Source organism: Clupea harengus, chromosome 13 (assembly GCF_900700415.2).
Source record: "Clupea harengus chromosome 13, Ch_v2.0.2, whole genome shotgun sequence".
Taxonomy (NCBI): Eukaryota; Metazoa; Chordata; class Actinopteri; order Clupeiformes; family Clupeidae; genus Clupea; species Clupea harengus.
The window spans coordinates 15,680,717-15,793,178 of record NC_045164.1 but is presented as its reverse complement, the minus strand read 5'-3'; the positions used below and the strand labels follow the sequence as shown (position 1 = coordinate 15,793,178).

At 41.2% G+C, this 112,462-nt stretch overlaps 4 protein-coding genes across 6 annotated transcripts; 1 reads left to right on the top strand and 3 right to left on the bottom strand.

Annotated features, from left to right (window-relative positions):
• Window positions 1-18,879: 18,879 nt before the first annotated feature.
• On the top strand, window positions 18,880-68,013 carry LOC105909685 (serine/threonine-protein kinase MARK1-like). Of its 3 annotated transcripts, XM_031579585.2 has the most exons (19): window positions 18,880-19,411; window positions 24,670-24,864; window positions 28,751-28,804; window positions 44,706-44,754; window positions 44,946-45,011; window positions 45,872-45,942; window positions 46,883-46,939; window positions 47,028-47,264; window positions 47,357-47,476; window positions 47,645-47,744; window positions 47,877-47,989; window positions 59,444-59,597; window positions 60,421-60,602; window positions 60,725-60,813; window positions 60,986-61,135; window positions 61,989-62,240; window positions 62,756-62,767; window positions 63,231-63,275; window positions 64,599-68,013. In XM_031579585.2, exons 1-19 carry the CDS (start codon window positions 19,361-19,363, stop codon window positions 64,939-64,941), a joined length of 2,340 nt encoding a protein of 779 aa, XP_031435445.1. In that variant the 5' UTR covers window positions 18,880-19,360; the 3' UTR covers window positions 64,942-68,013. The 3 variants fall into 3 exon arrangements, with proteins under 3 accessions (XP_031435445.1, XP_031435446.1, XP_012693784.1); XM_031579586.2 differs by lacking the exon at window positions 60,986-61,135; XM_012838330.3 differs by lacking the exon at window positions 62,756-62,767.
• A 485-nt stretch (window positions 68,014-68,498) lies between these two features.
• On the bottom strand, window positions 68,499-79,601 carry LOC105909768 (leucine-rich glioma-inactivated protein 1-like). Its single transcript, XM_012838433.3, has 8 exons — window positions 78,332-79,601; window positions 78,032-78,103; window positions 77,480-77,551; window positions 75,184-75,255; window positions 71,818-71,889; window positions 70,050-70,219; window positions 69,781-69,945; window positions 68,499-69,609 (listed from the first exon to the last, which is right to left on the bottom strand). The coding sequence occupies exons 1-8, from the start codon at window positions 78,511-78,513 to the stop codon at window positions 68,792-68,794; spliced, it is 1,623 nt and encodes a 540-aa protein (XP_012693887.2). The 5' UTR covers window positions 78,514-79,601; the 3' UTR covers window positions 68,499-68,791.
• Window positions 79,602-84,408: 4,807 nt separating this feature from the next.
• LOC105909431 (cone cGMP-specific 3',5'-cyclic phosphodiesterase subunit alpha'-like) lies at window positions 84,409-97,792 on the bottom strand. The gene is made up of 22 exons (XM_012838062.2): window positions 97,325-97,792; window positions 95,997-96,149; window positions 95,161-95,250; window positions 94,865-95,005; window positions 94,671-94,745; window positions 94,508-94,572; window positions 94,345-94,411; window positions 94,213-94,260; window positions 93,940-94,089; window positions 93,702-93,845; window positions 93,443-93,508; window positions 88,757-88,903; window positions 88,436-88,543; window positions 87,903-88,012; window positions 87,702-87,789; window positions 87,474-87,574; window positions 87,255-87,362; window positions 87,057-87,120; window positions 85,087-85,161; window positions 84,881-84,964; window positions 84,609-84,768; window positions 84,409-84,461 (listed from the first exon to the last, which is right to left on the bottom strand). Exons 1-22 carry the CDS (start codon window positions 97,790-97,792, stop codon window positions 84,409-84,411), a joined length of 2,565 nt encoding a protein of 854 aa, XP_012693516.1.
• Window positions 97,793-101,762: 3,970 nt separating this feature from the next.
• On the bottom strand, window positions 101,763-108,185 carry LOC105909442 (centrosomal protein of 55 kDa-like). Its single transcript, XM_012838072.3, has 6 exons — window positions 108,157-108,185; window positions 107,808-107,958; window positions 102,974-103,416; window positions 102,641-102,712; window positions 102,165-102,290; window positions 101,763-102,085 (listed from the first exon to the last, which is right to left on the bottom strand). Exons 3-6 carry the CDS (start codon window positions 103,412-103,414, stop codon window positions 101,870-101,872), a joined length of 855 nt encoding a protein of 284 aa, XP_012693526.2. The 5' UTR covers window positions 103,415-103,416; window positions 107,808-107,958; window positions 108,157-108,185; the 3' UTR covers window positions 101,763-101,869.
• Between the last annotated feature and the right edge of the window lie 4,277 nt (window positions 108,186-112,462).

Genomic DNA, 112,462 nt, shown 5'->3' with positions numbered 1-112,462 from the left:
GTGGAGAAAAGCCCCGATGACCTCTATAAACAAAGCCTTTGTAGTTTGAACTATGAGTTATGCAGGGCTAGACAGCTCCATTTCTCCAAGTTGATTAACAGGAACAACTACAATACCTGCACTCTATTTGTCATGGTTGACAAGCTTACAAACCCCCCAAAACAGATAGCCCCAGAACTCATCTCCACAGAGAAATGTAATGAATTTGCAAAAATCTAAACTATTAGACTGATCATCACCACCATAAAGTCAAACAAGTCAAACAATGAAAATATAATGTCTCTATGACCACCAGAAATAACTTGATAATTACGTCACAATTGAATACAATTGACCAAAAAACTCTAGCGGAAATAGTTCAGCATCTTAAATCATTAACATGTTGTCTCAATGCACTGCCTTACAACTATTTTTAAGTGTGTAACAACTGATTTGCAGAAAATAGTTCCCCCAAATCAATAAAACAGCTGCCACTAAGCCACCCTTAAAAAGAGAACTCTGAATGCTGCCGTGTTAAACAACTATAGACCTGTCTCAAATCTGCCTATTATAGTTAAGATTATTGAAAAAAGTTGTTTTAATAAGAGGTCATGTTGACAAATTTCATCCAGGCGTACAACCTCACCACAGTACTGAAATGGCTCTTATAAAAGTGTTAAATGACATATGGTGAATACTGATTCAGGTCAAATATCAGTTCTGGTTTTACTAGATCTCAGTGCTGCACTTGACACTGTAGATCATAGAATACTGCTGGACAGGTTAGAAAACCAGTTCAGTCCAGTTCATGTCTTAGTTAGAAGGCTGGACTTACTTTGTCAGCATTGGCAGTTATGCATCTGAATCTGGTGACTATGACATGTGGAGTCCCCCTGCGATCAGTACTCTGACCTCTTCTGTTCAATCTCTATATGCTGCCTCGGGCCACATTTGACAGAACAACAACATTGACTAATATAGTTCTGCAGATGATACACAGATATACCTGTCTCTCTCACAAGATGACTACAGCGCAATAGACTCACTGTGTCAATGAGGCAAAGGAGGACAACACAGAGATGGTTGTGTATGGCAACAAACAGAAGAGAATTAGTATTAGTAAACACCCTGATTCTTGAGCTCTAAAAGAGAATTAGTACTAGTAAACACCCTGATTCTTGAGCTCTAAAAGAGAATTAGTATTAGAAAACACCCTGATTCTTGGGCTTAAAAGAGAATTAGTATTAGTAAACACCCTGATTCTTGAGCTCTAAAACCACAAACCAAGTCTGAAATCTTGGCATTCTAACAGACTCAGATATCACCTTCACCAGCCTTATCAAAGAAATCACCAAAAACAAATATTAAATTAAAGCCTTAAAATATAGCCGAATCAAGGGGTTTGGTGTCCTAAAAAGACCAAGAGAAGTTTATCCATGCTTTTATCTCCAGTAGGGTGGACTACTGTAATGGTCTTTTAACTGGACTTCCCAAAAACACCATTAAACAGCTACAGCTCATTCAGAATGCTGCTGCTGGAGTTCTATCCAGGACCAAGGGAACAGAGCACATTACTTCAGTTCTAAAATCTTTACACATTCTACACAATCTTTACACAACTTCAAGTTGGTTACAGAATATATTTTAAAGTGCTGCTACTCTATAAATCACTGAATGTTTTAGGTCCAAAAAAACATATCTGATATGTTAAGTCCATACTAAACATGTTAAGTCCAAACTAAACATGGTGAAGCAGCATTTAGCTATTATGCTGCATGCAACTGGAACAAACTGCCAGATGATTTAAATGATGGTTTAAATCCAACATTTCTCCTTTCATGTGCCTATAATTAAGCTCAAAAATGTGTATTATAATCTTACTGCTCTTTAATTCTGAAAGTAGACCTCTAATCATTCCCAATGGGAAAGTGACATGTCCAGCTTACAGCTAAGATCTATTGGCGGACCTATTTTTAGTAGGGCTGTCAATAGATTAAAAAAAATTAACTAATTAATCTCACATTTTGAAATTCATTAATCTAGATTAATCGCGATTAAAAGTTTGTTTGTCTGTTTTTTTTTTTATTTCCAATGAAAAATATCTCAATTTCCATACATTGTCAATCAAATGAGCTGTGACACCCAGGTAATTGTCATTGATGACTGATGTCCAGTGGTCACCAGTAAGGGTGACGGTGGCAGCTTGCTCGAGGAGCTGAATTTTTCGTGCTCTCTCGCCGTCATAAAAGGAATGTATGCGAGACACAATGGTGCCCCTCGACGGTAAATCGTAAGAGTTGTCTCCTGAACCTTGTCTCTTGTTCCATCCAAAACAGCAAGAAACCTCGGGGTCATTATTGATGACCAACTGACTTTCACGGACCACATTGCCTCTGTCTCTAGGTCCTGCCGCTTTGCGCTATTCAACATCCGCAAAATCAGGCCGTACCTAACCCAGTATGCCACCCAGCTGCTGGTGCAAACCTTGGTGAATTCCCGCCTTGATTACTGCAACGCCCTCCTAACGGGCCTACCGGCTTGCGTGGTGAAACCACTACAAATGATCCAGAACGCGGCGGCGCGTCTGGTGTTCAACCAACCGAAGAGGGCACACGTCACCCCGCTTCTTATTGACCTCCACTGGCTGCCTGTAGCTGCTCGCATTAAGTTCAAGTCACTTATGCTTGCCTACAGAGTGCTTGATGGTTCTGCTCCCACCTACCTAAATGCTCTTGTAAGGGCAAATGTTACACCCAGGATGCTGCGCTCTTCTAGTGAGCGTCGTTTGGCACTGCCGTCTGTGCAAGTACGGCAGTCCAGACTATTCTCATTTGTAGTTCCACGTTGGTGGAATGAACTACCCAGCACTACCAGAGCAGGGGCGTCCCTCTCTACCTTTAAGAAGCTTTTGAAGACCCAACTCTTCAGAGAGCACTTCCCGTCCTAACTGGCACTTCGACTAGTAACTTGCAATTACAGCAGTTACATTTCTGCACTTCTTTCTTTCTTTTTTATTTCATTTTGTTATATTTCTTATGTAAAGTAGTATTTATTTATTGTTACACCAGGTTCTATTGCTCGTAGCTTGAATATTCTCTCCCTTGTACGTCGCTTTGGACAAAAGCGTCTGCTAAATGACTGAATGTAAATGTAAATGTAAATGAAGCAATTCGAATCACTTCAGTCAGCCCAGCGTCCTTAACTATGTTGATGGTCCGACAGTCACCGGCAACCCAAACTGCTAAAGCGTTGGTAACCTTTTCACGGACTGGTCTAGTTATTTTACTAGAGAAGTCGTAGAGTGTGGGTTGGCGACCATCTAACCTGGGACTGCTTTCTGTCGGGTGCTTTGCATTAAGGTGATAACTTAAAGACGAGCTGCTTCTGTGATAGCTAAATTCAATTTGACAAATGCTACATACAACTTTAGTTTTGTCGATTGTTCCGTAATTTTGCCTATTAAACAGACACTTTCCGCCCAACAATCCCTCAGCTCTCTCCATCTTCAACTACCGCAGTGGTTCTCAAACTTTTTCTGTCATTCCCCAATTTGAACAAGGGGGGCTATTGGTAGGCCAAGCCCCCTACTTACATTGCCCGAGTACATTGTTCAAGTCTGGCCTGATGTAATTTCCCAATCCTCTCCCCACCTCTTCTCCGCATCACTTCCTGTCATAACTTCATAACTATCCAAATAAAGGCATTGAAAAAAAAAAAAAACTTAGCATAGATTAACGCGTTAACGCTGACAGCCCTAATTTTTAGGCATTTTTATCATTAGGGCTTAGCTTTATTCAGGCCTTTCTCTGAAAGATGCTCTATTGGGCTCTAGTGCAGACACAATTCTATTCGGGTTCTATTCAGGCCTCAGCTCTATGGTTCTCGATAATGTAAATTAAACTGTAATTTAATTGCATATTTTTTCTCAGTAACTGTTACAATTACATGTCTGCAATTTGTACATCAATGATAATGAGACATGAGAATAATTGTCAATAGATTCACATCTATCCTGTCATGTTTGCACATCCATGTGGAGAGAGTGGCTGTCAGAGGACGGCAGTCAGGGGATTTATAGGTAGGGCCTTGCACTCGCTTTTCATTCTCAGACAGATGGCAGACATAGAGAATCAGACAACATAGAGCCAAAGATATAGGATTTCACAAGTGTCTCTTTAGAAGAGAGATGCTGAATGGCTGTTGTGTGCAGAAAATAGCACGCACGCACACACACACACACACACACACACACACACACACACACACACACACACACACACACACACACACACACACACACACACACACACACACACACACACACACACACACGCAAACACAGGGAGTTCACAGGGAGTGGGGTGTTTACAGATACAGGATAGATCTGACCCTATAGTACAGTGTGCATTGATTGTGACAGTGTTGATGTCCACGAGGAAAGTAGTGCAAAGAGTGCAAAGCGATAGTGTTCATGTGCTTGTGTGGATAGTGCAAAGATAGAGTACTTGTGCTTGTGTGTGTGTGGATGGTGCAAAGAGATATAAATAGTAAAGTCTGTGCAAGGGGCTAGTATAGCCAGTAAAGGGATGGACAGTGGGATGGAATATAATGAGATGAGAAGAGAAGGGAAGGGCAGACTGAGGTAGACTCATGCAGAGAAGTCCATCTCCCTCCCCCTCCCCTTTCTGTGTGCCGTTATGAAGCTGGATGGCCCTGGGGACAAAGGACTTCCTCAGCCTGTCCGATGAGCATGACAGTGACAGGAGTCTGCCACTGAATATGCTCTTCTGTCTGTTGAGAGTACTGTGGTGGACATTGTCCAAGATAGTCAGCAACCTACTCAGGGTCCTTCTCTCCGCTACTGTTGTGAGGCAGTCCAGTTCGGTGCCAACAACAGCTCCTGCCCTTCTCACCAGCCTGTCCAGTCGCCCAGCATCCCTCTTCTTTATGCTGCCTCCCCAGCACACCACAGCATAAATGAGGGCGCTGGCAACAACAGTAGAGTTTGTTGCAGACATTGAAGGACCTCAACCTCCTCAGGAAGTAGAGCCGGCTCTGACCCTTCTTGTAGATTGCATCTATGTTGGCTACAGTTTACTGTCCAGATGAACTCCTAAGTATTTGTAGGTGTTGACCACCTCCACACTGACCCCCCCCCCCCCCCGATGGAGACTGGTAGCAGAGGAGGCTGAGACCGCCACCATCTCCTTGGTCTTAGTGGTGTTCAGCTGCAGGTGGTTCTAGTTGAAATTAAGATTTTGTGATTGATAATTTGCTGTCATCAAAGAATCCTCCATTTGCAGCAATTGCAAACTTTGCTGCAGTACAGCTTTACCTCACTAAATAGGTCTTGCATCATTTGGAGCCATGCTTTCACAGGGCATGGCATGGCGATGGAGTTATGGTCAAATAGAGTTTATAGCCTTCCTTGTTAAAGATTCCTTTTAATCCTCCACCAAAGCACATCACATCACCATCAGAGGACCATCACATTTCCTCTACCACTGTTGAGATATAGTGTCGAGCACTCTGGCATATTTAAAAAAAATTCTGTGCCTCACGAAATTTCTTCTTTTTATATGGAGCTTAACCAGAGATTGGCATTGATACAAAAAAAAAGAAACAGCATTGATAAAACAAAATAACTAAACTGAAAAATAGACCATTGCCATTGAAGCGCTTGTATTGAAATTAACCTTGGGCACTAAAAAGATGTTTTGGGCCAAACATCTCTGAACATGGGCGTGGCTGGAGGTATGAAGATTGTACAAAAGAGACGAAAGAATCCCACGTAAGCCCGTTCAGTGGCACTTCTCATCCACAAAGAGTTTGTATGGATAATTTAACACTTCATGAGAAACTACCTAGCCAAACTGGATACTTTCAGGATGCATTAATGTCCATACATTATGAAAAAAGGCCATCATTTCATCCTAAATAACCATCATCCCTCTACCCAGCCAGCTAATAAGCCTACGTAAATATTTCATCCAAAATCAGAAATTTCCAATAATTTGCTAAAGGAACAATGTCTGCACTATATTTCTGATCAATTTGAGGTTATTTGAATACAAAAAGTGTGATTTTCTTTCTAAAACAAGGACTTTTTTTTCAGGGATTCCAAAGCTTTGAACAGTAGTGTACATACTAATAAAATGTAAACCCTACTTGCACCGTTTGTTAGCTGTTAGTAGCTTTAATGAATGAGTGAAAGTGCAGATTTGATAGATGATCTTTCATAGATCACTGACATTGTAGTTGAGGGGCTGAAGGAAACTAAAACTAGAAACACATTGGCTATAAAACGGATTCTTACCAGATAACTGGAGAGACAGAACTTGACTGCTCTAATGGGAATGTAAAAATGAAATCCTGGCAGTTGTTGAGAACAATCACACAGGCTCAATGTGTTGACAAATAAGGTCAGAGTAATAAATGTACATTAACATTTGGGGGATCTGCCAGATAACAATGTGTCAGGCCTCTGTCCAAAGAGGAGTATTACTTGTGTCTTCTGCCATCTCAGTCTTGCTTGTTCCTGCTCTCCACATCTGTCCTGGATTTCAGGTTGGATGAGCAACTTTTCACATTTTTCCACTTTCCAAACCTCGCAGATGCTGAAGGGGAGGCGATGTGATTGACAGCCCAGCAGGGCCAGATTCCCACTGATGCTCCAGACATGAATTATTTTCTTAAGTAGTCAGAGAGTTGACGGCACATTGGATGGCCTTTATCCCTGATCAGATTCCAGTCGTGTCTTACGTTTCTCACTTTCCAAGAATGTTTGGCATACCAGTGGCCTTTATTGACTTGTTGGAGCAGAAAGAGAATGCATGCTCTGCCTTGTAAGGTATACCTGAATGATTTTGTGTTCAATTCCATGACCTCAAGGCAGAACACACATTACACTCTCATCTGATAAGGGGATGTGAACACAGATACAATGGAATAATATTGAACATGTACATTTATAAAAGGTTATGAATACTGTTCGCACATATAGCTTTTATATTCTACATCAGTAACCATTTCAATCCCTGACTGGACTGGACTGGACCACTCCTTACCCCTTACTTTTTTACGACTGTGCTATCATAAACCTGGGCTGGGTATTGTTATACAGAATTGCATTAGACAATTTGCAATCAACAATTTACTGGGTGTTGCATAGAAATGAAAAGTATTCTATGTGCACAGTTTTGTAGTGCCAGTTTTGTAGCAAGTGTCAAACTTAAACTGAGAACTTAAATCTTGACTTTTTCACAATGGGCATGTTGACGAGTATTCAGGAAGCCTGATGTACGAACTAAGACAAATGACTGCAGAAAGGGTGAGAAAAGAGAGGGCAGGGAATACTGTGCCTGGTGCTGTGGATAAGATCTGCCCTGTCGAGGCGTGATCTATGTGGATCAGATGTAGAATTCCAGCAATGCCCATATCCTTGCCAAGATCCAGTGTTTTCCCCTTTTGTTTTGACCATGTTATTATCTGCTTTCCGTTTTCATTGTCCTAGATGGGCACTTTTGCATTACACAGAAATCAGACTGGGGTTTTGTCTATTTCTATATAACACACCATCACCATAAACTTTGAACTTCTCACTTTTTTTTAAACCAGCATTTCAGGTATTGTGACATAATTTTCATGACAAAACAGATGATAAACTGCTCTGTCTCATTCTCTTGTGTGTGTGTGTGTGTGTGTGTGTGTGTGTGTGTGTGTGTGTGTGTGTGTGTGTGTGTGTTTTGGGGGATGTTGTTTGACAAGTTTTGATTTTGATGTTTGTTGTACCATTCGAGACCATTGATAGGAGCTGTTCAGGGACGTTCTTCTCCAGAAAGACAGTTTTAGTGGATATATAGGTCCCTTAATTTCTCTTTAAATACATTTTGGAAATATGTTATAGGCTAAATTAGAAGTGTCTATATCACAGAATGAGCTCTACATAATCAGCCCTTATACGTCTTCCATGTCATCTATCCCTTCTATCCTTTATCTTCCGGTCTCTTTCCTATCCCCTCTTCTGATAAGTGGCCCAGTATGGGTAAAGTAGTAGTAGACCTGATTAACATTAGTTTCAGAATATGTCAGGTACAGTCTCATATTGAATGAATTGCAAACGCTCAGTATCTGTCTATTAGTTTTAAAAAGTTCTTAAACTTGTATGTGTGGTGTGCGCTCTATTCACCTCTCTCCTCTCTTTTATTTATTCTGTTGTCTCTTTTTCCCTCCCCTCCTGTCATTGTTTTTCAAGTCTACATGATCCATTTGTAATGGTATTAGACACTGCCATCTAGTGTTCAGTTTTTGTAAATATGTATTATTATTCTAAATATTATTATGAACCTAAACATGGTCCTGGGCAGTGTTCAAGAGGTAAAAACAATGAATGTTTGTGTGCACTTGCACATGCAACTGCACATGTGAATGCCTTTTGTCATGCGTTCAAGTCTGCTGAGTCTCAAAAGTTGGCGGCTACTTTGCTGTTTCATCATACATTTATGCGACTAACACCACACAACACCACAGGCAGGAGCATTAGCCTAATCATTAACAACCCTACATCTAGGCTCTGCCAACATAAAACACAACAATGTGATCTACTACCAAATTAATAAAGTCAATCATTGTGGTTTCAAGCAAATAGCTTACCAAGATCATGACAATCAGAAAAACAAAGCAGAAATAAAAAATATTATAGGATAACTGAACCTATCATAGCATTATTTAAATCACATTTTCTTCCCCTAATTTAATTGCAAGGCATGATAAAAGATTCATTTAATTATGCATTTAATTTATTAAGAGCAATTTAGATGTAACTAAAGTAGGCTATAAAATGTTCATAAACCAGACTTTTATAGGGAAAAAGAGTATTTCAAATCTGAAGATCCTCCAATCACTGCTAGAAGTCCTCAGAAACCCTTCTGAATCAGAAACTGAATTCCTTCATTCACCGAGCACTAGACATGTAGGCCCACACAGATTTTACTTGGTACGATTGCTTAGAGACACATTAACACACAATAGGGGAGAGTGGGGTAAGATGAGACTTTTTTCTTAAGTGAACCTATAGCCAATGGAATATGAGACAGGAATAGGCCTAATGCATACAACACAAGTGTGGGATGTGTGCCATCAATTCAAACCTTAGCAGTGTGCCCAACTCAAATAGACAACACAATATAGGGTCTCAACAAAGTGTCTTTGTGGCTCAACTTACTCCATACTCAATAGTGGTACGTTGGTCCAGATGACAGAGTAAGTTGAGTCATCTGAGAAAACAGTGGCTAACTATTGTATTAACCAGATGTACAAAGTAAAGGATGATATAAGTGTAATTATCAATAATTAAATCTGCCATTCTGATGATTTTATTGGTGTTCATGAAATAAGTATTATCAGTGTTGTCGAGTCGAGTCACTAAACCTCGAGTCCAAGTCGAGTCTTGAGTCCCCAGTGTCCGCGTCCGAGTCCCAGTCTGACTCACCAAAGAAGTGTAGACTCATCAACAAACTATTAGATGGGTTAATCAGGAATAAAGAAAAGGAGCTCTTCATTAAATGAAGTTCATTCAAATATCTGTTGTTTGCCATTAATGTGTGGTGAACATCACACTGCCAAGGCTTGTTTACTTGGTAACTTCACGTCAATGGCTAATCTGACAGATTTTTAAATGCTTCTCACAGCAAATTCATAGATGCGATTAATTTAGATTAATCAAATCATGTCATCAAAATGTTATCAACAAATCATATAATTTGTTAGATCTTTTTTTTTATCGCCTGACAGCCCTAATATTAATATAGCTATCATGCTAGAAGATGATTTACCTGCTTGCATAGTGCATATAGATTTTGATTTCACATTATTTTCTCTTTTAAATTCTTAAATAATAATCTATTTCAAGCATTTACATTATTATGTATAATATGATTAAAAATCAGTTCTTTGGAAAATATATATTTATTTGCTGAAGTATCAGGAGCAAACCCAGGCTGTAAACACACAAACAAAAGAGCAAAGAAAATCTCTGGACCAAGTTATATAGTATACTGTCAGGAGCTGTAGAATCATAATCTGCCATCAAACACGTAGGGCCTATACCAATTCCTAACCACTGACAGATTTTGCAGTAGCCTAGCCAAGGCGCCAGAGATTTATTTAACAATTAGAAAGATATCTTAGCAGGAAGGGTAATTGTCCTCTGTCTTTTTGGGAAGTATGTTTATTTAGGTCTGGAGTTAACTTGCTCTGTTATAACAATACAAATGTGTTGGCTGACAAACCATGTTAGCTTCACTAGCTATCAGTTAGCTAATTAAATCTGTTGCTGGTGCCAAAGTTGACATCTTTTTGAGCTTACCACAAAGTTAATGTTACTCACTTTAGTGATCATGCCATCTGACAAAATACAAGTTCAATTTCCAATAATGATTGAGTCCGTTCTTGGCTGGACTTGACTGTGGTTGGTGATAAAGTGCCCTCCAGAATTATTGGCACCCTTAAAAATTAGCAAAACGAGATGCGAAAAAAATTCTTTATAGTTTATCCTCATGATCTTTCATTTCAAAATATTCATAAAAATCCAACCGTTAATTGAAGTAACATAATTGAAAGAAACATTCAATTCTTATCATGAAACAAATATTTTTCCCAAAAACATGTGTGCCACAATTATTGACATCCCTTCATTTAATATTTTGTGCAGCCTCCCTTTGCCAAGATAACAGCTCTGAGTCTTCTCCTATAATGCGTGATGAGGTTGGTGAACACATGGAACAGGATCTGAGACCATTCCTCTATACAGTATCTCTCCAGATCCTTCAGATTCTGAAGTCACCGCTTGTGGACTCTCCTCTTCAGCTCATCCCACAGATTTTCTATGGGGTTTAGATCGGGGGACTGTGATGGCCATGGCAAAACCTTTATTCTGTGGTCGGTGAACCATTTTTGTGTAGATTTTGAAGTGTGTTTATGATCATTGTTCTTCTGGAAGGTCCAACCACGGCCCATTTTAAGCCTCCTGGCAGAGGCTGTTAGGTTTTCATTTAATATCTGCTGGTATTTGATGGAGCCCATGATACCATGTGTCCTAACAAGATGTCCAGGGCCTTTTGGAAGAAAAACAGCCCCACAACATCAAAGATCCGCCACCATACTTCACAGTGGGTATGAGGTGCTTTTCTGTATGGTTATCTTTCTGTCTACACCAATAAAGTGAAACTATCGAGAGCTGTTATCCTGGGAATTTGCCACTTCCGAGCCTACCTATATGGAAGATGGTGCTCAACTTGAGCGGGCTGGACTGGCAGCTGGCTCTGTGGTCAATAATCCCCTGGGGATGCTTGCAAGAGAACATTAGCATGTCACACCTTTGGGCCACCAGGTGTTCTTCAATTGGTCAAAAGTCTTACCTTGGATTGGTCGCGTAATGTCTTGCCCCTCCTCTAAACCACATTGATCATGCACGTGTCCTCAGACATGACCAGTTGTTTATTGTTTATCCTTATTATTTATTTATTATCATTAATGCTGTTGGTGTTCTGCTTTTAGGTGGGTTATATTGATTGTCTGGCAAACAGAAATAAATGACACAAATGCTTTTATAAGAAATGTATGAAATACAGTTAAATAGCAATTATTAGCAATATACATCAATGTACAATTACACATGACAAACTATGTCATGTAAACCAATATAATGTAATATAACGTAACAAAGGCTTTTAGTGAGCATGAAATAATCACTTGTGAGCATTCTCAAGAAGGACCCAGCTCTGGTCTCCGGATCTATCCAGATTAACACTTGCATAATTCACAATGTACTTCTGGTCTGCATCCAGTATTTTCTGTAGCTCCCCACACAGTGTGTAGACGACTCTGAACTATGGGCTGGAGGCCAGACGGAAAATATATTAATGCTTTCATAGTAGGTCTTCAGAGAGCGACAAGTTTTAAAAAATACATTATGCAACCTGAAACACTCCACTGAACAAATGTATGGTTTATTTTAAGGACATTAGACATATTCACCAACAAGGGTAGACCTGAAACTCACCTTTTATAACTGCAGCATCCACATTCGCGAAAGCCATCGACACACCATTCAGTAGCCCAGTGGTGTTACAGCCTTGTTGTATGGGGAAGATACATTTGGGAGAAGAAAGGAAGATTGATTAGAAGTTAATTTAAATTTAAAATTAAAATACTGTTGACAGTATCAGTGTATCACTGTTTCAGTGTTAAGTCTCCGCAAGGCTTCCTGTAAAAAGTGAATTTTGTAAGAGTTAAATTCAACCACGTTAAGGCATAGAGCAGGTAAAGAAATGCAAACACACTGGAATGTGTCGCAGTCATGCAAAAAACAGCAGGCCACAGAAACACAGAACTTACCGCAATAAAGTTTCCAACTCGTTTAATAGCTTTGGAGCAGACACCTCATGTATGTCTGAGTTCTCTCATGTCAGATTCAGTTCAATCCCGTCCAATAACCATAATATGCCGTTCAGTTACCTTCTTTACATACGCATTTAGCAGGGCTATCAGCTGTTTGTTTTCATTCTCACAAATTGAATATTCCCAGCCTGTAGTAGCGTCCCCACTCTGCATTCGAAAAACCTTTTGTGAGCCATGGACAAGTAAGCTGGTAGAAGAATATGTACCTAAAATCACCAGTGTATGATGTAGGTTTAGTTACAGTCTACAGTAGCAAGCCGCCCTCAGACCATTTAATGTTATTAGCATTCGAAAGGCAAAGACATCAACTAACGACTGTGGTCAGGCGGGTTCCTGAAAACTAAATACATCTGCAAAACAGCAGGGTTTGACGGGCATTTACTTTGTCCTAAAACTCCTGGATAGACCTCTTTTGTGTATTTAGTAGTTAGTATATTTAGCATATTTTTTGTTTTCTACGTAAGTATATGTTTATTATATGTTAGTATATTTAGAATACATTTAGTATATGTTCAGAGTATTTATATGTTATGTTATGTTAGGTTGTTGTGCGGTGTCTTGTCACAAGAATTTCAGTGCCCAGTCTGACTCTGTGTTGTTCTGTGCATCTGACAATAAAAGACTAGAACTTGAACATGAACTTTTCACGCAGTGTTCATACCAATGCAGACACTCTGTCTCAACGGGCACGTGAAGAAGAGCAGTGCCGGCATTGCCAATGTCACGAGGCTCGAGACACAGCAAATTCAGAGGTATCTGCTGTGAAGCCGCTACCCTGAGTGATAACAGCAGCAGTCTCCAGCCTTTGGCAGCAGGCTACAATAGGCACTTTTGAACCTAGCAGTTCTAGGGACTCAATTCTACGCAGTTCTAGGGACCACCCCAGAAACTCCAGCAAGATCAGTGCCAAGATATTGTCCTCTCCTGGGTTCAGGCCTGGGTGGGGGTGGGCCAGCGACTAGACTGGACCTCCATCTCAGCCCTAAACCTCAGTCCCTCTACACGCAGTGGCCTTGTTTCACCATGCAGGCCAAGCTCCTGTATTGCCACTGGCAGGCTCCTGGAGGCCATTGCGACATCCTGCAGCTTCTGGCACCTCGCCACCTGCCCTGCCAAGTTTTTCAGCTAGTCCATGGTTCGGTGGGGGCGGGTCACTTTGGAATCACCAAGACACTTCAACTCCAGTCCTACTTCTAATGAAAAGGTCGTCGACAGGACATGGACTTCTCCGTTCACCAGTTTGACATCTGCACGGCCAAAAAGGGGCCGACCAGCCCCATTTCAGCAGTATCAAGTGGATGTGCTTTGAGGCTGGCATGTTCAGTGAGGTCTGCTGGTGGCTGGCCATCAGAAAGACTTGGACTACTCTGTTGCATCCCCAGAGTGATGGACTTGTGGAACAGTTTAACCACACTCTGGCAACCCAGCTTACCACCAGCAGCACCTTCTGTAGCAGCAGCTAACTAGCCACCAGCAGCACCTCCTGTAGCAGCAGCTAACTAGCCACCAGCAGCACCTCCTGTAGCAGCAGCTAACTAGCCAACAGCAGCACCTCCTGTAGCAGCAGCTGACTAGCCACCAGCAGCAGCACGGTTGGGATCTGCATCTGCATCCTATGAATATACTGGACGGCAGTCCGGGAGTCAACCAGTGTAGCCCTTATGTTCAGACGTGAGCTCTGAACACCAGTGGACTTAGTGTTCAGTCCTCCTCCAGAACCGGAGGTGAGGGGCAAGCCTGAGCTGGGCAGAACTGGGCATATGACACCCGTTGCCAAGGAGAGAACTTTGCACCCTGAGATAAGGTGTGGGTTTATTATCCTGAGCGTAACAAGTGAGTCTCTCCTAAGTTAGGTAACCAGTGGGTTGGGCCATGTACTGTGTTAACAAAACATGATGTTGTGTACAAGGTGCAGTTAGTTAGGCAACAGTGATCTATAGTGATCTTCTCCACCGGGACAGACTAGCACCCTACTGGCCCCTGGCTCACTCAGACCCCCTTGCTAGCAGCAGTGTATAGTTCGCCCATAATGCTGTGTGGGCCTGGTAGTGAGAGTCATTTATGTTAGAATTTGTGTTGTGTTCCATTTTAGAATGTACTACTGTTTCCGTGCCTAGTGTCAGTGTGTATTTCTGTTACCATTTCAGTCTGTGTGTTATGTGTAATACCCTGGTGTAGTTTTCTTTATGTATCAGCATCTTTGTCTATTCTTATCCTGTGCGCTGTGTCTGCGTATAAGGTCCCTGCATTTCTGCCCATTCGTCATCAGTTCTTGAGTGGCCATCTGCTGCGTGCCTTCAATAAACGGCAAAGACGCCATAGAAAAGCCTGTTTCCTTCTCATTACTACAATATTTTCTCCATTACCAATGCCATGTCATGCTATGCCATGATGGACGCGGACTACTGTCAGCCGTATGGCCGTCTCCTTAGATTTTCGGAATGCCCAGGACACAGAAGTACCACAAGGGAGCCGTATATAAATATCTTTATTTGGAATTAAAACATTGACTATAATTTAAGGGTTAAAAGCATCTTAAAATCCAAGCCATCTCCACCAGATAGTCCAGTCACCAGCCCTCGGTTGACAGTAGACCAACTGCGGTAAATCCAGGCCGTGATCTGTTCGGTGAAGCTAGGTCGATGTAACGTCGCGGCTGCTGCACCCTCACTTCGTTAAGATTCCCCGGGGATCCCCAGTGACGTCAGTCGCGGCCTCCCCGACCTGGTGGACACGTTCACCACAGAAGTCGTAATCAACGTACAGTCGGTCCAATAAACAAAACACCACAGGGCCCAGTATCTAGATGGTAATCTTACTTCCCTTTATGTTGGGTATGGTGAACGTTGAGTCATTCACGTCGGTGGCTTCGCTTGGTTTCCATGGTTCGTCAGTGGAGTTTCTTCCATTCCGGAACCAGCAGTCCTCGGGTAAACAGGCAAGGGATCAACACTCCGCAGGCCACGTATACGGTATAAATGAAACATACAAAGATAAAAGAAAGCTTACGTCCCTTAGCTCAGGGAGTATGAGCATTGATCAGCCCACAACCGGAGTTCTCCGGTACGATGGCGTGCTCTCGTCTGCTTCTCTCCGTGGCAGCCCGGTTCGTTCTTTTCGTCCGTCCGTTCATTCGGTTGTTCATTCGGTTGTTAATTCGGTTGTTCATTCAGTTGTCCGTTCGTTTCGTCCGTTCGTTCGGTTGGCCCGTCTCCTGGTCCCCGCCGGGGCACCCAGTATGTTTGTACCAAATCACACGATTACATTCACCCATACAGTCCCAATAGGCTGACACTACCCCTGCCATTGTTCCATTGGTGAGGAAGTTCTCCCCATGCGCACAACATGCAAACAGAGAGGATTGGGACAGAGCGAGGGCCCCAAACTTATGACTACATGTTCACTGTTTGCACGGGGGAGGGGGGGACTTATCCCCCTTTAGGCAGAACAGAGCAAGCCCTTGCCCCATTGGCAAGTCAATGGGAGAGTACTAGGATTTCACCAAAATATTGCCCATCATTCCTCTGAAGTGGTTAAGAGTTCTTTTGGAGCTATTTATCTTAATCCACAAGTGGTTGAGATCACTAGTTAAAACTCACGTTAAAAACTCATCAAGTTTACTTGCAACACCACAAGTCAAATAAATGTCCTTAGCTGCAAGCTCATGTTAGCACATTAGCCAAGTTGCCATAGATACTGCCAACCGTTTATGTTTGATAGCTTCCTAAGCTAGCCATCGAAATTGCGCTGGAAATAGACCTCTGAGCAGTGGCGATTTTAGCCTGAAATTTCTGGTGGGGCAATTTTGTATGACATACAAAATATGTCATGTCACCGTCACAAAAATAGAGGTAGCTGATTATTATAAGCAGTAGGCCTATATAGACCAGTAAGATATGCTATGGGCTGCATTTTGAGTGCCAGCAGGGAGCAGACATCCTATTTCAAATACATTTCACATGCTTCAGCGCGACACAAAGATGTTGCCTATAATACAGCATTAAAGTAAAATGATTGCAACAAAGTAAAAAGATTAGACAGACACATAGCTCAAATAACTTGCATAATTTATTAAGCTTGTGGCACACGTGTGGTACACAATATGAAGCAAAAGGCACAACTGAAACAAATAACAGCAACAAAACATGCCTGCTAAATTAACAAAACTTTGTTCTTGCAGATTTCATTGATACATCCATCAGCTCCAAAAAAAAAAGTTTGACTCACAGAATCGTAGTGTCTTTGCAGCCTGGTGTCGCCCTCGCACATCGTCTCAAAGTTCGCACTTCCCAGAGCTTTATGCACGATATCAGCCTCCCCAGTACATAACGATTTTCCTCCGTCTGTTTGTTGTGCTCTAAAATGTTCCGCTGATATGCACTATCTAGCTGTGCCATGATGTTGACCTGCCCCAATATTCCCAATTGCAGGGCGCAATTGATTATGGGGTTTACAGCTTTCGTGTTTCACTGTTCTTTCTGCCAGATGCTTCAGGTCTTTGAATCCATCCATTGTCCGAACTGAGTCTGCATTAGTACCAATTCCAAAAAGAAGGCATGGGAAACAGAACAGTGCTCGTTTTGATGTGCTAGCTGTTAGCCATGTCTTTCTGTCATACCATCCGTCTTGAAAGTTCGAGTTGCTTTCTGACCAGGCTGCAGCAGGATCAAGTCGTCTGGTCTGTGTGGTCCCAAACGTTTGATTTCTAATTTGTCTTCCAGCGGCAATGTACTAAATTGCAACCTCAACAAATAATCTACGTTATTCATTGTATGAATTAAAAAACACTTCCAAAATAGTCGAACTCTAGCGATAGCTAACTAGCAGTTCCGTTACTGGCATTGATCTGACTGTATGGTTTGTTTTTTTTGGTCACGGGGTACAGGTCTCGCGGTTTTCGCATTATTCCAGTCTAGTTGCCAGGCAGATTTCGTGGGGCACATCTGAAAGTGCCCCACCGCTCAATGTTAACTTTGGCCTGTGTGGTTCACGCTCATTGGTGTTTCCATGGTAACGGTGAGGCAGCGTGGGTCGTTGCCCCACCGGAAAGGGAGGGACAGCGGAGAGCAGCATTTCACAGAGCAAGCACACAGACAGAAAAACACACGAATCAAATTACTCCAAAACAAGACTATAATGCTTGTGAGTCAAGTTTATTCACACTACTTTGCATAAAAATATATGTATATATATTTTGCCGCGAAGTACGAATGTATTGAGCTTTCTGCACAACAGCGTCATCTGGATCTGGTGGGCAGTGCCCCACCTGCCCCTAATGTAGAAACGCCACTGCCTCTGAGGATATGTTAATCATCTGAATTTGAGTGGATCCTGTGATCTATGCTGTTAAGAGGTTAAACTGAGATTGTTGCTCCATGGACGCTTACTGAAGCTAACTACTCAGCACATACAGTACTTCGGACGTCACCAGTTAACGGGAAGGAGGCCTACCAACTATTAACTAGCTAATGTTAGTTAAATAGCTCTCACTAGGTAGTGTCGTCTCTATTGCATTCTAATGCATCCTCAATCAGCGATTCAAACCAGGATATGAAGTTCTCAACAGATTTATTGTAGAATTTAAACCACAACGAAGAGATGAGTTCCGAAACAATCTACAGGATAAACTCGCGCCACAATATTTCAAAGGTTATCTAACACCTCCCACCTATGCCCTGTTTGGTTGACCCCTACAGCCAATTGAATTTGACCTCCCATCTGACCCCAAACAAATCAGAAGGCGATCCCTTATCTAATAACACACCCATTATTCTCCCTTGGGTCAACTGGGGTCACACCCTTATTTCAAATTCCAACGGTCAACTTCTAAACTCCGTCTAAATCTAACCCAAATCTAAACCTTAAACTAAATCAATGGGTATCCTGTACATCCCTTCTTATTCATACAAAAAATATTCCTACAGTAGCTAATAACTAAGTAAGTTTAAGTTATCTATTTTAAAGCATGGATTATATGTAACTACTTAATCATGACAACAAGATGAAACATACTGGCAATATAGATATATAAAGATATAGACACATCTCTGTAGGGATCCTTTCCATTTTCTCAGACTCTTATAATAACATTATGAGCCTGTCAGGCCTGTCAGTGACGAAAACAAGCGGTTTAATTTACCCTAGGCCACTTTGATGCTGATGCTTGCCCCATAGAATTACATATAAGCATTTTGTGATTGCTGTTATAGCATCCTAAATCAATACTAGACTGATTTCTATCGTGTTTGTCCCTAGTAAAAACTTGGACCCAAAAAGATGGGAAAATAGGACACAAGTAAAAAAAAAATACCAGGCTCTCCTTTGAAGTGGAAATAAGAAGATTTCAAACGAGAAGACAAAGATTATTTATTTTATTCTTAGGAAAGTCCCTATACCATTCTTTTTTGTATTACTTTACTCAATTACACAAACCCAAAATAAATCAGAAGTCACTATAAATAAGTAGGCCTATGGTGACTACATGTGTTGCCACGTAAACTAGCCGAAATGCATCGGAATAAAACAAGATTAGCGCGAATGTGCTCACTTCTCAGACTGCTCGTAGATGAGAATTCTCTCTGCCCCTCACCCCACTCAACCACCCCCTCCCTTTCTCCCTCTTTGATACACACAGGAGATTTCATCAGCAGCAGTGCTGGTGTTGACAGCCAAGATTTTCCTTAGTATCCGTCTCCCCGTTGGTCTGGGCTCCCAAGGTTAGTTTTTGGGAAAGGCCCATAGACTACCCTGCTCTTCCCATCTGGCTTCGCGTGTGGACCTGAAACATGCTGCGGAAAAGAGGCTGACGATCGGACTGTGTGCTCCAAAAATGATACCGGAGATGTAGTGTAGTGGGGAACACCTCTTATGACACTCCACTGCACGGCGAGTTGCATTGATAGGCGGCCGAAGACCAAAAAAAATGTCGACCAAAACTCCTTTACCAACCGTGAATGAGCGTGATGCGGAGAATGTAAGTAATTAGATTAAAATGGTATGGCTGTGAGAAGTAGGCTACCTTTAAGATTACGAGTGATGAGTCTGCTGTTTGTGTAGACATTACAATGCGATCCGTAGTAGAATTAGCTTGGTACCCGGCAAATTAGCCTATAGCCAAGGCCTTATAAGTAGCACGAATCCGTCAGGACAAGATGAAAGTCATGGACCAAATGTCTCCCGTTCTCTGACTGTCAAGCGACACGAAAGCGCATTAGTACTGATAGTGAAAGACAGATTATCGGCGGACAGTTAGCCTGCCACCTCAAACTGTTCTGTAGCCGACTCTGTATCAGCAGAGAACGTAGCCTACCAGGTTACTCGTTGACATTATCATAACTGTCCGTCACATTGTCGTCCTATCGACAGATTTACCGACAGATATTGTCGCTTACTTACTGCATGATTCAGACTATTACATGCGGGGGTCAGATATTTACCCAGAAACAGTAGCCTATGTGACGGCTGATTAATTGACCCCGCTAGACCATGACAGCAGCTGAAGTAGGCTGTAACCCAACTATTAGCCTACTGTTGGAGCTTGTTAGTTTAAAATAATGTAGCGTATAGTTAACGATTGTCGTTATGGAAACTCCCTACAGTGGAAATACAGGATTAGCATGTAAATTAGCCTATGTGTGATATACTGCGGGAATTTGGGGGTAAGAAATATAAAAAAGTAGTAGGCCAATTACTGAAAGGTTGTGGACCATATGATTATAATAAAACATAAACATGTGTAACATATACAATATATGTATACATATTTATAAAACATAAATAAATACATACATAAATGGATTTGAAATAAATGTATGCACCCACGTGACGTTAGGTCAGATAGGTGGCAGTACAGTCCGAACTCTAAACTCTTACCTGGGCTCTATCATAATGGTTCTGGTCGCGTGTGGTGTCTGTCTGTGATTTGCGTCATTGTGTAGTACCCTAGTATAAAGCTACCTCTTATTAATCTATTCATCAATATATTTTTAAGTTTTCACATATTGTAATTAAAGGTATGATGAACGGCTATTGTTTTGTTTGACCTCCAGGCTTTTCCTCCAGAAGTATCATATTTATTTCGGTGAGAAGTGTTTTGCGTTACAAAGGTTGCAGTGGCACCATGAAATTGCACTTCATAGGCTGACAAAAGTAAACCACAGTTTGTCACGTCAAAGTTTTAGTTTAGTGTGGTGGTCACAGACAGAGAGGATAAATAATCTGGTCTCCATATTGGGTTTTACAGACATCCTTTCTGGGATGAACCATCAGTATGTTCTCAGTGTGCAATGCTGTCATGACATTGTATATCTCATCATGCTTAACTGTCCATTGAAAATGAGGAAGTAATGCTATCAACTGAATGTGTCACTGTGTGGTTGTGTGTATGCAGACTAGTTTTCTTGTTTTGTGTATTGGTAATTGTAAATTTCAGTGTTCATTCAGGCTGCAGTATGTGAAAATGGCCTTGATTTTAGAAGCCTGGTTAGTGATATTCAGTCTTGACTAGGCGTGTGATTGTTTAAATCTACATACTTCAAACAGGGTGTATTGGTCCACATCATTGGTTTATGTTTGGTTCAGTCCTCATGATAATCAGATCTGTCTCTGATGTGTGTGTTTGGAGCTAGTGAACACTCTGAGATAGTGGGGCAATGCTGACTCAGTAAGCCCCTATTTCAGAGTGGAAATTAGATTGACAGCAGGGAATTTTAGTTTATTTGAGTCTTTATGGGCCAGTGCGTGATAAGAGATTACATAACTAAGGTCTGAGAAACTAAATGCTTTTACTGAGTGATTTTGTGTGTGTATGAGGGGGAAATAAAGGGATTTACCTTCTAACTAATTATGCATTGCAGATGACAGATAAAAACACATACTGTATGTATTTTTCTAAAGGCAATTTTGAGGCGTTACCAGATATACCCAGCCATTTAGTGCTTACAAGGAGAGTGAAACACAGAGGTTTCCAGCCTGAGGCTGTGTTGTTTCCATTCGTCATGAGGAACTCCAGGTAGAAGTGGTGAGAGGGAGCTTGCCCTGTGTCTGTGCATGAATCTGGCATGGGCCTTTAGGCAGGCCACTGACATATGATCTCTCAGCCAGGCCCGGCTCCTTTTCATTCGGGCTTTACAGGGTGTGGATTCCAGGTCGTGCAGTAGAGTGACTTGGATAAACAGTACTGCTGCTTCTTCTAACTGAGCCACTTGTGAATATTTTGGGAAAAGAAATAGAGGCTCCTCAAAAGACCTTAAAAATTAGTATTTTTTTATATTTCAGACAAAGTATTTAAGTAGTTAAACTTTTTTTCAGCCGTTCTAATGGAAGAACAAAAAAAGTGGGCTTCAAAGATGCCATGCAAATACACTGATGCAGTGATTCCTGCTGTGCAACCATGACGTTGAACATCAGGAAGCCAAGTACCTTGCTGGCACGACTCAATTCAATTGTGATTCTGGGACTGATGGCAGTTTCTTTGTAATTTCAACTAGTGCTGACAACCATAAAAATATTAAAATGATGTAGATTTTGCGCTGATGTGACAGAGACACTGAACAGGTATTGTTTATATTTAGTAACCCAACATGCAAACATTCATTGGAGATGGAGATTTGACAAAAGACAAAAAAATTGTGATTAATCACGAGATTGATTTACCTATTTTAGGCACCCTTAGTTGTACAATATTTTTCTCTATGTACACACACATTTGTTTACAAAGCGAGCATGGCTGAACTGCTTGAAACTAAATTTTTGACTAACTTAAAGGACTGAGATGATATGAACTTTATAAATAAACTCTCAATTATCTAATCCATTACACTCATTCCGGATGTAGTGTAATTTGCAATTGCTAATTGGTTTGGGGGGAAAAACTGACATGATCAATATAACTTTCTCAATAATATGTACACATTAATGTGACTGGCATAGCAGAGACTATTTTACAAAGAAACTCAATTTACTGACAACAAACAAAGTGAGGATCCTGAAAGGAGCATGAACAGTGTTGCTGCAGTTTGATCTCCCCTCAATCCTCCAATAGTGGACCAAGTCTGACCAAGTGATGTGGTTGGAGGGACTGTCCAGGTTCATACATGAGGTTTTTCTCTCCTTTCGCCCTCCACTTCTTTAGACCCTGATACTGAAGTTTTCGGTGATCATAATCAGACCCCCATGATTTCAGTTTTCAGTGATCCTTATCAGACCCCCATCATTTCGCTCTCATGTTCTCTCACCATCTTGTTCTCTCTTGATGGTGAAAGATGATTAATCCTCCCAAGGAAATATGAATTGCTTCATGTTTCAGACCCCCCCCCCCCCAGACATCTAGAACACCCTGGTTGTCTGGATCCCACTCTCAAATCTACCCACTCTCAAATCTAGATGCTTCACCACAGTCTATAATGACCATTCTTTTTATTTCTCATGCAGACGAAACATGTACATTTCCCCCCAATTGTCTTGAAGTATAGTCTAACAGGGTATTGCATGATGATTTTGCAAGGTTATCCGAACTGAACTGATGAGCTGTTGGGCTTAGTGTTACTGTGGAACAGGAGTGAGGAGAGGAGGGTAACCCAAGCCGGGTTTTGTTGACAGGGTGTGGTGCATGGGGCCAGAGCCAGAGAGAGTAGCTGCAGTTAGGGAATCACAGTGAGTTGCATTGTGCTATAACAGACATGTAGCTCAATATGTGTTTCCAACATATCTGGCAGATTGACATAGCCTGGATGCCAGACGAACTTAGCCACGGCCACAAAAATTTAGGTCGGGAAGTTCGGTCTGGTGTCGCTCCGTTGGGGAGAAACTATCTCCTCACAAAAATCTGTGAGGAGATAGATAGACCAATCAAATTGTCAGGGCGGGCTTTATACGATGATGGACAGATGATCAACCCTAACGTAATCAACCACGTCACCAAAGAGCTTTTGGGGTGAATTCGTTTTCAACAAACATGGCTGCCGTTGGAGAGCTGAAATGTGGAAATTCGAGTCTGTTTTAGAAGACATTGACAGCATATTCATTTTGAAAGAGGAACAGATAAACGCGATCAAGGCATTTGTCGATCGAAAAGATGTTTTTGCCGTCCTTCCTACGGGATCCGGTAAAAGTTTAATGTATCAGCTGGCCCCATGGTCTACGTTATGGTCATACTACGTTGCTCTGATTGGTTCTAGATGTATCCAATTGAGCGAAGAGGCATTTTTTTTCCTGGTTCGGTTGAAACACGCCTCATAATTACAGCCCAACGGAGCGGTATCAGACTCATATTCTGACTAGAATTATGAGTATGACATCGTCAGGCTAAGATTGACATACAATAACAGCAAAAGTCAGGCATGCCACAGTCATACATACATCTTCACTTACCACAAACAAGAAGCAAACCTTTACCAGTAAGTCTTTGCTCACCTGACTCTTAACATTTTTAGAGGGGTGACATTATTCCATATCATCACAGATATCATTACAGTCATAAGACTTATCCCTTCCTACCTATAACTTCTTCGCATCAGACTTTCATCCTGCCACATCTTTCAGTTGTCCAAGTCCAAGAGATCTAGCAGTTAACTCAGTGTTCTTTTGGCTCATTAAGTCTGTACATTTTGCTCACACAACCATCGAAATACCTAGTGCATAGTATATAAGTATAGTATTTTTCTCTCTTATATTGTCTATAGTTAGATTTACAAGTAGGAGAATTTTGTCCAGTTCATTATAAAGTACATAGCATATATTTATATTTGCCGCACTATTCCCAGACTGCAAACAGTGTTTATTAGCTTAAAGCAGCATTAAGGAGTTTTGGTCTGACACTCCAGGTGAGCAGAAACGATCAGTTTGGCTTTCGTACTCATCAGATCCCTGCAGTGTGCACAAAGCCACAGGCACCCAGTCTTTTCCTTGATCAGTGTTTCTGTCCCGTAACGTTACTATAGTGGAGGAATATGCTGATCCTGTTTTTGGCAGCTGTTCGTGGAGATGCATACAAATGGCTGCAGTTCACCTTTCAGTTCCTTTATTTCAGACATGGCACGTAGCATGAGTGTCATAGGTATTCTGACACGGTATCTCACACAAGTCTTTCATAAACAGACCCTTACAAATGTGTGTAATCAAGTAAGGTTGATGAGATTTCTCTTGAGTCTCTCTTGTGCATGTGTACATAGGCTGGGCTTGGACCACAGAGTGGACCACATGTCTCATCTTCCCTTGCCCTCTCTCTTCTAGCACATGTCAGTGGATGGCTCCCGAGATGCCCCAACACCGCCCACAAAGACCAGCAGCCGTCAGAGTCTTCCTCGGTGTCGCAACTCCACATCCGATGAGCACCCACATATTGGAAACTACCGCCTCCTCAAGACCATTGGCAAGGGCAACTTCGCCAAAGTCAAGCTGGCACGTCATGTTCTAACAGGAAGAGAGGTGGGGCGTTTCACCCTTGAATTTTTCCTTTGGGAGATATATCATATGTTTGTTTCATGTTTATATGTAAAGCAACTATATTAACATGGAGGAATGTGTCTCGGGGTGTGGTATTATCTATGTTGCTTAGTGATGTATAATGAGGGGTTCAAGGAGCAAAGATGCTGGAATTGGGGTTGCCTCCTCAGTCCTGTACATTTTCAGGATGCCCAATGAACCCACTAAGTAGTAATGGTAGTATGCTTTCAGCTGGCTGTGTGTTTGTTTTTGTGTGTGCGTCATGCTTAGACTGCAAATTCCATGAAGATCCCATTTTACAGGCCCCTTGAAACACTAAATGAAAGTTTAAAGATAAAAACTAATTCATGATTAAAAAAATGTATTCATTATATAGGGCATATTTACTTTCTAACTTTCCCCAAGAATTTCGTCTCTTGGAATTTCTTTTCTACTAACTGAGAAGTAAGGTTAAACACATTTAAAATGAAACACGCTTATGTTTAGAGGAAACTATAAACAAGTTAAATACAATTATACAACAGTTAGATCTAGTCGAACAATCTATTAATTTCTGACTGGATATTCTGGACTCTTCACTGCTAGTTGTCACTCTGTTTGATATCCTTTAACACAATCTGGTGTCTTCAAACACAATTAGTCTGTAGTAGTAGTAGCAGCTTAAGTATTCTTGTAGTCATGAAACGGTCTAATGCAACACATTGTCTCACTGCTCTCCCATAAGCACTGTTGTATGCCATAGAGATGCACAATCCACTTTTTTTCATTTGCGATTTGATTGAGATACCTGAAACGGATACCTGCCGATACCATACCGATACGATATCAAATGTGAGATCGGGACTCTTCAACCCCCACCTCACTTAAGGAGCGGTTGTGACCAAATACACTCTTGGTGGAAAAAGTAGCATCTCTAGTGTAGTGCATGTGAGGCCGCTGCAGATGATCCAGAATGCGGCGGCACGTTTGGACTTTGATATGCCAAGAAGGACACATTTTTTAATGTCCGTAAGACGATATATTGTTGCGACAAACTACTTGTTTTTTTTTAATTAAAAAAAAGCCGATAAATTAGCTGCAGAGCCATAACATGGTGGGCATGCTGAATGATGTGCATTTGCACGATCAGTATGTTTCCTTTGCGTAGTATGATTAAGGATCAGTAGGTTTCCTTTGCCTAGTATGATTAAAGATGCTTATCGGGAAAGCATTTCAGTGGGATTCAGTGGGGTCTCCCTCTGCACTGTGCTAGAAGGGAGAAGGGGTGTAGAACTGATCAGGATTGGTATGGATAAGCGGGCTGAGTGTGTAGAACTGATCAGGATTGGTATAGATAAGCGGGCTGAGTGTTGGTGGTAGAACTGATCAGGATTGGTATGGATAAGTGGGCTGTGTTGGGTGTAGAACTGATCAGGATTGGCCCTAATAAGTGGGCTGAGTGTTGGGTGTAGACCTGATCAGGATTGGTATAGATCAGGGGTTCTCAAACTTTTGCAAGCTGGGCCCCCCCAAAGCTGGTTAGGGGTGTTTGGGGCCCCCCCATCACTCAAACCCGCCCCCCCCCCCCCCCCCCCCAACCCCCGTCCGACGCCGGACGCGCGCGGCCACCGCCCTCAACTACACCGCCATATATAGTTAGATAGATAGATAGATAGATAGATAGCATATTGTTATTGATAGGCCTGACATGTCAAGGTTAGGCCATTGTTATTGTTAGGCCCATACAGACAATTATTATAACTATTTATTATTATTATTGCTCTTTCATGTCTATTGACAGCTCGTCTGCTGAGCAGAGAAATGGATCCCGAACTCAGGCGAATGAACGGTAGTCCTCTTTGAAATAGGACTGATTTCTGATATTCGGCGTGATACAGTGTCATTTGACATAAGTATTTCGCTGAGTATAGCTCCTATCATTATTTTACACGTCTTGTCTTGCGCGGCCGGCAAAATCAGTGTTTCGGCAATTGTATGGGGTTTGCCAAGCTTAGCAATTCTATGAGCAACTACATAAGATGCCTCTAGACACTGCTTGGAGATGGTGGTTCGTTGTTGCTGGAGGCCATCATGTTCATGTTTAAAGAAGTCCACAGGCTTCTCTTTCTGACTTTTACGAATCAGAAACTTGTTAATAAAGTTCTAATTTCAACGTCGTGTTCTTGTGTGGTTGTGAACGACTTGCACACGAATAATGGATAAGGCTGTGCTAGGCAATGATTCCTAACAAAACGAACTGTACACAATGTAGACAGGGACAGCACAAAATAGTATTCAAGTGCTGGTGTTTTATTTGTTGCAACACGGTGGATGAACAAAAAATGACGTAAAGGTAGGTGTTAAGGAGAAAAGGGCTAGCTGCAGTTGGAAGAAGGTAGCTAGCTAGGCTAGCTCTCGGGCTACGAGCTTTTTTTTTTTAAACTGTGGAGCAAATTACTCCTTAGAATAGGCTACGAATAAACCTACTGCACGTGCAGTAAGGTATTACTAAGGAAGAAGTGAGTCTTTAAAAAGACTGTTTATAAAGCAATGAATATCTGAATGATAGAGGAAACAAGAGAAATTGAACAAACTCTGCAGTGTCGTCTCAGGGTGAGCGCTTACCATGCCTGCGTTTTTTTTATATACTCGTAAGCTTAGGTGCAACTCGCGTTCTAATGATGACTCCGTTTTGATTGGTGGATCAGGAGCAAAACAGTATTTGATTTGTTTGGGTCAGTCCAGACCCTTGCATTTCGCCACTGAGGGAGCTTTCACTAACCAGTGACAGGTCGGCGGTCGTTTTTTTTTTCTCCGTCTGTGACATCGCGCCCCCCCTGGAGAGTGTTCGCGCCCCCCACTTTGAGAACCACTGGTATAGATAAGCGGGCTGTGTTGGGTGCTGGCGCTCTCTTGTGTTTCCCACTCACACTACCTTTAGAAGCTGCCTTATCACTGAGAGAGGCACCCTGACCCTCTCCCTCTGGAGACCCTCTGTCCTGGATGCTATATTAGAATGAATGCCATGTGTTACTGACTTACTTACTGAATAATTCACAGGTCTGGCTGTGCATGTTCACCTCCTGTCAAAGGAACAATGGTGAAAACAGCACCTTTTATCTGAATGCACCCAATCGCAGTTATGTAATGGGCTTAGTGTTTCCAGTTTGATAGATTTGTGTTGATGAAATTTTATTCATTACAGATATGTAAGCCTTGTCCTGGCTGACACACAAACAGGCAAACTGTAGAGAAAACGAGATTATGCCAGACCTTTCCCCTCCTCCATCGGCCATGTTGAGTGGCTGTGAAGAGAAGAAGTGTGATGTATCTGCCCACCTAAAGCATGCTGAGAATAGCAGCCACCTGCGCACATCATGACTTGTCACTCCGCTTCTCATTGCTCCCTCCACTTCTTCCTCTCTTCTCTGCCTGGTTACACAAACAGCAGGCAGTGATATTTCGAGGCAGTCAGGCACCTCAGTTGGGCTGCTCCAGCAGAGAGCACTGAAGACTCTGAAGGCACAGCAGAACTGTGTCAGAAGGGTCATGGCCTCTGTAATTACAACAGGGAACCTGTCAGAGCAAATGCACCGCCGTATTCTGAGTACCAGGATGTTGGCATGTTTAACAGGAACAGGTCCCTGAAAAATGCAGGGACGTCTGAAGAGGCGGAGGCTAACTAGACGAAATAAACAGAAGCAGTGTCAGTGATGACGCTCCCCTGGTTCCTTAAGAGGCCTACCCGTTCTCCCTCAGCCACACACCAGATGTCTGTGTCATAACAGGGACTACCAGGAGAGCCTGTCCATGTAGCAAGTTATCTGTTACAACAACTGTCTCCAATGCTAATTAATAAACTGATTCTCCACACTTAATTTTCTTACAGGTTGCAGTGAAGATAATAGACAAGACACAGCTGAATCCTACCAGTCTACAAAAGGTAAAGACTGCTATTCTCCTAAGCCTGCTTTGTAAGTTAAAGATTTCTCAGTAGAAACATCTGAAACCTGATCAGGGAGACAAACCTTCTAATTGTTAAAGAGCAAGGCACTTGCAATGTGAAAGGAAAAAACTTACAGACAACAGTTAATGAAAATGACATGGTGACCAAATTATATTTTTAAAACATGGCATACAAAATGATAAAAGGGCTGGAACCATTATATGTATCTTGGTGAAGAGATAGCCTCACTCAATGAACCAAGGATACAATTTAAGCCTACTTACATATCCAATCATGGTCAGATTTGTCTCAGAGTCTCATGACTTCATGGGCTAGGTGGGTGATGTGTAAATGTTTTTTACTTGTAGAGGGCAAATTAGCACTCTTTAATTGGATTTGTAGTAGATTAGAGCCTTAGTCTTGTATTGTCTGAAAGAAGAAATGTGTGAATAATTACTTAATTAATTAGAATTCTGTTTCTCTCAAAGGAGTGTCCACATATTTTGCAGCTGGGCTATTATGTATGGTTTCATCTAGAGCCTCTTAGTTGAGCAACTCAGAATTTCCTGGATGTTTTACTACAAGCACATCCATTTGTATAAGCATTCCCCTAATTTCCAGGATTTTAGACCCAATTCTAATCACGGGCGTCATACCGAATGTGGGTTCAGAAATATTGTGTTTAATATGCCAAGAAAGTATTGCTGTCTTCAAAGAATACACCATTAATAGACATTCTAACAAGCATGCTAAATATGCCACAAATTTGTCTTTGTGAGCCAGAGAAGAAAAAGCCTTGAAATTGTCTTCCAACTTTATTGCCAGGCAATATTTTTAGAAAGCAGTCTACAGTTCAAGAATTGGCACAAAGTTAGCTACATGCTGTCACACAAAATCACAAACTAAAGCGCTATATAAATGTGATGTATTATTATTATTATTATTAAAATACAGCATGCCATTTTGGTTAGTTTTTAAAAGACTTTATTGTAGCATTCTTTTTGATCATGCTGGACAAAAGCAAAGATACTGCAAAGATACTGCTCTTTTTATTGTAACTTCTGAGTACACCAGATTAAAATAAAGCTGTAAAAAATGTCAGGCCTCTGAGTAATAAAACAATCTGTCATGGATATCAAAGTCATGTCAATTAACATACCAGCACTGTGCATTTAATGTTTTATTTTATTCGTCCAATGTGTGGTCCTGGGCTTACTTTATAAAGTAAGTATGAACCTCTAGAAAGAAATGTTGCCCAGCCCTGGTTTAGAACGCAATTAGTGTATTGTCTTTCAGACACAAACTGCAACATATAATTTATTTTTTTGAACTTATACAGTGTCAAATTGTTAGCTGGTTCCATCTGCAAGTAGAGTTCATGAGGTTCCTGCAGCTTGAACAATACTCTCTGGCATGTTCACACAGGGATGTGTCGCATTAGATGATTGTCTGTATAGGGATGGCCTGATGCTCTTCTCCTGTGCTAACTAAAGAGTGACATTCTTAAAATTCTCAACATATGCTTGATTTTCAAAAGGATTTCCACTGTTGAGCTTCAGAGGCTCTTGTTTTCAGTCTGTATGGTTCTCAAGTTGGCTTGACACGGTGGATTGAGATTGTGCCCTTCATGGTTTCGACTGCACAATCTGGACAATTCTTTGTGATCTCTTTACAAAGAAGAAGGTGCAACTTGAGTTCAAATACTTAGCTTGTTGCGAAACAGATACACTTTGCAAGTTGTCACAACAGAACTTGTAGAATTTGTCTTCAGCATTCCTGATCAGGTCCTGTCCATTAGTTACAGCCCGGGTTGCAGTGTGCTTGACCACAGGAGAATCTCCATCGGTTAAACTTATTCCATGGCTTGACTTAAAATAGTTTCGTTCAGCGAGGATTCCATAATCCTGCTTGGCAAATGATGGGTCTGCGATTTGATTCTTTGCCCTGGTACCTAGAGGGACAGCAGTCTGAAAACTGCTCCTGATGCTTGATGACATAGGTGCTCATTCACAGGCTTCAGGAATGAAGCCGATGCTGCTGTGTGTGTGACACTACAAGTTCTTTGTGTGTTGCCGGTTCTTCAGACTCGTTGATGAATGCCACCGCTGGGGCCCTGTGTCTGCCTCAATACTGTGGACTTCTAGGGGCCAATGAGAGACTCACGCTGGGGCTCTGTGTCTTAGTTGACATGATGAACCCCCATTGAGACTAAATAAATAAGCCTGAATAGGTATTGTCCAATTCCTCCTAATAGTCTGTCTGTTTCCCCTTCTAAGTTGGTCGGTTCTAAGACATTGTGTAATTGAGCACTGTATACCTATCTTTGTCTGTCCTCATATCTTTGCCATTTCTGTTCTTACAAGCACATGCTATAAACCCTCAGGATTGGAATATGTGAGCATACACTTCAATCCAAATTAAGCGTTGAAACTAAAACATTACAGACTCATGAGGTTTGAGAATTATGAGAAATGTTGTTTTCATGTGTGAGAAGGTGAATTATCCCCCTTCTCACCGTGGCTCACTGGAAAGAAGTTTGGCCCTAAGGTGGGGTGGACTCCCCCACCACAAAGGTTGGGTCCGGGCTCCCCCACGACAGTGGTTGGACCCAGGGGACCTAATTCAGCCCAAGTGGCTGCCGTATTTAAAGGGTGCCTCACTCCATGAGGAGGAAGAGGGGAGAGACAGGCATGAGAGGCCGTCAAAAGCATTTGCCTGCTGTGAGGAAGTGTGTATCTAGATGTGTGGATACAGTTTGTGTGCCTAGTTTTGTGCCTAGTTTTTGTGCCTAGTTTCTGTGCCTTGTTTTTGTGCCTAGTTTGGGGCCTAGTATCTGTGCCTAGTTTGGGGCCTAGCTTGTAACTAGAATGTGCCGGTATTGGGCCTAGAATGTGCCAAGCAGGTGCCCAATGTGCTTAGTTGCTGGACTACGTTGAGCACTGTTTGAATTTTGATTTATGTTTGTTTGTTTTGTGGACACATGTTTTGGGTCGAAACCAGAGTCCCCATGTAAATAAATAAATATATTTTTATAAGAAAGCTACCATCTCCTGCACTGTGTTTTCCCCCACTTCACCACCAAGTCCAGTCGCCAACATCCCAAAAACGTGGGGTGACCGCTCTGCCCCTCACATCATGTTTCAGGAATATTGTGGCCATTGATTGAATACTGATAAACCTGGACAGATTTTGACACAAGAAATGTTCCTAATTCATTAGGGTAATACTGTTAATTCTGTAACACAAGTTAATTAGACTGTAGAACACACAAAAACGGTCTCAAGTGCTGAGCATGAGCCCAAGACAGAGAGTTCAGAGAGTAAATGGAGGTGTCCAACAGTGCTTAATATTCTACCCCTCAGAATAAACAAGCAGCACTGGAGAAAGGAGAGGGGGCTAGACAGAGAGGGGTAACTTACAGCGACCTCAATTTATGACATGTTTGGTTGTGTGCTTGTTCCTGTTTGTCTCAGAACTACACGAGGGCCTTTAAACTCTTGCTTTCTTCCTTTTAGAAAATGTCGCCTTGGTCTCTGTTTACAGACACATGAAACCATGGGCCTTCCATCTGGCCTCGTTGGCCACGGCTGCAGGCTGGTGCAGAGCACCTGGGAGACACAGAATGACTGAAGCATTAGAACAGAGGTTTTTTTTATGGCAGGCTTTTAAGACTATTAAGACTTTAAGCCTCAATTATCATTAAGGCTATGCCAAGACTGTCAATGCAATCATATTTAGCAAAGCTGAATAACCAAAAATCACATGATTTATTTACAGATCTCTTTCAAGTCACATTCACATGTGGTTTGACAAGCTATTGAAATCCAATTCTGGAAATCGGTTCATATCTTGACGGCTCTGATCTGATTTAAAGTGCCTTTTTTTCTGTTCTTTGACTTCCAACGCGACGTACAGCTCATGTTGTATGTCACATGTTCCAACGAGGAAGTGTGGTAGTGTGGTGTAGTGGATGGATACCCGACCCGAGCCCGTCGGAACCCGTCGGGACCCGACGGGCCGGGTTCGGACAAATATTTAGAAAGTAAGTAAGTAAGTCAACATGTCTGCTTCACATTATGCAGAAGTTTGTTTTTGAGAATAAAATAAATCACATTTAGGATAACAGCCTTCTTCCCGTGGCGGGAATTTGCTTAGGTCCTAGCTGTGACAACGCAATTACAGGTGGCAAAATAGCATCACGGAGGAAGTTAAAGAGAAACTGTCATCTGGAGAGTTTAAAACGATACTAAACGAAGGGAAATCTACTGTATGGAAATATTTCTGCTTAGTAGTCGATCCAGATTCTAATTAGGCTGTTGGATATATCCAATATAAGAATATTGAAGTTTTAATGAAATATGATTGATGCAATCCTCTGTCTCCACAACAACATGGATTAAACCTCGATGGTTGGACTACCATAAATCCTCAATTAATAATAATAATAATAATAATAATTCAGTTTTATATAGCGCTTTTCTAAATACCCAAAGTCGCTTTAACATTGTAGGACAAGCAAAACAAGACAACAGTAAAATATAAAGACAAAGGATCAGACAAAACAGACAAACAGAACATTATATAAAACCGAAAAGTAGCAAATAAGTCTATTAGTGGAGGGAAGGGAGCAGGGGATGTTCAGGTGAAGGTGAGGTTGAACAGGTGAGTTTTGAGGGATAGTGGCCGGGGCTTTCATTTACTTAGGCTGCACAGTGCACCGGCCTGTATTTGGGACAGGCTTGTATTAGGGGCAGGCCTTTATTTCTTACGGCTCTTCAGAATGTTCAAAAAAGTTCCGTTGATTTGAATGGGGCACCCCAACGTTAGCAGGTCTGTAATTTCTTGATATTCACCACCTCGAAAAGTTAATGACCGCACCGCACCGCAACGGGTTTTGTGCTTCTAATTCACATCTTTCATATCATTCTGCAAGAAGTCCGTCATTTAATGTAGCGGAAAGTCATTGTAACTTGAAGTCAACACCTGGGACGTTAAAGTTCTATTAGCCTGAAGAACATTTTTTTCTTAGCAGAAATCACGAAACGGCAACAAAATCATTAAAAAGAGGTATTTTGGAGGAATGTCTTCTATCATTTAGGCAAGTAACTGTATAATAACAAATTCGCCTTGTAGGCTGAAACACTTCTTTTTTTATTGCAAACAGCCATGAAATTAGCCAACAACATTAAACATGAGGAAAACCTGTAGCCTATTTATGAAATGCATTCAATTAAATTGTGATGTCTGCTTTGTGCTGATGGACTGATGCTGGTAGGCTACAGTAAAATAGGCTACCAGTACCTTTTTTTTTTACCCCCGGCTTGTATACGGGGCCAGGCTTTTATTTGTCCGTATCGACCACGCCCCCGGCTACTATCTGAAGCCCGGCCTCTAATTGAATCCCGGTTTTTATTTGAGGATTTACAGTATGTAGATAGTTTTTAAAGAAACAAAAAAGATCTTCAATGGTAAGACTTGTCTGTGCCTCCTTTGGTTTAGCATATAACGTGAGTTTTATTAAGGCATAGCGTGTGTAATGTGTGGGCTATTTCATTCCGTTTGTTAACCTGCCTTTTGTTTCCTGCTGTCTGTCTCTGACCCTAGTTGGAGATTGCAGGGGAGACTAGTATTACATGTTTTTAACTTTGTGGTTAATTCCCTTTCCTTTCCATCTGCTGCTGGTTAGTAAATAAATGCCCACTGTATTCTTTCTGAGGATTTATTCTCTTCACACACTGGTTAACACTGTTACAGCACATACGTTTTTAGCTACTGTCGCTAAATCCAAAATCACCGTTCTCTCTCTTTCTAGCACACCCACCCTGTACGTGCTGCTCTTAAAGGAGCCGCACCCTTTTACAACACGTTCTTGAAATGTGAATAATTTAATTTAAATATGCTTATTGGCCTTCTTGTGCATGCTTGTGCGTTTAACAGCGCTTGTGTGTGTGAGCGAGCATTTATCTGTTGATGCCCGAGTTTAATAAAGCCAGGCTATTCATAAAAAACGTACGTAAATGTGCCATTAGTATGAACAGTTGAGAAATTGATTCCGTCGGGCTCGGTTCGGGTTCGAAAAAAAATATTTGAATGGCTGTCGGACTCGGGCCGGGCTCGGTTACTACTCTGTCGGACGCGGATCGGGCTCGGACAGAAAAATTTGGCCCGATCCATGCTCTAGTGTGGTGGCAGAGCCACTAGCCACCTATCCAACGAGGAACATGGTAGTGTGGGGGCAGAGCCACTAGCCACCTATCCAACGAGGAACATGGTAGTGTGGGGGCAGAGCCACTAGCCACCTATCCAACGAGGAACATGGTAGTGTGGTGGCAGAGCCACTAGCCACCTATCCAACGAGGAACATGGTAATGTGGTGGCAGAGCCATTAGCAACCTATCCAACGAGGAACATGGTAATGTGGTGGCAGAGCCATTAGCAACCTATCCAACAAAGTGTCCTGTTAAGGCTGTGTCCTGTCCTTCGTCTCATATGAATTCAGTGCCATTACCATGTAGGGAGTTATCAACAGGATTTGTTGAGGATTGCCCTGCATATGGGTTTGTATATCAACAGTAATCTACTTCCTGTCATTATTATAGCAACCAATGTAAATACAGCAGGAAATGAGAATGGCTCCAGGACACATAACTCCGATCTGATCACTTGCCATATAGATGTAATGTGGACAGTCAATCATGGAGATCCAATTCCGATTACATATGCAAACAAGTTGATTGACATTGTGAACGAAGCCTAACATTTATTAATGTTTGTGAGGGGGGTGTGGTTTTCTTCCCCGTTCTGAAGACCAAAGCCGACAATGGATTTAACAATGGATTTAACAATGGATTTCCGACAATGGACTTAACAGCATGGATGACCCCATAACCAGCCCATAATCCATAAAAAATAAAAAATACTTTCTTACTTTCTTACTACCTCCTAAACTACCTTCCTATTTTGCTGCTGGAAGTTATCTAGCTATATAACTACCAAAGCCAACATAATGTAATGACATTACCACACAATGACTATTACCATTCTTAACAAACCAAGCAATTGCTTAACTATTATGACACAAGTGAGAGTGGGGCTGGTAAAGGATATCCCCTCAGGTGTGATCTGGCCATTGACACGAGGCTGGAGGCCGACTGTATGTGACTGTAATCCAACACACTTTCTGTCAAAGACCTCAAGCTGTCTGTTCAGTGCGCTCACACTCCAGTGTGACACAGTAAATGGGAAATAAACAAAGTGGCTCAAACCAAGCCACATCCAATTCTAGCCCATCAACATGTTCAGGAGCAAAGAAGGGAGGGGTGGTTGATTTGATTGGGTGTTGAGCTCAAATATCAACAACCTTTCACCAGAATCGTGGGCTACACTTTTGCACGTGAAAATCAACAACACACACAGATGGCACTGCAGATTTTTGTGGTGATGTTGACAATGCATAATGATAAAGATTCCAATATGGACTAAAAGCAGTTAACTCACCCCACACAGTAAGAGTATGTAGGTACACTGGGTACCAGTCTCACAATGGGAACCAGAATAATGTAGGTACCATACCTTGTGAGCCGAATTGATGTGGGTGCAATTGTGTATAAATAGAAATACTGTATTCTTATTACACGGCTCTTCTTAATGCTGTAGAATGCTCCATTCACTTGAATGGGGCTTCCCAACGTTCTGTGGTCAACTATTTTTCCATATTTGACCGTTGCTATGCATAATTGACCGCTGTCAAGGGAAGTGTCCGCTTCGCGTCGGGGTGCTGTTCGCCCTGTCGGGGCTTATTTTCCCGATAATGACCGGCGTTCTATACATTATCCCTTACATAAGGGCCACCAAGATAACATTGGTACTATCCTGACAACAACACCAATACTATCTTGGTGATCTCACCTTATTGGACAGGCATCGATCATTCAACAAAACTACAGAGCAATTAAGTTGAACACATGGGGGCGCCACACACACCACAGTGGTCAAAATAAAGATCAGCCACAAATCAGTCTCATAAATCAATGTAATATATCATAAAATCTCATAAAATATGTTAAACTATCAATTTGGAACTCGGATTAATAATTACATTAATAACTGCAACCAAAGTTACATCATTAACAGCAAGTAAAAGTTAAAGTTCTGAATAGAAGAGGTTGGCAGCATTCTATCTTGTGTAACATTAAATAGACCAGCATATATAATCAAATAATTTATTAACACAATGATCAGAAATAAAAAACACAATATGTAATCTAACTAAATGTATTTAACTAATGAATTAAATGGGAGTGTGTATGTGTGAAAGAGGGGGAGTGTGTGTGCAAGCTTGTGTGCTTGAGTGTGCGCTGTCAGGTGAATATGAAAGGACGAGCCTATGTGAAGTGTTCCCTTCGCGTGTGTGGTAATGCATGCATGCGTCTCTGGGAAGCATAACTAACATTAACCCTTGTATGGTGTGGCGAAGCCAACTACCAAAAATAAGAAAAGATGTCCCAAAAGTCACTTTTGGTGAACACAACAAATCCAATGTACAAAGGTAAAACAGTCTTACACTTAGCCAAGTAGTGAGTATGCTAGTATAGCTAAATGCCCAATTATCGAAGATACCAGTCCTTGGGGTAAAGGGGTTTCCGATTTGATGTGGAAATCAGAAGAGTGTCCGTGGATGAAGGAGGTCGTAGCTGTGATGTCGTTGTTGCTGTGCAGTGTAGATCGGAGGACCCGGTCGCTCTGTTTGTTCCGTCTGCAGATTTCACGGTCGTCTTTACTTTACTTGCTTGGTTTGATACCATCGCAGAGTTAGCTAGCAGGCTTTCTGTTAGCTGCTTGTGCTAAACTTGCTTAGTCTCGGTTAGCGGTGCATTCCTGGCTAATGAGAAATCTTAGGCAGTCATTGGCGTAAGACAAAGTTTGTTGCTTTGACTGTGAGAGCGAGGGCCTGCTCTTCTGAGCGACTGAGAGGCGAGAGATGGGTGTTTTCCCAGGCAATGCTGGGGTAAGAGAGAGGATGTATTCTGACTGTTTTCAGATAAAATTAAAATGGACGAATTCCTGGTGTTCCAACAAGTATGATTACTCCACAGTAATATGAAGGTTATTTTAGATGAGCTGATGGGGTTTCACGTTCTTCAATTGGGACCTGTGCACTTTCTTCTCAAGTATAGGCTAGTCGTCTCTCCTTCAGTGCTCATTTTAATATCGTATCATATAGTTTAACATCACTAATTTTCTCTGGAAATACACTGCTTTTTTGGTGTTTTGTGGGTAGTTCCAAATTACAAAGATGTGAAGGTTCAAAAAGCTTGACAGGCATAGCAACATGAACTAAAAGGGCAGGCCTTTGGGAAAGGTCAAACCCAAAAGGTACATGACCTATTGTTTGTTATTTTACTGATGTACAGGAAAGCACTACAAAGGTTGCCACAGAATAAGCCTCAGGGACATATCTGTAAAACATTAGACCAGCCAGGTTTTGATCCCCTTTGTTGATTCTGTTCTGGTGAAAATATAAATGCATAAACTTGTTTCAGGTGGATAGTGAAGTGGAAGGTCACGGTTCTTTAGCTTTATTGGTCCTTGGGCATTTTGACCCTTTGCGTATAGTTTTAAAAAAAATAATTGCAAACAGGTAAAGATTAGACAGGTATGTATTAATTACTACAGCAATGAATGTGGCACCTGTGGTTGCAAAATATAATAGATAATGTGTCCACTAGAGCAGTGGTTCCCAAACTTTTTACAGTCCGTACCCCTTCAGACATTTAATCTCCAGCTGCGTACCCCCCCCCCCCCCCCCACAAGTGACCCAAACCTTCTAAGGTTGTTGTTTGCCAGCCATCAACAGAACAGAAGACTAAAAAAACATTTGCAGGCGATTGGGAAGATGAGCGAATTCATTTGACAGGCTACGGAGGTCTGTGTTGAATAGGGGGGCGTGGCCGGAGCGGAGTTCAGCACAGACGTGACATTTTCTCAGTGGTTTTGTTTTCTAATAATGCTTGTTCATTGTTGCAATCGTTGTTGTGGTTATACGAAAGAAATACAGCCTTGCAGGACAAAATACAGGGGAATTTGGGCGATTTTGATGCACAAAAGGATTTCCGTCTGAAAGTTGCAATTCTGTTTCAAACGGTACATTCTGCAAATTCCGTCCGTTTTCTGTTATCGCGGAAATTTTCTCCCCGCGTACCCCCTGAACCACTTCGCGTACCCCTGGGGGTACGCGTACCCCAGTTTGGGAACCGATGCACTAGAGGATTAAAACTAGTACTAGCTTCAAGGGTGAATAGGTGTTGGTATGTGACTCCCCTAGTTTATCAGAGGCTTCACCAGCACTTTAGGGTGCATTACTCCATTATGTGCTGCATAGTTGGTGATGAAATACTGTCAGGGGGATCCCCTCTTTAGGGTGCAATACTCCATTATGTGCTGCGTAGACTGGTGATGAAATACAGCACTTTAGGGTGCATTACTCCATTATGTGCTGCATAGTTGGTGATGAAATACTGTCAGGGGGATCCCCTCCGCTCCACTTTAGGGTGCATTACTCCGTTATGTGCTGCATAGACTGGTGATGAAATACAGCACTTTAGGGTGCATTACTTCATTATGTGCTGTATAGACTGGTGGTGAAATACTGCACTTTAGGGTGCATTACTCCGTTATGTGCTGCATAGACTGGTGATGAAATACTGTCAGGGGGATCCCCTCCGCAGGAGGACAGACACACTTTAGGGTGCATTACTCCAGTATGTGCTGTATAGACTGGTGATGAAATACTGTCAGGGGATCCCCACTTTAGGGTGCAATACTCCATTATGTGCTGCGTAGACTGGTGATGAAATACTGTCAGGGGGATCCCCTCCGCTCCACTTTAGGGTGCATTACTCCATTATGTGCTGCATAGACTGGTGATGAAATACTGTCAGGGGGATCCCCTCCACAGGAGGTCAGACACACTGCAGCTGAGTAACATGGTGTCACAGCACAAGCAACCAGCTCCCTGCTGCAGGTTGCAGCGCAGGTCTTTCTGCCTTGTCTAATAGCACTATCAACATGGTTATCAAGCACGATCAACACCACCTTAGATATGATCTAGCTAAATTCCAGTGGTTAGTGTCTGATTTACAGTTAACAAAAGAGTTTCCGAGCAAGGGTTTGACTCTGTTTTAGCAAAGCAGTGCGTGTGTGTGCCTGCTTACATGGACAGTGCTTGTTAAGTACCCCTGGAGAGCAGAGAGAGAACGTTCACATTATGTGCTTGTTCGGGAAAGGTGTGTAGAAATTCACAAACATTCGTAGAATCTCTCGTAGAGAAGACTTGTAACCGCTAAGAATCACCATTATTGGGGAGCTTCTTAATAGACTACTTTCCCCCAATAGTACAGCCTATCTACGTTGTGTTGATGTCAAATAATGATCTTAAGCTTCTACTGCAACAGCATATTGGGGTTGTTTCGGGTAACTATGGTATTCAACGTTTAGTTTAACTTTTATTCTGGGGACATACTCTAGGATATTTGGTGTAGTTGATGCATCCAGAAGAACCCCACCAACTATGCTCTTACACAATATAAAAAAATATGACTATTTGAAATATTGTGTCTGTGACACAAGTCAGTATTTTCACAAGCAACACCTGCCAGGAACTGATGGTGGCTTAAGGCTTTATAGAGAGACCTCTGTTCTGTGTAAACATTGCTTGAGGTGATTTTTTTGATAGTTGTTCATGTATCTGCCTGTTACTTGAGCTCCATGTTATAATGATACACTATTATCAGCTTATTTTAGTTTGGAGAATTGAACAGTTATCCACAATGTTGTTTAACCTAAATGTAAACCTAAACCTAAACATAACCCTGATTATTTTGTATAATTTTTATAATGACAATGTCAATCACCGTTTGTGTTCATTTTTATGGAACTTTTCTAAAGTTTCAAAATGGTTGATTTTTTTGTTTTTGTTTTGCGCTGATCCCTCTTTTAAGCACAATCTTGTTGAGAGTCCAGCATTACACTGGCCCAGGTTGGCCAAACAATCAGATGAAAAGTGGTTCGCGCACAAGGATGTGTGCTGCTCTGTGCAGCCGACCAGATAGAGCACAGAGTTTGCTCCATGGAGCTTGCTAGCGTATCCCAGCGTATCCGAGAACAACAAGAACAAAATGCCGCCGGATCGGGTGGTATTACTCCCTAAATGGCTCTGGGGCGGTCTAATTCGCGCTCCTTGGGATGTCACAGTGGGGAGAAAATCTGAAGGACTCGCTTAATCGCATCTTTCCTGACATAGACAGCCCATAACAAACTGACTGGATTGTCTTTTTTCAGTGTTTTTGGGTTGGTAGGCATGCCAGATACTCAAATCTATGTGTAGAAGCATTATAAAAGTGACATGTTTACAATATGTCCCCTTGAAGTTTAATAGCAGTACATAGCCATTGTTTTCAGTACTTTTTTCCAAGCCTTAATAATATAATAAGTCTATAGTATATATAGTTTGGCTAAGTTTCCCCTTGGCTAGGCTGCCTATCTAGCTAACTGCTTGCTTCTTTGATACTTCTGAAGATTCCCATGGAAGATTATTAACAATGGCAAGAACCAAGCAGACCTCTCGTAAATGTAACATAATCCCTCAGGACTTCAAGACAGGTACTGTAGCGCTGAGAGAGATCCATTGGTACCAGGAGAACACCGAGCTGCTGATCCGCAAGCTGCCTTTCCAGTGTCTGGTCAGAGAGATCGCTCAGGACTTCAAGAGTGATCTGTGCTTCCAGAGCTCTGCTGTCATGGCTCTTCAAAAGGCCAATGAGGCTTACCTGCCTGGTCTGTTCGAGGATGCCAGCCTGTGCGCCACCCACGCCAAGAGAGTCGTCACATCCGTGGGGAGCGTGCTTAAATTCTCAAGAATATCCTTTAACCCACTTAATCACTCCCCCCTCACATACTGGACATACTGGATTACGCAATTCAAAAGTGCTGTTAAAACCCATCTTTTTAAAACTAGCATGCTCGCTCAAACGGCATTCTCCGTATTTCAATTTAAAATACAGATTGAACTCATTGCTAAGCTATGCTCTTTTGCTTATTGTGTGTTGTATTGTTGACTTTCTTGATCTTTAAAATAAAGTGTTACACCAAAAGATGCATTATCTCTATCTTTCTTTGAGCCCTGATGCACTGGGAGCATTGAATACGTTCTAGTGATACAGAATATCTTGTGAGGCTACTGTAAATGTTTAGTGACATTTCAGTAATTAGCAGGAATTTGGAAAAGCTCCTGGGTAGCTGTATGTAGGTCGCTGGCACAGTTTTTATTTGTTTGAGTGTATGTGTGTGTGTGTGTCTGTGTGTTTACTCTTTTTGTATATCTCAGAGGGAATGGTTTTGCATGTGTGTACAGAGTTAGTCTGTATCATTCTCCTAAAGCAGATTCGCCATCAGAATATTGAGACCATGCCCATGCTCAAGACTCACACATCACCTGAAGTGAGGTCCATCTTGACCAGCCAACCACTGAAGCCCCAAAGAACTTACAACCATTGATTCATTGCTTCTATGGGGTTTGAGAGCGCATGACTTGACAACATGAATAACAACAATCCATGGACAGATGTCGAAATACATTTTCTGCTGGCTTCTGCACAGGCAAAGCTGCAAGGACTGTTGCCACAAAGTTACTGACACTTACGTTGTTACCACAGCAACCCATGTGGATAGGTTGGGGATGCTTGGACAAACAAGTTCGATCGCTTGCAAATAACAGTCTGTCTCAAAAGATCTGATTTGAGAAAAAACAGTTATTCGTTCTTTTCTTCAGGAACTCAGAAGAACTCAAACTCAGAACTAAAAAAATAGTTCCAATTCGTCTCTATACTGTTTTGATTCAACAAAATGGCTACTCAATCAGTTGTCTGAATGTGAAGGAAATAACACTTTTGTACTGTGTTGCCAAGATATTTACTAAAGTTAGCATGCTAACCAGCTAGCGTTGGCTTGGCCTGTCTCGTAATACCATTTTGTACCTCGAGGCAATAGTGAGTCACTGTTGCGAAAACAACAAGTAAGCTTGGCTATACTGTAGTTAGTTGCCATGCTAACCACTGGCCCAAATTTGCTTGGAGTGTGTGGTATGAAATAATTTTGCGTGCTAGCCAGTTAGCCAGGACTGCATATAGTACCTTTAAGGCAGAGGAAATATCAAAGTTTGGACTTCAACAGCAATGTAGTAGCAGAACATGAAGGAGGGTTGGCGTTCTTCTGTTTGGAAGAATGGGACAAAATTCTTCCCAGCTGTGGAAATGTTTGATTATAGTCATTGTTGTAAAAGGTGTTCACACTAGAGGATGGATATCCGACCCGAGCCCGTCGGAACCCGTCGGGATCCGACGGGTCGAGCCGGGTTCGGACAAATATTTATAAATTATAATCGGCTCGGGTTGGGCTCGGACACATGAGCGCGATAATGTATTGAACATTCCATATTTAAAATATCCTAATAAATAGTGAAGTCAACGTGTCTGCTTCACATGATGCAGAAGTTCGTTTTTGAGAATAAAATAAATCACATTTAGTATAACAGCATTCTTCCAGTGGCGGGAATTTGTTTATGTCCTAGCTGTGACGACGCGATTACAGGTGGCAAAATGGCATCATGAGAAAGTTAAGGAGAAACGGTCATCTGGAGAGTTTAAAACGATACTAAACGAAGGGAAATCTACTGTATGGAGATATTTCTGCTTAGTAGTCGATGCGGATTCTAATTAGGCCGTTGGATATGTCCAATGTAAGAAGTGTGAAGTGAATAATATTTGTTTGTGAAAAATATTTGAATGGCTGTCGGACTCGGGCCGGGCTCGGTTACTACTCTGTCGGACGCGGGTCGGGCTCGGACAGAAAAAGTTGGCCCGATCCATGCTCTAGTTCACACCAGTTATTGGAGGGAGGGGTTCACATTCCTTTTCACGCTACGGTATTTTAATGTTGGATCATTTCATCAATAAAGGAACAAATGATTACTCATTTTTAAAATAAATATTCAATTGGCTTTAGATTAAGACCGGATCACATTTTAGATCATGTTAATGCAGATTTAAGAACTTTCCAATGGGTTCCCAAACACATGTCCTGATGAATGATAAACCATGTGAAATGGAAGCAGTGGTGATGCGCCTCTGTTGAATGCCCATAAGGGAGATGCTTTTTCTTGATATTTTTAGATATTTCAATTTGGCATCATTATCAAAATATGGCGGTGAACATGCCAAACCGAGAGCTTGGCTATGTCAAAGGAAAATAAACCTTTTAACTTCATGGGAAGATGTATAAAGAGCCGGTGTGTCCAAATTCACAACATAAGTTCACATTTCAAGATGAGCCTGGTTTGAAGTACCTTAGAGTAGCCCTGAATTGCTGAGAGGCTGTCTTCAGAGACTATAGTGTGTCCATGTAACCAGTGGAAAGGATTGAAACACAGAGAGGTCCCTGGCTCCTTTCAAGCACCACTGGGTTGGGAGGCTGTAATTCTACTCATCTGTGTACTTATCTGTCTAGCAACGGGATTAGAGACTGCTTCGTGACGGGTCATAGCCTGTTAGTGATCATATTTTGACCAAAGAAACTGAGGCCCTGTTGATCTCTTGACACCCCTGTGGTGGGGTAGGGTTATTGTCGGATGCTTCAGTGGCTAGCACTGCCGGTTTTGATGCTGTTGTGGTGTTTATATTCATTTGTTCAAGGCTGCCTTGAATATGTTCCTAAATAACTCTAACCTCTTTCATCAACTGTGGGTAGAGACAGTGGGGAAATCCTTGATTGTTTTTACTAAAAATAAATAAAAGATTTGTATTTAATGCTGATGCTAATAATACCCATTTGTTTCCCACCACAGCTCTTTAGGGAGGTTCGGATAATGAAGCTGTTGAATCATCCAAATATAGGTACTGTGACCTTCTTAACATTCTGTTACTGTATTCAGTATTCAAATGAAGTATGCTCACATTATGTTTCTGCATTCAGTGTTCAAATGAAGTATGCTCACATTCTGTTACTGTATTCAGTATTCAAATGAAGTATGCTCACACAAGGACATTACATCGTTTATTATCACATTTCTCTTGCTCTTCTCCAGTTAAATTATTCGAAGTCATAGAAACAGAGAAGACACTTTACTTGATCATGGAATATGCCAGCGGAGGTGAGTGATTGTCTTCTGCCCTACACTATGAGTCATCCCCTCACATCCCCTCTTCTGTTCTACACTATGTCCATGAGTGAGCCCCTCATATCCCCTCTTCTGTCCTACACTATGAGTCATCCCCTCTTCTGTCCTACACTATGAGTCATCCCCTCTTCTGTCCTAGACTATGAGTCATCCCCTCTTCTGTTCTACACTATGTCCATGAGTCATCCCCTCTTCTGTCCTACACTATGAGTCATCCCCTCTTCTGTTCTACACTATGTCCATGAGTGAGCCCCTCATATCCCCTCTTCTGTCCTACACTATGTCCATGAGTCATCCCCTCTTCTGTCCTACACTATGAGTCATCCCCTCTTCTGTCCTACACTATGAGTCAGCCCCTCTTCTACCCTACACTATGTCCATGAGTGAGCCCCTCACAGTCTATCTGTCTGCAATGGGCCAGTGAAGCTGCTGGAAACTGGAGCCTGATTTGACCGAAGTAATGTCACTCATCAAACGCTTGATTATACCAGGCATGTTTCATGATGGGAATGAAAACCTGCAGCCACACAAGCCCTGTGCGACCCGATCTATGGATCAAGCTAATGCTCTAGATTTTTAGGTCGTTCCCTGCTATGCTACACCTTTATGAAGTTTTGAAGAACTGTTTTAGTCAACTGTTGATTGAGATCTTTAAAAATGATTTGTTCAGTCAGTTTAGGTAGAGCTTTGACAGACCTAAAGCGCCTGGAGGTGATTGGGACATTCTGAATTACTGTACAGTTCCACAGCCCTGTTAAAAATCTGAAGGAGAAGACTTAACTGCTTTATGTATAGGCAAGGACCTCTGCCTGATCTAAGTTTGTCCCTTCCAGGTGAGGTGTTTGACTACCTAGTGGCTCATGGAAGAATGAAAGAGAAAGAGGCTCGGGCAAAGTTTCGACAGGTATGTGTAACCCCCCACTCAGACCCCACCCTGAGCGAGTTGGGAAATCCCATGTGTAGAAAATCAAAGTATGCCTTATCAGTGCACTGGGCCAGCTGGCACCCCCCATGACTTATATTCAGGTTCAGTTTCTTAGTTCAATTGAATGTTGAATTCTTAAGAACGGGAAAGGACATCTACTTTGTAAACTTGGACTTTCCATCACAACCCAGAATGAAAAAAAAAGCTTTCCTCGGAGCACTATAGGGTAAGACGAACATACGACAAGGTATACATAACACCAATAACCAGTGACCAGGATTGCAGTGGCCATGTTATTGTGATGTTGTTGTGATGTTATTCTGGTTGGCTCATGTTTGAAATTGATGGACTATCTATTATGACTATCTATTGTCTTTTGCCAAACACTACACACTTGACTTTACCACATAATTATCAGCATCCATTCCAGTTTCTATGAAGTTACACTTAAGGTTGTTGGGATGCTCCCACTTAAAGGAGAGAGGAGTGCCTTTGTCATACTGTACTGGAAATAGAAACAGGAAGTTGCTGTTCATTGATGCCTAGGGCATTCTCTTTTCGTTCTTAATCTGACAAACCTGTTAAAGATATAAATGTGCCTATGACTACATATTCACCACGGACACACACACACACACACACACACACACACACACACACTCACAGAGAGAAAGAGAGTGAGAGAGAGAGAGAGAAAGAGATTCATGCTATACATTTGTTATGTTGTATGATAATCTCCATTAGTGTCACTCAGGTATTCATAATAAAATATATTACCAATATATTGTTGATAACAATATTGAAATAATATTGAAAGTATTTTGCAATAAAAATGTCTGTTTGCTGTGTCTGTAACATGTATCCAGCATGCTGAAAATACTTTTATGTTTGCATCACACTCAGTCCTGCTGCATTTCAGATAGTGTCTGCGGTGGAGTACTGCCACCAGAAGATGATCGTGCACAGGGATCTGAAGGTCAGTGCTTATCGTGACACCTCAGCATATAGCACAATGATGCTGCTGCCTATAGGTGATGACAAGCTCATCTCACACTGTCCTGCAGGCAGAGAACCTCCTGTTGGACGCAGACATGAACATAAAGATAGCAGACTTCGGCTTCAGTAATGAGTTCACCATGGGCAGCAAGCTGGACACCTTCTGCGGCTCCCCGCCTTATGCCGCCCCTGAGCTCTTCCAGGGGAAGAAGTATGATGGGCCTGAAGTGGACGTGTGGAGCTTAGGAGTCATCCTATACACACTGGTCAGCGGATCGTTACCTTTTGATGGCCAAAACCTGAAGGTTTGTCCTGATATTTTATAACACAGATAATGCTCCAACTGCTCTGTACATTACTTATCAGTGTTGTAACATCAATTTGTTGTTTTGAATAGGAGCTAAGGGAAAGAGTTTTGAAAGGGAAATATCGCATCCCCTTCTACATGTCCACAGACTGTGAGAACCTGCTCAAGAAGCTGTTAGTGCTGAACCCCGTGAAGAGAGGCAGCTTAGAGGTAACCAGACCTATGTTTGTGGACAAGAACTCAACTCAACTCAAAACAACCAGCATTAGCTAATATCTTGACACTCTTTCATTTTGAGAAATATTTATCAAAGCTCTCCTCTGCATTAGAAATAAAGTCGATTTTCTTTTTTTTCCATGCCCCACTTCTTCACTCCAGCAAGTGATGAAGGACAGGTGGATGAACGTGGCCCATGAGGAGGAGGAGCTGAAGCCATATACTGAGCCGGAACAGGACAACAGTGACATCAAGAGGATTGGTGAGTAACTACCTCAGGACGTCACACAGGGGAACAACATAATAACACCACCATTTTTGGCAGATTGCTCCACCTGCTGGTGATGTAGTTCCATTGCTGTCTCTGATGTCATGTTCTCATTCTGCTCCTCAGAGTTGATGGTGACGATGGGATTTCCTAAGGATGAGATCCTTGACTCTCTGGCGGGGCAGAAGTATGACGAAGTTATGGCCACTTACCTGCTACTTGGTAGAAAAACACCAGAGGTTCGTGACTAAAACATATCAGTGTATAGCCTTTGAACTATATAGTCAAAAAGTCAACTGTAGTTCAAAATATCAGTAATTTTATGTAGGCCAAAAGACAATAACATGCTAGCAAGCTTTTATCAGTGGCAACCGTTTGCATGCCTTTCAGCTTGCTAGTTTTAGATCACTGCTTACCGCTGCTTTAAATTGAATCCTGAAGGTCAAATGGTAAATAATGGGGTGTAGACATTATGGTATGTGCACCTTTGGACAAACGTGTCTGCTAAATACCCTACCTGTACCTGACTCAATTCATTTTAATGCAGCTCAAATGTTTTTGTTTACATAGCACCATTAAGAATGGACCCAAGGGGCTTTACAGAGCCTACAGAGCCAGAGCTACAAGGTTTTCATTTCTGCGCCCATGTTAAAGCATACACACTGCGCCCATGTTAAAACATACACACTGTGCCCATGTTAACTGGTTAAAGCATACACACTGTGCCCATGTTAAATGGTTAAAGCATACACACTGCCTGCATGAGACGCATGACTACCAGGGCGTGGCAAAATTTCAATGTTCGCTCAGGTGACAGTAAACGACAGCACCCTAGTTTTGTTCTTCAGGGTCAAATTAGCCAGAAACCGTTGAGAAAAGTCGTGCCGCTCATAATGCATACTCAACTTGAGCCTGCCAGTGGAGTACTTTTTGCGCCCTCAGCGAATACAAAATAATGTTTTTTTTCTTGAATATCTCGAAAAGTAAAGGTTTTAGAGCTTAGAAACCTTCATAGTGCATATATAAACATGCATATTCCGGTCATTTTGAGACCAAATTCAAGTGTCTATGACCTTCAGAAGCTGAGATACAGATGCGCTGGACGCGCCCTAAAAAGACGTGGTAAAATCTTGATGTTCGCTCGGGTTACAGTAAATTACAGCATCCTAGTTTTGTTCCTCATGGTCAAATTAGCCAGAAACCGTTGAGAAAAGTCATGCCGCTCATACTTCATACTCAACCTATGGGCTGCTACTGGAGTATACCAAGTTTTGTGTCAATAAAGAGAGAGATATTATCTTTCTGTCAGCATCAGAAATTACAATACAAAGACAATGGAGGGACTTACAGATTAATTATCTTAAATACTTGTTGTATCATAGTTCATACTTGGTATATTTACCTTAAATACCTGATGCATCATATTTGCTACATATATTTTCAACAAGTTTGACTGTAGTGTGAAGTATTAAGTAATGCTTCGATACAGTACATTTGTATGTCAAAATATTAGTAACAATATAAATGTTATTCTTACAGTAACCTTTTCAAAATTGTCAAATAATTGTGTTACTACATGAAGGCAGCCATTTTGGATATAGCCTTAAGAGGCCCACTGCTACCTACAGTGCACAGATACTCCACCAAACAAAGCAAAAGAGGGTCATGTGTCAGGTTGCATACAATAGCTTTTTCAGGAAAGTATTAATCATGATATAGACGTCTCAAAAACTCTTGTAGCAAATATGATACAACAGGTGTTATAGAGTTAAGTAAAACAAACATGCCATATGTTTGGTAAACAAAAGAGAATGCATTTACATTAAGTAAGACTCAGATGAGTGCCTGTGTACACAGGTGTGAAAGAAATGTTTCTTTTTAATTATTATCATGATGTGTGTTAGTTTGATATTAGTTAGTTAAATATAAGTCTCAGCTGTTTCCATTGTTCTGTGAGAGGAAGTTTGAAACTGTGAGGACAGATGGGGTACAGATGGGGAATTCAGAGGTGTCGTGGGATGTTTAGGTTAAGACTGATTTATTGTTGTAAGACCCAGAGTCAGGGTTTTTGGGGGTCTTAGGTAAACATTCTTATCTCTGGGAACCAGGGACAGAGGATACGGCCATGGGAGGGTCATGTCTGTGTTCTGTGATATTTTCTTGAATAAAGGGTCAGGCATTTTACTAGAGAGGCAGTGTATGTGGGAACAGCGGTCTGAAACCAATGCACTCCTCTTTGCCAGAGTAAAAGTTTGTTATTTATTATATTCTTGGTTGTGTGTGTCTTAATTCTGAGGTTTAATACAGTCCTGGTAAAAGGGAAAAATTCCCTAACAACAGGACAGGGCCATATTACTCCAACCCTCTGTGAAGACTCAGATGAGTGCCTGTGTACACAGGACAGGGGCATATTACTCCAACCCTCTGTGAAGACTCAGATGAGTGCCTGTGTACACAGGACAGGGGCATATTACTCCAACCCTCTGTGAAGACTCAGATGAGTGCCTGTGTACACAGGACAGGGCCATATTACTCCAACCCTCTGTGAAGACTCAGATGAGTGACTGTGTACACACAGGACAGGGGCATATTACTCCAACCCTCTGTGAAGACACAGATGAGTGCCTGTCTACACACAGGACAGGGCCATATTACGCCAACCCTCTTTGAAGACTCAGATGAGTGCCTGTGTACACAGGACAGGGCCATATTACTCCAACCCTCTGTGAAGACTCAGATGAGTGCCTGTGTACACAGGACAGGGCCATATTACTCCAACCCTCTGTGAAGACACAGATGAGTGCCTGTCTACACACAGGACAGGGCCATATTACGCCAACCCTCTTTGAAGACTCAGATGATTGCCTGTGTACACAGGACAGGGGCATATTACTCCAACCCTCTGTGAAGACTCAGATGAGTGCCTGTGTACACACAGGACAGGGGCATATTACTCCAACCCTCTGTGACTCAGATGAGTGCCTGTCTACACACAGGACAGGGGCATATTACTCCAACCCTCTGTGAAGACTCAGATGAGTGCCTGTGTACACACAGGACAGGGGCATATTACTCCAACCCTCTGTGAAGACTCAGATGAGTGCCTGTGTACACAGGTGTGAAAGAAATGTTTCTTTTTAATTATTATCATGATGTGTGTTAGTTTGATATTAGTTAGTTAAATATAAGTCTCAGCTGTTTCCATTGTTCTGCGAGAGGAAGTTTGAAACTGTGAGGACAGATGGGGTACAGATGGGGAATTCAGAGGTGTCGTGGGATGTTTAGGTTAAGACTGATTTATTGTTGTAAGACCCAGAGTCAGGGTTTTTGGGGGTCTTAGGTAAACATTCTTATCTCTGGGAACCAGGGACAGAGGATACGGCCATGGGAGGGTCATGTCTGTGTTCTGTGATATTTTCTTGAATAAAGGGTCAGGCATTTTACTAGAGAGGCAGTGTATGTGGGAACAGCGGTCTGAAACCAATGCACTCCTCTTTGCCAGAGTAAAAGTTTGTTATTTATTATATTCTTGGCTGTGTGTGTCTTAATTCTGAGGTTTAATACAGTCCTGGTAAAAGGGAAAAATTCCCTAACAACAGGACAGGGCCATATTACTCCAACCCTCTGTGAAGACACAGATGAGTGCCTGTCTACACACAGGACAGGGCCATATTACGCCAACCCTCTTTGAAGACTCAGATGAGTGCCTGTGTACACACAGGACAGGGGCATATTACTCCAACCCTCTGTGAAGACTCAGATGAGTGCCTGTGTACACACAGGACAGGACCATATTACTCCAACCCTCTGTGAAGACTCAGATGAGTGCCTGTGTACACAGGACAGGGGCATATTACTCCAACCCTCTGTGACTCAGATGAGTGCCTGTGTACACAGGACAGGACCATATTACTCCAACCCTCTGTGACTCAGATGAGTGCCTGTGTACACACAGGACAGGGGCATATTACTCCAACCCTCTGTGACTCAGATGAGTGCCTGTGTACACAGGACAGGGGCATATTTTCATCCTAGATCAAAACATTGGGCTCCAAGCAAAATGTGCAAACTTCCCCAAGTATTAAAACATAAATGTTCCATACCGATTTAAAGGAGTCAGCGTATGCCCATTTTCCCACAACTTGACATGGTTATTTGGGGTCTTAATGAACTGTCTGTAACATACTTTGGTAAAAAATACCACAAGGATCAAGCAAAACAGTACCTTTTGATCAGAGCGACCTGTTTGAGTGCCTGTTGCTTTAAATGCTAATGAGCCACTGTTCATCCCACCCCCCTCCTCTGTGGAGTGAGCTCACCCAAGCAAAGTTCTGCGCTACCATGGCAACTGTTGAGCGTGTACCTTGGGAGAAATATGGCTGCTGGAGACTTTGATGGACCCTGAACAAGAAGAGGCTCCTGAACAAGTTCAAGAATTAAGACCAACAGGACATTTCTGAATGGTTAGTTAACATTATGTCACTTATTAACAATTATTTTTGTATGTTTGTACATTGGCTAAGGTCATAAGGTCTTGCTGGCTGTGTCGAGGACAATCCAATGCTAGTGACTCGAGTAGGTTAATACAGTGTGTTTATGTACGAGTATGTAACAAATAAAATGTGTTACTAGTTACTAGTTAAGTCACTAGTTGTGAAAAGCTGGATTTCTGGTGTTTAACTAAATGCAAGTAACACAAACGTCATTAAGCTCTGCCTGCTACACCAGTTAAACTCAAGCTGTAATGTTTAACGTAGGTTACAGCCAGCAATGTTGTCTGACATCAGTAATGGGTCAAGCAGGGGGAGTAGGACCTAACTCGTAGTAATGTATGATTACCTCTATTAATTACAGCGTTTGAATATTGTGTTTATCATTAAATCATTGCATTTGGTGACCTATGCCCTTTAATAGTAACACAACAATAAACTCCACCTGCACTGCTCTCTGTCTCTGTCCTGATCCAGGTGTATTTGGGCCAGGTGTGAAAACATGCCTCCAGAGCCGGAGAGATGACACGGGTAGAATGAACTCTTGGTAAATGGTATTGTAATTCTGCAGTCATCATCTGTTCTATATTCCATGTCACTTACCCTTTCAAATGTTCAAGGTTGCAAGAAGATTACAGCTGTTTCAGAACCCACCAGCATGCATGGTTGATCATCCTGGCCTCGAACCTGTGTGCTTGAATGTGTTCTCACTACAGAATGCATTCAACCTCCATAGCGCACACTATGTGCCTTTACGTCTAAGGGGAATAGAGCAGTACGTTTGTATTATGCATATGAGTTGTCAGACATTTCTGTAATACAAATATGACAAAGGAAGAAAATACAATAAATCACTGTTCCATCTGTCTTTCTTTGCTTACTGCTCATCTTACATGTGACAATTGTTAACATGTTACATACCAAACATTGAAACACTGACTTTTATTGTCAGAAAGATTGCCATTTAAAATGCCACAGAGCTTTTTAAACATAGTTATTCAATGTACCGGCTGGTACGGAGGGGCTGATTGTGTATAGGTAATAAATACAAAAAAAAGACTAAAGTGATAATAAAAACATGTTTATAAAAATACATGAAGCTGTGTAAGCTGTTATTGGGGCTTTCTGGGCTGGGTAACTAGAGTGGCACTGCCCTCCTGAGTGGTGCTACGGATATGGAGAGTTCCCTGCCACATAAGGAAGGTGCGTGGGGTTCAGACCTGCCCTTGATTAAACCTTGACATGTAGCTGGCTATAACTTCCAGCTTGTCTGGTTTATCAAACTGGGTAGAGAGATCCTCAGGGATGGCGATCTTCAGCACCTCATCTACATATGGGGCCGGGTCAAAAATGAGGTCCAACAGTTTATCCACATAGTCTGGAATACAAAAAAAGATTGCACATTGCACGTGTGCACATTTGTGCTGCACATTTTTGACTTTTTAGTATTTATATCATTTTCATTATTCTATCTATTTTGAAGGCCATTTAAAGACAACGATTATTTTACGTTATTAATGTTTCGCTTTTTGTACAATGGCTGTCTTTACATTGTTTGACTTTGTGGAATTCTCAATAAAAGCTTGTGACACTCAAGGAAGGTTGGATCTGCTTCCATTGGCCCTGCTGTGCACTCTCCCTTCTTGTCCTTTGGGAAGTTCACTCTAAATAGCGGCTCACCAGCTGATGTTCTTGTCCTTTGGGAAGTTCACTCTAAATAGCGGCTCACCAGCTGATGTTCTTGTACTTTGGGAAGTTCACTCTAAATAGCGGCTCACCAGCTGATGTTCTTGTACTTTGGGAAGTTCACTCTAAATAGCGGCTCACCAGCTGATGTTCTTGTACTTAGGGAAGTTCACTCTAAATAGCGGCTCACCAGCTGATGTTCTTGTACTTTGGGAAGTTCACTCTAAATAGCGGCTCACCAGCTGATGTTCTTGTCCTTTGGGAAGTTCACTCTAAATAGCGGCTCACCAGCTGATGTTCTTGTACTTTGGGAAGTTCACTCTAAATAGCGGCTCACCAGCTGAAGTTCTTGCTTGGGGATGCCCAGCGTTATCGTTGAAGTGAAGGGCTGCCAGGTAGAGTCTTTGGAGGAAAAATAATACTTTGATATATGTTGAAGAGCTTGTGTGTATGTGTGTATATTATCCTTTCACTCCCATGCATACAACATGGAGTAAAAGCAAATAAATCTCTCATAAGTATTTGAAGAAATGTATCCCATCAGACCTACTATCATACTGTTTTACAGCATAGTGGTTCCATTGACATTTATTTGAATTCTGCACAAGTTAGATACAATAACATTGACATACTATGCAAGACAGTCAGTTAGTCAGGAAAGAGTCAGTCAGGAGATGCACATAGAGCATATACACACTCAAGGATACATACAAGACTGTCAGTCGATAAATATGGGGAAGAGTGAGCAACCAACATGACCATAACCTATGCAATTACCTGGATGCTAACACTTCGCCCTACGAAAGAAGGGTTTGACTGTTGGATGAGCAATACATATCATCTAACAGGGCAGTCATTCTGTAACACCAGTGACCTACTGACCCACACACTCTGTGTGCAATGCACCTTATCAAGACTCAGGAAGAACCCGACCGTCACCTCTTCTGAAGAAGAACGTCTGTTGTCTTTGCCTTTGCCTTCTCTCCACAGCAAGAGATGGAAATCAAGACACTGTTTTCATTAGTGGTATCTCAGTGGTGGAATCACCTGATAAAGTGGCAGACATGGTACATTCACAAAGCGTTTAAAGAGTTACCTCTTTAGAACTCATCCGTCATTCGTATGTATTTGTTACAAGCCCTCCAATCTTTTATATTATTATAGTTATAACTATTGTTCATTTTACAGTAATCTAGGATTTTGTTATATTGTGCTTTTTGGTGTTGTTGTTGTTGTAGGTGACTTTAGACAAAAGTATCTGCTAAATACCATAACCATTTTCATCCTTTGTGTCTCAACAGCACAGCTGATATTAGCAAAATGATGCATGCATTTTTATGATGGCTTGAGGGCTATTTGTTGTTGTTGTTGTTCTTGTAGATGATTTAGTTAAACACCAAGTATGTGTGCACTTTTGTGTATTCTGTAGATAGATGAAAATGACAGCAATATTATTACTGGGAAACAGATGAAAATGACAGCAATATTATTACTGGGAAACAGTGGAGTTGTGACTAACATTACTGTAATTCATAGCAAATTCAAAACTGATTTGGGCCCTGAAAGATATTGGTCACATACTATATTCTATATCACTTGAATCTCAGCCACGCCACATGGTTGGAGCCGGGCCTGTTAGTATTTAGATGATCATTGGAAGCAGAGGCCTTCCCTGTCACAGCCATATGCATACACCTTCACACCTATCACGTTAGGATCAAACTAGGTCTTCCTTATGACCAAATAAGATCTTTCCTATCATCATGTATGCATAAACCTTCACACCCATCACGTTAGGATCAAGTACACCTATTGTCCACACTCTTTCCCCCCACGGATGAGTGACACATTTACATCAAATATCCCAACATCAGAGATCTCTATACATCAAGTAGAACAATACAGAGTGACACATTTACATCAAATATCCCAACATCAGAGACCGCCATACATCAAGTAGAACAATACAGAGTGACACATTTACATCAAATATCCCAACATCAGAGACCTCCATACATCAAGTAGAACAATACAGAGTGACACATTTACATCAAATATCCCAACATCAGAGACCGCCATACATTAAGTAGAACAATACAGAGTGACACATTTACATCAAATATCCCAACATCAGAGACCGCCATACATTAAGTAGAACAATACAGAGTGACACATTTACATCAAATATCCCAACATCAGAGACCTCCATACATCAAGTAGAACACTACAGAGTGACACATTTACATCAAATATCCCAACATCAGAGACCGCCATACATTAAGTAGAACAATACAGAGTGACACATTTACATCAAATATCCCAACATCAGAGACCTCCATACATCAAGTAGAACACTACAGAGTGACACATTTGGTTTCCCCTCAACCTTATCCTTCCTGCCGAAAGGTCCAGAGCCTTGGCCTACACATTACACACGCTAGGCATCTGTATATGCCTAAATAAAACTCACGTTATATGCTACACCAGAAGAGGCACGAATAAAACAAGTCTTACCATTGAAGATCAGTTTTTTTCTTGAAAAATGTAGGCTAAGTACATGGCCACATTCGTTATAAAACTATCCACATAGTCCAACCATCGAGGTTTAATCCATGTTGTTGTGGAGAAAGAAGATGGCTTTGAAACAGAATTGCAACTTTCAGACGGAAACATCATTTTGTGCATAAAATTCCCCTGTATTTTGTCCTGCAAGGCTGTATTTCTTTCTTATAAACACAACAACGATCGCAACGATGAACAAGCATTAATTAGAAAACAAAACCACTGAGAAAATGTCACGTCTGTGCTGAACTCCGCTCCGGCCACGCCCCCCTATTCAACACAGACCACCGTAGCCTGTCAAATGAATATGCTCATCTTCCCAATCGCCTGCAAATAATGTTTTTTTAGTCTTCTATTCTGTTGATGGCTGGCAAACAACAACCTTAGAAGGTTTGGGTCACTTGTGGCACATATTATTCACTCATTTAAAGCCATCAATCTACCTCTGGGTGAACAAAATGAGCTGAAACGGATTAAAACGGAATTAAAGTAAAAGGTGAAAAGGAAAACTTACGCAAAAGTACGCAGCTGGAGATTAAATGTCTGAAGGGGTACGGGACTGTAAAAAGTTTGGGAACCACTGTTCTACATGAACTAGTTCAGTTCATAGTTCACAAATTTTAGAATGAACTAGTTCAGTTCATAGTTTATAATTCAAAATTTAGAACTAAGTTCACAGCTCCAAAAAATGGAGTTCTTTTTTCAATATGCTGCGAGTTATTATTTTTCTGCAATACCGCTCTCGGCCTCTACGCAACTCGGCGCACACACATTGTATTTGCTTAAAACACACAGCTGTCACGCGGCTATTACCGGACCAATACCTTTCAAACTCGGTGATATTATTCACAACTCATTTGTCCTTCATTCAAACAAATATGATTAAACGCCATATGGTATTGCACCCGTGAGGCAAGGGAGTAGAGTTTTGTTCAGTTATCTCTCTAGACTGATTACTGACCAACCTTCCACCTTTGAATAATGTAACTTATAAACACTTCGTTTTAAAGCGCTGTGGCCGTCCTTAAAATATGTGTCAATAAACGAACTTCTCCATCATGTGAAGCAGACAAGTTGACTTTACTACTTATTAAGATGTTTTAAATATGGAATGCTTAATCGCGCAGGCCGCAGTCTCTCAATTTGCCAAGATGCTGATTATGGATTATCCGTGTGCTCTGCCCTGCTATTGTTTCTAACAATACAATATTTCTTTGTTTGAGTGTGGTTGTTTAGTGCGATGGGGGTATATTATCGTTACTGTCTATAAAGGAAGACATTGCAACAGGAAAATCTCCTGCTCATCTCCATTTGCCCCCACCTGTCACGTCTCTGCGACCCACCAGTTGGGCTCTCCCCACACTTCGAGAAACGCTGTGGTAGGGGGAAATTGACAGGGTGGTTGCAATAATAATTAAAAAAATATTATTATTTTAGTAATTGATACACATGAAGTTTAGTTTAAGGCAAAGGGTAGTGATGGATAAAGTTTTCTATAAAAAACAAGTGAAGTCTTTCATTCTCACTTTCCACTCTAAAACTATGAACTGAACTGAACTATGAACTGGTTCAGAATTTAAATGGTGAACTATGAACGTGAACTATTCATGTTTACTTGTTTGAACTGAACTTTGAACTGGTTCATGAGAGGTGTGAACTTGTACAACACTGTCAGCTTGTCGGTCTTGACGTTCAGATGCTGTGCCTAAACTAGCTATAGCCTACCATCGTCTCGTCACATGATAAAATAGAGACTTGACATTGGACCACAACATACATATTACCCAGCAATCATCATTGCAAATATGAATATGACAAAAATACCAAAGAAAATAAGAACGTATTCATTTCAGGGAATCGTTTTTTAATAGTTTTAATATTGTATATAAGAAAAGCATATCATTTTGTTATAGAGAGCTACTATTTTCCCCACAAATAATACCTACCATGATAGAGATAAGTTTGCCCTTTCAGGTGGTTATATAGCATTAAACACACTCTTGAATATAATATCATGTGACTACACCTGCTGCACTTATCGTCTGACTAGTAACAGCTGGTAGGAGGGTCACACGTGTGATGAGAGGTGGGAGATAAACAATGACGATCTCTAACTTACAAAGACGCAACAAAGACAAAAGACAAAAAACCGCTTCTCCACCTACTGTTCTGGCGGTGAATTGTTTTCAGCACCCCCAGCCTTCGGAGAACCATAAAGGCAACAGAAATGCTAATTAATCCGTCCTATCCGGCGGCCCGCCCATCCGTAACGGAGTCTGAGTACCATGCTGGCACCTTTAGTCCACACCTTATTTCCCCCAAAAGCATCATCCCGGATGAACGTGGATAATCCTTTATGCCATTGTGTTAGAATGTTTATTCTATAGTCCTGTAATAGTTACGGAATTCTGTTACGATTCGGAGAAGAGTATTCTCAGTAATCAGTAGCTGTATGATCTGAGCTTACTACGCTGTGCGTTAGAGATGTTCTGTGCTAAGCTTTGCTAAACTTAAACGGGTATCTTCACCAGCCGGCTTCCCAAGTTTTTGTTTACTCCATCTACGATCAGCTAACTGGAAGTGAATCAAGAAATACAGCTTTGGCGTTTCATCAGGGATTCGTCTAAACCATCTCCCTTTGCTCAATCAAAGCATCATTTTACCTCTAGTGGGATTGCTCAGCAGTGGTGAAAGCAGTGTACAGGAAATAGTGACAAAATTGTCTCTCCCCCAAATCTGCTTCCAACCATCTGACCTCTGCACAAACACCATTACTTCAGTCATGCGCTCATAGTCTTACCACTATGCTGTAAATTCAGAAGACGGAATGGAGCAACCTGTATCTAAACATAACAGTTACGTCAAACACTGTGAAACTGAAAATCCTGTGGATAGTTATGTTGTCTTGGCAGAAATGTGTACCTTCAATTGTACCTATTGTTCTCTTATGTCTAGTTTGAAGGAAATGAATCGGTGTCCAGCAACCTGTGTCTGAGAACACGGCCCAGCAGTGAACTCAACAACAGCATCGGTCAGTCCCCCAACCCCACCAATGTCCAGCGCAGCATCTTGACCAGTCAGAAGCAGCAGCGACGCTTCAGTGATCATGGTGAGGATCAGGCCACTACAGTATGTAACACAGGCACACACTCTCTCTCTCTCTCTCTCTCTCTCTCTCTCTCTCTCTCTCTCTCTTTTCCTCTCTCTTTCTCTCTCCCCCTCTCTCTCTCTCTCTCTCCCTCTCTCTCTCCCCCCCTCTCTCTCTCTCTCTCTCTCTCTCTCTCTCTCTCTATCTCTCTCTCTCATGGTGAGGATCAGGCCACTATGTAACACAGGTTACTCTCTCTCTCTCTCTCTCAAGAATCCTTTACTACTGCTGTCTGTCTCTTCAGCTTGCTCACAGACACACATACAATCATGACATGCATCACCTTTTGCTTGAGCAGCTGTAGGAAGATAGGCGGATCTCTAAAATCTTTTAAAACTCAGGAGTTGAATTTATAACAGCTACCTAAATTCAGTTCAGTTTAATTGTGTTCAGATGAGCTTTAGAAGAAAAGTTAATTCATTTGACCTATACACATTTAATAAAATATTCAAGAGTAGATTTATAGCCTTTTCCCTCTGAAAAACTAGGCCTCCCCACCAGTTGTTTGCAAAGAGAGAGCTTGCCAGCAAGAGTAACTAGAAGGGGAAGAAAGTGGCACAGTGACATTGCATGATCTTATACTTATTTCTCTTTCTTTCTCTCTCTCTCTATCTGTGTGTGTGTGTGTGTTCGTGTGTGTGTGTGTGTGTTCGTGGTGTGTGTGTGTGTGTGTTCGTGTGTGTGTGTGTTTGTGTGTGTGTGTGTGTGTGTGTGTGTGTGTGTGTGTGTGTGTGTGTGTGTGTGTGTGTGTGTGTGTGTGTGTGTGTGTGTGTTGTATTGACAGTGGGCCAGTGTGTTTCTCCAGCGGTGTCTGGCTCAAAGCATGCTCAGATCAGCACTGTGGAGGGTGAACAGAGGGAGGAACAGGACCCTTCATGTAAGTCCACCTCCGCTGGCTCCAAAACTGATCTCCAAGCCTCACCTTCACATGCTGCTGACAAGAAGAAGGTCTCTGCCACATCAGGGGTAATCCCACCCATTTCTTTCTCATTGGTCTGTGTTTTATATTGATGCCCCCACCCCCTTATGTTGCTTGGCAACAGGAGGCCTCACAGCTCTCTCCTCTCCTCTCTTTCTCTTCCTGTCAGACGAATGGGGACAAAACCCGCAGGAACACGTATATGTGTGAGCGCTCGGCTGACCGCTTCTCCGCCATCTCCAATGGAAAAGACAGCACGTGAGTACTCCCACAGAACAGCCCACAGAGCAGCACCACTGAGCAGTCAAGCACCACAGCGCTCTGCACACAGGACCACAACACTTCACTGACGAGCACAGCAGGAGCAGTGAGCAACACAATACACCCGCACATATGCACTTAGCTCTATTTGACTCCCTCTTCCCCACAGTTTAACTGAGGTCGCCAGCCCCTCTCCCTCTGGAGCCTCGTCCAACCTGGTGCCTACACGCCCTCGACACACCAAGTCCATGTCAGCCTCAGGCCACCCCTCCAAAAGCACCCTGCCCCCTATCCAAGACAACAGCGAATACGACCCAGGGTGAGTCAGGCTCTGGACCAGATACCCCAGGGGATCTGTATAGAGTTGTCTGGGGTTGGAAAACATACAGGCCTTGTATATTGTTTTTTTTAGATTTGGTTGCCCCTGGAATTTTGTCTAAATCAGGGTTTGCAAGTATTCCACAGAGCTCAGAATAGTAGCATGCTAAGCTAACAAAACCAGAACAACAGACACCTAGCTATAAAAATAAATGTTGGGTGAACAGACAAAGAACATCTGGCCAACCTTATAAATAATTGATTTCCCCGATATGGATTGATATAAATCTGGGTGACTAGCTATCCAACATAGCTCTACAGCAACTGACACAAAGAGGACTTATTTCCAGTACTGATAGTGTTATCTAGCAAGTTTGCTAGCATTGCCAAAATAGCTAGCATCCATATGGCCATTTGGGCCAAAACTAGTGGGCCAATGTCTTTGCTAGCACAGCCAAACAGCAACCTAGTGTAGTGTCACAACAGAAGAGATACCAGGTAAATATTATATTGAGTAGCTGGCTAAAATCCCCATTTAGAGATGTAAAAGTCCCATATGTTCTAGTTTGAGTTTCCATCCCTGCCTCATCTAAAGTACATGTTGAACCAGCCTGAACCACAGATGTATGAATCTCCCTATTACATGACCGTGTACCGTCAAAATGAATTAGTGAATTGCTATGACCAATGTGATTGTTGCATTAAAAGCATATTAGTAAATTATTCTAAAAATGTCTTCTGTATGTTATATTTTTTTGTATTGTCTGTGAGCTTGTGTGTGTGCCTACATGTCTGTGTCTGTGTGTATATGTGTGTGTTTACGTATATGCATGTGTGTGGGTGTCCTACCCCAGTTCCACGCCCCGGCCCCCCTCCACTTCTCCTTCAGCCCACAGCATCAGCACCCCAGACCGCACACGGTTTCCGCGAGGTACTTCCAGCCGCAGTACATTCCATGGAGCTCAACTCCGTGACCGCCGCAGTGCCACCTACAACGGCCCGCCTGCCTCCCCCACCCTCTCCCATGACACGGCCGCTCTCGCGCAGGCTCGCCGTGGCACATCCACCGGCATCATCAGCAAGATCACCTCCAAGTTTGTCCGAAGGTCAGTGGTGACCCCTGTACCATTCTGTTTCTCCCTCTCAGCTTCACCCTTGCTTTCTCTTTCTCTGCATTTTTCACATCCTCCTTTCTGCTGTTGATCTTATTTCTGCATTCAGGGTGATGTCTTCATTACTTCTTTACTGCTCTTCAGTTTCACTCTGTTTCTCTTCTCTCTGTCACCACCCTCTGGAGACCTGCTAACGGCTACTGTTCCCCTCCCCACCCTTCCCATCTTATGCTCCATTTTCAACACAACATATCAGTGCATCATAAACATACCAGGGAGAAATAGTAGGGAGAACACTGATGAACATGTCAGTGTTTTGTTATTTCAAGTGGGGGGTCTAACATGCTCATAGGTTGTGAAGGCATGCAAGTAAATGCTTTACTACTCCCCCAGGACTGTCATTTGTTAAGGCCCAATGTGGCTGTGGAGTTAGTTCTCCAAAGAGAAATGCAGTAGGAGTTCATCCTCATCACCTCTCCTCTCTTGTGTTTTGGAACTCTCTCTTTCAGGTTATCGCGGAGGTAGGAGAACATTTCAGAAGTTTTGCATACATTTGAACTGCCCTCCCCTGCTTCTCCTGTTCTCTCCTCAGTCCCTAAAACACAGCTGCTAACGCCTCTCACCCTGATTGAGGTGTTGAGAATGATGCTGCCACTCCAGCACTCCTACCCCCCCCCCCCCCCCCCCCCAGGCACCCCTGCACGATTACTCACACTGACACGATGACCACCCTATGGGCCTTAACCAATCCTCTCTTTACCTTCAATGTACAATGTGTGGCAAAGGTACAAGGTCCACGACGGGATAAAGTTACTCACTACACTGCAGATGAGAATCCCTTCAGCCCTGCATCATTTCGTGTGTGTGTGTGTGTGTGTGTGTGCTGGTGTGTGTGTGTGTCTGTGTGTGTGTGTGTGTGTCTGTGTGTGTGTGTGTGTGTGTGTGTGTGTGTGTACTAAACTGTAATCTCTTATTACTTTCGAGGTTTCCAAGTGAAGGTGAAGCAAGTAGCAGAATGGACCCTCCCAGGTGAAGCTTTATCATTAATTCCTCTCCCTCTATACGTGCCCCAGTTCTGACGAGGCTTTTTGGTGAGGCAGGTTGGCAGTTTTATGGGTGTTCTCAGAGGCTGTCAGTTCTGGGTGCTTTCATTCCCCATTGTCCAACCCCCTTCTGGGCACATACTAGTTTTGAAGTTAAATATATCACATCATATCATCATCTTATAACATGTCAGTTACAGTGCCCTCCACAATTATTATTCTTTTGTCTTTCCCATCTTGATGAATGACTAAGGGTATTTGGCCTGTGTCACCTCATATTTATAGCCCTGTGAAGCAGGAAGTCATGGTTGACCACTTAAGAGTTCCTAATCAAACAGGTGAACTTAAAAATGTAAAACATGACTGGTAAAATACTTCAATTAGATTTTAATTATAAGATTTTCTAGTTTGTTTTGGAGAAACATATTTTATGTAATGTCAAAAAAAGAAAATTCTTTCAATAATTTTACTTCAATGAAAAGGTAAGATTTTTGTGAATATTTTGAGTGAAAGACCAAGAGGATAAACAGCAAAGATATATTTTTTCATAGCCTGTTTTGGTCACATTCACTAAGGGTGCCAATAATTGTGGAGGGCACTGTATATAGTTAAATCCATCAAATAATAACATGTCAGTTATATAGTTAAATCAATTCTTATCCATCAAATAAGGAACAAATAGCATAGGTTCTGAGTTTCAGACACCCTCTCCTTTTAACAGGACCCCCCCCTTGCGTCGTGACTCTGATGTTGTCCTTCCCTTCCCTTTACCTTTATGTTTATACTTCTTTCTAATCTATCTATCTAATTCCCATTCAAACCTTCTATCTATCGAATTCTCATTCAGACCTTCTATCTATCGAATACCCATTCAGACCTTCTATCTATCGAATTCCCATTCAGACCTTCTATCTATCGAATTCCCATTCAGACCTATCTATCGAATTCCCATTCAGACCTTCTATCTATCGAATTCCCATTCAGACCTATCTATCGAATTCCCATTCAGACCTTCTATCTATCGAATTCCCATTCAGACCTGAACACAGTTGGTGTCATCGGGGTACACAATCAGTTAAACACAATACAATACACCATAATTAGCAAAACATCTCTAATAGTAGTTACCATTGCAATGTTTTACTTGCCAATCCATTTTATAAGGTATGTATGTAGCCTAGCATTTGGACTTTTCCGTAGCTGTGTGGTCCACCTCATGAGGAAGCAAGCACAGAATGCTCATCATGACCAGGCAGCCTAACAACCTGGGGGTATTCCCCATCCCCCCCTCCTCCTCCTCCCCCTGCAGGAGTGCTTCAGGAGAGCCCAAAGAGGAGAGCCGTGACTGCAAGCCCCGCTCCCTGCGCTTCACCTGGAGCATGAAGACCACCTCCTCCATGGAGCCGGGGGACATGATGCGTGAGATCCGCAAGGTGCTGGATGCCAATAACTGCGACTATGAGCAGCGCGAGCGCTTCCTCCTCTTCTGCGTCCATGGTGACGCACGGCAGGACAGCCTGGTCCAGTGGGAGATGGAGGTGTGCAAGCTGCCCCGCCTCTCGCTCAACGGTGTGCGTTTCAAGAGGATATCTGGTACATCCATTGCCTTTAAGAACATTGCCTGCAAAATTGCAAATGAGCTAAAGCTGTGAAAAGAACAAAGCTTAAGTGGTGAAAAATGTATCTGACTGAGAGGATCGAAAGGAGTCCAGTCAGATTAGATGAGCATCTACTCGGTAAAGATCAACATACTGAGGGCACAAGACAATGATGCAATAGGTCTGGATACAGCTGCAATCTTGGTCCATTGACAAAAATGAAGCCCAAACAGAGACCTTTGAGTTTCTCTCCACACAGCCCTAGTTTCTCAACAGCCTGCTTCTGTACTCCAGTCTCTTTCATACAGCACATGGCCTGAAGACAGACAGCCATCCATGCAATAATGTTGCTCACCTTCTTCTCCTTAAAACTATAACTTTCAGTTCTGTCTACTGAATGGCCGTAAAAGAGGCGAACCAAATGTGCTTTTCCACTTGTACAGGTGAACATGTGAAACTGCCCATTTCCTTTTAATCTTGTTACAGCTGTACTATGCTAAACATGTATGCATAACACCGCAGGTGCTGTATAGTTGCTTTGATTTCTGTAAAAAAAGATATGATAACTGTATAATAGCTACCATTTTGGAGATTCATCCATGTGTCCTAATAGACATAAACGTTAACCTATGTTCTAACAAGTTTAATTTTATCCTTGTTTTGTAAGTAAGAGACACTGTATGTTCATTCTTTACATGGTAACAAACTGTATATAAATTATTTGAAAGATGTGAAATGGCAAGTTGGATGATAATAAGAATCTTATCACATGTCCATACATACTCCCAAAACACTCAAAAACACATGTTGATAACTATATTGATCTGTATTGGCTATTGCGTCTCCTATGAGCAGTGATGTTATGTATTCACAAAGCCCCTCTGCACTTGCACAAGTTTTACTTTGATCACCACATCCCATATGGTAATACTGTTTTATGTTTTTTTTGCACAGTTTAGTTTAGATTTAAAGTGTAACTGCACCCATTTGTTTGAGCTGTACACTCAATTTGATGACTGAACTTTGATGAAAAACATCAATGCTGGTGTTAATATTCCCATTTTTATAAGAAACGGCATTTTATGTGCTGAAAATGGCTCATCCAAGGCCAATGCTGACGTAGAAATGACTGTTTGGTACATCTCTAGGTCATGATCTCAGCCGAGAGCATTGAGGAGATGGAGAGCCGCAAACATACGATCACTTCTATGTCGATGCAGATCCCCCTTTATGCAGATCAGAGAAAGTCCCATTGAAGTAAATGGAGTCATGTGGGATTTCACCAAATGATTCATTGCCTATTTTTTCTCTGTGGAGTGGTTAGGAGTCTTTTGGAGCCATTAATCATAATCCACAATTGGTTGTGATAATTTTCAGCCTAATACTGTCAGTTGTCAGTAAGCTGATTTGGAGAAAATTAATTTTATTTCCTCCCATGCGGCTGCCTGTCTACCTACTTGCAGCCTAGTTGCTATCTAGCTAAATTAGCTAAGGTAACTTTTTAGTGTTGTTTCTATGAAATGATAACTAGCTAGCTTACATAACTGACTGTACGTAACGTACATAACATAACGCTAAAACTGACGTTTGAAACTCATTAAGTTTACTGCAACAACACAAGTCAAACTCTTATAGTCCTTAGCTGCTAGTGACTTAGCTCATGTTAGCACATATTAGAAATGTTGCTACAGATCCCTTAGGTTTATGTAGCTTCCTAAGCTACCTATTATATTATTAATTTCATATCCGAAAGAGTAATACAGCACACTAATTATTGTCTTATTGTTTATTAAGAGGAAAAGTTTATGGTGTGACACTCCCACTTATGAGTCCCAATTGAGCTCCCATCAAGATGAATTGCATACACGGTTTTCTATCCCGGTTAGTATTCTTAAATCTTGGCCTCGGCCCCTTGGCCATTCCTTAACGTTTTACAAAAATATGCAGTGGGTGGAGTCAAGATCAGAGCTGAGAAAGTGGTCCTCACTGCAGACCATGAGATCCAGGGGGTGAATGACTGGTCGATCCAACTCTCTCTGCTGCATTTCGATTGGTTCAGGTTCTGGTTGCAGTTTGGCCACAAGACACATAACATTAAACACGTTTTGTTGCCCTACCATTTCCTCATTGTGAACAGTCATAATAAAGCAAGCCAACCTGTTAATGCAAAAACAAACCTGAAAGGTTTATAATATAGGGCAGGATTTCCAGTTACAAATCTGCCATATTTAGTGTTGCGGTTTCCCCCGTTTGCCCATTAATTTTCCTGTCAGTGATTTGTCTCCATTCTAACGTCTGCTTGACCTTGACCAGCTACTTGCGAGCTCCACACGACTATGGGCTGCAATTTTACAAACATGTTTGTTAATCTGGTGGAGCAGAATATAAAGTAGGTGGAATTGAATCTGGATCCATTCTCGCTCCCTGGATCTCGTGTTCTGCAGTGAGGACCATCTCGAACTGGGGGTGAAGTTACACTTTAATGAGAATTGTTGACAAGTTGTATTTATTGTGTGTGTGTGTGTATGTGTGTGAGAGAGAGATAGAGTGAGGTGTGCTGCTTTACAATGATGACATCCCAAGGTTTTATTTCCATTTCTGTAGTAAAAAGGGGTGGATGAAGTGTGTGAGACCACTTGGAGTAATAAGGTGCCGTTTTATGTTTATCGTGGAACTTGCTTCTACACTGCTCACTGGTGGGTCTTTCACAGTAATCCTGACATAGCGATTCATTCCAACCCCTCAGAAAATTTGCAACCAGGAGAGGTTGTTGACATCCTTAGTTAGTAGAAAATGGAATTGATATCAGCCAACCTGGTGCTCCAGAGGCATTGTGCTGGATCTATATTCCGTTTTTCAAAGATGATCCGTCCACAATTACCCACCTCACTGGAATGAGAAATGCACTTCATAAAGACACAGAACAGCAGTATAGATAGCAGTTCAGATCCTGTTATATTATAGAATTGTGGTTGTGTTACCTTAGCATATGCTTATGCTAAATGAAAAGTCTAATCCCAACATTGTTGGACTACCCGAGGTTCCTTTAAAAACTGTTTCAACTAGCCATCTTTGATTCGGTCTCTGATAAAAAAAATATTAAAACTTTGAAGAAATGAAAGAAAACTATTTGACGTCTGCTCTCATTCCTGCATGAACAAAGTGGGTTTAGCTAGCATGGGTCAACTGGCCTGTTGAGGACCCAGATGTAGCATTCTTCCACTGTTTTAATTTTAAAAGATCATTTTTGTCACTCCATGTAATAACTACTCAATTTGATAGAAATACTCCTCACAATCATGGATTTTGTCTTTCCCTTGGCTTTCAACAATGCAGATTAGATGTTTGCATACATACAGCGTGTTACTGCAAGGAAAACACCAATCAAGTCACATTGCTTTTTATGCTTTTGAGTACCATTACTTCAGTTTATGTCAGTGCTATGGTCTGTGGCTGAAAAATAGTTTTTAATAACAATTAGTACATTGTGTTTTTTTTACAAACAAGCAAAATATAGTAAACATTTAACTAGTTCATAAGTATGTTTTAAAATATTATTTTCATAATATTTCTTACAAAAGCTTATAAATAATAATGTGGAAAGACACAAGAAAATTGTAAACATTTAATTTGGCAGATCTAGTTCCTCTAGATTTAAAAAGTAAATGTTTGTTCATCTCCCCTAAATCAAGCACTTCTGAAACTAGTTGAGTGGTAAAAATTGATAAGAAAGAGTGCTGATTTACAAAAATGCTAGATGATGATACCAATCACAGCACACTACAAATATCTGTCAGTAAAGGCTCACATAATTCATGCACATAAATTGACATCCTTAATTTGACATAGTACATCTGAATTTCAAACACCATCAGCATCACTGCATAATCTATATAGGCAAGCATCAATTGCTTAAGTCGATGATAAGATGTTCATAAATCTTTGCGTTTCCTTTGAAACTGGATGCCAGTAAGAACCCTCGGTTGTCAATGGACACTGGGGAAAAGGCTCTGGGTGCTTGAATGTTTAGCTCCTGGAAGGGATCAAATCGTCCTTGTTTTGTGTCCCACCGATACACCTGTGTGAATGAGTAGTCATTGCCCAGGATGGCATATTGCCACTTGCCTACAGTGAATGGCTGGAAGACCATAGAGCCACGAGACGGCATTGTCTGTAGTTCACCGAACATGGAGCCGTCCCACTGCATCACCTTAGAGTCGCCAATAAAGTGTGTGAGACAGATGTACAGCTCACCTTTCACTTTGAAGTGCTTAATGGAGTAAACGTCCTCCATGTCAGGAATGTCTGTCCTGCGCTCAAACATCTTGGTGCCCTTACTCCACTGGTATACCACAGGCCTTTGGCTGCTGCTGGAGAGGATCAGGTGGGGTTTGCCAGAGATGTCCAGATACTCCACATCTGTGTCACGGTACCACGGGTGTAACGCCTGGTGAGGGTAAAAGCCGTTGCCGTTCCACTTGTAGACTGTGGTGGAGCCAGCTTTGGAGCTGTCTGCAATGACAAAGAAGAATTCGCCGTCTACTTGGAAGGTCTCCACATCATTTGGTTTCCTTATCTTGAGGATGTCAATATCCTGGATCCTGATGAACTTGCTAGCAGAGATATCCCGTTTGTAGATGTGGGAGCCACCAAACAGCTGGGCCACAATGATGAACAGCTGGTTATCAATAACCAATGGTTTGCAAATCACAGTGGAGATACCTGAGGGACCAGACAACGTCTTAAATATGTTTTGTCTTTGCTAGTATGTGCTTATACAAATATGTCATGGTATCTGTACATACATGAAAATGTCAGTAGACAATCTTAGGGGAAAAGACAACGGATAAAATGACTTTAAATGAGCGTGATGAACATATGTATTGTACTTACTGTCTATGACATCAAAGTTTCTGAACACCATTTCAACATGATCCCATTCCAGGAAGCTGCACTGTCCAGTAAAAGGTTGAGCAAAAACCACATACTGGTCATTGCCAAATGTGAATGCCTCCACTGAGATGGACTGGAATTTAAGGGTTTGGTAAAATGCAAACTCTGTAAAGGATTAAGGAAATTATTACTAAACCAAATCATGTTTTGTTGGTCTCACACTAAACAGTTGAAAATATGACATTATGTGATCTAGAGAAAGCTGGCACCTGCTGTAATGCAGTCAAACGACTGTGGCACAAGGTCAGTGACCATTTTCCCCTGGAGAAGGACTGGACTACTACAGGAGGTCGGATCCACTGTGGCATTACTATAGTACATCCAGTCTACAAGCCACTTGAGGTCACAGTCACAGTTGAGCTGATTCCCACGAAGATCTCTGAAAAGAACAGGATATTTAAAGGATACCCAAAACACGAGTATGCCAACCAGATGTTTACCATACAGCATGGAGGCACCTTATTTCAGAGGATCCACACCACACGCCGGTATTGCCCAATGATATGAAGTGCATGTCAAATGCATGGTGATTGCCATAGGTAACTGTAACCAGTACTACTGTCTTCCACTGGCATATTATTTGATCTAATCATGACTTATCACGATAAAGGTTCAATCATCACACATCACCACATCTTCCACAGTGAAGAGGCCTCTCCAGAATGCTGGTCTTCTAGAGTTACAAAGAAAAAGCCAATAAAAGGAAAAAGAAATTGAGGCACAGAACAAATGAAAAGATGCAGGAAGAGCGCTTGGCGCCGTCTGTCAAGCACGTTTGGGGAAATGTGATGGTCTGGGATGATCTGGTATAGGGAATAGTAAACAAGGAAGGCTATCACTCCATTTTGCAACTCTATGCTATCCCCTGTGGAAGACCCTTGGTTGGAGCCCAACTCTATGCTATACCCTGTGGAAGAGCCCAACTCTATGCTATCCCCTGTGGAAGACCCTTGGTTGGAGCTCAACTCTATACTATCCACTGTGGAAGACCCTTGGTTGGAGCCCATTTCAGTATCTGCAGATTAACAACTTGACAAACAAACAAATTGACAACTACAATGCCAAAGTTCTTCAAGGCAATACTTGCTGCAAATGGAGGACTCTTTGATTGAAACAGAGTTTCAAGCACAAAAATGTTAATTCAAGCGAAAATCATTATTTCTAACCTTATTTCTAACCATCTTGACTATTTTTCTATTTATTTTGCAACCTATTTTATTTGAAATTTTGAGTTTGAGTTATTTAGTGTATTTATCAGGCAATATTTATCCCTTCACATATATAATAATATACACATATAATAATAATATAACAAACGACATCCAGTTTATACCTGACACGACACAATGTTTTGTTTATGGTTATGTGTCCTGCTTGTTATCCATTCATAGTTTCCAATCAATTTCATACATTTTACATAATGTGGAAATGGTGAGGCATTTTTGCCTTGTATTTAATTTATTGACTATTAAACGTTAAACTAAAATGACTAAATGTCAATGTTCTTGACATCATTTTTTAAAGTGTACAATACTGTAAGCCACTTTTGCTAAGTGTCTACTAAATGACTAAATGTAAATGAACATGGGTTCCATGTAGATGAAATGGCTCACATTATATAGATATTGACACTAGCTTATTCATGTATGTGGTTGGCAATATGAGAACTTACCATCTTACCATTTTATCAGTTTTAGCCTTTTACCAGGTGTCACTGTCCAGCCACTTGTCATTGTCACAGACCAGGCCTTTAAGCTCCCTCTACTGGCAATGACCAGTGGCTCTTCCAAGCTGCCAGAGGCACTGAGTGGTCACTGATCAGTCTTTTTAACTGCCTCTGTTAGTAATAACTGGTCTTTGCAAGGTGTAAGAGTAGTCTGAACTACACACTGTTTTTTGTATATGGTTAAGACATATAATTGCATTGAGTGGAGTGGATTGGGTTGCCTATTTAAATTAAACAAAATTAATACTTACACTTTTGTTAGGGCCCCCATACCATTGAAAAGATTTTTTGGCAATGACCGAAGATTATTGTAGGCCAGGCTCCTATAGACACACATAAACATAATGTTACATATATGTAAGTCTCACCGTAAATTCTGTACTTCATTAGGGAAAGATAAAAAGGTTGGGAACAGTTGGACAGTTATGCAGCAGTGCACAATAGGCCAGCAGTTATCTGGCATTACAAATAGCAATGGATGGAATTTCAAGGGGTCCTGCATTCTCTGCCAGATTAGGAGGACATTACATGACAGCCTTAACCATTTCAACACAGGATGGAAAGGGGGTAATGCACAACCGTCATCATGAGGGGACAAGAGCTGGAAGAGGGGGAACATTCTGAAGATGTGTACAGTAGGCTAATACATGTAGTTATCTGGCAAATCTGACCATTTTGATCAATGGGTGACATTTTAAGCGGCCTTGCATTCCCTGCCATATTAACCCCCCCCCCATTGACGCGTGCGTCCCCCAGGCTCAAGCAGGATTTGTACCTGCCATTCCCGTCCTTGCGCACAGCAGTTCGGTGTGATTTTGGCTGGTTGCGCACCTCTCAACACAAGGCGCAGGTCCGTCTATACAGGAACCTCCATGACCCTTCAATGCAGGAGCATAGGGATTCCCAGATGGCACAGAACTCATGGAGGGAGAATACTGCAACAATTACGTGAACGTTTGTGTAGTTTACTAACGTTGCAGAACGTAATGTTTTTTTTTTATCATAAAAATTGCTAGGAATAAAAAGACCCACTGTTCCATAATATAGTTGAGACTGTCTTTTGTTCAATGAACCACTGGGGAAAGGAATTTTTGCTCCAACTCCTGCAGTTTCTGGCATATATTTGGTACATAACCACTATGTAGCATTATGAATGAGCCTATGAAGTGTCATGATGATCAGCCATTTACACAGGCAAATATTGACTGCTGAAATTTGATGAACAAGCCAATTGGTACTATAGGAAATGTGATCAAAGTATACTTGATTTACAAAGTATACAAGATTTCACATTTTTATGTTAAACAGATATTGACATGTGTCCGCCCCATATAGACAAAGTTTCACAACATTTGGCCTAAGAATATTGCGGTGATTGTGTTTACTAAATTTGGATATGTTTGGGTCTTTGCATCAAAAGATACTGGCCATAGAGTCATTATGGGCCAAGCCCTCATTTTTGATTGACGCGTTACTTTGAAACGGTTTGATAAATCTAAAATCCTCAACCTTTTATCAGAAATGTTCTGTAGATGATGTACACCAAATGTCCTGAGAATTGGATGAACTGCCTCAGAGGGAGAACAAGTTTGCTGCAAGTTTGGATCCCTCATAAGAAAAAAAAACAGATCAAATACAATAGGGATCCAGGAGCTTTGCTGCTTCGACCCCTAATAATATAATAAAATATGATAAGATTTGGTTTCAGTGGTAGTGCAGCCCTGCACAGAGGTAGGTTAGGTAGATTATCCACTTTTTTAATCGTATGTAAGGGTGTGACCATGAGCATTTACCCACCTTTTTTTACACATTTACATTCAGTCATTTAGCAGACGCTTTTATCCAAAGCGACTTACAAGGATGTATACACATTTTTACATTTACACTGATGGCACCCTGCACATCAGGAGCAATTAGGGGTTCAGTGTCTTGCTCAAGGACGCTTCGACAGGGAATTGAACTAACAACCTTCTGATTACTAAACGACTTCTCTACCTCCTGTACCACTGTCGCCCCATACACCATACACCACTGCAGCGCTGATTGCCACCCGCAGGATGAATACAATGCAGACAGAGGCATAGCAGGATAAGCGACTGCCCACTCAGTCATTTCATGATTGGTGTAATGGTTGAAATAGTTAGTTGATGAGATAGAAGACTCGCCTGATGAGTCCTCTGAAGAGGAAACTCAGACCCAGACCAATAGACTAAGTACAAAGGGGTCTTACTGGAATGAGCATCCCCCCCTTCAGGGCAGAGCAAGAAGCCACAACATCCTGAGGAGCTGCCCAGGACCTGCATCTGGTTCAAGAACCGTTTCACCGAAAGATGCCTGGGATCTGTTTATCAGTGACAACATTATTGAAAATGCACCAACTTAGAGGGACGGAGAGCAACAGCAGCAAAAGAGAAAGAGTGGAGATGCATTGACAAAGAAGAATTCATGGCCTTTATTGGTTTGAACCTCCGGGCAGAGGGGGACAAGAACTGGGTGAGCTATGTGCCGAAAAAGGGGAAGGCTGTTGTCTTCCTGAGCACCATGCATGACGACAGCAGTGGATGACAACAGTGTGAAGAAGAAACCAGAAGTGATCCAGTACTATAACCAAACAAAATCAGGAGTGGACACAATGGATCAGATGGTTCGCACCTACACATGTAAGCGGAGAACACGGAGGTGGCCGATGGTGCTCTGGCACAATGTGCTGGATGTTGCCACCCTCAATGCCTACACCAACTTCACCGCACAACACCCTGATTACATGACCAATGCCAATGCACGGCGGCTATCCATCAAGGAGCTGGGCAAAGAGCTTTTCATGCATATAAAGAGGCGCATGGAGGGCATGCCCCACCTCCAAAGGCATACTGCAGAAGCAATAGGAGGATGTGGGATAAAAAAACTAAACGCAGGCACCACCCAGCCACATGAGGACATCAGACAGGAGGGCCAAGTGAACAGTTCAATATCAGTGTTATCGGTTGTATGGTATGTGTGAGTGTGACAAAGTGACAAATAAACATTTCAAATGTTAAATGTATTATTGTTTGGTCCAAATCACTGCTAAAATAACATTTAACAAAAACATTATTATAGTATGTCTATTTTTAATTTTTATCACATTTTGACCCATGTGTGTAAACTTTTTAGTTCATAAATTAAGAAAGGAAAAAAGAAAAATTATGATTTGTGGTAATCAAAAACCAGATATTTAAAGAATACTTGTAATATTAAATGATGAAATACATTGATTTTCAAAAATATAGAAAAGAAATCTATTTTTTAATGAAATAACATTAAAAGTCAATACGGGTCATTTTTGACCCATATTGTGTCTTAGAAGGGGTTTGCATAGCTTGTGTATCAAAGGGTTAAAAAACATATCTGGTCTCACAAGATATCATGCTTTGAAAATGATTTTTACATTTCCATTTGACACCGACAAAACAGCTGCTTATACTGTACAACGTCCCAAAAGCGTGCGAATAAGTTGTGTCCATCTGTGACCTCCACAGCTATCCCACCCATCATGCTTCAGGAAACTCTCAGAACATTAGTGTCAGATCAGCAAGATGAGTTGTGCATAAAATGCAGTAATACCAAGCAATACTTACAAATAAATGAGGGTTTTCAATCCTCTGAAAGCATGTGGTGATATGGATTTGATCTGGTTGTTTTCAATGAATCTAGTGATTAAGACAAAAGATAAAAGTAAAAATGCAATTTCAGCTAAGACAGGTAGTGATAAAATGACTGACGCCCTTTGCAAGAGCTTCCGAGATACATTATTCAAAAAGTGTGCATCAGATGGGGGTGGGTGCACTTTTTTACACAGGTCTGTTAGCTGAACACACCAGTGTTGTAGTCAAGTCATTAGACCTCGAGTCTGAGTCGAGTCACGAGTCCCTAGTGTTCGAGTTCATGTCCGAATCACCAAAGAGTCCAAGTCGACTCTGAGTCACGAGTCCCTAGTGTTCGAGTTCATGTCCGAATCACCAAAGAGTCCAAGTCGACTCTGAGTCGAGTCACCAGTCCCTAGTGTTCAAGTTCATGTCCGAATCACCAAAGAGTCCAAGTCGACTCTGAGTCGAGTCACCAGTCCCTAGTGTTCGAGTTCATGTTCATGTCGAATCACCAAAGAAGAGTCCAAGTCGAGTCCCCATTACCTGAGTCTGAGTCATCAATTAACTATTAGATGGATTAATCAAGAATGATGAAATATTGAAAATGTGCTCTTCAGATTAAACTATCTGTTGTTTGCCTTTAATGTGTGGTAAATGCTCCTCACAACAAATAATATATTGATGAATTTAGATTGATTAATCAAAAATCCTGTAATTAATTCGATTTTTTTTAAATCAATTGACAGCCCTAGTATTAATATAGCTATCATGCTAGAAGATGATTAACCTGCATGAATAGTGCATAAAGATTTCGATTTCACATTATTTTCTTTTTTAAATAATGGACCTATAAGCATTTAAGTTAGATGCATAATATGGTTAACAAAATATATATTTATTTGCTGAAGTGTCCGGAGCAAGCCCAAGCTGTAAACGCACTCACAGGAGGGCAAAGAAAATCTCTTGACTGTTCCAGCAAGTGATATAGTATACCGTGAAAAAGCTATGTAATCATAACCCAGTGTGATTATGATCTGTCATCAAACACGTAGCCTAGGGCCTATACCAGTTCACCTAACCACCGACAACATTTGCAGTAGACCAAGCACCAGTTGCTTTTGTTTTGTCCACTATATCATGCTAGCACTAAACCGTATTGCCTACAATAAACACCCCGTCAAGTGTATTGGTTGAAACCAGAGATTTATTTCACAATCATAAATATATCTTAATAGGTAGGGTAGGCGTCTTCTGCCTGTTTGATAAGTATGTTTATTTAGAAAGGTCTGGATTTAACTTGCTCTGTTATAACGATAAAAATATGCCATGCCTCGTGCTGTTGGCTGACAAACCATGTTAGCTTCACTAGCTAATAGTAAGCTAATTAGACCTGTTGCTGGTGCCAAAGTTGACAACATTTTGAGTTATATTTTACCCCAAAGTTAATTTTACTCACTTTAGTGGTCAAGTTATCTGACGCGGAAAATACAAGTTCAATTTCCAAAAGTGACTGAGTCAAACTGTATCTGTATGAACGGTATTGTCTCATCCTATATCTCGTTCGGAAAATATATCAGTGTAGGCTACCTTATATACCAATATCTCACCAGCCCTACCTCATCTCGAACTTCTAGTCCTAATAAAATCAATGATCGAGGCCGAGTCCAAGTCTGAGTCGTCAGTGCTCAAGTCCAAGTCCAGTCACGAGTCCTGAAAAGCAGGGGGCTTTAAAGAGGAAGATGGCAAAATCAGCACCGAGTCTGAGTCCTGAACTCGAGTACAACACTGGCTCACACAAGAGGTAAACATTTTCCATTTTTAATAGTTTACATAAAGGACACAGTTTAATCAACCCTATTCGCTGGCTGTGGGGCTTGTTGTCCCATTTTTCAAAGCAGATTTTAACCTGGAGCCACAAGCCAATGCAATGTCTGTATATCTATAGAAAACGTTTTCATTGTTAGATGAAGGCCTAGAAGATCTAATTATTCTATTTACAACTGTAATAATTGATATAGCGACTCAGGACTGCAAGGCACCTTGCGCATTGTTTCTCAGCAAAGCAGAACTGCAGCATAGTGGCAAAGGGAGAATTTAACAGTGGAGGAAGCATACTGTATATTACCAATTAACAAAAAAAAAAAAAATTAAGAAAATACACAGGTTTGTTTTGTTATTCTAGTTGCATTTTTAGTGCAACTTAGCTCAGAAAAAACTAGTGTGATTAACTAATTTCAAAACTTCCTGTGTTGAATAAATAAGCCTAAGTGAAGTGGCAGACACTTACAGATACTCCAGGTGTGGAAGTCCAATGAACGCATCCTCGTGTATAGTGTCAAGTGAATTAGTTGTGAAGAGGCTTGAAAGAAGAAGATGGCACAATATGAAAACAATGCTGTCAACACATTAGGCCTATTCAGAGTAGAGTAGACTGTGTTCAGGTATTTCTGCAGACCTATTCTGTATTCTTTCATGTTCAATATTCCTAGATGTTATTTTAATTTTGACTTTTGCATTTGCTAAATAGTTACGTTTTCAGTTACTTTGGTGCCTCTGAACAACATGCCTGTATTGGCGTAGATCGTGACCAAATCTGTCACAGAACACCACTTTATGACACATCTATATACCGCTTCCAACATTGTATATATGAGATATGAACATTGTACATATAAGATATGAACGTTTTCTGGGTAGATGTTTTCTTTAAAATCCTACTCCGCAAAATGCAAAAAGATTTTTTATCAAATGAGAACATGGCGATACTTGTGTGAAATTGAATGAATCAGCGCAGTTAGATAATGTGTGTATTCAAAGGAAAATGTCTCAAAGAGCTCACAGGAGATGAAGAGCCGGAGTGTGGATGAAACTCTCCTTGGGGATTTCACTGAATGCCGCCTTCATAAATGATCTTTACAGTAGACATAAAACAATATAAGTATTGTCAATAACACGGTAGTGAAATGTTTTACTAGAGACTACAAAAGTGGACTTTAGTATTTAGCCTAGATAATGTGCGTTCCAGATAGTGTCTTGTAACATGACAGGAAGTAAACATACAAAACTACGTTTGCATAACAACATATGATTTTAAATGGTTCAAAATGCGTAGGCCAATTCATCTTCGCAGACTACTTACAGTGAGATGACATCTGGGGGGAAGCTGCGAGGAATCGTAGCTCCTTCGCATAGTGCGTTATCTTTGGTGCAAGTACAGAAAGCTGGACATCGGGGTTGCTTAAGTCTCCTGCCGTCTGCTTGAATCATGAAGACGCAAATGAGGAGGGTCAGTCTCTTGAGGATTCCCCTTACATATCCCATCCTTTTCGATCCAGCTTGTCTACGGCCCTTTAGTCAAATGTGTCTGCACATGAATCACTATTCGTTTCTGCGTAGTCTTAATATGTTTCAGCCGATATGGGCGTTTCAAATGTTTGTGTCGCTGCCAAAGCTTATAGTTTAGCCAACTGTCGAATGAATAAGCGAGTCCATTGAGTGAATCTGTACGCTGGCTGGTGCACTGTCCCTTCAAATCAAACAATAGTGGCTGCTAAGGAAGACATGGAAGCGACACAAAAGCCAGTTAGACCATTGGAAATACCAGCTGGCCTGGTGTCAGATGAGTTTCTTAACCCGCTGTTGAGCTCTCCAACGATTTTGTAATGCCACGCCTTAATTTTATAGACATTATGACGACCAAGTCTGTATACTGTTTTAGTCCTGTCTTGTATTTATTCTGTCGTTGGAATTATAACGGTGAACCAGACGCACACATTATATGAGGTAGCCTATACATCCTTGGGGCAAGCGATTAACAAATGCATAAAAATAATGGAAAATAGTGGCTACCAGATCAATTCGAGCCTACTTAGCCAACAGTTGTAGTAGCCTGTTGAATCCACAGCTGCACCTATTCGTTTATCTGAAACCACTGACAGTAATGAGCCAGATTGCCTTGGATACCAAGCTGTATCCAAGATGTAAAAAAAAAAAAACAATCTTAAACGCCTTCTCTGGCAAGTGATCTGGCAGGCCGTTTTGTCCTAGTTGGCTGTTTAATGAAATGAAGGTTTTGCTCATACGTGGGGAAATTACTTGGTCTTAAGTGAATATACCTACTGTATGTCGGCATCTACAGAGAAAGGGAGAACAAGCTGCATGATTTATTCCAAGAACTAGAATAAAAACAATAATAGGCCTGTTGGATGCACCTGTAAAGTACAGGGAATCTTTGAAAGCAGGTCTGTCAACTACATGAATAGATATAATCCTTTTGCCTCTTCCACCAAAAAGTGTTTCTATGTGACAGATTTTGAGCTGTAAGAAAATATCCACCACTAAAGTATAAGAATGTGTGCATCTTCAACTCTAGATTGTGGTAGGCAAAGCGTCTAAGGAGAATGACACTGGAGGATCATAGTTCTCATTACGGGACCATGCTTGCCATCAAACAGATGAAAAAATTGAAATGCCTCTAGTTCTATAATAATAATAATTAATTTCTTAATGATAGTTTGATTGCATTTTGAAAAAATGTAAATAGTGTACTAACATTGGAAATCAATGCCCTATGAGTCATAACATCATTGTGAGGGCAGAATCCTTTTTGACAACACAAACTAGCCATATGTCTGATACGAGTTGGCTACCTTGTCTTTTCCTCTCCCAACTCCTCCCATCTCTCGACACTTTCAATTATTAGTCCCTTTTGGCTAGTCTTGGTTTGACCTGAATCTGGGCAACTGCCGGTTGTTAATCTGAAGTATTTTACATTGAGGTAAGAGAGGTCTGTTGCCTCAGCTGTTTCCAGGAGAAGTGATACTGAAGTGAAGTGATACTCTCCATATAATTCCTGATAAGAACTGAAATATTGCTTCAAATTCACATTTGACTGAGTAATGCACCTATATGCTACATGCTCATGCTTTTTCCTGAGGATTCAGACTGGTACTTAACTCTTCTTGTGTATTGAATGGAATAGTACATGTGTCCAAAGACCCACATTCAGTGTTTAGCATTGCTCACCCCACCCTCTAGCTAGCCAGACAACTGGTCACAACCAAACTTTATTCTCCAACATTTCGTTATCAGTCCCTCGAGGATCTTGTGAGGGTTTGTACCGATGTATTGCTGCGGGAACTCTCTAGAATTGCAGTTAAAATTGTGGTGATTTTGAGGTTAATAAAAACAATTGCACATAATGTAGAAATTCCATGACTTCTCATTTTGAAATGTTCTTCTCTGTCTCTTACTGGCATTCAGTGTTCTCAAGGGCTGTCCATAACGGAAGAAGTGTTAAGGACCTTTCACCTGTCAAAGTTTATAACGTCACATGTTTGTCTAAACCAAGGCTGAGTAGTGTTAGACAGTCATCAAACACATTTAGTCAGTTACGAAGTTACATGCCAGAGCATATGTATTGAGACGCAGGAAGAAGACAAACACACAGCACTTAAAAACTATACACCTCCATGTTGATGCATGTGAAAGCAGACTCATCAGTAATTGACAAGCTTCAAGCGTCAAGCAGGTGCAGATGCACTTCCTCTGCACTTGAGAAAGGCGATGTGCACTAGACCACATGATACTGTATACAAATTTTGAGGAATCATATTGCCATGTCGTCCAATCAGACCACTTCCATTTTGCCTGTGCAAATACAGTCATTTACCTTTACCTCCACTAGGGGGAGGCTGAGATCAAGCAGAATGCAAACATGCTGATGGTAATCTTACCAGAATGTAGTTTTCTGATGGTAAAAAAAAAGAAGATAAGCCTGCACCATTATGTATTATTGTTATTAATAAACAAAAAATCAATCCAGTTGAGCTTGAAGTATTTGCTGCTAATGTTAAATTGCACATACTGTCTGTCACAGAAATTGACAGATTTAAAGAGGCACCAGAATGAGATCTGAGTATGTCCTGACAACATTCACAGTAAATTGGGTTGACTGGTATGGTTCAATGCATTTTCTTTCTACTTACACCACTAATTCATCAGCTGTGAATCATCAAAGGGGTTTCCACTGGTTTCATATGAAGAGGAACATGAAGCATAAGGTTCGGCATGCCTTCAGAAATATCACACTTATCACACACATTTATGACATTTATCACACACCAACGGCCACTATGAATGAGATCCAGAGTTCCTTTTTGGAGATGGGAAAACCTTACAGAAGGACAACCATCAGTACAGCCCTCCACCAATCAGGCCTTTATGGTAGAGGGGCCAGACAGAAGCCATTCCTCCCTAAAAGGCACACGACAGCCCACTGGGAGTTTGCCTAAAAGCACCTGAACGACTCTAAGACCATGAGAAGCTAAATCCTCTGGACTGATGAAACGTAGATTGAACTATTTGGCAACAATTCCCAATGGCGTGTGGAGAAAAACAGACACTGGGCATCACCTCATTAATACCATCCAGTCAAACACGGACAGAAGGATGGATGCAGAGAAACATAGAGAGAAAACTTTTTCTAGAGTGCTCAGGTCTCAGACTGGGACGAAGATTTACATTTCATTAAGACGACCCAATGCATACCGCCAAGAGAACGGCTGGCTTCATGAAAACTGTGGTTGAGCTTGAATGATTCTGACAAGAAGAATGGGAGAAACTTCCCAAAGAATGGTGTCAAACTTCCTAGAAGTTTCCTTTACATTTACATTTAGTCATTTAGCAGACGCTTTTGTCCAAAGCGACGTACAAGGGAGAGAATAGTCAAGCTACGAGCAATAGAACCTGGTGTAACAATAAATAAATACTACTTGAGGCTGTCCTTCATGCTAAAGGTGCTTTAACCAAGTACTAGGATAGTACTGGGATATCTCAGTTTTTATTTATAATAGAAAGGTTTTTCTGTCATTGGAGTGGAGTGTGTAGATTGATGAGAAGAAAAATGAATTGAATCCATTCTAAGATTTGCAAAACAAAATGGTTTTATTATACCTTTAGAAATATATTGATTATCTTGTACACTCTCCACCTATAATTGACGAATTTGCGAATCATTACACTAAACATTAAATCTAAAAGTTTCCATGGGAATTTGTACTGGTTTATCATATTTCTATTCACAAGATTTGTTTTTTGTGTGCGGTTTTCTTGTAGTAACATTACACAACTTCTGTTGCTGACGAGCGTAGTGATTCTGTTGCCCAGCACCTAATCGGTAACCCAATGCCTGTATCTCCAGTATTACAGTCTTTCACTACCGAAAGTACATACAGTATTGTAGAGATGAATCAAACGTAGACATTTCATTCCATGAGGCGAAAGTTACTGAGAACATGGTTCAGGTGTGTGCTCATACGCTTCCCTTAAAGGAGAGTTAAAGCAGAGAAACAGGGCACCAGAATGGCTTTAAGAGGGGATTCCCCCTTCTTCAGAGGTCTTAAGGGGGATGGCCTGAGAACATGTGCATATATGCTGACAATATGCTGGATTGTTAAGCTTCTTCTCTGGCTAAAGCGGTTGAGCACAGGTCATGTTTAAAGGTGAAAGGTGAAAGGTGTTTGACAGATGACTTGTGTCCGTATAGTGAACTGCTGATGTCAAATTGGGATAGTGAATCATCTACATATTTCTGTTTTATAAAATGACTATCAGACTGACTGTCACTGGAGGGTTGTTTAGGACAGAACTGAAATCGGTTTGGTTAGACACAGTATTTGAAACATGAGTATATACACATGGATATGGTGACATACAAAGGACCATTTAAATAATGTATTCTGTATGGCAACTCCAAGTTCCACAAACAACCATCATTTAATCTATAACACTATGGTCTTTCTGGTTACCCTCAGTATGATGGTTCCTTTCTCTTCACACTTCAGTAATAGGGAATCTAATTTCCGTTCAACATTACGCCAATAAGATGCCTTGTAAAATCACTTCTTGACACACTCCCAGCATAGGCACCGGAGGTTTGTCCTAACATGGCCCTGCCTCCTGTGTCAGTGCCCCTTATCTTCTTATTGGACGAGTAGTTAATAATCCCTCCTGAGAATATAAGCCTGACCTATGCCATACAGAAAACCGGACAGGTATTATCCACTGTAATTATAACCTTTAACTACTTGTTGTGTAACACAATTCAGAAAATTACAGGCAGAGTGATTGCTTGTCAAATCTGAACCTAAATCTGTTTCAATCACCTGACCAATGACAGTGTGATTTCCTGGAAGGACACACTACTATGATGTTTATTTCAACTACTGTGAGTTTTACACATAGGGTTTAGTCTGCCCATGGTGACAGACACGGGTTTGTACATAGAGTTGACTTGCCATGAGCAAGGCCCTTAATAACTAAATCTTTGTGGATCTTCAAAGCAGGCTTACAACAAAATCCAATCCTGACAAATCTTCTTACATTTGTATAACCTCTGGTCCATTTCCATTTCAAATAGTTTGAACCCTGTTGCATTTAACAAAACACAAAATCTTGACTGATTCTGACTATCGTCTTGAATTAGAATATAATTTCAGGTTTCATACATACATTACATTACAGAAGCATTCCCTGATATTTATAATTAAAGTGATCATTTATCTTTCATTATTTCTAGAACAACATTTAAAAAATAATACATATGACATATATAAATCTTGTATGTATTTTACATGAAAATGTAATTTCCCCTCTTGTACATTTGCTCTTGCCACCAAAGCTGCACAGAAGAATTTACCCCAATGACTATATATTTCAACTATGTATGTCACTGCATACATTGTATGATAAGTATTTTATCCTATAGCACACATTATTGAAGACAAAAATAATACTTTTTTACTGAGAAACAGTATAATACAGGACATCATATTATTCATATATTATGGAATGTCAATATAATATAATGAAAGAGTATAATTACTTATCTCTTGTCTTCAAAGTTCAATTCTTAACCTTGACAGGTTTTACATGCAGTGTTCGATGTTGATCTAGGTTATAATAGTCCACTGAATTCTGTATGATTTTTATGATCATTAAAGTGATGCCATCATTTGGCACATAGTGCATTATTTGCAACTGGCCGCTGGAAGGAATGTACTTTTAGCCAGCCGACAATTATGTATTCCGTCTTTTAATCAGGCAATACATGTATCATTATTAATTCTATTTTCTATCTAAAATTATTTGCATTATGTCATATTAAGCGTATTCACATACATGGCAAGAGTCCCAGCCTGTGGTCTTCCTGCCAGCTCAATGGGGAGGTTCAGCCTTCACTTGGAGTTCAAAGGCAGGTGTTCTGTACACTGCAGGGTCACAGGGAAGCTAGCATACTGTGCAGGTCTTTGATTTCCCACCTTCACGCGACAGAGGGGAAAGGGAGAGAATGATTCAATATGAACAACAGACATTGAGACATGGTATATGTTTTTATAAAGGAGAACTGAACCTACCGGCATCAGCCTCCTCATTCCCACCCTCCAACTTTTTCTTGGCGTCTTCTAGGGCTTGAACCTTAGCTGCATGGACATCAGCCAGCTTCTTCCATTCCTCTCTATTGATGTTCAATCCATTTAACATTGGCGTAATTTCTTTATGGAATCTTGAAAATTCCTGCATAAGAATTGATGTGGTTACTTCCAGACATGTCTAAAGCTGGCAGCTTGTGCAAATGCAAGAAACGAATTAGAATAGTAGTTACATAAATGAATAACAATTATTTTACCTTATAAACAAATGCGCACACAAAATCAATGAAACCACATTGCATTTTGGGTAGTTCCTCAGCCTTGTTTCTGTCCATCATGGGCTATAAAACAGAGGTCAAAGGTGGCAGAAAGGTCATGGGCGAAGCAGTAGCACACACTGAGAACACTGGTGTAGAGCAATGGAACTGGACATGGCTGCATGATACAGGGAAATGAGTCTTACAATGGGCTCTTGGTCCAGTACCGTCCTCTCAAGGTCTCCTTGCTCCCAGAATTCAGCTGCAACCATAACGGCAACCTGTTAAAGACAGATGATGCATTTGAATATATATAAACACAACAACATGGCTGACAAGAAGAATTCAGTATGTTGCGCCAGGTGCCAAGTGCCAGGTTGTGATGCATTACTCATGATTATAGGGTGCACGAAAGAGAGTCTTTATTCTCCGTGTCCACTTCCCAGATGGAGGCAGGACGATTATTCCACCGGAGCGGGGATCAATAGCAGAAGACTTTGCCTCCCATTGTGCTTTTTGATAGTTTTGGAATTACGAGGAGACCTGCAGACTGAGAACGAAGTGGTCTTGGTGGGCAGAAGGGGACAACTAATTCCTTCAGGTAATTTGGAGCTAAGGCCTTTAGAGCTTTGGCTGTTAGAAGGAGTACTATCAAATCAATTCTACTTTTGACAGGGAGCCAGTGCAAGAGGCAAGTACAGGTGAGATATGTTCATATTTAGTAGTTCTAGTAAGTGTGTGAGCGGCATCCTTCTGTATTCGTTGGACGCTCATGATTGAGTTGTTGCTACATCTGGACAGAAGAGCGTGGCAGTAGTCTAGTCGCGTGGATTAGTTTTTCTGCATCTTGGAGGGACAGGACAGGACAGGACAGGCAGTATTGGTGTGAGTGTTTTCTTATTCCCTTTTTCAGTGGTGCATCAGTGTCAAGGGTTGAGTGAAGCACACTTGTGACACCATCTGTTAGTAGGTCGATATCTGGGCTTTGCTCAACAGAACTATAATGATTTTGATGCCAAAAGAGGCAATACAGGACAACCTACCTTACATAAACTAACAACCACATGTATGAGTGCTGATGCAAAGGTTGAAGGTCTATGGGTCTCGAGAGGAGAAGTAAACATTGCTGCCAACATGCTTAATTGCATTTCAATAGTTTTATACAAGTGAGTAAACCACTATAATTATTTTATATGTTGGGAAATATAGGACCCAAGGGCTCTGCCCCCTTTTTGTGATTGTTGTTTAAAGGAAAGGTTCAGTGCTTTTAATTGTTATATTTTTCAATCTCACTGAGTGTAAATCAAAAAGAACAATTTTGATTTATCTCAGTGCATTTTGCATTCTCAGTGCAAAAAATGTTTGTTGAAAAGACATATCACTAAACAGGGCCAGAAATGGATTACAGACAATTTGACCTTGTATAAAAAATGGCAATGTACTAGTATTAATGGTATAAGAATCTCAAAGTTGTTTGTGTGAAGTCTTACTATCATTATGTATGTGTGTGTATCTGTAAATATCATTATGTATGTGTGTGTGTATCTGTAAATATCATTATGTATATGTGTGTGTATCTGCAAATAACATTATGTATGTGTGTGTGTATCTGTAAATATCATAATGTATGTGTGTGTATCTGTAAATATCATTATGTATGCGTGTGTATCTGTAAATATCATTATGTATGTGTGTGTGTATCTCTAAATATCATTATGTATGTGTGTGTATCTGTAAATATCATTATGTATGTGTGTGTATCTGTAAATATAATTAAGTGTGTGTGTGTGTGTATATGTTGTCACAGGCTTTAAAAGACATAGCTAAGGTACAGGCACCTTGCAAGCACCAATCCATTCCCCAGAAGACATACTACATCTTTGAGAAAACACATTATATAGTTATGTTTAAACAGAGCCAAATCATGAGACTGTTTTACAAAATACAAGTGTTGCATATCTAGTTTTAATGATTTGGCTTCAAATTTGGTTTAAAAACAAAACAGGTTTTCAATCTGTTCTCCAAGTAACACAGAGATGCATGGATTATACGCTGTACTGAGGGTTAGTTTGCCATCGATGTAGAAGGTAGAGAGTTAGTCCTGAATAATTTAACAGAATTTCAGAAATACTTTATAAAACCCATATGTATGTAATAATCCAAATGAGGAGCATACCTTGCTCTGGACCTGCCATGGCTTAGTAATAGCAGACAGGTCACAAGCCGTCATCATCATCGCCCTGCCGACGGAGAATATTCAGTTTATTAAAACATCTGCACATTTCACTTACCTTACCTCTTCCAAATAACACAACTGAAGATGGATACAATTCCAGAAAATGATAAGAAATCTCAGATAAAAATACATAATTACATAATAATCTCCTTTCTTGTGGGATTAGTAGAGATGTGATTGATAGCTTCTTTTTCATCAGCCATGGGCTCCACGGTATCGACAATCTTCTGGAACATGGTCCTTTTCCTGGTGGGCAAAGTGAAAGGAAGTACTGTTATCAGTCCAAGACCATTGCTTTGCCTAAATAAATGAGGCTATATATTTACATTTGAATGTAGATCTTATGACAATCCTCACTTGAAATAGAGAGCCAGATCTGTGGCGATGATGCACACATCAAAGAGATGCTGTACAGTCTCAAACTGCCGCTTCTGAAGGTTCTGGAAGATGTTTATTGTCTAAAAAGGCAGGAATAGCATTAACACTTCCATTAAACTTGCCAAATAGTAATGTAACGCTGATGAGTGAAATCAGGTATGATTGCGATTGTTGCCATTTTGAGTGATATGGGTAGAAGGCAAACACCTCATCTCCCATAAGGCTCTTGCTGAACTCCAAGTGATGGCGCTCCATGATGGAAGACCCATGCAGTCTAGCCAGAGGAGATGCACTCCTGAAGACAAGGGAAGAGATTAGATATGTGTTTAATCTGTCACAGAGGACAATACATTCACCAAGATGTAATAATAATAATAATAATAATAATATTTGTACTATGTGCCTTACTTTGTTTGGTACAGATTGTTAGTTCCCCTGTGATCAATATCATGACAAAATCCTGCGGCAACCATTGCAAAGGCTTCGAGGTCAGAGTAATACTTCTTCAGCTTGCCAGTCTTAATGAGGAAAGAGAGCAGAAATTATTCAAAGCTTAAGATACAGTTTATGTAAATATGTAATATGTAAAAGGTGCTATAGCACAGTGTTTAAAACACAAAATAAGGCTAAATCTGACTGTGTGTCTATGTGGAAAATATTGACAACGACCTATATTTAGTACTGATGTATTGTGTTCACATACTTCAAACAATTTGTGGGCAAAAATGCAGGCTGGGGCTCCAAGATTTATAATATGATGTAGAACATTTTCAGGAAATAAAGGGATGGAGTTCTGCATGAGTTGAACGCAGGTGTGTAATTGAATGCTTAATGGTAATAGTAATGTGATAGTAGTGGGTTTATGTTTCATAAAGTATGTTGAGTGAAGCCAATAGAACAGAAGGGCTGAGCAGGAGTGGAGTGGAGTGGAGTAGCCTCACCATCAGCAGGGTGAACATGGTTTGGCCCACATTAAAGCCATGCCTCCAGTTGTGGTAGGTGATGTCACGATAGCCTTTCCTAACGGTGTACATCCACCTTGTTAGCACCTGTGAAGAAAAAGAGAAATATTACTTCTGTCTTTGGGATTCATAATAATAATAATAATAATAATAATAATAAAACTTTATTTATATAGCACCTGTGAATAAAAAGAGAAATATTACTTCTGTCTTTGGGATTCATAATGATGAATGCCCAACTATTTCTCATTTCCCTGAGACCACATAAAATAAATAAAACAAAAACATGTTATAGAATACCTCTGCAGGTACTTTGAACTTCTCCACAACTCCCAGCTCAAAGAAACAGCGGATGCCACATCTGATGAGGTCCGTCTCTTGCAAGGGTAAGTCGCTGAAGTGGAATTCCAGTATATCCATGTCTTTGCACTCCGGAATATTTGACCTCTGCAAAGGATGGTGCATAGGATGAATGCTCTATACATACTGTCTGTAACTCAACGACATTGTAATCTTGTAATCTCAAAACATGGTTGATAAATAACCAAAAATGTGATCACTAGTGGGTAAGCAGTAGAACTTGTATAGCAGTAGAACTTGTATATTAAGATTGTATTTTATTTTATTGTATCTTATTTTATTGTATCTTATTTTATTTTATTTTTTTGATTTATTGTCAATGTTATGTTTGATATACGTTAATGCCTTTTTTAGGTTGTATAGCCTTTTTCACTCTGGCAGGGGGACTGCCAATGGAAACTAGCCTTTTGGCTATAATTGGGTGCATTTACATATTAATGTTCATGAATGTACACTGTCCCTCTTGATCAAATAAACAAATTGATTGATTGATTGATTGATTGATTAACAAGGGTGTCACAGCAGACAGGGCACAACTCAAACAGAATGCCATGCAAGTGTGTACTGCTCTCTGTCAATGAGGACAGTGTCTACCTCTCTGTCAACTGGCAAAGGAAATGGCTGAATCTCACAATCAAAGTTAACATGAGAGGATGAGATGAAGGGATGAGATGAAGGGATGAGATGAGATGAAGGGATGAGATGAGATGAGATGAGATGAGATGAGATGAGGGGATGAGATGAGATGAAGGGATGAGATGAGATGAAGGGATGAGATGAAGGGATGAGATGAGATGAGGGGATGAAGGGATGAGATGAAGGGATGAGATGAGATGAGGGGATGAAGGGATGAGATGAAGGGATGAGATGAGATGAGATGAAGGGATGAGATGAAGGGATGAGATGAGATGAGATGAGATGAGGGGATGAGATGAGATGAAGGGATGAGATGAAGGGATGAGATGAGATGAGATGAGATGAGGGGATGAGATGAGATGAAGGGATGAGATGAGGGGATGAGATGAGATGAGATGAGATGAGGGGATGAGATGAGGGGATGAGATGAGATGAGATGAGATGAGGGGATGAGATGAGGGGATGAGATGAAGGGATGAGATGAAGGGATGAGATGAGATGAGATGAAGGGATGAGATGAGGGGATGAGATGAGGGGATGAGATGAGGGGATGAGATGAAGGGATGAGATGAGGGGATGAGATGAGATGAGATGAGATGAGGGGATGAGATGAGGGGATGAGATGAGATGAGATGAGATGAGGGGATGAGATGAGGGGATGAGATGAAGGGATGAGATGAAGGGATGAGATGAGATGAGGGGATGAAGGGATGAGATGAAGGGATGAGATGAGATGAGGGGATGAAGGGATGAGATGAAGGGATGAGATGAAGGGATGAGATGAGATGAGGGGATGAAGGGATGAGATGAAGGGATGAGATGAAAGGATGAGATGAGATGAGGGGATGAAGGGATGAGATGAAGGGATGAGATGAGATGAGATGAAGGGATGAGATGAGGGGATGAAGGGATGAGATGAGGGGATGAGATGAGGGGATGAGATGAAGGGATGAAGGGATGAGATGAGGGGATGAGATGAAGGGATGAGATGATGAGATGAGATGAGATGAGGGGATGAGATGAGGGGATGAGATGAAGGGATGAGATGAAGGGATGAGATGAGGGGATGAGATGAAATGAGGGGATGAGATGAAGGGATGAGATGAAGGGATGAGATGAAGGGATGAGATGAGGGGATGAGATGAGATGAAGGGATGAGATGAAGGAGGGATGAGATGAAGGGATGAGATGAGGGGATGAGATGAGATGAAGGGATGAGATGAAGGGATGAGATGAGATGAAGGGATGAGATGAAGGGATGAGATGAGATGAAGGGATGAGATGAGATGAGGGGATGAGATGAGATGAAGGGATGAGATGAAATGAGGGGATGAGATGAAGGGATGAGATGAAGGGATGAGATGAAGGGATGAGATGAGGGGATGAGATGAGATGAAGGGATGAGATGAAGGAGGGATGAGATGAAGGGATGAGATGAAGGGATGAGATGAGGGGATGAGATGAGATGAAGGGATGAGATGAAGGGATGAGATGAGATGAAGGGATGAGATGAAGGGATGAGATGAGATGAAGGGATGAGATGAAGGGATGAGATGAAGGGACGAGATGAGATGAGGGGATGAAGGGATGAGATGAAGGGATTAGATGAGATGAGGGGATGAAGGGATGAGATGAAGGGATGAGATGAAGGGATGAGATGAAGGGATGAGATGAGATGAGGGGATGAGATGAAGGGATGAGATGAGATGAAGGGATGAGATGAGATGAGGGGATGAGATGAGATGAGATGAAGAGATGAGATGAGATGAGGGGATGAGATGAAGGGATGAAGAGATGAGATGAGATGAGGGGATGAGATGAGATGAAGGGATGAGATGAAGGGATGAGATGAGATGAAGGGATGAGATGAAGGGATGAGATGAAGGGATGAGATGAGATGAAGGGATGAGATGAAGGGATGAGATGAGATGAGGGGATGAAGGGATGAGATGAAGGGATTAGATGAGATGAGGGGATGAAGGGATGAGATGAAGGGATGAGATGAGATGAGGGGATGAAGGGATGAGATGAAGGGATGAGATGAGATGAGGGGATGAAGGGATGAGATGAAGGGATGAGATGAAGGGATGAGATGAGATGAGGGGATGAAGGGATGAGATGAAGGGATGAGATGAGATGAGATGAAGGGATGAGATGAGGGGATGAAGGGATGAGATGAGGGGATGAGATGAGGGGATGAAGGGATGAGATGAGGGGATGAGATGAGATGAGATGAAGGGATGAGATGAAGGGATGAGATGAGATGAGATGAAGGGATGAGATGAAGGGATGAGATGAGATGAAGGGATGAGATGAGATGAAGGGATGAGATGAGGGGATGAGATGAGACGAGGGGATGAGATGAAGGGATGAGATGAGATGAGGGGATGAGATGAAGGGATGAGATGAAGGGATGAGATGAGATGAGATGAGGGGATGAGATGAGATGAAGGGATGAGATGAGGGGATGAGATGAGATGAGGGGATGAGATGAGATGAGGGGATGAGATGAAGGGATGAGATGAAGGGATGAGATGAAGGGATGAGATGAAGGGATGAGATGAAGGGATGAGATGAGATGAGGGGATGAAGGGATGAGATGAAGGGATGAGATGAAGGGATGAGATGAGATGAGATGAAGGGATGAGATGAGATGAGATGAAGGGATGAGATGAAGGGATGAGATGAGATGAGATGAAGGGATGAGATGAAGGGATGAGATGAGGGGATGAGATGAGGGGATGAGATGAAGGGATGAGATGAGATGAGGGGATGAGATGAGGTGAAGGGATGAGATGAAGGGATGAGGGGATGAGGGGATGATAACCACCTCATAAAGATAAACTTATTTAATTGTGATCCAGAATGTGTAATAGAAGCCAGTGATTATGATATGAACGTTGCTACACCAAGAGGCAAACATGAGAAAGTTGTATTAGTGTCATGTGAGTAAGATCATTGAATTGTAATGGGCTATAATATGAGTGGCCACTAATAATAATCCCTCACAACGGTTTCCATGTTGTATTTCCTTGCCTGACAACGGAGTTTAAATGACAGCAGATTCATGTGAAAGAGTCAAGAGAACATAATTAATGTGAGTGAATATAGAGCTAAAGAGAAAAAGAAAAACATTATGGCCTTAAAGGAGCTCTGTAGGTGGGAGAAGAATCTGCAACTTATACTGATGGTATTATTACTTAATTAAGCAATATAGTACGAGTGCGAGTGGGGTAGGTAAGGGATATTCCCACGGGTGGTGTTCGGCCGTAGCCACGAGGCCGGAGGCCGAGTGGCGCAGGCAACAACACCCGTGGGAATATCCCTTACCTACCCCACTCGCACGAGTACTATATTGCTTTTATAAAACAATTTTATAGTCAACCAATTAACATTTAAACACGAAGTTATTGATTTTTATTTCGCCATTGTTTCTCCGCAACAAAAAAATAGTTCCATTGTCAACGTCTTTTGGAATTATAAGAACTTTGAATTAACGGTTATCGCTTAATTGTATCAACGTGCTATAGAATGTTTCATCGCGGAGTGATTTATTATTAGCTGTGAAAAGTCCGAGTTGGGATGTCCTGGGATATTCCAACTCATGGAACGTCTCTCGTCCAATCAGAAACAGCTAAATAATTCAATAGAACCCAATTGTTTTATAATGACTAATAACTACATAGTATTTCATCCAATAGGCCTACTGTGAGATCCGACTGAACTCAATAACTTCAGCTAAGAAGATACGATCAACCTTATTTAATGTGGCTTCAATGTTATCTTATTGTTACAACTCCATACACTATAAGTCTAACTCATCCTTTAACTATAGTTTTCTTATCTAATCATTTTGCTCAGTGTGTGCAGGGATCCACGAATAGCTGGAGAAAATGTATTCTGTAATGAATATTCTGTAATGTTCCAAACTCAAGTCTACCAGAAGAGAATCAAAGTAAGGGTTGAGACAGCCACAGATGTATGTCCTACCAAAAGCTTGTACATCTCCTTCTGATCACAGTCTTCAGGCAACTTGTCAAACTTCTCCTTCGTATTCTAAAGACAAGGACAGAAAACTATCGTCATTGTGATGTTCACTGGTGGGGGTGGGGTTGGGGGTGGGGGGGCTTCTCTAAGTACCATTCCCAATAAACAACCTTCCAATAGATGAGATTAAACATCATATATTAAGGAGGACAACTTGACCCAGCGCTACTTTTCTTCCTACATCCTTTTCTGCATAGCTCACCAGGATGGATTGCACCTGTGCAGGGGTGGCTTTGCTCTGGTACATGAGAATCTCATGAGCAATCTCCTTTTTCCATTCCGTTTGGTTTAAGCGATCATAGGTGTCACAGTTCAGGGTTGACCATCCCAAAAACTGAGTGAGTGCCTAGAATGTCAGAATAGAATGTTATTTAGCAGTCCTAGCCTTTGTATTGAGCTGTGAAGCATAGAAGGCTGCCATGCTATAAGATATGAATTACCTCTGTAATCTGTTCATCGTTCTCCTCAAAGGGCTTACCATCCTTTCTATTGAAGAAAGTGGCCACACCCACTATTTCTTCCTTTTTGTTGACAATTGGAAGTGAAAGCACGTTTTTGATCTTCCAGCCAGTTTCATCTACGGCATCTTTCTGGAAAATGACAAATGAAAATGTTAGATTGAATCTGTTTAATAATCAAATCAGGACTGTGTTCAATACAGATTCAGATGCTCACCACAATTAAAGACTCCCATTAAATATTCGGCGTCTCACCTGAAAGGTGAAGTATTCATCTGCAGGGGCATTCATCATGTTACAGATCTGTTGTGCGAAGGAAAGATGTCTGTTCATCTATTCTGGCAAACCAAATTCAGAGTTCCCGAAGAGGAAAGGGTGAGAACTTACCATGCCGTTTTCAGCCACATACGTTGGAAGGCCACTGGCCAATGCCCAATGATCTACTGGTGGAGCTCTGCATTAAACAGCAACAATTGCGTGAAATTACATTAGAAAAGGAAGATCTACTTCAAACCTCACTAAAAATGATGAAAATCAAATGGTTACTGACGGAATAACTTTAATTTCCTCTTTGTCCTCCAGGAGATAATCAATGATCTTGTAGAAGTTCACCTCCTGAACAGAAAAAAGCCAAGGGGTATCAACAAACATGTAAGGAAATGCTTTGAATTCCCCTTGAATATACAAATAGGCAACTTCCAACAGAAACTCACTCTTCCGTCTGGCGTCTTTGGACCCTTGTATGGCTCCTGCTCTCCCAGCTTGATGGGCCACTCATCAAAGAATTCCTGTAGAAACAATCGTTCAAATCAAAACCTAGTTCAGTTGAGTCTTCACTGTATTAATATATATATTGAGGCTATAGAATTAATAAAAACAAGATCATTCTGGTTTTCCCCAAACTAACCTTTTCTTTGGTCATGTCCAGCAGACCTACAGAGTATCTCTCACAGTTGAGGTAAACCCTCACGGTGTACAGTGCCTTGTGAAACTGCCTCTCTATATCTGTAAGCTCTTCAAACACTTTGCTGGCTGACTCCAAGAGTACCTTTGAATTGAAAGTGGTGAGTTAACCCACAATGAAAGGAGTAGACACTAGAAACCACACTAGTAAATATTAATAATGAATAATATTAAATATTAATAATATATAATTTAATATTATTTCTGCACAGTCCATGCTTAAATGGCTACTCCAGGTACCTGACTCTTTCTGTATTCCACATTGTGCATGTAGGATGTGTGGCCATGCACCACAATCACACTGGCAAAGGCCATATACTTATTGAAGAGCTGCAAACAAACAAACAAACAACTAAATAAATAAAAAGTGTAATGAAAGCCACATGCACAGTATAGTATACAATGTGATACTTAAAGATCTGATGGTGTTACATGGGCCCCCACGAACCATCCAGATTCCCTTTTCATTTTTGCATGTGATAGTAATGTTTGGATAAATTCTCCAAATATAGTGTAGTTGTAAAATGTCCTTTAGTAGAAGCCATTCAGCCTTTCATACTTTAGCCAGACTTATGTTGGAACATGGCAGATAATACTGCATGTTCAAATGACTGTCTCCCTCCCTTTTCCAGGTCAGACACAGGAAGCTGTCTATGATCTCTGGAGATTCGTTGTAATCCATCATGTGATTTGAGGCACCCATGATGAAGCTCAAATAAAAATAGTATATTTTATTTTCACTGACTCTAGCAGGCTTTCAAAATGGAAAGAGAAAAAAAAACACTTACATAATTATAATTGCATCAGTATGGAATGATACATCCACATGAATTCTGATAATTATATTGGACAAATAATGAATAACATGGGTCAATATAGGACATGGTGTACCACGTACAGAGAGAACAGAGAGAACAATCCACGGTGTGAAAACACTACACTTCCCAGACTCAAGATGAGGCCATGTGGGTTTGGGGGGCATTCCCTAGCCTCAGCTGCTGGGCTTCAACAAACCAAAGATTAACAGAGAAAATCAGTGTTGCTTTGAGTGTCATGCAAAGAAGTTGGTTCCTTACATCTTCGTCCGCTTTGGAGAACTCATTGGCTCCTTGCTTGTTCAGGACCATCACAACACCAATAGCCTCCGTCCCACTTACAATGGGAGCAGTGAGGAGACACTTTGTGGTGAATCCTGTCATCTTGTCCACAAAGTCACTAAAGTGTGAGTTCTGTAAAATACATCAGAGCCAGATTAAGCTCTACAGTGCAAGATTACATTTTCAACACTTAATAAAAATAGATGAATCTATAGATTAATAGATTCTTAGATACAATGTTTAGTGTCACTGCCTTGTAAATGGTTGACCCATGTTTATTTCCCGGCTTTTGTAAGTCACTTTGGATAAAAAATATCTGCTAAATAAAGGGACTGAGATCTTTGTCACTAGGTGCCAGCACATGCCAAAACAAATTGTCATCACACCTGGATTACTGCCACAGCCTTTTTACCTGACTGAACTAAACATCTATGAATCAGCTTCAGACTGTAAGCCTTTTTACCTGCCTGAACTAAACATCTATGAATCAGCTTCAGACTGTACAGAACACAGCTGGCAGGCCTCTAATCAAAACCCAGAGACATGATCACATCACTCCTGGTTAAGCTTCTCTACACTGGTTCCCAGTATGTTTTAGAATAGATTTTAAGATTTGATTGACTTTTAAAGCTCTTCATGGCCTCTTTCCTAGCTACATCTCTGACCTCGTGTCAATGCGAACATGATTTTAAACTTAAAGCATAGCCTATTGTTTAGTTTTGCAAGGAGATGGCATTTCAAAATAAAAGCTCCTTCTTAAATTCATGCATAGGCCTATTGAAGGGCAATTTGAGTGAGAAGAATAGTGGCAAACTAATGCCAGAACAATAGTTCAACTACTCATAGATACAGTTCAAAATATATACATGAACTTGTGATTCTGGAATAGAGTTCCAAGGTTCAAACCAAGGCATGACATTTTAATTAACGTAGGTTCAGTAACATTCTAGAATGGATGAAATGACCTTTTTTAAAGTATGGTTCTGAAAGAAATACGTGAAATCAAACGACACATAAAATATCTCTATTCCGTGTCCATGTCCACTCAACTTGTTCTCTGCAGTCATATTGACATTTTAATTATGATATTTCACTACCTGAAGAACTTCATACATCATCTGCTCTATGTGCTCACAAATCTCCACAGCCAATTACAGAGAGGGGTTTAACTTGATAGTATTACAAGCTTAGTCATGCTGCTCTTTAAAGAGAATCCTTTCTAAAACAAACACAGCCTAAGCAAGTCAGAAAGATAAATCTGCAGAGCAGTACACAACTGTGATTTCTCACATTACTTTCTTGCTCACCTGTTTCACATCAGGAACATTGAAGGACTTCTTTGATACTGCCGTCTTACCAACTATCCCCATATCCGTTGGAAACACTATCTCTGCGTTGGGGTTAACCAGGTTTTGGGGAAGTGAGGAGGTTGCTGTCACATCAAAGAGCAGAGTGGAAAGTTCCGGAATGCCGTTTCGGGACCTGCTGGTGAAGTAGCTGCACCTGTCTGCCTTAAGCAGCAAGACGAGTCTCTGCAGGACCTTATGCAAACACTTCTCCATAGGGCCAGTGCCCTTCATCTCATTGATAAATTCAAAAATAAAGCCAGCCTCCACGATCTTGGTAGCTTCATTGAAAGAAGCTGTGTCTTTAATATCCACCTTCTCTGTGAATGCAGCCCCTAACACTTCAGCCTTCAGCTTCTTCTCATAGTACGCCTTGGCCACCTGCGGATTGTTATCCAGGAACGTCTCCACTGCTTGCTGGTCTGCCATTTTCTTAAATGTTCTTCTCGCTACTCCCACAGACTTTAGTGATACATCACTTGAGTACCATTTAAAAAGAAAAGCAAACAATGAAGCATGAAATAAGAAGCACTTCACGCCCAGTGGCTGCCTGGCGCTCCACGCAGCATCATCCTAATCTGTCTCTGTTGGGAGCAAAAGGAACCGGGAATCTCTCCTGGACTAGCAGACAGAAAGTACTGGCTTTCTGGGTAAGGGGATCATAAGAAAGGGTGGGACCAATGGACGTGACATCATAGCCATAAATCTTTGAGCTTTCTTAACCTTTTAAACCTGCTTGTGATTTTAGTTTCAATAATCCCATCATCAGATAATGACCTGTGTATCTGGTGAGCTATGACTTGTGTGTGGAAAGGTGATGTAGTCTTGCTTTTTCCATTTTCAGTCAATCAAAAATAATAAAGGCACTGGACACCTTCCTTCTGTATATTATTCAAACTATGCAGATACAGTATACTTCATCATATTTGCCTGTTTAAGTATACTCCCTCTTAAACCTTCAACTACATACAGCATAAATATCTATTACAATTATTGGACAGAAGGATATTACCAGAACATAACACCATACATAGGTGGGAGTAACCTCAACACAAGCTGCTTCAGTAGGCTCTTTGTGACCCAAACTCTTCTGACAGCTATAACAGTGCAAAGACAATGTGACAATAACTTAAAACACATCCTGTCTATAACATCCATCCATTTTGAGAATGTACATAATTCTTAAAAGGCTTCACACAATTTACCAAAGACTGCCACAGACAGACATGTAGGAGCACTGTGCTGGTGCCAGGATTTGTTTGGTTTATCTTTAGAAGGGATTACTGATGCATTAGCTCAATAAGTAATATTGGTGTTCTTAAAGTAGACCTGGCAATCACTGCAGCCTATTTTGGTGCCAAGAAATCCATAGCTGCCACTCTTAGCCTGTGTGTTGCTGATGTAAAGATCAGAGGTGTTTAGCAAACAGTCTGTGCTAGTGTTTTCACATGACCTTGGCCCTAATTTGCCAGAATCTTGAGATTCCTTCACTGATACTAATTACCACCTCGGTGTATGAAGTGTACTATCCTACTTGACCTACTGTAATCCACATTTCACAGCTGTGCAACAATGAATACAAAGGCTTTTCAACTTTTTCATTTGAGTTTTTCCTAAGTCACTTGTAGATTTGGCACTACAGTCTGACTTCCAGTTGATACACCGATAAAGAGATCAGTTGAGACAGTAGAATAAGTTATAATATGATGTCCATGACCACTGCCTAACCCCATACTTCAAACATCTAAAAACAAAAACAAATTGGCTGAATAGGCTGTGCAACTGTACATCATGCAGAATTTTGATACATTACATATTAAGGATGTATCAGGTTTTTACTCTGAGGATGGAGAAGAGAGATAGTGGAGGAAACGGAAACCTCCACCTGTTCTATGCAAGTATGAGGACAGGGAGGAGGAAGATGGGGTTCCTCATAATAAAACTAAGAGATGATCAGGACTAGAAGGGTCCACAGTCAATGGTCTTGCATGGAGACTGGGTACATAGGGCCTTCTCAATTAAAGATGATCCTCTTGACCTCTCTGATCTGACAGGTGATGAGAGTGAATTGCAGTTTGAGACTAACTTATAGAGTTAAGGTCTGTATTGAGACATTGTAAGTATCTAGACATATTAAGAAAGTTCCTTTCAGAGATTTATGCCCCGTTTTACAATCCAAATAATTACTTCTAATGTTCTTGTTAGGTATTAAAATTGCAGTTCTTCATGAACCATTTTTCAGTCAAGCTCTGTAAAATGCTTTTTAATCATATAGCATAAATGTTAAAAAAATGTGAAGGCGATGAGACAACTCCAGGAGATTGAAGGAGATTGAGACAGATCACATCCCAACTGGCTCAGAGATGGGGCTCGATCTGACAGGCCTGTGCTTGTTATCCGCCCTCCTCTTTCTAGGCAATAGAGAACGGAAGACATTGCTACGCCTTTTTGATGAGTGTTTCTGACAGCTGCAAACTATAATTTAATACTTATATTAAAATACAGTATAAGACATCGGTGGGCTCTCTTATTGGCACCAAAGCTGATATCAGGGCATGGGAACATAAACATGGTGTGTCTAATCTTATTCGAGGAGATTTATCTGTTTGGGCACATTCATACAGAGTTGTCTAATCTTATTCGAGGAGATTCATCTGTTTGGGCACATTCATACAGAGTTGTCTAATCTTATTCCAACAGATCTATCTGTTTGGGCACATTCATACAGAGTTGATATAGGACCTACGTACATCCCTAATAACTTTCCAGTTATTCTCAAACAGCTTTATAAAATGTGATAATTTGATAAGGTCACGTTAGACACCCAAAGAGAACGACAAGTAATATGGTCACTTGATCAGTATCAACGATATAGTACAATATGATATATAGACGGAGGAAGAGGTAAGGGAGGGAGAAGTTGCCCGGCACAGGAAAAGATGTTTAATTCCTTGTGCTATTCATTGGGGACTTCCCGGGTTTGGATTAACATAGACTGCATTCCAACCGCTCCTTAACTTGACAATTTAATTTGTGTCAATGCCACAACAGATGTCACAAGTTCAGTGTTGTCTCATTGTATTATGTTATGTCTGGGACAAACCCTGTTGACAAAACACACTGCCATTTCTTGAACAGAATTTCAACTCTATTTTGTGAAAATAACTCAAATCATACTAACTATCAAACTTGATTCACTTATGCAGAACTTTTTATACTGCTGAAGCAAATATTCTGTCAACTCAAATGAACGCTTTGTTTGCTGCTTACAGTATAGTTCTGCAGTAGTCTAGTTTGTCTTGAGTGCAGTCTCAACCTTATGAAACAAACATTCTCACCCATTCAAACCCATTACGCCCCGTACAGTTCTCACACTATTTCCACTCATTAGCATTTCACTCTCCATACATTCAACCCATCCACTCATGGTAAGGGCTGTGCTAATACTACACTCTCTGGGAGCGTGCCTATGTTCCCACAGCCCTATGTTCCCACATTTCTAAGAGCTTTTTCAAAATTAGGTCTTATGTTCCCACAGCTCTGTGTTCCCACATTTCTAATATTCATTACAAAATTAGGCCCTATGTTCCTACAGTTCCCACATTTCTACCCCTGCCTGGTAGTTAAGGGTTTACCATTCCGTAGCTGGCGATTTGAAGGAGCTAGCTAGCTTCCAAACTCTAACCTTAACCCTAACCCTAGAACATAGGGCTGTGGGAACATCGGGACTAATTTTTTAAAAATAAATCTGGGAACATAGGTCTGTGGGAACATAGGGCCTAATTTTCTAAATTGTCAGTGAAAAAAAATCCTTAGAAATGTGGGAACATAGGGCTGACCCCCACTCTCTATACACTCATGGTAAGGGCTGTGCTAATGCTACACTCAACCCATCCACTCATGGTAAGGGCTGTGCTAATGCTACACTCAACCCATCCACTCATGGTAAGGGCCGTGCTAATGCTACTTATCCATCTCTCTGACACCATGGCTCACGGTCCTCTCCTGAGCCTCATTTCATCAGGAACCTCTCCTGCCCCCAGACCCCACCAGGTCATGCTAATCCTTGGCCTGAAATAGTATAGTACACAGCTTTACTCATGCAATCTTGTTTGAGCCATTGATCTGGATTGCAAAATGTCACAGTTGGCCTGGCGTTAGAAGAAATTGTCCAAAGATGAATACAAACCACAGGTGTCCAGAGACTAGATTCATTGACATGTATTTAGATGAATACAAACCTAATGGTATTTTCAAAAAACTTCTAGTTTCATAAAACATTCCTTGAAAATGATATATTTAATAATGTTTAATTATGTTGATTTGCAAGTGACATAAAAGGAATTTCTTGAACTTGAGTAAAATCTGAATTTGTACACTACAAACTACAAACCTGACATACATGAATGTATTCTAAAACTTGTCTTGTTATAATTGAAATATGCTGCATCATGCGGTCATCCAGAACACTCATCAATAGGAGTCACTAGCCCCCTATGACGACTTTCATCCACAACACTCATCAATATGAGTCACTAGCTCCCTATGACGACTAGCTGGATACTGGATTCTGCAGTTCGGACACTCCAGAAAGCTCTCATCCAGGGGGTTGGCCACTCTTGGTGATGCATTGAGCTCCTGAAAACTCTGTCTGACTATCTTCTCTGGCCCAGGATCGGTCCTTTCCTCACAGGCACCAGTTGTACTCTGAACTTCATCCAACTGAGGAAAAGTTCAGAAAAAAAGGGTAAAAACAGCATAGACCCTTATAGACAACAAAATAGGCCATACACATACTAACCTTGTCCTCTAATTTGGAGATGTAGTCCTGAGCTTTGCTCAGATCTTTTAAAACCTTGTGAAGGTGCCTCTGCAAATGTTGTTTCTCATGCGTCTGCTCTTCTACATCCTCAGTAAAGTGTGAAACCTTGAGACAAAAGGTTCTTTGACACAAATACAGCCACTGAAATGTCCTTTAAGGAAAGGATGTAAATGTGAAGAGATAGTCTGTGAGTTAAGACCCGTGGCTCTCAACCAGTGGTATCAACCTGCTTTCTGAGGTTAATTTGCTCAACAGTTCAAAATCAATTGAAGCTCTGCCCAGGGTAGGTGCCCAAATGCATTACTGGGCCACGCACACAAGGGGATTAGACCCAACCTATGGTTTCTATTTAACAGTGGGGTTGTATTCAATTAAGTGATTAATAATGAGATACTCAGGCGGGATTCCAAGGACATGCCAAAGGCACTGAGGGATGCCGTGTGCAGCTACTATACCTGCTTCTCTAGGAGAGCAATCCTGGTCTGCTCCTCATGCTGTTTCTGCAAGACCTCTTGCAGCTGCATCCCCTTCAAACAAAAATAAGTATTTCAAAGCAACAGAAATGTTAAATGAGCTGATTTGAACGCAATGAAGTTCTGTAGAGGCGACACAGGGCCTGAGGGCAGGTATGGGCTATTAATCATCTTCTTTTTTGGTGGTTCAGTGGTACCAGTTCTTACAAAGACAACAGGAGAGAGTAGTGTAGCAAGTATTCTCTTAACACAGGAACATTTTACAGGAAATACTGATACTGTCAAATCAAAACGTCACTGTATGTTATAATTCACCTTCTTCAGTTCTCTCTTCTGGTCTTTCAGCTGCTGCTGCATCTGACTCATCTGGCTCTGCTGGTCCCTGATGCAGTGTTGCACTTGATCAAGTTCACACTGCTTGACCTGGAGCTGGTTTTGCACCTGTTCTAGCTCGCTCCATTTGCTGTCAAGAAGGTTCTGCATTTCACTCAAATCTCCATTCTTCTCTTTCATCTGGTGTCGCACCTGATCCAGCTTCTCCTGCTTGTCTTTGATATACGTCTGCACCTGGTCCAGATCTTTCTGCTTGCTTTGGATCAGAATCTGCACTTGGCAAACCTCTTCCTTTTTGTCAAGGAGCTCCCTCCTCACTCGGCCCAGTTCTGCCTGCGTCTGAGAAATGCTCTGAAGTTCCTGCTTTAGCTGTTCTTCACAGCTCTGCAGGGCCTCGTCATACTGCCTCTGTGCTTCCCTCATCTCTGTCATGTCCAAACATGTAAAACGTTTGAGCTACAATTAGTCACTAGATTGGCCATCACATAATTACAATATGCAAACATTGAACATGTGTAAGTGCGTGTGTGTGGCGGGAGGGGGGTGGGGGTTTAGGGAGTGTGTTGGTGAAATTCTGGTCTCGCTGCCACAGTCCCACGCCAACACAAAACTACAACAGGTTGCACTCAAACATAGTGGCGGTTGAAATAGGAAATGAAGCATAAAATTGTGAACCCGAGAAGGCTACAGTACAGACATTCTTTTTTAAATAAGCCCTTAAATGGTGACTTCTGGTGAATTTGGGGGAAACAAATTAAGACTTAAAAATGATGACACTAACCTTCAACAGATTAAAAGTGTTACATATTACTGCATTCAAGCATTACATGATTATGCTCCTACTGATAATTGTGATATGGCTGTGGAAAAAAATAGAATTAGGCTAAATGCGTTGCCAATGTTAGGGTACGTCTGGGGTTCGGGGCACATCAACAGTATTCCATTCTGCTGCCTCAACAGTGCACATACAAACCAAAGACTTCATCAAATTCATTACAGGTATTATCATTTGATGTTATTCAATTAATGAACTAAATGTAAAGCACAGGGAAGAGGTCAAAGTGACCATAAGTAACAGAATTCTAGAATTTTTGAATGAATCTGATTTAACACAAAGCAAAAGTCTAACACCAGAAACGAATCTCTTCTTCAAGATCGCTGGAGTTGCTGAATCACGGGACGTAGGAAGATCGCTGGAGTAGACTCACGGAACTTGGAATAAACGTTAGAGCAGGTGTCTCGTAGGAGGAGAGTCATGGATCGCAGGGAGATCGCTAGGTCGCTAAGTCCGCCGCTGTCAGTATATAAATTCAATTTCAAGGCAGTTATGATTTTTTTTATTAAAATACCTGTCTGTTTATTAACAAATAGGTTGTTAAAGCTGTTAATGCTGTGCCACTAACCATTTTCCTCCAGCTCATTTCTAAACAGGCTTTTCTCTTTCTCTCATCATTGAAGGTGTTTTTAGTTTTTAAACACCAGTGAAATTCTTGGTGTACTGATAACACAAATGAGGCGATGGCACAGGGATAGGAAGCCTAGAGCTAGTCATTCCTTGGCCTGGCACAGTAAGAACATTAGGGGACATGTGTGCCAGGTTTCAAGATCACACACTTCTATGCTGCTGGATCTTTCCAATAACTCCTTAGTCCTACTCACTGGGGTATCCAGACAATACATGTTTTGTTGCTTTGTTCTCAGATACTTTTTATACTATATATTTATTCATTTTTGGCTAAGCCACCACAAAAAACGTGTTACCCCAAAGCAACCATGGGAAACAAGTGAATTCTCACTCCCTATGTCGGGGGTGGCCAAACATCTTACTGTATATGCATTCTAAAAGCTTTTATGTTCAGTGAAGTAATAAATCAACAAAGAAATGGGCGTTAACCCTTATTGCATGGTGTTGCTTCAGGGTAACATACCCTTTTCCCCTTAATATCACAAACACAAAAAAAACACACCAATTCAAAATCCCCTTTGTAAAAAGGGATGAAGTAAATGCAACCAATAGTTTTACCAATATTTCATCACATAAACTAACCCTAACCGCCTTTTTAAAAACTCTTTTCCTCAACTGACAACATTCATGGCAGCCATATTTTTTTGTCTTCCCAAAATTGTCTAAAGTGCACCATCCTGGAGATTTTCATCAACTAAAAATTATTTTCACAATCTTGGCTAAGTTTTGATTTCCTATTTATCCAATTTTTTATGTTTTCGTGTAATATTTATTTTGTAAAATGATGAAATAGCTATGTTTGAGGTTTCCATGTTGTCATGCTTGTAAGTAATATGCCACTGAAATGTCAGTAAATCCACAATTCACTACATACCTTAATTAAACCTAAGAGTAACATGATAAATAACAATATTTTATAGTATGTTTAGTTCTTGGTAGTCACCCGTTCATGATAGAAATACATCCATATTTTGCATGTGCCCCCACATAAATGCACATATGTAGTTGTCCATATAGATGTATCTGTGTTCACTTCCTTATACAGCCAATAATAACATGACATTGTCCCTTTTCAGTGTTTAGAAAATAAACACATCAATATTCTATGGCAAAAGGGAGAGTAAGAACTCAAAGACTGAGTCGACTTTACCACTTTACATCAGTGAGGATGAGATAGACAGATAGATAGGCACTTTGGAACATTCTTTGATTTGTTTTTTAAATGATTTTTTTACATAATAAATAAAATCACATTCTTATATTCAAATGAATAACTACTATAATGAATATATTGATCTCTCCAGATCAAGATGCAACTGAAGAAAATAAAGATGATCCACTGGTCATTAACCAACCGAAATATATAGAAGTTAAGATCTTGACATGGCAAACTGGTATAAAAAGTAGAGCGCCTGCAGCTGCTGCTTCTTTGACTCCCACGCCCAGTAACACTGAACTGGTGTTGGACCCAGTAACACTGAACTGGTGTTGGACCCAGTAACACTGAACTGGTGTTGGACCCAATGACTCCCACGCCCAGTAACACTAAACTGGTGTTGGACCCAATGACTCCCACGCCCAGTAACACTGAACTGGTGTTGGACCCAGTAACACTGAACTGGTGTTGGACCCAATGACTCCCACGCCCAGTAACACTGAACTGGTGTTGGACCCAGTAGCACTGAACTGGTGTTGGACCCAATGACTCCCACGCCCAGTAGCACTGAACTGGTGTTGGACCCAGTAGCACTGAACTGGTGTTGGACCCAGTAGCACTGAACTGGTGTTGGACCCAATGACTCCCACGCCCAGTAGCACTGAACTGGTGTTGGACCCAGTAGCACTGAACTGGTGTTGGACCCAATGACTCCCACTCCCAGTAGCACTGAACTGGTGTTGGACCCAATGACTCCTACGCCCAGTAACACTGAACTGGTGTTGGACCCAGTAGCACTGAACTGGTGTTGGACCCAATGACTCCCACGCCCAGTAGCACTGAACTGGTGTTGGACCCAGTAGCACTGAACTGGTGTTGGACCCAGTAACATTGAACTGGTGTTGGACCCAATGACTCCCACGCCCAGTAGCACTGAACTGGTGTTGGACCCAGTAACACTGAACTGGTGTTGGACCCAATGACTCCTACGCCCAGTAGCACTGAACTGGTGTTGGACCCAGTAGCACTGAACTGGTGTTGGACCCAATGACTCCCACGCCCAGTAGTATCATATTTTATTATTATATAATATTTTATTTAGATATTTTAGCCATTACAGAAATAATAAAAAAACTGAAATATTAACAAAACAAAATAATAACAGAAATAATAAAAACCCAGGCAGCTGCGCTAATTGCATAATTTTTTTAACGCATTTAATATTTAAAATGAATCGCTAAAATTAACGTGTTGATTCTAACGGCACAAATTGTTTTGTTTTCAATATATTCAATATATAAAATCTTCACAATTCAAATCAATTATAATTTATTCAAGGCCATTAGCATATAGCTTAGTAGGCTAATGTTTATACAGGTGCATACTAAAAGTATTTAAGATTCTTTATTTCCCTTTGAATCTTTTGAATGACTTTTTTAATGAACGGTTAAAGTTCTACGCTAACTGCCATGCTATGCTGATTGGATAAATGAATACATTTCAACTAAACCCCTCTGTAACTTGAAGCTATGATGTGTTATGCAAAAACATACTTAGATAGGAACACATTCAATTTTTGACAACCTAAAAGTCATGTTTGTTTTTTTATTTAAAAAGAGGACAGGAAGTTGGTTTTATCACAATTTATCCTTTTGATACTGTTTAATGACGGGCTGTGAAAACATGAATGTACGGTTCTTAAGGAGTCACCAACATTTGGAAGAGCTATTTCGGATCTCTAAATTGGCCCAAAATCGGGTTAGAGTCTAGACACAGGTAGCTGGTCCAAATAGGGGAAGAAAGAGCTAAGAAAATCAGTTGAATGGAGTTTGTAAAAACTAAAGATTTCGCACAGCTATCTGAAGTAATCATGTTCTGAAATTTCACATCATTTTCCAATTCATTAGGTTTGAGTTGACAAAAACCACCTCGCCTTCAGGAGGGTTGGTATCATACTGGCATTTAAAAGTGAAAAATATTTCAAAGTTAAATTATTATTTGGATTTCAGAGTTCTCTCTACTTTGTTTGAGTTCTATAAACACACGTCAAAACATTGTTTGTGTGGGTAAAAACAAAGGGGTGTTTGCCTTTTGCTCCTTGTATGTATTTTTCCATGCTGTCTACGTCTAGTTTGTTTTCCATCAACCTCAGGCTTGATGAACTAGTGGTGTTGTGAAGGTTAACTGGTGATCACCTTCTGAATCAGGTTCTTTGTGCTGCTGCTGCTGCTGTTGGATGCCTAGACCTTGCTGTGGCTCGAGTTGGTGGATTCTTGCCAACACTGCTGTGACATAGGCCTCTCTCTGCTGATCGTATTCCAGCCACTGCTGATTCTTCTCCAGGGCCTTTTCAACAAGCAAAATGAGAGCAAGAAAGGGGAAAAGAAAGGATACCAGCAGAGAGACACTGAACTGGGAAGCTGTTCAAGAGGTACTCTTCAGAAACTGACCACATCACTTCAAACATGGAGATGCTGTAAAAAGCACAGACAGCAGAGGGTCTGCTTTGTGAGATCGCCATGTAGAAAATGCTATCACACTCACATCTCGCAGGAGCTCCTGGACTGTTTCAACATCAGATGTAGGCTTATAGACCTACAAAAATAATAATAATAAACCAAAAAGACCACTGTTTTACCTTGTTTCAGAAACATCACGTATGTACCCTTAAAACGAATATAGACATTTAAGAAAAAATGCTGCTATATGAATATTGCAGTAACCTCTGAAATGTAGAATCATGCCCAGCGTTTTCCAAACAATACTCCTGACTGGAATGATCAGTTCCTCATTTAAACACAAGCACAACATTGCCACCTCGTGGAGAGCACACAACAAAACAGCTTACTCTGTCTTTTCTTCCCCTCCCACTCAAGACCACATCCACTGTGGGATGCTGCCGCAGCCAGCCTATTTATCCGTAATATACACTGATAGGTGAAAATTCACCCTAGTTACCTCAGGACTCCGGAGATGCATATAAGTATATTTATTAGACAAACAACAATTGCAATCGGGCTCACTCCCAGCACAAGGCTGAAAGTGAAGCAAGGATAAACACATCGCGCAAGGTTTATATAGACAGAAGTTTAGTGTTCAGCAGGGATAACCACGTGGTGGATTTCTGACGTCCGAGGCACGGATGGAAGTTTTGTAAGGTCGGAAGAAGCACAGTTCGACCCTTCTTATCACTTCTGGTCTAAACATGCTCTTGTACATATGCAGACAAAGTGGCACCTAATATTCTAAGTTACACACTCGCAGAAACAAAGAAAAGCCATGTTCCTGCTTACATAAGTACATGATTCATATAAGGTCATTAATAATACAAGGCACTTGATTATTATATTCTTAAGTCATTAACAGTGTTTGGAAATGATCTCCATCATAAACAAATGCTAGCCTGGATACCAGACCGAACTTAGCCCCGCCCACAACATTTGAAGTCGGGAAGTTCGGTCTGGCATTACTCCATTGGGGAGAAATTATCTGCGGACAGACATTGCCGGACCAATCAAATTGTCAAGGCGGGCTTTATACGATGATGGACAGATGATCAACAGTAACGTAATCAAGCACGTCACCAACACACGAGTTGAATTCGTTATTCAACAAACATGGCTGCCGCTGGAGAGCTGAAATGTATAGATTCGAGTCCATTTAGACATTGACAGTGCATGCATTTTGAAAGAGGAACAGAGAAACGCGATTAAGGCATTTGTCAATCGAAAAGATGTTTTTGCCTTCCTTCCTACGGGATCCGGTAAAAGTTTAATTTATCAGCTGGCCCTGGTCACATACTACGTTGTTCTGATTGGTTGTAGGTAACCAATTGAGCGAAGAGGCATTTTTTCTCCTGGTTTGGTTAAAACACGCCCCATAATCACAGCCCAATGGAGCGATATCAGACTCATATTCTGACTAGAATTATGAGTATGACATCGTCAGGCTAAACAAATGCCATAATTTACATAGTTTTCTGCTTCATTGCTCTACTTTATTACTACATATCCACTAAGCTGTTCTACAACCAATGCCTTGAATACTGGCTCTCTCCATTTCTATCCACTATTAATTCTGTATTTCATGCACCCCCCCACCATCTCTCTACCCAACATTACCTGTAAGTCTGAAGTTTGTATGGTTTCGAGTTCATGGCACCTAGCAGAGACTGTCACCAGCCTATTCTTGATATCTTCTGTCTCAGCTTTGAGTGCCTGAAGCAGTTTGGCTCGCTCTTCAACATCTCTGGTGTGCAGGTTCATCTGAAACGATAGGTCCATTTGAGTGTAGGTGACAAAGACTGTGCTGGTGGATCACAAGCTGGTAACTAACTCAATAGACTGACTGAATAAAAAAACTGTCAATGATACCTAGCTAGCTAGCAATAGCTTTATCTGAATAACCCATTCAAAATGAGTATATCGCCCTTGTCTGAGCTAGTACAACATATAACGTTAACGTGTTAAACATAACATCATGCAGCTAGCTAACTTTGTCTAAATAACCCATTTAAAAATAGTATATCGCCCTAGTCTGAGCTAGCACAAAGGCTCCACAGGTAGGATCAATTAGGCAGCTACCACTAGCTTGCTAACATAAGTTACATTAAGATTGACAAACATAAAAAAAATCGTTTTAAACGTTAATAAGATAACATCATACAGCCAACAAAAGAAGGCTATTTATGATGTATATAGGCTTGTGTGTTAGTCCTTTTTGTTGGGTCTACGCTTAATGTTACTGGCTAGATTTTTGAGGAATGGATATCTCAAGCTAGCTGGTGTGGTAGCTACCAATATTCATATATAAACAACAAATTAGCTTGCCACCCTGTAAAACAGTTGTGCTTTTCATTCCCTTCGTTGTTAACTGATTGATTATTACCAACATCAAAACCCTATATTTAACTACGTACTGTAAAATGAACAAAATTAAGTAAATTCACCGTAGAGCAGCTCGCTCTCCACTCACCGTTGAAAGAAATATCAGGCTCAGCCGTAGCAAATATTTTAGAACACTCTTGTTCTGCCTCAATCCTCTGCTAGTAGTAACCAAAGGTTGAAGGAGCGCATAGGTGAACGTCGATAGAACCTGATGATTAACGCCATGGACCAGAGTCTCTACATGGCTCTGCTGATGACTAATGGTGTCAGGATCATTATACCAGGGAGATTTTTAGCTTTGTCAGTTCCTAGGCTACTGTAAATAAATAGCATACTACAATAACATATCATAAATAAAATGACATAACATACAACAGTGGCGTGCCGTGCCGTGCGGTCAGGGTAAGCAAGGCCGAGCTAATTCTAAAAATAGACGTGAATTGGAGCGATATTGTTGCGGAAAATATATGTAGCATAGCCCTTGTCTCTCCATTTAGAGTCTAATATTACTGTTTGAATCAAGCTTTGCCCTTACTACCCTCTTGTGGTCGTTACGCTGCCCAGCAATAATGCCTGGAATGGAAGTCAAGCTTTTCAAGCAATTTGTTTAATCCAATGGCGTGAGAGTATTTTACTTTTGATGACGTGACGGTTCTCCTTGACGAAAAGGCTTGGCAAACTGGCGGGAGATCAGCTTCTTTTGGATGTTTGCGCATGCGTACTGTATATACAGTAACAATAGTGGGGCTAGCCATACGGTAGTTGATTATAACCAGAGTGGTAGAAAAGCTAAATCTCAAACCCTGGGGTTGAAGTGTATAGGGCCAAACTCTTTAGCGTTGCCTGGCAATCTTATTTCCTTTGGTTCCATATCTCAGGAAAATAACCTACATTAAGAAGAAAATCGAAAAGTTAGGATGGCCAACTGGAATGTGGGATCTGTGTTTTTAATCATTTCATTAAAAATGTTCGTTTTCTTTAATTGGGAAATCCAGAGTCCCCCCTTAGCCTACCATTGACAATGTAGCCTACAGACGCAGGCTTTGACAGAACAGGAGCAGTGCCATATGCATTTCTTGTTTTGTTGTTATGGTCTCTGGGCATGTGTGGGGTGTGGGGGAGTGTATATTTTGTTCAATAGTTAATTTGTCACCAGATGTATTCATTATATCTTCCACCAGTTCTTGAATTTAGATCCCCATGAATCATTACATCACCTTGAGATTGAAAGTAGTGTACTTCAAACTCTGAGCTTTCTAAAATCAGCCATCATGGGTCATGGCCAAATATGACTGTCCGATCTGTTCTGCACATGTGCAGAATTTAACTCCATGTTTGTGTTGAGCAGCACACATCAGTTTTGTAAAGTTGGGATCAGTGTCATTAACTGGAGTTAGAGCATAGTGTGTCGGATCTGTAAAAGCACAGGTTGTTTGAGGATATTAAAACAGTGGCCCAGACCAAGTATTGTAATGAAAATCGGGATCACTGGACATTTACCGGAGAAACATAGTCACCATTAACACTACTCAGTATGGGCGATGTCGAGGACACCATAGACAAGTGTACCATAGATATCGGAGCTGTAACCTTGCTATTGCTGAGACTATGCATCGTAGTTCCTGGCCAGTTGTCCAGGAAAAAGAAGACTACCTCAGTGCCAAGGATCCCTTCCTTTTTACTTTTCAGTTTAGGAAGGACATGGAAATGTTTCTAAATGAATGCGTAAACAATTGCATGCCTGTTCTTTGGGATACTTTGAGCTAGCCATGGTAAAGGGGAAGAGTGGAGCGAAGTGGGGGACATGTCCTGTTTGTGTTGGCTGCTCTGGTTTTTTGGTTGTTGGGCTACAGACAGTCCCTGGATGTCACTAAGGTTCCCGGGTGTGCCTCTCTTGGAGGAAATGAGACACAAGCATTTTACATCAAATGAAACGGATAACAACTAGCATATTTAGGGACCGG

Coding starts and splice junctions, on each gene's coding strand:
- LOC105909442 (XM_012838072.3), bottom strand. CDS start 103,414: ATGAGGGAAGCACAGAGGCAGTATGACGAGGCCCTGCAGAGCTGTGAA. Junction 102,713..102,973: donor AGAAGAGAGAACTGAAGAAG/GTGAATTATAAC, acceptor TTTTGTTTGAAG/GGGATGCAGCTGCAAGAGGT. Junction 102,086..102,164: donor TCTCCAAATTAGAGGACAAG/GTTAGTATGTGT, acceptor ACTTTTCCTCAG/TTGGATGAAGTTCAGAGTAC.
- LOC105909768 (XM_012838433.3), bottom strand. CDS start 78,513: ATGGGATATGTAAGGGGAATCCTCAAGAGACTGACCCTCCTCATTTGC. Junction 69,946..70,049: donor GTTTGACTGCATTACAGCAG/GTGCCAGCTTTC, acceptor AATCCTTTACAG/AGTTTGCATTTTACCAAACC. Junction 69,610..69,780: donor AAACTTTGATGTCATAGACA/GTAAGTACAATA, acceptor CTGGTCCCTCAG/GTATCTCCACTGTGATTTGC.
- LOC105909685 (XM_031579585.2), top strand. CDS start 19,361: ATGTCGACCAAAACTCCTTTACCAACCGTGAATGAGCGTGATGCGGAG. Junction 19,412..24,669: donor ATGAGCGTGATGCGGAGAAT/GTAAGTAATTAG, acceptor TCTCTCTTCTAG/CACATGTCAGTGGATGGCTC. Junction 45,012..45,871: donor CATGGAATATGCCAGCGGAG/GTGAGTGATTGT, acceptor TGTCCCTTCCAG/GTGAGGTGTTTGACTACCTA.
- LOC105909431 (XM_012838062.2), bottom strand. CDS start 97,792: ATGGCAGACCAGCAAGCAGTGGAGACGTTCCTGGATAACAATCCGCAG. Junction 94,746..94,864: donor TGGACATGACCAAAGAAAAG/GTTAGTTTGGGG, acceptor TTGTTTCTACAG/GAATTCTTTGATGAGTGGCC. Junction 94,412..94,507: donor GAGGAAATTAAAGTTATTCC/GTCAGTAACCAT, acceptor TGTTTAATGCAG/AGCTCCACCAGTAGATCATT.